Source organism: Trachurus trachurus, assembly GCF_905171665.1.
Source record: "Trachurus trachurus genome assembly, chromosome: 23".
In the NCBI taxonomy this organism is placed as follows: Eukaryota; Metazoa; Chordata; class Actinopteri; order Carangiformes; family Carangidae; genus Trachurus; species Trachurus trachurus.
The window spans coordinates 20042161-20185352 of NC_139912.1; the positions used below are offsets into that span (position 1 = coordinate 20042161).

Below are 143192 nucleotides of genomic sequence, written 5' to 3' on the forward strand. Positions count from 1 at the left end.
AATGCCTGGATGCTCTGCCCAAGTCTGGCTCTTGTACTGCTCTTCCACATTTGGACAGATGCTGTTTGTTATCCTCCGGTGGTGACTGACAGCCAGAAGACTGTGTGTGATGCAGGAAATTGGTCCAGATGTGGAAGCAGCATCTTACTGCCATGTTGCGTGTGGGCCAGATACGAGCACTGAAACAGGGCATATACTGAGCCAACCACCTGTCCACCTTTACAATTTAGTTGTGTTTACATGTTGTGTGTTTATATACAACAGCAAACATTAGCAACATTGGATTTATGCTTCATGTAAAAGGCTTCAGTGAAGATGATCCTGCTGGGGAAAACCTGTTGTTAGTCACACCACTTATTTCCTGTGATCATGCAATGCTCAATGTAAATCTCCCAGTAGCTTCTCTGACCAGTGTGGCGCTAACACCCAGGCTGTCCTACAACAATATGTCATCCCTGCAGCACTCTAACTGAGACCCAGTAGATTCCTCAAAGAGCAGAGCCTCCTCCGCCATATGGTGCTGTGTGGCCGTTTACTATAAATAGTCATCAGACAAATGTTTCTCTAACATACAAATCAATATCAGCCTTCAGAGGACACATTTATTGTGAAGGTTTTACATGTAATCTAATGATCATGTTAGGTCGCAGTAGATCATCTTAAACCAGCTTAGGCAAGACTGAGAAGTACATTTATTTTATCTGAGAACGTCTTAGTTGGTTGTTTCTTCTGCTGTCTCTTTAGAATTTGTATTTACATAATTCAAAAGTATTTTTTTCGTTTGTAGGGCTGTTGATTTTTTTTTAAATGGCTGTCTCTTGTGGATTGGAGATTGTGACCCCACGCGCTATAGAATAGCATCAGTGTTTCCATTGTCTCAATCATCCAAAACAGTTATTAAACAGTGCATATTTCTCAATCGCTCGTCAAAGTGTGCAGCGTTCAGTGGCCGTGGTCCCTCCCACTTATTTACCTCTCTGTGTCACCTTCCCCTGTCTCCGTTTATTCTCGATTCTGTTTGTCCAATCAGACGCATCGTGCTCCTTTAGTCTAGGGCTGGGTAAAAATATCGATTCAGCAATGCATTGCAATTCTTTTCTCTGCAATTCAATATCGATTCAGCAATCTTCTGAATCGATTCAAGCCCCTGGCCAGTGGGGGCGCTGCGAGCAACACCCTCGTGTGATTCGCGCTGTACGGACGGGGGCCGCACTAGACCAAACCATAACAATATGGGAGTGAGTAGCAGCAGCAGCGTTAAGCCAGCGCCTTCAAACCTGAAAGCAGATGTGGGGATTCATTTTGTATTTATAGGCGCCGATTCAGTGGGTGCTCCGGTGCTCAAGCACCCACTGACCAGGTTGAGCAATCAATATCGAATCGAATCGATATCGAATCGAATCGTGACCTAATGAATCGAAATCGAATCGAATCGTGAGATTCTCAACAATACCCAGCCCTACTTTAGTCATCCGCCCGGTGTCTCTTTCTGTGTCCCCTCCCCTCTCATCCTCCCCCCCCCAGCTCCATCACAATCAGCTCTGATTCCCTCTCTTCCTCTCTGCCTCTCTCCTCCTTCAGGTGATGCAGCTTTGACCTTGAGAGGCATCAGTATTCATCACAGACGGAGACCTATCAAAATGTAAATGATGACAGGTAGCGGCGAGAAAAGTGGGAGTGGGCTGCATTGTGCACCCAATGAGCCGTGTCTCCAGGGGCCAGCCGAACCGATCAGGCGTCACGGCTGCATGGGGCTTCCCACGAGGCAAATGGTGGAGATGATGTCACGGCACATCTCCGCTCCTCTCTGTGTGAGCCTTTAACCACACCAGCTGTTAGGCACTCACACCACTGGGAGGGTTTAATGGAGATAATGGCTGGTTTTGTAGCAGTGGTCCTGTCATCAGTGCTGTTTCTTTCATTTCTCCCCCTCTCGACCAAAATAATCATCTCTTTGTAACTCCGAATGCCTCCGTGACCTTTTCTGCGAGCTTCTTTCAGCCATCTGTCTTTGAGGTTCGATCTTGCTGAAAAATTCTGAGCCTGAGCTGACTTGAGGTGATCTAGATTCCGCCCCCCCCCCCCCTCCCCCAACCAAAGCCTGAATCTAAGGCCAGAAAAAATTGGTAAAAACAGGGGAGGATGAAATTATATATCTTTATGTATCCTTCACACCTGTAATTATGCCGATCCAGGCTCATGCATGCTTGTATTAACGTGGACTGTACCATTTCTTAACCTTGAGATAACTGATAGTTCTGCCTCAGCAGCAGTACCAAACTACCTACTTTGTTTGGTACTCTTTCATCAGTAGCTGGTTTCTTACTTTAGCCTTAAAGGGATAGTTCAACATTTTGGCAAATTGGCCCATTGCCATAATCCCTATAGTTTTAGGAGTAGGTTTGTTACCTTTAATTGTTGGTGCAAGCTGTTTTTAGAACGGTGGAGCAGAGCTGCGAGCTGCTCAGAGCTACGCCACAGAGGCTAATGGGATTTCTTGGTTTCCCTCATTGAACTCATCAAATACACAATCCAACAACTCCAAAATGCTCTTGTGGACAAGTTGTGTAAATGCAGAGACTGCTTGCTGAAAAACTGCCCCCGACCGGAACACGTATCAATGGTTTCGCATGAATTTCCCTCGAAAACAACTCTGTCTCGTAACGTTCTGTTATTATCTCATAGCGTGGTGAATGTGCAGGTCACAACTTGTCCACCAGAGCATTTTGGAGTTGTTGGATTGTGTATTTGATCATGAGTTTGATGAGGGAAACCAAGAAATTCCATTAGCCTCCGTAGCGTAGCTCTGAGCAGCTCATGGCTCTGCTCTGCTGTTCTAAAAATAAATCAATCAATCAATTAAAGATAACGAACCTACTCCTAAAATTATAGGGATTATGGCAATGGGTCAATTTGCCAAAATGTTGAACTATCCCTTTAAGTTACAGTTAAACTGAATATATAATATTAACTTTGGCCTGGTACAGGAGACTCTTGTTAGTAACGAGCCAAAAAGAACGTCAACAAAATCCATGTAGGATCAACAATACATCTGACTGATTACTCACCTTTATGCAGAAAGTGCAAGGTTTCATAAAGAGACTTCCTCACCTCTCCTGGACCTGACCTTGTGTGACCCTGAAACAGCGCTTGTTCAGGATTCACAATATTGGAGAGGCCACTTCACCCACACAGTCGTGGTTTATGCCAAAAGACATCTTCTCACATTATGTAGAATCTGACTCAACCTCAGTTTGAGTGATGGAAGCCCTGTGAAGATGATGAAATGCTGCTGAGAAAGTTGCTCTTCTTTTTCTTTTTCTATCAAAATTTTCATACTTGATATTCATTTATTCATTTAATGTTATGTCGACTTCATCTGAGTATGTTTGCCTGTTTTTAATTATGTAAAATCACCGTAAATGTTAAACTCACAACCCTAACCCTAGCCAGGTGTTTGTAATTGTAATGACGACAAGTCATTTTAATCCAAAGCACATTTTTTTCTTAACCTTAAATCTATAGAGAGCTGAACTGAGTTGGACTTAATTCTCTTTTGGCTTATCACAAAGTGACACATATTGCACATTTGTTCAAACAAAAATATTGGTTAAAGGTGCTTTGAGATAAAGGAAAGATGAGGACAAGCTAATTTTAAAAAATGATTTCTCTCCATAATTAATTTTAGAAAATGAAAAAAAAAAAAAAAAAAACAGCTGTAGCTGTCCTCACTGCTGTGTTGTACATGGTCTAATCTTGTGAAATAACCTGATAAACAAACTGAATTTAATGACTGTATCCTCGTGGGTTTGGGCTGAGAAATGCCCTCTGCATATCTGAGTGAAACACCCGCCCGCCCCCCCCGTCAGCACAGCAAACACTGTCTCAGGATTAAAATTGAGATTTGTAACAAATTCATTCAGCAGCCACGTTATCAGACTGACCTCTGCTGACCTCTATCAGCAACCAGATGGAACAGATACAATCCAAGGGGTCACTCATATGACTGGGCAGAGCAGTGAGGTAATCATCATGTGAAACGTCTTCCAGTCACAAGGAAAGCGTCCACCGTTTTCAGATGAAGCCAAACTAAATCTTTGAAGACGTGGATGCTGTTGTAATATACAGATGTACTAGTATATAACCGTGTTACCATGGACCACTCAAATGGGATTACTGTAAATGCTATCGAGACTTCCCAGGTGCACTTACGCTCCGTTAGTCATAATTTCATAGCAGCGCATTAGCCTTTAGCATTTTGTCATAATTCAATGCCCAGAATCAACTCATGTTTTTCAGGTTGTGTAGTATTCTGGGTCAGGTTACAGGTGGTTTTACTCTGATTCAGAACCACAAAGCTAATTTTGTGGCAGAAAAAAAAGAGGATTTATGAATACAAGCAGTTGTTTTACATGTGATGATCACGGATTAAACTCTGAACATTTCTGTGCTCTGGTAAAGATGCTGAAACTAAGAGAGTAGATTGTAAATTAATAAACTAATAAAAGTAATTGTAAAACCAAAGGGAACTGGGAGAACTTCGCTGGACAGCTGAGAAAAAGAAAGGCTCTTTGAAATGTCACTGGGAGGGACAAGGTCTGTTATAATGTGTCCTCTCCATGAGGACAGAAAGGGCAGAGACAGCAATCTGTGTGAGAAGCTATAGGTGCTGTGTGGCTTCGTCTGGCAAGGTAATTGTGTTATTATCTAATCTTGTAGTGTGACTTTGTTGGTGATTAGAGAGAAGAAATTTCTCCTTGTGTGTGTTACACAACCTGATTACCATCCATCTGGGTCCCTGGTGTCCTCTGACAATGACCCACAATTTCCATTTGATTTTGTTCTTTTTAGCCATGGTGGCCTAAAATGACACTTCTGCCCAAAACCCCCAGGCCTGTGTTTGTTGTATATGTATATATGTCATATTATTAATAGGCTATCTCTAAATAGACTAATACATTATTGACGCTAAGTTCGCTAATTGATGCATTACCGGGTGCCCAATAATACATTACTTATGGTACACATGCTGCCCAAGCGCAGCACCTGGAAACAGATATGAGTGGCGGGCATTTTCATTGATGCAAAAATGGATCATTGGATCAATCACAATAACGGCACAATGGGCTTTATGCACAGCTCCACTACCTCCTGAATTTAAGGTAGCTCCTTTATTTCTTGTATGAAGTAGTGGAGCTGTGCATAGATCCCATTACTCTGGCATAGTTGATTGTGTTGTGTTGTGTTGTGTTAGTGTGGAGGATCACGCTGCCCTTGGTCCTGAAGCAGATTACAGCTGTCTATTTGAGTGTGAATCTGTCGTTCTTTTGTTTTGCTCAGTGTGTATTACGGCCTGTGAAAATATGCGTGCGCTCTATCCAGGGTTGCCTGGATGATTGCTTCGTGATTGTTGCTTGTGTGATTATGAAAGGACATGGTGCTATTATGTCTTATGATACATACATACAACCTTTGTTTACTGAGAACAAATGTATTTTATTCTTTGTATTTCACACATAATTTGTGGTTGGAAAAGCGGAAATCAGATTGTGACATGTTTAGCTCACTGGGATATTAGATATCATTCAGTATGTTGACATGACACTTGAAAAAAAAATTACGGCCTTGATTCAACAATAACTGGACAACTAAAGTGCATGTAAATGTGTTAGTCCAACTAAGACTCGACTTCTCCAGATCTGACTAAAATTTTGTTTTTCTTCTGCATATACAGTGTACTACCAAAAAATTGATATGGCAACATATCGTGACGTCTTCTTTGCTGATACATGCATCGATACAGATGCTACAGTACAGTAACGCCAATACAGTAGCTAGCAGCATAGACACAAACACCACAAAATCTCTCACATGGATGAAAACCTGCCTGAAGAGTCAGAATAGTTAAGGAGCACTTTAGAGTCTACAGTACCTTAAACAAGAGACACTATACTGATGGAGCAGCTACAGATACAGCTTTGTCTTAAAGCAGAAGTGAGTGATCCGGTCGTTTTCGCTAATGCTGCGTTCCAGGCAGGCTTTTGAAATCATAAATTACAGCTTCAAGTCACAACTTACGACTTTGTAGCGTTCCAGGCAACCCACTCGTGTTTTTCCGACCTGTTTTACCGGTGAAAGTCACTATAACGGCCACTCGTAACTTCCGACCGGTGAAATCGTACCAGTACGTCTTTTTGTACAGTCTATGTACCAGATCGAACTGGTACCACTTCACAGGTCGGAAAAAAACGAGTTTCCTTGAACGCACCATAACAGTCCTCGTCCCTACGTCGCCACATTCACGGCGTTCCTTGGCTGCACACACAGCCCTGCATGCCGTTCTCTCTCCTCATTGGATAAAAACTGTAGGATACGATAAATGTTTTCTCCTCGACTCAGAGCAGAGCAGAGGGACTGACAGACCCGTGTTTCAGACCAAACACTCTATGTAAGTGATTGCTGTCGGAAGATATAACTATTTAAGACTTATATTAACACAAATATATCACTCACTTCTGCTTTAATATGAACATTACACAGAGTGGTATATTTAATACACTGTAGCCAGCAGAGCTAGTACAGTATTAACCAGATGACAGTGTCTTTTCTGTTGTTTTGTCTCACCCTCATACTTTTGATGTTAATCAGGTGCAGCTGAGTAAATCTGCCCCAGCTGTAATCATCGTCAATGATCACTGACTGAACTTTTAACCTCCTCCGACTGAAGATACTGTTAATCATGTTACGATTAAAATTGCTGCTTCTGTGATTGGAAAATTATACTCTTTCGAAATGATGATTTAGATTTGAAAACAATTAATCACTCAGCTCCAGTACATGTCAAAGTGCCACTTGAAATACTGTGTTTGTGTTAATGCCCCGCACAGGTACAAGTATGACAGATTCATTCAGTTCTATGAGGCAGTGAAATTGTATCTACAGTGGCTTCAGGACGTAGTCAGATCCCTTTACTTTATTGTCTTGTAAGTGGATACAATTTCAGTTTCTGACCGTTAGTGAATTAATTAATCAATAATCCAAAAAAATGAAAACATGTTTTAAAACAGCAAATCTATAAAAAATCTGAAACTTCAGTATTAAGACCTTTAATTCACTACTACTACAGATTGGAGTCTTCTTTCATACGTTTGTGGAAGCTTTGGATATGGGCAGTATATTGATCCCACTGGTCCATGTTGATCCTCTCAAGTCCACATCAGACTGGTTGTTAAGCATGAGCTGTTCTCTTCAGGTGTCTCCACAGATGTTCAGGGGCCTCAAAAGGATAGTTCAACATTTTGGCAAATTGCCCCATAGCCATAATCCCTATAGTTTTAGGAGTAGGCAATGGGTCAATTTGCCAAAATCGATCGATCGTCCGGGGGGGGGGATTCGGCGCGCCGTATTAAGTTTCGCCATGCGCGCTGCTGTTATGCATGCGCGCTTCTTCTCTGTGGTGTGTATGTGTGTGAGAAGATGCGGAGATGAATGAAGGCGCTCATCCGACGGGGGGGGGGGGGGGTCGCGGTGGCGGCGGGGGGGGGGGGGGAATATCGCTACTTTTTTTTTTTTTTAAGACGTTAGTTTAGGCGGCATCTCTTTGTTGTTAAGGCGGCCGCCTTAACAGGAAAGCGCTGCGGGAAACCCTGATTTCGTAACGTTCCGTTATTATCTCATAGCGTGGTGAATGTGCAGGTCACAAGCGTTTTGGAGTTGTTGGATTGTGTATTTGATGAGTTTGATGAGGGAAACCAAGAAATCCCATTAGCCTCCGTAGCGTAGCTCTGAGCAGCTCACGGCTCTGCTCTGCCGTTCTAAAAACAGCTTGCACCGACAATTAAAGGTAACGAACCTACTGCTAAAACTACATGGATTATGGCAATGGGCCAATTTGCCAAAATGTTGAACTATCCCTTTAAGGTCGTCATGACATAAACTTCTATTTTTCAATTTTCACTGAAATGCACATTAAAAGGACAGAGAGCTGGGGAGAACACGGTTGGGCCAATTTGTCAAAATGTTGAACTGTCCCTTTAAGTCTTGGCTTTGGCAGGTTGCAGCTGTATTTACTTGGCTCTTGGCTTCAGGTCAGTCTCACTCTGTCTTCCACTGAGGAACACCTCACTGATGCTTCATGATGCTGTTGTCACTGCCATGTTTTTATTTATGGGATATTGAGTGATATTGAGAGACTATTTTCCCCCAGTGCATTTCACCAGCTAAACTGCTTTCATGTGCTCTGATGTACTCACATCAATTCACTCCATTTGCCTTTTCATATTTATGATTATCATCATTTCTTTTCTTCATTCCCCACATATACATTCACTCACACAGGGACAGACATGTACAGTTGATGCGCAGGTTAAAGACGGTTCAAAACAACCTCGCACCCTCAGGCTGTGACTATGTTGCAGCGTAGCAACTGCATTTACTCTGAAGTGTAATCATCAAACACACACATACATGTATCTATCTACCCACATTGCGTCAGCCCTGCCCACCACACAGGCTTTTGTTTTATTACTCTATCTAGCTCCATTACGGCATGTCTCTCCCTCGCTGTGGAAGTCATCTGAAGGTCTTCTTTAAATCTCTCTACTTCATTACCTGGAGCTTTCATGTGACGACCGAGTCCAATAGATCATTATTACCCCTAAACAGTTTGCTGCACAACATTTAGCAGCCTCTCCGTTCCAGTGGCTGCCTCTACTATTACTCCTCTGACTGTTCTCACATTACAGCTGGAGCGTGCTGACGTAGGAGCAGATCAACTGTTATGTTTAGGAGACCTGCAGGGTGAATATCAATGTCCACACTGTTGTTCATTTCTCAATCAGTGCTTTTACAAATCCAATCCATTTCACATTCCTTCTCCTTGGATTTAAAACAGCATCCTTAAACCTTTAGGAAAAGACAGCAGCCTCCTACTGTAACACTGTGGTCATTAGATCAGATCAATCAGGCAGTTTGAATGTGTCACCTTGAACTGTGCACAATTGCACCAGTGATTTTTACACATGAAGATTGGTTCACTTGTCACGAGGAGCGCTCCCCACCCTTTGAAAACCGGTGTACAATGTCCTCTGTGAAAGGACCATGATTATGTGGTAGTGATGTCATCAGGGTTATGGAGAGTCGAGTATCAAACTGATGATGCTCTGGTTAATCTGGTTAACTTCAGTATTCTACATCTATCCACTGTCGGCTGCTTATTCTCTGTGCATGGTTGCTAGGGGGCTGGAGCCAATCCCAGCTGACATAGGGTGAGGGTGGACTGGACACCCTTTCCCCCCTTCTGTTTTCCCCCTATGTTTTCTCTTTCTATTTCATTTTCTAACATGTACAGTGGTTTATATTTGCCTTTGTGCTTGTTGTTCAGGTTAACTTCAGTTAACTGGTTTTTTTGCAGTTGTCTTATCTGAGTGGCTGTATATTTCCTTTGATCAATAAAACAAAAACAGAACTGGACAGTCCAAGAAGAAACCAGTGTTACAAACTGGAGGTGTAGAGTTGGAGAGACATACGCAGGCAGGGAGCTTCTAAAAAAAGACATTGCTGGATTGCATTATGAAGGAAGGAAATGTAGGATCAAATGGTTTTTTGTTTGTTTGTTTTCAGCAGATTCTAAATATGGATATCTGTCTCTGTTACACGTTGAACATATTTTCGTGTCACAAATCCAACAGTAAACCACTCAGACAGCCCTTTAATGAAAAACATTGTTGGAGACTGTGCCAGCACCGACACAATGAACAGAACAGATTTGATCTCCTAGCACCCTCCTAGCACAGTGTCCCACATACTGTATACAATATTGTGACCTTAACCTGTAACCTTTTCACATGGTACTTACCTTAATTTCACTATTGCTGTTAGTTTTTTCTGTAAGTCTGTTGATGTAAATGTGTAACTGTCTAGCAGCCCTTTTCTCTCTCTCTCTCTCTTCTTCTTTTCCTCTGTTTTCTTCTAGGTTTAACTGTTTTTCAGTTAACGTTTTCCATACATGTGACATTTTTTGTAAAGTTAAAAACTGTGAAGTATTAAAAATTTTAAAAAAGAAAACAAAAAAAGAAAAAGAAAGATTTTGCTATTTGTAAGTTAATTGGCATGAAATGGGCCAGTAAGCGAAACACAAAGTGCTTGTACTCTCTGAAATCTTTCAGACACAGGAAATCATTTTGCATTCATTACACAACTCCTTCCCTTTTTATTTTCTAACATTATGATACTTCCCATTAGAACAATTATCATGTCTCTCTATGGTGACAGGCCGGTGTGTTTCAAGCTCACCCTGGCCTTAACACTACCGACACTTTTCATGCTTGAAGGCACCACTGAGTGCTGTCATTGGTGTTTCTTTGAGTTCCTGTATTATTTCCCCATAGTTCACTGATTGTCCTACGCCCCTGTCAGGTCAGTGGATTCTCTGTGGATCAGACTTAAACCGTACAAAAAGTGTTTTACTTGTGATTTGGAGTCTGGTTTGGAAGATGAAGGCTAAAAGAAGAAAATGCACCGTGGTCTTCAATAGTTTAATCAAAGAATATTGCAACTGTCCAGTTGATTCATCCTCCACAGGCAAACAAATACTGTATGTATTAATAAACTCACAAATATATTTATAACATAGTTTAGTCCAACACAACAGGTATAGAACATACTTTTGATCATATTTGAACAGTTTATTTATGGATGTAAAGAATGATATGTCGGACAATAACGGAATAAATGCTAATTTTCAGGTGCAGAAATGTCACGGCTGGGTGTTTTTATCAGAGCAAACAAGCCAATCAGTGCTTCACTTGAATCTCAAAATAGATTCAAATTATAATGACGCTAAAACAGAATTAATAGATCCCCTTACATCTGATCTCAGAACAGTGTTCTGTCCCATAAAGGACCTGAGGCCTGTATTTATTTATCTCTTGACGGCAGCAGGGTATTGACTGCTCAGAAACTGCAAGGAAGAGGAGTGCTTCCAATACACTGAGCTGTTTTGACCCGTTAGATATGTGATAACTTCACTAATTAAAGATACAACTACAAGTATAGAAAGCACTTTTCTATGTGACATCTGACTAGAGAGTGCAGAGTGTTTTCTTTCAAGTATCATCACTATACTACAATATCATCACTTGTCAAACACAGCTGTGAACCAAAACATGCACAAGTACAAAAACAGGTAAGTATGGAAACATCAGGTAAAGACATGAAGACATCACATTACAGAGGAGCCGTGTCATTTGCATCATCCATCTTTATTGTGCCGCTCCAAGTCAGCCTGTATCAGTCATGCAGCAGCAGCCTTCAAGCCAAATAGGAAATGAAAAAAAAACTGAGATTACAACCGAGCGTTGCGCGGCGCTGATAGGAGGTAAACAATCTGGAGAGGAGAGGAGAGGAGAGGACTGAGGAGGAGGGAAGGGGAAGCAAGGTCACCATCCTAACGTGCGTCGATGTTTGTAGGTGGAAGTGTTGCTTTCTCGTTGCTGCGGTGGATTTTTTGTAAAGATGCAGAGGAAATAAGACGCCAGAGTGTGAGGCTGTTTTCTACACACTGACAATATTTGCATGATTTTTTCATGAGGCTACAGACAAAGAGAATTTGTATTTGTAAAGAAGAAAAGTCTTGTCATCAGATTCACAAAGCTGTGAATACACATGTCACTTGTATGTGTGCAGGTCTGATTTCCTCTGCCACAGTTACAGCAGTAAACTTGTACTCAGTATGTGAATAATCTACCCTCAGGAAGCAGTGGTGGGATCCTCCAGCAGAGCTGACAGTCCTCCATATGTTCCTCACAGCTTATGCATTATGTATATGTCAATAATTAATTAATCACAAGACGCACCTGTGAAAGTGGACAGATTGTTGTGGGGCCCCGGGGTAAACAGTTGTTGTTGGGACCTTTTTGAACCACGCTGAACTACAGCTTTACTACTTCTCTGGAACTTCAGGAAACCAACCGTTCAATGATTGGTCAGTTTAGGAAAGATCTCAAAGAGGTCTCTGCTTACAGCTTAAAGGTTGAATATGGAGAATGTTTATATAAAAAAGCTATATTAAAAAAAAAAGATTCACGGGCCGTTTAGAGGGGTGCAGAATACAAGCATTGCTTTTCCATAAAAAAATATATTTAGTCTGAATTAAATAATTAAAGGGATAGTTCACCCAAAATTCAAATTTCACTCACCCTCATGTCGACTAAGGGCTGGGAGAATTTCCTCCGTGCCTTCTCAGAGTTACGGGGGGGTTCGCGCAGCAGTATTTGTCCATATGACGGTTGTCAATGAGGCTCACTTTTCCTCGTCCAAAAAGACACACCAAAAAACATCCAAATACCTCCATACTGCTCGTCTGTAATGGCCCTCTTGTATTGAAGCCCCGACAAGAGAAATTGTTCCGCCGGTTTGCACTGACACAGGAAGAGCAGTGAACTGAGACACTGGGAGCTTCTGCTACAAACAAGCTTCAAATATAGACTTATTTAATTTTTTTCGGAACAATTTCTCATGTCGGGGCTTCAATACAAGAGGGACATTACAGACGAGCAGTATGGAGGTATTCAATAGTTGGTGGTATTCTGGTAATTCTCCATATTCATTTGGAGGCCTTAGGGTGTTTGCTCACTCTGTCCAGCTGTAAACTGTCATCAGCAGTGATGCTGTATCTCCATCATCACCATCAAACATCGATGAGCCTTTGAAGCTCGTATCGAAATGCCTCCATTTGTCACACTGACAGAAAATAACACAGGACAATAATGAATGTGCAGAATAAAATAAAAAGTAATAAAACTAAGCAGACAGTGGTCATTAGAGCATCAGTCATGATTTATATTCATCTCTACCTGGTGGGCACACTCATCTTTTTTTCCTATAGTTTTATCTTCATATTAAATCCTATTTGTGGGACTGGTGTGTGTACGGTGTCACTAGACACACTTGGTTATATATCTGGCCCCATGAGGCCAAATAATATAAGTTTTTAATGCCATTGTATTTGTATCCCTTGTTACAGAACATTTGGGTCCTGGATTTGGAAACAAACAACAAGCACAGATAAAGGTGATTTATTAAGAAAGGAGGATAACACCTGTTCTCCTGCTTGGTTATGCAGTTGTCCAATCAGCCAATCATATGGCAGCATGCTCAGAATTATGTAGATACAGCTGAAAAGCTTCAGTGAATGTTCACATCAAACATCAGACTGTTGTGTTACGTTGAAAATGTTTTGGTGGATGAACTACAACTCCTGTCACCAAGAACAGACACCTGAGCGGAGCACCTGGTCTGATGGATGTGGATTTGTGCTGAGGCAGCAGAGGAGCCGTCCATGGACCCGACCTGCCCTGCGTCAACAGTCCAGACTGATGTAAGTGGTGCAAAGATCTACATCTAGAATGTTTCTCTTGATACACTTAAAGGGATAGTTCAACATTTTGGCAAATTGGCCCATTGCCATAATCCCTATAGTCATAGCGGTAGGTTTGTTACCTTTAATTGTCGGTGCAAGACGTTTTTAGAACGGCGGAGCAGAGCCGTGAGCTGCTCAGAGCTACACTATACGGAGGCTAATGGGATTTCTTGGTTTCCCTCATCAAACTCATCAAATACACAATCCAACAACTCCACAACGCTCTGGTGGACAAGTTGTGACCTGCACATTCACCAGCTTGTGGCTCTGCTCCGCCGTTCTAAAAATAGCTTGCACCGACAATTAAAGGTATTGAACCTACCCCTAAGACTATATGGATTATGGCAGTGGGGAAATTTACCAAAATGTTGAACTATCCCTTTAACAGTTCACCATCTTCTCATGACTACTTCCTGCAGGATGCCACACCATGTCCCAAAGCTGAAGTCATCCCATGACAGTGAACACCTCTGGGATGTGGAGCTGACAAAGCTGATGTGATGCACCAGCAGCCGGATGCTGATAAGAACACCTCAGTAACTGATGCAGGAAGTCTTTGAGACAGGCCTAACAACGGCAGACAGACAAATTTTGGACAACACAGATAAGGAATGCTCAACAGCAACAAAGTGCTTCACAGGATCGAAATATCTATTTAGATGTTTCCTAGCAACAAGACAGCGCTGTATGACAAAGCGGAGAAAGCCCTGCGAGAGTTACTCATAAGTTAAATAATCAAATAAAAGAAGAAAGAGAAAAGAAATGTGACCCTTTGACCTGAGCTCTCCATAGCCGGTAACTGGAGTGAACACAGTCTCTTCTCCAGGTGGCGCTTATAAAATCTGCATTTGTAAAGTTTGTCACTCCAAATCAGAGCGTGAGAGCGGCTCGAAAAACAGTTCATCTCCGACTTTGATGTCTCCCACATGATCTGCGTTGAGCTCGTAGACTGACGACCCGTCTCTGCTAACCTCCAGATGACTCCTGTTATCACGGAGCGAAAAGTCGAGAAAAGCCTGTTGCTAAAAAGAGATGCCCATGATTTGACACCTGGAAAGAGGTAACGTTTACTTTAGCATAGTGCAAACTGTTTGAATAGTAAACTAAAGCAGTGCACAGTGGCCTCACTGTGCCCTCATGCAGGAAAATGCCACATTAACAAAAGAAGATTTTGTCTGTTTAATCTGATGTAAATCACACAAGAGGCATCACTCATGCTCAATCCATTTTCCCTGCATAAGATATGGTGAAAACCTACAATAGTAGTGTTGCATACACAGTTGGGATTTTTGATGTAATGTTTTTTAATGAATGCAGCCTTGAAAGGTGGCTGTGAAAGTTTTCAGCTACCACCGCAAAGATGAATTTTTCACAAACCCCTGAAGCATGGAGTGAGATCCACAGTAACCACTGAAATTTCTACTCTATTTTAAATATTATGAATATGCTAAATTCCCAGGACCTTTGTTTTGTCCTGATCTGCTCTGTCTCCTCTCTGCCCTTGTTTCATGTCCATCTCTCTCGCTCAACCGTCAGTTACCAGGCAAGAGGCCAAGAAAATGATCTCTTGAAGAATACTATGCAGACATTTTAGTTTGATCATTTAAAAGAGAAAAACACAATCATTGATTTGTGATTTATGACCTTTGACTGTCAAAATATAATCAGATGTAATCAGTTCAGCTTTACAATTCAAGTGAACATGGGATGAACGGACAGACAGTGTAACCCGTTGAGGTGAAAAATGTAATGAAATGAATGCAGCTGTGAGAAGTGTCTAGATGTTTTGATGCTTTTGTTCCTCATTAGACTTAATCTGCTTCCGATGTACTTCCTCACCATCTTTGTATTCAAGTGTATTGTGTGAATATCAAATTCTGCTACAGGCTCTCATCAAAACCAAACCACTTTCCACAAAGAGAGAGCGAGACCAGTGGAAACGTGAACACAGCCTGAGCTGATCCAATAAACTGATAAGTCTGTCAATAACAGAGTAGTCTCGCCTGCCAGACCCTCCTCCAGAAAAGAAGGAGAGTCTGGCTGCTCCGCCTATGATTCTGCGATCAGAGAAAAAAACGCTCCGGCCGTTTGGAATTCTTTCAACCAGTCACAATCGTTGTGGTCGCCGCCGTAGCAACGCCGTAGCAACGGCGCGCTTGCAAAATATTGCCGGTTGGAAACTGGATTTCGGTCCGCGGTGTAACGACGGTCGGCATCCGTTGACGGATATTTATTATTTTGTTCGGTTTAACGGCGGTTGGCAACCGCTGACAGATATGTATTCTTCTGTTCGGTTCATGACACGGATCCACGGTTCGGTTCCTGTTATTGTTTGTTGATGTTTCCCTTTACCCGGCGGACTGTGAAAGCTGCAGCACGGAGGCGGGACTTCCGCCGGGTGGCTCGTTCCGACCAATCAGAGGCTAATCGCAGCAACGCACTTCCGTCAGGCCAGACTAATAACAGAGTAACAGAGCAGTGATGTTCTGACAATGAATGGAAGGTCATAAAAGCTAATGGCAAAGGTAATGTTAATATGGCTCTATTTGTAGCGGACGTAATTTGTGGCGGGCCGCCACGAATAAATGAATATATGGGAAACACTGCACAACCGTTTTCAACCCATGATGCACTGCTGTTTTGGTTTGCTTCCCGTATTTGGTCCTATTAAAAGTCAGATTACGTTCTCACCTGAAGCTAACCGGACCATGGTTCACTTCGAACCAGACCGAGTCCCGACTTTTTTGGGGGACCATGGTCCGCTTGTTTGGTCCGTCAGTATATATATCCTGACAGTAAAACAGTTCAGAGATCTGCTGCTCTCTCACGTCTGTGAGCTGGTTGGAGGTGGATTCTCCTCAGCTTTTTTTTTGTTTCCCAGCATGCTCCAGAGTTTAGATTTAGTTGCTTTAGTTTGTTAATTCTACATTTCTGGGTTGGAGATCACAGAAGTTCAGTCTTCTGTTCAATCTGTGTCAAGCAGTTTAGAGCGGAGCACTCCAGTTCAAGAGCCTATGGCTTTGCAGGCTTGTTGGTCTCCTTTCTTTTTGTTCTGTTCGGCTGCTCTCCTGTTTTTTTTTTTTCTTTGCATGTTTTTCCTTTTTGAAATGAACTAATTCTTTGTTCTGGGCATGTCTGTCTGCTGTTCTTCTATGCTCCACTCTCTAGTTGAGCCTGTTGTCTTCTTCTGGAGGTTGTTACACAAATAGACCTGTGAACAGCTCTTCAACAATAACCATAATAGATAGAAAGAATTACAAGTTTCTAAACATCCCACAATGTAGTGCAGCACATTTGATAGATGTGAAAATTACAGTCGTCCCCACGCTAGATCTGTCAGTGTTTCACAAACGCCTGAAATCTCAATTATTGCTCTGAAAAGAGTAAACTACTGAGTGTTTATTATGTAGAAAACAATGAATGAGAAAACAAGGCCGCAGCGGGAATCACTGCTGGAGTCTACAGTCAGTTTCCTGCATCGAATCTAAAGTGACGAAGCAACAGTGCTTTCAATCCAGAGTGGTAGTGTGTGGCAGTTGTGTGTGTGGAGTATCGTCTCTACCCAAAATAAATAATAAAGTATTCTTCACCTGTTGATTCGGATTTTACAGACTCAGTGTTTCAGCCCTGAGTGACAGTCTGAGGCCTCACAGGTTTGGGAATTATCTCAAATAAATAGACAGTGTTGTGCATCAGTGTAGAGTTATGAAGAGCTGTGCGCAGCAGTAATGACTGTGTGCAGAGCTGCAGGCAGCTGGGATTAAACAGACACGGAGGGTTTGGATCAAATCATTTGTGTGAGATTTTCAGGTACCTGATGTACAAGTAGCAAAAGTCTGAATGTGTGTGTGTGTGTGTGTTAGACGCTCTTTATTCCCTTTGTGTACATCAAGGTGAGACTGAGACACATGCTACTGTATGGACAGGAGAATAAGTGTGAATACAGCTGCGTTCACACCTTCTAACCCATATCTGGTGACAATAGGCACTGACGGCAAAGTGACGATAACAGAAGGTGTCACTTGTCTCTATTAAAAATACAAGTTGCATGTAGGCCACATGCTTCAACGTGAAGATTACCGTGTTCTACATCAACACACAGACACACGCAAAAATCACTGTTTTCTTTTGATGCTCTCGCTGGATAAAAAAAATATATATCACATCTGTGTCACATGTGAGGGATAAAAATGAAATGTGGGACACTTTGAAGTTGTGTGGTGTTTCGAAGAAGAAATAAAAACAGAGATTGATAAGAGAGCGACTACAAAGGCAGCGGACAAACAGGCCCAATGCTAAAGCTGCATGAGGACGCTGGAGCAGCTGATAGAGAAAGGCTGCAATTATCAATGAGTACGTGAAAGCAAAGTGTGTGTGTGTGTGTTGATGAGTCTGTTGCGTAGCCAGAGTCTAATTTGTTCACCTCTTTGTCACCACCTCGATTATCCAGAACCGCACACGCAAGACGGTTGAAGGGAGGAATGCCTCGATTCACACCAGTAGAACCGGGGGGCCAATTATGGCAGCTGGTTACCATGCCGACGGGAGGCGGTCCCTTTCTATAAAAAGCCAGTAGTGTGTTACTTTACATAATTCCAGTCACTTTGGATTTTCCACCCTGCTCCTCGGGGCTAAAGGGGGCTACATCACTGAAGCAGGTCTGAGGAGGCGTGTCCAATCACAGAGCCACCAGGCTGATGATGTCATCACCAAATCGGTCGTTTTTTATTTGGATGCTACTGGGTGGTGTAGGGGCGGCGTAGTCCTGCAGCAAGAAGGCTCTGGGTTCTAAGACCAGTTTGACCTTTGACCTCTTTGACTCTGTGTAGAGTTTGTACCTGTGTGGGTTCCCTCCATGTCAGCTGGGATTGGCTAGAGCCCGTCCTCAACAACCCCTACAGAGTGGTGAAGTCCTACCCTTCTGTTTCCGGTAGGCTACATGGGTCCTCAAAAGCGAAAAATTATCAATGAGATTTAAAGGGATAGTTCACTCAAAATGGAATTTTCACTCATTATCTACTCAGCCTCATGTCGACTAAGGGTTGGGAGAAGTTTCAGAGCGAGATTCCGGCAGAGCAACACTGGGAGCTTCCGCTACAAACAAGCTTAAAATATATAATAATAATGCGGCTTGATTTACATTATTCCTCAACTAAAAAGAAAAGATAATTTGATATAAAATCTAAACCATATTTAATTGAATGAAGAACACAGCATAGAACATAGAAAGTCTTTCAGTTTTTCAGATGGTTACCCAAGCATATACTGTTGTAGAACAATAGTGGTAAAGTTATTGAACTACATTACCTAAGTGAGTGAGTGACGGAGAGACAAAAAAAAAAAGTCACTGCAGCATGGTCTTGAGAAAAAATCCTTAGTCCAGCCTGACCGAGACAAGACCAAGTAAAAATGTAGTTAATTCCGAGATATGACCAAGACCTTGAAAATGTGGACTTGAGCGGTCTTGAGTCACCCTCTTCTGTAATGGTTTAATGGCACAATACTTTATTTTGCCAATTCTCAATGAGCTCAGTGTTGAGGACAGGAGCACAGGAGAACTGAGCTGCTGCTACTCTGAACTGATAATACTTGACACAACCCCCCATCAAAACCCAAACTTTTACTTAGACACAGTCATCATCTACATTTAGCCTATGAGCATTATAACACTGGCAAATTTGCAGTGAGCACAAAGTAAACCTCTGGTTGAATCATGGCATCATCACATCTCTGGTTCAGGTTTTAAAATAAATAAAATATATCAGGACATTCAGACATTTATTCACCTATTCAGTTCAACTTGATTAAAGTCGTCATTTCTAGCAAAGTGTAGAAGTGCTGTCTGTACGTAAGTAATTTACCTTAGAATTAAAAATACAAAATATGTGCAGTCTTGAAATTGTATGTATAATTTTTGAACTAATCAATATGTCATGATTCGTGTCAGGTTTGTTAGAGGATGAAGTCTTGATTTGCTCTAAAACCCCTCTAGAAAAACATTACCATTTTCCTAAAGTTATTATGGATAGCGAGGGTAAACATTACAGAACAAGCAGCACCACGTCCCCGCTTCCAAACTTTCCCTGCTTGCCTCAGGACGTGTGTTTTCATGGTAATTTATGCATTATGAATATATTGATATGAAACACAGTTGTGCATGTGGAATGCTGAAAATATGCAGAGTGCGACACACAATCATGAGGAACATTTATGCTTATTTTGCTTTGAGAGCATGGTCTCATGGGCCAAAAACATGATCGTACTTCATGCTAAACTAGAAAAGCAGACAGATTTAATTCAGCTTTATCCCTGCATCAGTCTCCAGCATGGTTTACGCTGCACTGGGAGGTGACTGGTCTTGTGTTTAAAGCCAACACAGTCTCACCCCTTTGCGTCAAGCGGTTGACGCTTGGTCAAGGCCCCTTACGTCAATATACTGACGTGGAGGGGGTACCCTCGAGGTCGTTTCTCGACGAATAGGGCCACTCATAGACTTGAATGCAAATCCCTCATCCTCGGATTTTGACGCAGGGGGGCGGGACCGTTTCTCCCTCGACGTTGCTCCAGAACGCAAAGGGCCACTCATAGACTTGAATGCGAATCCCTCATCCTCGGATTTTGACGAAGGGGGGCGGGACCGTTCGCGTTGTTTCCAGACGCTCAAGGTACCCCTCAGCGTGGGACCTGAACGCACAGGGATTTCAATTGATTTTAATGCAATCCCCTCCGCGGCGATATGTGACGCTCAGAGCAAGTGCTCCAGCCATCCATTCACTCCTATTCCGATCCGGCCGCGGTGCTGAAAGACGCCGTGAGCTCCCCTCCCATTGGATAACTGATCCTCGTACCATTTGCAGCTGAATTCGTATATTTATACAGCAATTTGGCCGCAAAAATAACATTTCAACATATTTTTATGACATTTCTAACGAGAAATGTGTGTTTTACTTTCAAAATCTATGTTGAACGAATTCAAATTATATTTTGTTTGGCAAATTGAATCTGTTAAAATGTGTACAATATGTTCATTCAGCTTTCTGGCCATAAAAACAACATTTCGGGATATATCTGGCATTGTTTGAGGACATTTCTAGCGAGAAATGTATGTTTTACTCTCTAAATATATGTTGAATGAAAGCAGATTGTGTTTTATTTGTCCTGTAACGATATCACAGCTTGTGCTTGTGACTGTCGAGCCGCTTTGGGCGTCATGTTGCCATAACAACGGCCCGCAGACCTATTTCTCCAGCCGACAGGCGGACATGCAGCTTCCGCGTTGTTGCCGAGGATGTGACGTCATTGCAACGGCGCCACCGGTCGCGACCATAGCCTGCGACACTGCCATCTACGGCGTCTGGACGGAACTACAACACCTTAACAGTGTGTTTTTAAGCCATGTTGATTTAATTCAACAACATGTGAATAAACAGTGAGGAATCAGAACAGTTAGACAGCTCTTTTTCAACAAAGTCCAAATAATTCAAGTAACTCAAGTCATATAGGCCTTTTTTTTTTAAAATTCCAGAAAACAACATTTCTCCCCCCTTCTCCCTCCTCCCGCCCAGGAACCTTAGTTTATAATATAGTGTAGAATGAACCCGTCCACTGTAGTAATGTTTATGCACAACTGCACCACTTTAGCCAGCTCCTTTATTTCTGGTTTTACATTGGACAAACTGATTAAGGCTCCATTTTCAGGAGACACAGCTATTCTTTAATAACTTCCACATTCGTTGGGTTACGTTCAGAGGTTTATCAGGGCAGGGCCTAGGGTCATCCAGTGTTAGCAATTACAGACCCATCTGACCTTCACAGGGGTCACAGGTCAACTTTTCATGTGAAATTTGACGATATTTGCTATTATTTCAGGCATAAAACACCAATACTTTGAGCCGAGAAGCTGAAATGTTAGCTTCTAGTCCAGACCTTTGAGCAGATTGAGCGTGCCAAATATCAGGGCTGTGTTCCACTCAGAAGTGTCCAAAATGGCCAAAAAGCAGTGTTCAATTCTAATCCTTCATTGTGTACAAGACTAAATTCAACAGATATTCTTTAATAACTTCCACATGCTTTGAGCTGGAAGCCTGAAAGTTTCGGGGTTTTATCAGGGGCCTAGGGCCATTCATCATCTGCAATTTCAGACCAATCCCACATTCAGAAGGGGTCAAAGGTCAAGGTTTAATGTGAAATTTGACGATTTTTGCTATTATTTCAGGCATAAAACACCAATACTTTGAGCTGGGAAGCTGAAATCTTTAGATTCTAGTCCAGACCTTGGAGCAGATTGATGGTGCCAAATATCAGAGCTGTGCTCCACTCAGAAGTGTCCAAAATGGCCATGGTAAGTGTCAAAGGTCGCAGGGGTCAAACATCAAAGTGAGTCCTAACAAAACACACACGCTTTAAGTAATCATCATGAAATTTAGATGAGTTGTATATCAGAGAGTCCTCTATCAAAATATTGCGTTCCCGTTGCGCTGGGGGCCACGGGGGGCCCCTGGGGGCCACTTCGCTTTCCCATGCTCTCACAGATTTGGGTGTCGGGTCAGTGGATAAGGGCCTCACAATGAGTCCACAGGCCAAGTTTCAAGTGATTCGGTTGGTTTCTATGGAAGCAGCGGCCTCCTGGAGACAGAGGAATGCGGCTGTTTGAAGCCCCGCCTCTCGAAAAGTAATGGCTCAATCAGGACCGAACGCACATCAACGCGTTCGTCTTGGGCCCCCGGAACCACTGATATCAAATTCAGAACTGTACGACTTTTAGAAATATATTTCATCCATTTCAGCTTTTCTGACTCAGAAGGTCTCTCATGCATTAAGTCTGAGAGGCTCTGAATCTGAAAAGCTGAAATGGATGAAATATATTTCTAAAAGTCGTACAGTTCTGAATTTGATATCAGTGGTTCCGGGGGCCAAGACGAACACGTTGATGTGCGTTCGGTCCTGATTGAGCCATTACTTTTCGAGAGGCGGGGCTTCAAACAGCCGCATTCCTCTGTCTCCAGGAGGCCGCTGCTTCCATAGAAACCAACCGAATCACTTGAAACTTGGCCTGTGGACTCATTGTGAGGCCCTTATCCACTGACCCGACACCCAAATCTGTGAGAGCATGGGAAAGCGAAGTGGCCCCCAGGGGCCCCCCGTGGCCCCCAGCGCAACGGGAACGCAATATTTTGATAGAGGACTCTCTGATATACAACTCATCTAAATTTCATGATGATTACTTAAAGCGTGTGTGTTTTGTTAGGACTCACTTTGATGTTTGACCCCTGCGACCTTTGACACTTACCATGGCCATTTTGGACACTTCTGAGTGGAGCACAGCTCTGATATTTGGCACCATCAATCTGCTCCAAGGTCTGGACTAGAATCTAAAGATTTCAGCTTCCCAGCTCAAAGTATTGGTGTTTTATGCCTGAAATAATAGCAAAAATCGTCAAATTTCACATTAAACCTTGACCTTTGACCCCTTCTGAATGTGGGATTGGTCTGAAATTGCAGATGATGAATGGCCCTAGGCCCCTGATAAAACCCCGAAACTTTCAGGCTTCCAGCTCAAAGCATGTGGAAGTTATTAAAGAATATCTGTTGAATTTAGTCTTGTACACAATGAAGGATTAGAATTGAACACTGCTTTTTGGCCATTTTGGACACTTCTGAGTGGAACACAGCCCTGATATTTGGCACGCTCAATCTGCTCAAAGGTCTGGACTAGAAGCTAACATTTCAGCTTCTCGGCTCAAAGTATTGGTGTTTTATGCCTGAAATAATAGCAAATATCGTCAAATTTCACATGAAAAGTTGACCTGTGACCCCTGTGAAGGTCAGATGGGTCTGTAATTGCTAACACTGGATGACCCTAGGCCCTGCCCTGATAAACCTCTGAACGTAACCCAACGAATGTGGAAGTTATTAAAGAATAGCTGTGTCTCCTGAAAATGGAGCCTTAATCAGTTTGTCCAATGTAAAACCAGAAATAAAGGAGCTGGCTAAAGTGGTGCAGTTGTGCATAAACATTACTACAGTGGACGGGTTCATTCTACACTATATTATAAACTAAGGTTCCTGGGCGGGAGGAGGGAGAAGGGGGGAGAAATGTTGTTTTCTGGAATTTTAAAAAAAAAAGGCCTATATGACTTGAGTTACTTGAATTATTTGGACTTTGTTGAAAAAGAGCTGTCTAACTGTTCTGATTCCTCACTGTTTATTCACATGTTGTTGAATTAAATCAACATGGCTTAAAAACACACTGTTAAGGTGTTGTAGTTCCGTCCAGACGCCGTAGATGGCAGTGTCGCAGGCTATGGTCGCGACCGGTGGCGCCGTTGCAATGACGTCACATCCTCGGCAACAACGCGGAAGCTGCATGTCCGCCTGTCGGCTGGAGAAATAGGTCTGCGGGCCGTTGTTATGGCAACATGACGCCCAAAGCGGCTCGACAGTCACAAGCACAAGCTGTGATATCGTTACAGGACAAATAAAACACAATCTGCTTTCATTCAACATATATTTAGAGAGTAAAACATACATTTCTCGCTAGAAATGTCCTCAAACAATGCCAGATATATCCCGAAATGTTGTTTTTATGGCCAGAAAGCTGAATGAACATATTGTACACATTTTAACAGATTCAATTTGCCAAACAAAATATAATTTGAATTCGTTCAACATAGATTTTGAAAGTAAAACACACATTTCTCGTTAGAAATGTCATAAAAATATGTTGAAATGTTATTTTTGCGGCCAAATTGCTGTATAAATATACGAATTCAGCTGCAAATGGTACGAGGATCAGTTATCCAATGGGAGGGGAGCTCACGGCGTCTTTCAGCACCGCGGCCGGATCGGAATAGGAGTGAATGGATGGCTGGAGCACTTGCTCTGAGCGTCACATATCGCCGCGGAGGGGATTGCATTAAAATCAATTGAAATCCCTGTGCGTTCAGGTCCCACGCTGAGGGGTACCTTGAGCGTCTGGAAACAACGCGAACGGTCCCGCCCCCCTTCGTCAAAATCCGAGGATGAGGGATTCGCATTCAAGTCTATGAGTGGCCCTTTGCGTTCTGGAGCAACGTCGAGGGAGAAACGGTCCCGCCCCCCTGCGTCAAAATCCGAGGATGAGGGATTTGCATTCAAGTCTATGAGTGGCCCTATTCGTCGAGAAACGACCTCGAGGGTACCCCCTCCACGTCAGTATATTGACGTAAGGGGCCTTGACCAAGCGTCAACCGTTTGACGCAAAGGGGTGAGACTGTGTTGTTAAAGCAACCTCCATTATAGAAATATGCAAATGCAATCACAGTTAACAGACTGGTTACGAGCACAACAGTAATTATGCATTGGTTCTGCTGGCAACAGTGCACTTTAACACTCACATCTGACCAAACACAATACATTCTCATATGGCCACTGATAATTAAGATGTGTTGGCTGTCAGCTTACCAGTTGTTCATCTCTGTCGTGCTGTGGAGCAAGTGTAGCCGATGTTATCTGGCCCTCTGCGTTGTGTTTTCGGTACGGACTGCCCCAGGTGGGGTTCAAACCCTGGTCGACAGCGGGCGACGATGCAAACCGCTGTGCCAAGAGGTCAATGACCGCTTAGCAGTCGGGTTTGCACGTCCTTTATGGCTGAGTGCACCCGGACCCTCCGTTAAGTATTTATTTTTGTGTCACATTAGAATTTAAAGGGAAAATGCACCAGTTTTAGTCAGACGATCACTATATTGCACCGGTATTATGTAAAATTAAGTCAACTCAAGCTCACTACGATGTAGCCCTGATAATCAGACATAGTTATTATTACCATTTGAGTAGTAGTCCTCCTATTGAGTAAAATATTACTAGGTAAATTGATAACTTCTGATGACTGTAGTGTAGGTCCGTCTGTACAATCAGTGGAACGTCCCATTAAAGCAGTATTGTGGCATTTATTGAGCAAATTAAATAACATTAATAAAGTCTCAAACTGATTTGGCAACTTCAGAAAAATAGTAAGATAATCCTTTATTTGTCCCATGATGGAGACATTTACAGGGTTGCAGAGAAATAAAAAAAGAAAAAAATATATATACACATTCCAGCAGTAGCATATGACAATGTAAACGAGAAATGGTTAAATCTGTACAGATAAACTGTTGTAATTCTCTCTATATACAGTATGTATATTAATAAATGTGTATGTGTGTGTGTGTGTGTGTGTGTGTGTGTGTGTGTGTGTGTGTGTGTGTGTGTGTGTGTGTATATGTGTATGTATATATATATAAATGTGTATATATATATATATATATAGAGAGAGAGAGAATGTACAAAATTATTAATTTAATTAATTTGTTATATGAATGATTAATATTTTATCCTATATATGGACAGAATGGCATTTTGACTAAGGTAGTGATTGAAGACAGTGTTTGTTTGAAGTCAGTTTCCTGGGTGGAGTTGGACAAAAGCAATCAGCAGAGACCTGAGGACTAATACAGCACGTAATCCTCCTCCCAGACTGATGTGCCTGCTCCACCGGCTATTTTTAGCCAGTCGACCAGTGATTCATTTGGGGAAAAGAACAATATTTCTCTGACCTTACACTTCCTGTGCTTCTACTATTTCCAGATGAGTGTCCTTAACAAAGTTTGTTTAATTACTGCCAAACTGCAGCTCCACAGAAGCTGTGGGAATTTGTCCACATCACAGAGTTGGAGCATATTAATCTAACTGTGGTGTCAGGCTGCTGGCAGTGATTTAATGAGCCAATTAATGTTAAACAGAGGATTTGCACAGATTAGGAGCAATTCATATGAAAAATTATTCCTTAATCATGTGTAACATGTAGACGTACTGCACACACTCCTCTCCTTCACTGGCATTAACATGGAGCATGCAGCTTTGAATAAAAAACACTGGACTTGGAGATGATGCATTTATGATGCATTTACGCACCACGTCTCGATAACACAGGCAAAATACAAACTCTTCGTTACCACCTGCTAGTAACAGACTGTCTCTGGAAGACCTCACCATTTCACCATTGAAGGTGCCAACACTGTTCCTCGTGAGTGAGTTCACAGTCTCCCTGGCTCCGCTGATCATCTTTGGCCGCCCATTTCTCCACACTTGGCATTCGTTGATGCAGGAATATGCAATTAACATTAAGGGACATTCTTTGTGAAGCTGCATCAGTTCCAGTGGCGTGCACAGACTTTTTGAAGGGCAGGGGCAAAAAGAAAAAAAGGGCATATACAGTGCGTCCTTGCCGCCGAAGACGGCACTTTTGCACGTGTTTTTCAACAATCGGGCCACAAGGGGGGTGTTGAAAAGGCTGTCTGTCACCAGGAGCTGAAAAGAGAGTGGCTCATTACTGGCCACTAGAGGGCGCACTATTGCTGTTCTGCCTAGCAACAGGAACCAGTTTGGATTGGTTTGCTTAACCAGTAGCAGAAAAGGAGAGAGGACTAAAAGGTCACTAAAAGGTGTTACTGGCAGTTATTCAGTCGTTTTTTCCTGTATTCCAGATCTAGTTTTTTCTGTGTAAGAGGGATGTGTGCGTCCATTTGTCCAGTAAGTAGATTTCAGTTGATATTAATAATTATTATCTTTTGGATTGCAATTGTTTTAAGTTAAATAATAAGCAGTGTGTTAATGTGGTAAACTTTTATGTTACTATTGATTATTAACCCTTTGCTGTATGAAGATGTTAATAATAGTGTGATTTTCACTCTGTTCTGTGTACATCCTAGAAACCACACACACAAGTCCCTGTAAGAGCGAAGAACTTAATTAGAAATTAAAGAACTCTTTCTGCACTCCACGGCCTGGTTATTGAGACCCACCAGAGCCCTGACCGGACTCTCCACAGCGATTCGTGCTCTCCAACCACCCTACACCCTAACATCTATTTTTCATTGGTCCTTCGAGCCGGATGACGGATTACTGTGGGAAGATGCCTAACCCAGAGCCAGAGGATGCGGTTTCCCGACCGCCAAGGCAGAAAGCAGTTCCCTCTTACCTGTCGGATTACGATTTAACTGGACCAGGATCCCAGAAGGGGGCCCAGAGCCAGGTTCCCCAAGACACAGGAGAAGATGAGCGTGTCCAGTCGGCAGCAGAGGCACGCTCTGGTGCCACATCGCCTCTCAGCCAAAGTCCCGCACCAGACCGAAACGTGGTGGATGAGGAGTGGGAACAGATGGTGAAGGAGATGCGGGATGATCAGAGACACCCCCCTAGCCAAGCACCAGATCCACCCACCAGGTGGCAGCAGCTCAGCCGAGAGAATGCAGCCCTGAAACACCAGGCAAGCCAGGTACCTGAGCTCATTGCAGCATTAAAGGAGATGAAGCAAGCCAATACCGACCTCCGCCAACAGATGAATAATCTGGTGAGTGAGATCAGGAACACACCCAGGCCAGCTACATCACATGCACCTTTGCATCCACGCCCACCACCAAGCTCAGACACCCGTGGGCGGGAGAGTTATCATCCAACACCAGCCTATATGCCATATAGAGGATATCCTGCTGACCCCAGGGAAGCATACTACCCCCCACCCAAGCCTAGTGACATGTTAGCAGAGGATCTCTCCCACCTCAAAGTATCACAGCGGGTACCAGTGGACCCTCACTACCCACCATACTCTTCTGTCCCTCCTCAAGCAAGCTACCCCAGGGCAGATCAGTACGGCCAGAGAACCCCACCCAGGCCAGCCTATAACCCCTATGATCCACGATATGGTTATGCTGACAGAGCAGACGACGGCTACACCCCATATCATCCACCCGCAGACCTGTCATTCACTCAAGAGCATACTTACCGAGGGCCTAAGCCATCTATCCCACCTCTGATGTCACCAGACCCCAGAGAGTTTTCAAAGATGAAGATTGCACTGGAGAATATCCTCCCGAGAGACGCCACCGAGCGATTCAAGTTCCAAATCCTCACAGATCACCTCAGGTGTGAAGAGGCCTCACTTGTGGCAGACTCATACAGCAACTCCAGGCAGCCTTACACAGACACGATGACGGCCCTCACCAAGATGTATGGGCAGCCACACAAGCTAGCTGTACAACGCATCACAGAGTTAATGGATGGTCCAGATGTCCGCAGTGGTGATGTGAAAGCTTTTCGTCTGTTTGCTCTTCGTGTACGCTCTCTGGTTGGCATGCTGGAGCAGCTGGGGTCAAGAGGTCACATGGAGCTGCAGTGTGGATCTCATGTATCCAGGCTACTCGGGAAACTACCCCATGACCTCACCGCCAGCTTTAAGAGATTCATCCACCCCATGAGAGTAGCTATTCCCACACTCACTGACTTGGCTGAATGGCTGGAATACGAGCTTGAGGTGCAAGAGGACAGTGGAAAGGGTGCCAGCTATAGAAGAGAGGAGTCCTCTACCAGAAAGAAAGAGAACCGGAGAGACTCCAGGCCCACCAGCAAACCCACCACAATCCTCCTCGGCACAGGTAAAGCAGCAGAGCCAAGCACTCCTACACCTCCATCAGCATCAGCCTCTCCAGCCCACAGCCTCAGCAAGAAGGAGAGGGGAACAGCTTACTGTCCATATTGTGACAACAACAACCACTACCTGAACAACTGCACCAACTTCAAGCAGCTGAACAGAGAGCAGAAGGAGGTGTGGATCAGAAGCAACAACAAATGCTGGCGTTGTGGTCGTGGCCACCAGGCAGCCAAGTGCACCCTGAAAGCCCCCTGCAAGACATGCAACAGGAAACATCTGCTTGTGCTACACGAGGTGAATGAGAGAGCAGAGGTTGAAGCACCAGAGACAGCTGCAGCTGAGAACTGTCTTGTGAACACCGCCAGCAGAGTTCTGTATGTCGACCGCCCCACCTACAACTGTAAGGTGCTCCTAAAGATCAGCAAGGTTACCATAAGGAGGGGCAACCGGTCACTGGAGGCGTATGCTGTTCTTGATGATGGCTCCGAGCGAACCATCCTTCTTCATGCTGCAGCCAAGAAATTGGGTCTGAAAGGCAAGCCAGAAGAACTAGCCCTGCGCACTGTCAGACAGGAGTTGCAGGTGCTTCACGGGGAGGCTGTGTCCTTCACCATATCTCCCATTGATGATCCCGAGAAGCAGTTTAAGATCCAGAGTGCATTCACTGCTAAACAGCTGGGACTGGCAGAGCACACCCATCCCACCGCTACACTGCAGAAGAAGTACAGGCACTTAGCTGGGTTGCCTCTACCGACTCTGGATAGAGTTCATCCGGTGTTACTGATCGGCTCTGACTGCACTCACCTCATCACACCAATAGAGCCTGTTCGGTTTGGCCCTCCTGGTGGACCAGCCGCCGTGAGGACGCTCCTGGGATGGACTCTACAAGGCCCAGCACAAGACATGAAGTTCAGCCTTAATGCACCACAATGTCTCTTCACCTCCACATTGTCCCCACTTGACCTCTTCACTCATGTGGAGAAACTGTGGCAGATGGATGTACTTCCTTATCGCAGTGAGAAGCTGGCTACAAGATCCCGCCAAGACCATGAAGCCATTCATCTCCTCCAGGAGCAGACCGTCAGAGTGAATGTCAACGGCATCGAGCGCTACGCCACACCCCTCCTGCGAGTTAAGAACATGCCTCAGCTACACGCTCCACCCGAAGCTGTTTTGCCGCAGCTTAGGAGCATCGAGAGGAGGTTATCGAAAGACGCAGAGCGAGCCACTGCCTATCAAGCAGAGATCGACAAACTGGTAGATGCAGGCTATGTTGTAAAGATGGAGCCAGATCAGGTGGAAACCACAGAGGAGTCCTGGTATATACCACACCATATAGTCCAACACAATGGGAAGAACCGTGTGGTGTACAACTGCTCCTTCCAGTATCAAGGACACAACCTGAATGAGCTCCTTCTGCCAGGTCCTCCCTTAGGCCCCTCATTGCTTGCTGTGCTTCTCCGCTTCCGAGAGCATGCCCTCGCCTTCAGCAGCGACATCCGTGGAATGTTCCACCAAGTACGGCTGCTCCAGACAGACAAACCACTGCTGAGGTTCCTGTGGAGAGGCCTGAGGCCAGAAAACCCACCAAGTGTGTATGAGTGGCAAGTCCTCCCCTTCGGCACCACCTGCAGTCCCTGCTGTGCAACCTTTGCACTGCAGAAGCACGTGCAGGACCACAGCCAGCCAGAGGAGGACGTGCGAGTCATCGTAGAGAAGTCATTCTACGTAGACAACTGTCTACACAGCTTAACATCAAGAGAAGCTGCTAGAGCTCTGGTGGACAAACTGCGCCATCTTCTGGCCGAAGGAGGATTTGAGCTGAGGCAGTGGGCCAGCAACGACCCGTCCATCATCACCCATCTCCCTTCTGAAGCCAGGTCAGATACCTGCGAACTGTGGCTCAGCTATGGTCGGCCAGATGTCCAGGAGTCAGCCCTCGGACTACACTGGCATTGCCAGACAGACACCCTGTCCTACAAGCATCGCATGGTGGATTGCTCAGTGGTCACGATGAGGAACATATATAAAGTTCTCGCCAGCCAATATGACCCTCTCGGTTACATAATACCTTACACCACCAGAGCGAAGGTCCTTGTTCAGTGCTTGTGGAACAAGAAGAGAGATTGGGACGACCCGCAGCTCCCGGACGACCTGCTGCATTCCTGGCGCTCGTGGGAGGCGGAGCTTGAACACCTGCCAAAGGTAACCCTGCCCAGGTGCTACTCCAGCGATGATATGGACCACCCCTGCAGTGTGAGAGATATCCATGTGTTCAGCGACGCATCAGAGCAGGCGTATGGAGCCGTGGCCTATCTAAGGACTGAGAACCCACAGGGCAAGGTCGAGGTTTCCTTCCTTGCTGCACGGTCCCGTGTGGCCCCCAAGAAACAGCAGTCCATTCCTCGTCTGGAGTTGTGTGCAGCCCTCACTGGCGCGCAGCTCTCCAAGGTCATTACTACAGAGCTGACCCTCCCCATCCGTAGCCTCACTCTATGGTCCGACTCATCCACGGTTCTCGCCTGGTTGTCATCAGATTCATGTCGCTACAAAGTTTTTGTAGGAACGCGTGTCGCGGAAATCCAAGAGCTAACAGGATCTGCTACGTGGCGATATGTGCCAACAGGAGACAACCCAGCAGACGACATCACTCGAGGTCTCCCTCTCCAGGACCTAGCTGATGGTGGCAGGTGGACCCATGGCCCAACATTCTTGAAGCAGCAGCCAGAGGATTGGCCAAAGCCCCCATGTTCCCCTCCGGATGAGCCAGAGAGTGAGGTGAGGCAATCTGCTATGGCTGTGCTGTTGACTACAGTTTCAACTGTGCCAGATCCACAACAGCATCAGACCCTGAGGGACTACCTGGAGGTCACTGCCCACCAGCTGCATGGGGCGGCCAACCCTTCAACTCCTGTGACCGCCGATGACTATGCTGCTGCTGAACTGGAGGCCTTGAAACAGGCGCAGAGAGACTCGTTCCCAGAAGAGTCTGCTCTGCTAACTGCAAGCAAACCAGTGGCAAAATCCAGCCGCCTCATGTCACTGGCTCCAGAGCTCGACGAGGCAACAGGGCTTATCAGAGTGGGAGGCCGTCTCCGCCGCTGCAGCGACCTCACAGCAGACACAATTCACCCCATTGTCCTCGATCCCCAGCACCCTCTGACCAGGCTGATCATACAGGACTATGATATCAAGCTACATCATCCGGGGCCGGAGAGAGTGTTCGCAGAGATTAGGAGGAGGTATTGGATACTGCGAGGGCGTGAAGCAGTGCGTCGACACCAAAGGAAGTGCACGGAGTGTAGAAAGTGGAGAGGGAGACCTGATCCACCCAAGATGGCTGACCTCCCCCCAGCTAGACAGCGCACCTTTGAGCCTGCCTTCTACTCGACCGGTGTCGACTGCTTTGGGCCATATGTCATCAAGATTGGTCGCAGGAATGAGAAGAGGTGGGGGATACTGTTCAAATGTATGACAACCCGGGCAGTTCATGTAGATCTTCTCAGCAGTATGGACACTGACGCGTTCCTGATGGCTCTGAGACGCTTCATCGCCCGGCGGGGAAAGCCTCATGAGCTCCTGTGCGACCAAGGCACAAACTTCAGAGGAGGAGAAAGAGAGCTGCGGCAGGCTTTCGAATCCCTCCAACCCGAGCTCCAAACCCAACTCGCCAGCCAGCAGATCCGATTTGCTTTCAACCCTCCAGGATCACCGCACTTCGGAGGATGCTGGGAGAGGGAGATTCGTTCTCTCAAGGCTGCACTTCAAGTCACTATCGGGGCCCAGACAGTTACAGAAGAGGTGTTGCGCACTGTTCTTACCGAGATTGAAGGAATCTTAAATTCCAAACCTCTTGGATATGTCTCATCAGAGATTGCGGACCCTGATCCCATCACCCCTAACTGTCTCCTCATGGGGCGGCGTGATGCCTCCCTGCCCCAGGTTGCCTATGAGGGCCCAGAGATCCTAGGTCGGCGGAGATGGCGACACAGCCAAATACTGGCTGACCAGTTTTGGAAGCATTTCCTCAAACATTACCTTCCTGGCCTCCAGGCCCGGCAGAAATGGCGGACGGAAGCTGTGGACTTGCAAGTGGGAAATGTTGTTATGATTGTTGACAACCAGTTGCCCCGGGCCCTCTGGCCTGTGGGAAAGATCACTCAAGTCTTCCCTGGAGCTGACAACCGTGTTCGGTCTGCCGAGGTGTTGGTGAAGGACAGAACGTACACCCGACCCGTGGCAAGACTTATAAGTCTCCCTGCTCTTCCTGAAGAGGAATAGAGGCCTTTACAGTGGTTCGAATTCACTTCCTGAATTCGGGGGCGGCTGTTGAAAAGGCTGTCTGTCACCAGGAGCTGAAAAGAGAGTGGCTCATTACTGGCCACTAGAGGGCGCACTATTGCTGTTCTGCCTAGCAACAGGAACCAGTTTGGATTGGTTTGCTTAACCAGTAGCAGAAAAGGAGAGAGGACTAAAAGGTCACTAAAAGGTGTTACTGGCAGTTATTCAGTCGTTTTTTCCTGTATTCCAGATCTAGTTTTTTCTGTGTAAGAGGGATGTGTGCGTCCATTTGTCCAGTAAGTAGATTTCAGTTGATATTAATAATTATTATCTTTTGGATTGCAATTGTTTTAAGTTAAATAATAAGCAGTGTGTTAATGTGGTAAACTTTTATGTTACTATTGATTATTAACCCTTTGCTGTATGAAGATGTTAATAATAGTGTGATTTTCACTCTGTTCTGTGTACATCCTAGAAACCACACACACAAGTCCCTGTAAGAGCGAAGAACTTAATTAGAAATTAAAGAACTCTTTCTGCACTCCACGGCCTGGTTATTGAGACCCACCAGAGCCCTGACCGGACTCTCCACAGCGATTCGTGCTCTCCAACCACCCTACACCCTAACATCTATTTTTCAGGGGGGCAATCAGTGGTGTGCCTTCCCTCTGTGCACACCACTGATCAGTTCCCTCTGAATCTTAGCCCCAGGATCTTTGGGAGATGTTAGTCCCAGATTTTTGCCACCTGCGTGAACAACTAAAATGTCAGGGGGACTCTGTGCAGTTAACTCACCTTGAATCGAGGAAGGACACCACTCCAGCCCGTGCTTCCATTGCCCATCCATTCAACTTTGGCATTTAAACCAAAGTTCTCCCCAAAAACCTCCTTTGATATTTTCCTCCCACAAAGAATTTAGCCGGGCTGGGTGATCAATATCTTTGTGTCTTTGATCTGTGATGTTGTCTTCTCTTCCACCTGGACTTGGATCACAGGCGAAGGATCTTCTTTAAAGGCGGGTTGTAGCTCTTTGTTGTCAGATTTTCCGTTGTGTGTCTGTAAGATCACAGGTGCTTCTACTCCTTCAGGGGTGCATGATCGCCCTGCGTCTTTCTGCTCTGTATCTTTAGTCATCGTTGTATGTTTCCTGGGGGTCTCCCCACGGATGTCCCCGTAGGACCTTTTCTCTGAAGATCTTCTTCAGTTTTTCCTGGACTTACTCTCTGGGAAGGCAAGATCACAGGTATCATGATCTCCCTGTGTCTTGTTCCCCAGATTCTGTGGACATCCTGAGGCTTTTTGGAGGAGGAGGGGGTGTCACACCTTGGTCAACAAGAATCAAGTGACCAGTTCTCCATGCTTAGGTCACATGATCTCTGTTTGGTGATGGCAGCCAAATGCAACTCATGCAAACTCTTAGTTTCTGTCTCAGGGTTTTTAGGGCACCCTCCATCCATCCATCCATCCATCCATCCATCCATCCATCCATCCATCCATCCATCCATCCATCCATCCATCCATCCATCCATCCATCCATCCATCCATCCATCCACCCATTTGCTGATGAAAGTCATAGAACCCCAATAACACTTTTTTCCACTTTCAAATGAAAGGATTATTGTCCTTAACATGTCATGGTCAAAAGGTCAATGTAAATATACAAATCAAATGCTGCTGATTCGGGATTGAATCCTCTGCAAGCTCGGCTTGTAAATAAAGCCAAGGTGAGGAAAGGTGTTTTTCCCATGCCTATATTGAATCATGACACACACTGACTGGCTGAATGTGGCAAGGTGAAGAGGGCCCGGGCGGGGATTGAACCCACACCTCCCGGGTAAGAGTCATGCACACTTGCCAGTCACCCAAAGGGACATCTCCTTTGGCCAAGTAGCCAGGGCACATGGTCAATTGGAGGCATAGTGACAGGACCACCACTGTCACATGTACACTCAATTACTGTGATGGAACCTGTGTGTTCGATGTGAAACACTGTCAAAATGTTGTGTCCTCACAAACTACAGACCAATCTCCAACTTTGGATATTATGGACTCCATTATCTTTCTCCTCTCCGGCTTTGTTCTCTAAGAATAAACAGTCAGGACATAGCACATCAGTCTTAGCCTGATGCTTGACAGGCATGCTAAATTAATGACGGGATACCGTCGATTTATTAGTTGTATTAGGTAGAAGGTTTTGAGCCTATTATTATTCATCAGTCAAACATAATTTATCCCGGGTACTTTTTATGGGGATACATTGAAAGTAACTTTTACACTATGTTCAATGTTTCAACCTTCTAGATCACCTTAAGACTTCCTGGTTTTAGACACGTAAGCAAAAAAAAAACTTAGCTAACTGCTAACTCATCACCAAACAACAGACACAGAAAGTTGGCAACTAGCTGGTGAATACGAATACATTCATGTCATTCCCAATGTTATAGGCTACATATAGATACATACATCTAACCTGTTAGCCAGACTAACATGGGATTTTGTGTTACTTGATTATTATAAGATCATGTTTATGCTACTTAATGTAGATTCAAAAGGAAAGTTTTGTCCTGTAATCTGAAGCACTTAGCAGTGAGTGACATCTATTCACCAACCACATTTTCTGTTATGATGAAAGTTGCGAGTGCAAAGCTCTGATTGGCTGACTGGTGAGAAACTGTGAGTGAAACCAGTACAAACAAAACCAGACCTACTGTATGTGAATCACATAATTCAGATGTCTGTGTACAGCTAAAACAAATCAATAATCATTTTTGTTTTCTCTCTGTTTCCCTATGTTTGATGTGTGCTTTAATTTTGGCACATTATAAACGTTAGATGTTAAAAAAGAACTGAGGTAACACCAACTAAAGCCATTGTTTTATAGGCCAGAGTCAACTCCAGACATATTGGAAACCAAGAACTTTTCTTTCCATGCCATCTCACAGCATGCATTACCACCGACCTATATTCTCACTGATGTGGGAGACAAATGTGAGATAAATGTGTGTGCAGTGCCCAGAACAGGGCCAGAGTGGGACCAAAGCAATCCTGGTGTTCTGTGAGTCTGGGCGATTACACATTGGTCGACATAATAGAAGCCCATTATCTGAGGGCCAGGGAGGAATGACAGGGGTGGCAAAGTCAGCCGGCAGATTAATGAGATCACCAACCAGTTTGAAACTGTCCAAGCCAAAAACATTAGGCAGAGAAACCTGTGAGAGATGTAAATAGACAGAGGGGGCCTAGGAAAAACATGTTGATAGGGACTCCTAAAGCTCCCATAGCATATAAAGTGAGATTCCCATGTCTTATAAAGCAGATCTAAGAGAGTCTCAGAGCCTTCTTTCTTCTGATTGGTTCACTGACCTAACCCTAACCCTCACTGGAGCTCTAGAGAGAAGCTGAGAGAGATGGTTAACTACAATGAGATGGCTTTTTGTTCTGAAAATCTTCTTATAGATTGATGGTGTGTTGCAGTTGTATTTGGAAGTTGAAAATTCAAAGTAGCGAGTCAGAATTTTAATCTGGAACACGCTGAAGTCTCCAATGTGGAGACTTAAATTCTTGTGTTATCAAAGTGGTAACAATAGCCTAGCTAGCAGTTCATTACATATTTTTGCTTAAAGTTTGAATGGCTTTTTAAAAACATTGTAACATTTGCATTTGAATTTAAATCTAACATTTAAGTAGGTAAAAGTTGTATTTTCATTTTTGCTATATTACTGTAATTACTGTAAGCCCTCAACTCGGAAGCAATGTCATTCCAAGCTTCAACGTCCGACTTAAATGGAATACACCATAAGACTTGATATAAAACACAGGAAAGGTGTAATATATTGACCTAAGAATTATAAAATAGAGGCACTACAGTGGGCACAGATTAACTGTTTTTTCATTTTACTCATATTCATCTTACCATTTCTTTTTACTTTAAATTTTTATTTTAATTAGCAAAGGTGAAACTGTGGTCAAAATAAAATAAAATAAAAATCAAACTTCAAAAATGATACACTCTTGTTACCAGACCTAGTGGTTCCCAAACTGTGGACTAGGGACCACTGTTGGGCTGTAATGGAATCAAAAAAATCAAAACTTTAGTAAAAGATTTATATGAAAGTAAATTAACAAAATTAATGTTTAAAAAAATTATATTTAAAAATTCTTTGCAACTGGTATGGTTAGGCCCCTGCTGTATTGTTATGGGGTCGGATGTGGGCTGTCAACATTTTCATGTCATGTTGCTACACAGGACAAGTTGTGACTGTGGCTGCTTGTGCAGAGCTTCACCTCAACCACTGAAATATTTTCTGCCTGAGAGGAACATTTGTATCAATCTGTCATTTCCTTTGGATTTTTCTGTCATACGACTCCCCCGGGATTGTGTCCTTCATGCAGAGAAAAAAAAGGGAAAAAGTAGAAAGAGCGATGGAGTCTGTATTGGTGTGCTCATCCATCACTGATTTATATAGGCACACTATTTGTATGCAAATGATCCCTCATTCAGCTCTGAACAGTGCAGTTAATGGTGTTTTCAGGGCAATCTGTCACTCAGCGCACTTGACAAGGCTTTCTCATTCAACGGCATGTCCTGCACTGTCACGTCCACGTGTCTCTTTCACAGAGAGGTGCGCTGTCGCTCTGATCACGGTGAGTGGTCTTCAGGTAACTGTGAGCAGCTCAATTACACAATCATACTCATTCACACGCACTCTCCACAAGCTCACATCATAAGAGCATTGGAAAAAAAAAACAGACTGCATGATGCAACCAACCGTCTGCAGAATGTAGCAGCAGGTGTGACTGGAGCTCTGAGGTGTTAGAATATTTTTCTACTTGTGTAATTAAGGTGGGACAAAATATTACAACCAGCCTCCAGTAGGTTTTAATTAACACCGCTGCAAACACCTTTAAGAAGTAGTTGAACTGAATGTGTCAATGCCAAATTATTAATTTGTAAGCTGTGCACATGTGGTGTTCATGGTTGAATACAAATAGCAGATTTCAGGTGAACATTCAGAGCTAATCCTGTGAGACTGGATGCCAGGTTGTAGCTGAGGGCGGAGACAGCTTTGTTGTGACATCCAATCCAATCCAATCCAACTTTATTTATATAGCACGATTTAAACAAACACATGGTTTCCAAAGTGCTGCACAGCAAGATAAAAATACAATAAGTAACACAACAATGAGTAAAACCAATGAGATAAAAAGAGATAAAAGATAAAACACAATACAATCAAATCAAAAAACAAATAAATAAAATCATTAAAATAAAATAAATGAAGTCAACTTCCGTGTTGAAAGCCAAGGAGAAGAAGTGGGATTTAAAAACAGACAGAGAGGAGGCTTGTCTGATGTGCTGAGGCAGATTGTTCCAAGGTTTTGGAGCTGCCACAGCGAAGGCACGATCCCCTCTGAGCTTCCGCTTCTCTGAGGACCAGCTGATCAGCTGACCTGAGAGACCGGGAAGGAGTGTAAAAGTGTAGAAGCTCAGAGAGGTACGGCGGTGCAAGACCATTGAGGGATTTAAAAGCAAATAAAATAATTTTAAAATGAACTCTAAAATGTATGGGCAGCCAGTGGAGTGAGGCTAAAATGGGGGTAATGTGCTTGTGTTTTCCTGTGCCAGTTAAAAGACGAGCTGCAGCGTTCTGTACCATCTGGAGCCGAGAGATGGCCGACGCACTGACCCCCACATACAGTGCATTGCAGTAGTCCAGCCGTAGTTATGAAAGCGTAGACTACTGTCTCAAAGTGCTGCCTGGAAAGAATAGGTTTTATTTTGGCCAGCTGCCTCAGGTGAAAGAAACTTGATTTAACGACAGACCTTCACCCCCAGGTTAGTAACAGTGGGTTTCAAAGTTACAGTCCTGCTGTCTTGTTAAAAGACAGATTTTGAAAGCAACATGGGTAACACACTTTAATGTGTTCACATTATTAAAACAGAATCAGAACCTGGGTTATGATAATAAAAAAAAGAAGACTTGGAAACCAACCTTTATGCAACCTTTACAAGTGATTGTGCTGAAAAATAGCCATGATAATAAAAAACTGCCCACTCACATTGGGTTTTTTGAGTTTTCTGCTTCTATGAAATTCTAATGAAGGTCGTCCCACGTCACAGCAGTTCTCACCCACTTGTGTGTCTGAATATCTGGAACAAGCTTTTGATTGGAGTTATGTCACACAGGCTTCAAGCTTGGGAAAGAGGAGGTCAGAAATAGTTCTGGTGCCATGGCTGGCTGTTTAACCACAACTTAAAAAAAAAAAAAAAAAAAAAAGAATTAGGAACATCAGTGAAAGCAGAAGGCTTCAAAAAAACGCTGGTTATTTTTCATCAAGGTCTTTATGAAAGGAAACCAGAGGCAGTGGAGCTCAGAGTGTTTTTGTACAGATTAATTTCAAACTCCCAGGTTGAAGCCAGAACTGACACGGTGGTTCGTTCTCAGACAAAGACTCTCTCAGTCATGTCTATGTGGAGAAGAAACACCACAAACTAGAACTGTCGAAAAGACACTTAAAACACTATTTGTCATCTCATGGATGGTGAGTATGGAGCAGTGGCATGGTTTCGGTGGTTGGTGACACGGATACTTAATCTTAGAGCTGCACCAAACAACATTTTCTCATATTTACAACAGGATAAATAATCGTTTAATGTGGAAAGTTTCACTCATAGTGACAAACCCACAGAGGATTATTATTATGATCTGAATCAATTTTGTGGCGATGTATGAAAAAAGCAAGAGACGAGCTTTCTTGGAGATCTGTCATTATATCAGCACTGTTATGGTCATATATGGGAAGTTATCAGTTTTACATTATTATTTCCTGCCTTCGCTTATTTCTGGACACTATGATCAATTTCACGCTTGGTTTGAAATGATGGCTCTTTATTTGAAGTGACTGTGAGGATTTCTTGTCAGCCTATGATCAATTTCATGCTTCATTTGACCAGGCTTGTCACATCACGGGGGCCGCGTCTTCACCACGATGCAAAGTAGGAAAGACTTTAAGAACAGATTGATTGTTTTGTTTGTTCAAGGAGCACAAACCTGTACAGTGACACAAGTCACACTGGGGGTGTCGCTTCAGGGATGGTGGGGACGGGTTGAAGGCCTGACCCACAATTTGTCAATGAGAACGTTTTTTTTCTTCTTTTTTTTATGGATAATTAGTCAAATCAGTCAAAACCATGGCAGAGGATTGTTACAGAGTTTTAATTATGTCTGTCTTTTGATTCTCTGCAGCCAATCACTGGTTGCTGAGGTTCAGCCGCTAGCTGCTCAGAGCTACGCTACGGAGGCTAATGGGATTTCTTGGTCTTCCTCATCAAACTCATCAAATACACAATCCAACAACTCCAAAACGCTCTGGTGGACAAGTTGTGACCTGAACATTCACCACGCTATGAGATAATAACGGAGCAATACGAGACAGAGTTGTTTTCGAGGCAAATGCAGAGAATGCTTGCCAAAAAACTGCCCCCGACGGGAAGGCACATAAGCAGTTTTGCATGAATTCACCTCGAAAACAACTCCGTCTCGTAATGTTCTGTTATTATCTCATAGCGTGATTAATGTGCAGGTCACAACTTTTCCACCAGAGCGTTTTGGAGTTGCTGAATTGTGTATTTGATGAGATTGATGAGGGAAACCAAGAAATCCCATTAGCCTCTGTAGCGTAGCTCTGAGCAGCTCGCAGCTCTGCTCCGCCGTTCTAAAAATAGCTTGCACCGACAATTAAAGGTAACAAACCTACTCCTTTGACCCTTCGCCAAATAACTTCATATAGGTTGGATTTGGGTTTCAGATTCAGCCTTGTGCAGAACTACAGACTTTTTTATTGTTTTTTGTTGAAGGAATGAATGTGATGAAGTGAAAAGAAGAAAGGAAAGAAGGCAGTTGCAGAAGAAAAAAAGGTCAACATATCCAATACTTGAGGCAGGATTAAAGAAGAAAATAAATAAATAATAATAGTTGCAGAAAAAGTTACAGGGTCAGAAGAGTTAACTATTGCACATACATTCAAACTGGTAAGGTGAATCAATCCTGCATCCTGCATCCATTGAGTCCAGCTCGGAGGGTGGGGGGACACCCACTGGAGGAGAATCCACCTCGTAGCCAACAGAGACACATTTTTTTATTTGAAGTTTTGTACCAGCTAAGTTCTTATTGTTAACCCTTGTCACCCCAAAGATATCAATTGAAGGATCTGGCCTGATTGTCTGAACTACAGAATATTTTTCATCACTGCATCAGCACCGGGCAGATTTGCATTCTGCTTTTCCCTTTCGGTCTTCATTACAATTTACCAACAAACTAATATTGAGCTTATATCGCAGCGGATGGAAAACTCAGCGTGAGCCATGTGCAAAATGTTCCTCAGTTACAGGAACATGGGACAGCCTTTTGCACTTTAAGTGACATCATCCCCTGAGGCCACACACTTTATGAACATGATCCATCAGCTCCTCTCTGCTCCCAACTGTGTCAACTTTATTTTGGTAAAAGCGATGAGTCACCCAATGATCTCAATAGCCCTCTGACGCTGTTATCTAACTCACCTTTACTGCTGTTCTTCCGGCCACTCGCAGGCAGTGGCTCAGCAAACATGTGACTGTGGGAAGAAAAGACACATTGAAAATTGCAACCTCTCTCTGCCCAGTCATGGATCCCACCTCTAATTGTGGTGCCGTTCTCTCGCCTCTGTCAAACGGCTCCAAAATTAGCCGTGGGGCTCTCTGGGTCAGCAGGGGTGCACCGATGGAACTTAGATCATGTTTTTTTACTTCTGCTGGTGTGTGATCTTTGGAGGAAGAAAACCGCCATCCTCCGATTTCCTGATTTGTGACGTACCGGGCGCTGAAGCCGTTCATCCATGACAGCTCGATGATTGCAGACGAACCTCAAAGAGCAGATGCTGGAAGAATGATAGTGTCTGTCAAGGTAATGATTTTTTTTTTTTGGCACAAAAACACAACATGGATATTTTGTTTGTCGGACTGACATGTGATGACACCATCTCTGGATGCTGACACCATGAAACACTCCCCCTCCCCTGCAGGGCCGGCTCTACGCAGGGGCAAGAGGGGGCAGTGCCCCCTCAAATAAATGTCTTACCCCTTAAATCCAAATTTTAGAAGTTGAGAAAGCACATTTTAATATACTCAAAAAATGTGTATATTACAAGTTGACAAAATTATCTGCAGTAGCACAAAAATCAGCCGAAAAAGGGACACTGTTCTTTTCTAAAATGTTCTGTTCTTTTTTCTTTTTTTTTTAGTATTCATAAGACTACCTTTTCAGTTTCAGTTAAAATCACAAACATTTTCTGGGGCTTTTAGCTACTCACCTTTTTCACCCCCTCTGGGTTTGCAATGCATCTTCAGGTATATCGACCCCTAACCCCCCATATAATGTGGCTCTTTGCATTACGACAGTAAAAAATTTGGGCTCTAAGACCCTGGTTGGCCACCCCGGCCCCGAGTTGGACAGGTCTGAAGGTAGAGGCCAGGGGCCTCATTTATCATTGTGGATACACCTTTTTTTACGCCATTTTCCCCTCGTTTTGTGCGTACGCACTTTTCTCCGCCAAATTTGGGATCTATCAAGCCAAAACCTGACGGGGAAAAGTGCGGACATTTACACCCATTTTGACCCTGGCGTACGCCTTTTTTGAGGAACAGGAGGAATTGGCGACACCGTTGCTGAGTCAGAGAACTGCAGTGTGAGAGGGAGAGAGGAGCGGAGTACATTTAGAAGAGCACAGTAGGATTTTTTGAAGTAATTGTGGTAGTGGTGGACCGTTGATGCTGGCAATCCAACCCGCTCTATAATAACACTAGGCTTTATGTTAATTGATAAACAGAGCGGATTGTGGATTTTGCTTTTTTGATTAGGCTATGTGTGACGTCCGACAAGGATCAAACCATCCAAGTTTAAAAACACACCGGCAGCAGCGCACACTGATCTGCAGCCTAGACTGTTATTATTCTGTCACCTGAGTTAACGAGGTGCACGTGTGTTTGGAGCTGACGAGAGGAGAGAATAAAGAGCGAGACAACGCGGCTCTGAGGAGGAAAAAGGACTCAGCTGTAAAAATGACCTAAACTGAGTCCAGTAAAGCTGTAACTGTGTAGTGGCGTTCAAAGTAATGGTAACTATCGTCCTGCTTCCTACATTGTTTTAACATCTAGATAAAAAAAAAAAAAAAAAAAAAAAAAGATTTTCTGGGATAAACGGGCAGATTACATAAGATTCTTCTTCTTTCTGCTCCCTTTTGTTGAGATTTGGGAGGTTTTTGTTTTTATTGTAGCTTATTAAAATGCAAGATCATTTTTCTGACTGATTTATTGCCCGTGTATCTGCTTTCGGAGAAGCGGAGAAGTTCCGCTTCTTTCCCCCGTCCTTCGCCCTTGTCTCCGTTGTCACTTTGTTGTCACAAAAGTTGCTGCGCCACAGAGAGCACATGGCTAATTAAATATGCACGACACGTGCTGACCATATATAGTTTATATAGGCGTTCCGGGGGCGGAGTAAGAGGTGTGTTCACGTGTGCACCATTCTTGGCTCCGGTGTGATTTATTGCGGAGAGTTGTGCGTACGCACAGTTTGATTGATCTGAAAAAGGTGTAAATATTTAGGGTGTACGCCATTTTCGTCTTTTCGCCGTACGCAAATATTTAGTAGCAGTTTTACACCCTCTTTGATAAATGAGGCCCCTGACAAAGTGCAATCCACTTCTCCAGGTTGGGGTTGGACACATAGCCAACAACCCAATTCAATGAAGTTACTATAAGCACAGAGAAACAAAGTGCTGGAGCATGATGTGCTCACATGATGCCCCCTTCACATTTCTGACTGCCCCCTCATATATGCCTGCCTAGAACCGGCCCTGCTCCCCTGTCCGAGGATACAAGTCTTTCAACCCTGGCCCTTTTTGATCCAATGGAAATAAGAAACAGCGTGTTGTATCCAGGCAACAAGTTTGTTGCCAGGTGACAGATAACAGAGGTCCTCAGACCAGAGACTGCATGTAACAACTCCACATGAATAAGACAAGGCAGAACATCAGTCACCTCCTGCAACTCGCACATTTCTTTGATAATCCTGCTTTGATGGCCTTTACCATTAAAGCAAACAATGCACATCTGTTCGCCGTCACATGAACAGTAAACTACCTTCTTCGTCTTTGGCGGTAACATGTGCAATAAACCTGGTGGTAGGCCTACGTGAGCAGATGAGGTGACAGTAAAACTCAGCTGCAGGAAGCCGATCCCTGCACCCGTTCACCAGCCTCAATCAGCCGGCCTAATTGCTGTACAGAATCAGGATGTACACAGTGACGCCTTATCAGAAAGGACATATCCGCCAGCAAATATGAAAACAGCCATAAGTGGTGGGATTATCAAACGTATTTCTGCCAGAACGCCGGGCCTTTCATGTGGCAGCCATGAGCACAGATAATGATCATTTCCGAGGCGCTTCAGCTGACAAATCCAGTGCCACCATTAAAGGCTTTTCATTCTCCCCCGGAGCTGTGGGGCGACTGTGTACTTTTTTTAAAATTTTGATGCAGATGCAGCTGCTTTAGTCGAGGGGGGGGGACATCTGTTGAGAAACAAAACTGTGTGTGGTCGACGGTTCCTGTTGCACGCGGAACATTAAAGATGCGCTAATCGATTTTTTTCATACTGTCAAAGGTTCAGATAACTAGCTACGTAATGTGAAAGGTGATACGTGTTGAGGTGATGGAACATCAGAGTACACCTAAAGGGATAGTTCAACATTTTGGCAAATTCACCTATTGCCATAGTCCCTTGTGTTAGGTTCATTACCTTATTATCGGTGCATGTTGTTTTGAGATCAGCGGGGCAGAGACATGAGCTGCTCAGCGAACACAATGGAGGTGAACGGTACAGGTCCCCTGTCCCTCATCAAACTCATCAAATACATAATCCAACAACTCCAAAACGCTCTTGTGGAGAAGTTGTGACCTGCACATTCACCACGCTATGAAATAATCATGTAACACTACGAGACAGAGTTGTTTTCGAGGCAAATGCAGCCGGAACTACATTTCAGACATGGCTGCTGGGCGGAGTGATTTTAAAAGCGCAAGTAGTTCCGAGCGTGGTATTTGCTTCATGTGTCGTAATGTTACATAATTATACATGGTTATTTCATAGCGTGGTGAATGTACAGGTCAAGACTTCTCTATGAGAGCGTTTTGGAGTTGTTGGATTGTGTATTTGATGAGTTTTGAGGGACAGGGGACCTGTACCATTCACCTCCATTGTGTTCACTGAGCAGCTCACGTCTCTGCCCCGCCGATCTCAAAGCAACATGCACTGACGATTAAAGGTAATGAACCTACTCCTATGACTATAGGGATTATGGCAATAGGCGAATTTACCTAAATATTGAACTATCCCTTTAACTCCACTGCGCTTTTTTATACTCTTGTGGCTCATTCTTGTAGTTTTACAGAAAACAAACTGCTTCCTTCAGCCCTGTTCACAAGCATTAGACAACTGATGCTTTATATTTCTTAGCAATACGTTCACAGGTCTGTAAATTCCTTATAATTCTAATAATTTTAATGTTTTAATGTTAGAAACATGTCGTTAGGAGCTAATTATAGGTAATAATGACACTGTTAAAATGCTGCACTTCCTGTTATTTGATTCCAAGTAATGACTAAGCAGCCTGATCACTGTAGAGTTTTTGTCAGTGGGCAGCAACAAGTTAGGAAAAAATTGGCTGTTTACAACTACGCAATGAAACACGTTATATAGATTCTAATATCAAATGGATGATCTATAAAAATACTCCTTGGTTTAAACGCAGCAGTAATTTGGGTGAAATTCTGCAGAAAAGTATTAGATCTACTGTATTCGACTAACTATTTGCCCTCATTTTCCTGTTAATTACTGTAAAATGACACTGTTAATGCCAGGAAACTTTCAAGCAACATTGAGGAAATGACAGAAATAAGCCATAAAATAAAGCTTCCCGAGTAATTTGTATTAAAGTATCTTATGGGCCATATCTGTGTTTCCATTGTGATAATTTAGTGTTGTAATGAACACGAATTGTTTCAGTGATGTTCATACAGCTGCTGCTGCCATAATTAAACCTTTGCTGCCATCCATCTATTGTATCTGGGAAATGCAATAATTAAATCTTTATTTAAAAAAAAGATGTGGACTCTGTGGACTGGCTGTAGTGAGGGTTGATCACAGCTCATTAGACGTATGTGTGTATGTGTGTGTACCATTACCAGCTGCTGTGTTTGTTCAGAATAGACCAGTTTGACTGTAAGTGTGTGGAAACATTAGAGTCCACCCATCAGGAAACATCATGACCTTCCTTTATAATCCACAGTCAGCTCAGCAGTTGTCATAAGGAGCACATGTTTAGTCTGATCATTTTGTAGAGTTGCTGTCTGCTGTCACTAATGATACAAAATGCCTTATACCAAGACCTTCTTTAGTCTTTTTAAGTACATTTTTGTTTATCCATCTACAGTTTAATTATCTTTCTTTACTACACTTTATTTCCTTTTTTGCATTGTGTACAGTAACACATGGTGTTTTACTTTGTCATCCAACCACTGTTTATGTTGTGTTCTTTCTTTTTCTTCTACAGAATCTAAACTTCTTGTTCTTGTCTGTCCTTGTAGCAAATACTGTGTCTGCCCTCTAGTGGACAAATGTCTCCACTACAATACATTTTGTCCCACTTTAAATTTCTTATGAAAACACATTTGTTTTGTTATTTAGCCACAGTGTGTAGATTATGGATCTCAGACTGACATAGTGCTAAAAACAATCTTAACCATTATTATTATTATTATTATTATTATTATTATTATGAGGAGGAGGAGGACCAAGTATACAAACCACCTGCTGTGTTTTTTGGAGTCATTTTACCCATGTCACCTTTATTTATAATCCCGATACAGTTAAACAAATAGATCTCACAACTCAAGAGCTCATAATTAAAATATAAGAATATATTGGGGAAAATCAACAACACATAAGCTGCAACAATTTAGGTAGGTTTCTTATTATTCTAAATTTGATTTGCATCACTAATCAAACCAACATGTAATTGTCACTCAGTTTATTTGTGCTGAACTCTATTAACACATGCTGTACCAAACAAAATCAGGATTTTCAACTCCACTTTTATTGCTAAGGTAGAAAAGGACACTCAGGTGTGGTTCTGTATTTATACAGTGTTTTCAGTGTTTCGCTTTAACATCAGTCCAAGTCATCCTTTGTTTTTTTGTTTAACTTGTTAGAGTTCAAACAGCAGGACGGCCCTCAGAAGACCTCCAGGTCTGCAGAGTTGTAGACCACGGCCGTCTCCTCAGTCCCCACAGCAGCTTCCTCTTTGCCCTCCTCTTCCTCCTCCTCCTCTGCAGCCTCCTCCAGTGACTCCAAGGCCTCGTTGGTGTCGCTGGCGAAGGTCTCCCTGGAGACGTCGTCGTGCTCCTGCAGGTTCAGCGTGCCGATGGCCTGCTTCATCTTCTTGGCCACCATGTGCCGCCTCCTCTTCTGAGCCGCCTTCTTGTTCTTGCACTCTCTCTGGGTCTCGTCCAGGAAGACCTGTCTGATCTGGGCCTTGGTGATGCTGGGCGTGTTCTTCAGCAGGTACAGGTACACCCCACCGGGCGTCCTGCGCCTGCTGCCGTCCATGGTGTGCACCCCACCGTTCTCCTCCAGCGTGGCCGTCTCCATGAGCAGCTCTATGGCTTTTTTCGTCCCGACCACTTTGACAACTCGCTCTATCAGTTCTTTCTTAGGCTCCTGCAGCCTGTATGCTATCTCATCTATCACTCTATCCTCCGGGTCGTCCTCTGTGATCTCGTATCGGCCCTTGACGTCCATCTCGGCTCTGGGGCCTATCCTGTCTTTAGCCGGCCTCTTCCTTTTAGCATCACCTCCTGCGTCGCCCTCTGACCCCCGACCCTTCATGTACTCCTCCAGCTGGGTGTCCAGCATGTTCACCTCCCCATCATCCTTACCCAGTCTCTCCAGCTCCCTCTCCTTCTCCATTATCTTACGGGCCAGGACAAAGTTATAAGTCTCTACGTTTCTGCTGGACATGCTCACTTCACCCTCCATGCCAAATATGCCCAGCTCTGCGGTCATGGCCTCCTGGCACTGATCCTGAACCACAGAGCCCCAGATGTTGTTCACCTTGCGGCCTGCCAGCGCGCTGGGGACGGGCAGGCGGGTCGGTCCGGGCCGGGGGGGGCCGGCGGAGGGGGGCTGGGGGGCGCTGGACACTTTCTGACGCTTGCGGCGCCAAACTGCCGCCTCCTCGTCCGACGAGTCCGGGTCGCTGTCGCTGGACTCCACGGTGCGGTAGTCGCTGGCCGGGGGCCGGGCGGCAGCAGCGGGGGCTCTGCTGTGGAAGGACTGGCTGCTGAAGGCTGCAGGGGCCGGGGCTGGAGGGGCCGGGGCTCGGCCTGGTGCAGCTGCTCCCATATCTGTATCCGAGCCGGACCCGGAGAGCTCCCCATCCTCCAGATCACCGTCCATTACATCTCCGACATCCGCCATTTCTTGTCTGGAAGCCACAGCAAACGACACAGCGACGACTGTTTATTAGTGTTTCAATGCATGAGCTGAAGTCAACACCATGGATGTATTATATTATATTATCCATGGTCAAGACCAGTGACTAATGAGCGATAACAGCTAACGTTAACTACCGGTATGCACCGTGCACGAGCAGCTAGCGAAACCACACAACTTCATATGAAACCTGGCAAAGAACCAAAAACCTCAGAGTTAAAGGAGAAATACCGTCAAACGATGAGACAGCGGCTGTCCCTCGGCTCTGTGGGGACTTGTCTGTGAGTCTTGTTCGGCTCCTGCACTCACGGGGCTGCTGTAAATGAGGTTTACAATCAACAGAGAAACTCTTAAGACCCTCAGAAGAAAATTCGCGCTATGCTAAAGCCCCACTTCCGCTTTACAACTCACACCCTTTCAAAATAAAACGCGCCCGCGGAAGAAGAAGATAACACGGACTGGTTTATATCTTCGTAAAACGAAATTATAATACTACTGTAGTTTAATAAATGTATGTTTTCAAAAAGCATTTTAGCCTTTACGGGGTTTAATTCTAATAACATATTTTTTCCCCCTGAAACCTTTATTTAATAAAGCCATATTTATTTATTTCATATTTTTGTTAAGACGCTGATTAAATCTTTTAAAACAATAATATTAAATTGATAAAATAAACATTAAAAAATAATACACACATTAACTACGCAGGAACAAAAAACAAAACAAAAGATAGGCTACTTCAAGTGCTGTAAAAATAAAATAAATTAAAAATAAACATTTACGGAAAGATATCCACAGTCTTTGGAGGACACCCTGTCTTTTTTTTTTTTTTAATTATCTTTATTCATGTTCAGTTATTCATCTAATAAAAGCATTTCGCCTTTACCGGCGGCGGATGTTGTGCAACGATTACATAGATGATACATCCATGAGGAAACCCCGCACATGCGCAGTGTAGCAGATAAACAATATGGCGGCGTCCGTACAGCGCCTCACGTCTGTTGGGAGATATCTTCTTCAAAGACATTTACTGAAGACAAATTCCACAAATGGGGTAAGAGCGCTGTGTTAACAGTCATGTTTTTGATACAACACCACCTCCACAGTTCACTGACAGCCGTCGGTGCCCCGCTGTGTGGAGGAAAACCTGTCGGCATCATGGCCCGACAGGTTTGTGTTTGCTAATGTCAGCTAACAAGTACGTCATGCTCGGCTTTCCCGAGATTAACTCTTAAAATAATGTTTTAACTTTAGACAGTGACATGCTGTAACACTATCGACGACACGATTAATTGAATTACCACCGGCATCTGACTGGCAACAGGTGACGTCAGTGTCCTAAAAGTGAAAAGTCATCATGACTCTACGTTTCCTGAAGAATTTGCCATAACATTTGATGCTGTACCTGCTGGTCTGTTGATGTTATGTGGAGGAGATAGTGGACCACAGGCAAATGTACACTTTGAGACAAATTGAATGTTAGGTGGTAAACATTTAACAGACAAAAAATGCATCAATAGACATATAACAAGCCAAGAAATTACAACTCCATCAGCTAAACCATTTTGGAATTGAAATATAAACATAAAGTGAAACTCAGTGTGGGCATCAAGCAGTTATACTGTGTCAAAAAAAGGAAGTTTCATGATTATACATTTAATTTACCCTGTTAATCAGGCCATCTCCAAATGTAAAGATGTTTATGTTGAACTGTAAATTCTATAATAATAATATAAGCAGGAGGTGGAAAATGTGTCGCCTTTGAATGCTGTTAAGTTAACTTCTTCTGGATAGAAGTTGGACATTTGTTTGAAACTTTAACTTTTGGGTGTGTGTAGTACAAAATAAAAAAAATAATCCTGACTAGTAACCTCTCCTCTGTGCTCCAGCTCTCTGCAGCACCACGCAGACTGCAGGCCACACAGGCCGCTCACCAGGTGGCTCTGAATGTACCTGAGACCAAGTTGACCACCTTAGAGAACGGCCTGCGCGTGGCCTCTGAAGACTCTGGCCTCAGCACGTGCACAGTAAGTTATTAAATCAGATGTTACCTCACACAGATGTGAACACACATGAGAGGACACATGCTGTTTAATACGACCATCTTACAGTGAAATGTTGTGGTACCCATGACAACCCTCAGTCATTAAACCATGTTAAACTATTAAACTGTAATGTTTAATTCCTAACTTATCCATAGTCTACACAATGTTACAGTGTAAATGGCAGTATTATTATCATTAGTGTCTCTATTTTTTATTCTTTTTCAAAACTTTATTAAGAATTACAACATCAGTATAAGAATACAGGGGCAATCTTTCAGGATATTATGTTATACAAAAACATTGTAAAGAGTACATAAATTCAATGTCTTGGTAGCTTTCATATTGATTGATTTTTTAATATATTGTTTGACTTCATTTTCAAAGATGAAAGAGTGGTTTTTGATTTGTGTAACAACATTCATGGATATGCCATTTGGCTAAATGTATAATAAGATTGATGATATAAAATAGTTTTTCATTAGTGGCTCTAAGAATTTGCAAGAACTAGCTGAGATTTAACATCAGTTGCATTTGGTACGTTATTAAAAAGTGAAAGTTTTCAATGATACACAGTATGTTGCATCACCTAAAATGTGTCCCTTTTTTATATAGTGGGACATTATGAAGGGACCCCATGTTAAATGTGGCCGTTCAACTCAGAGGATTACTTCAGTGCCTAAAATATTTACCTCCACAGATTACTGAGGTTAGACTCACCTCAGATAAATGTCTGAACTTATGGAACAGTATCAGTGTGTGGATGAAATCTGTGAATGTTCCAGGTGGGGCTCTGGATCGACGCCGGCAGCCGCTATGAGAATGAGAGAAACAATGGCACAGCACACTTCCTGGAACACATGGCGTTCAAGGTGAGAGGAACTTTGTGATTTGTCTTTATAACTGTTTCATATCACCTGCAACGGTTAAAGAGGTTTATTGTAGTTCTTGGTAGATAATTAGATTATATATCCTGTCTGTAATGATACAAAACATGTTGCATGGTTTGTTCACCTGTCTGTGTGTGTGTGTGTGTGTGTGTCAGGGCACCAGGAAACGCTCCCAGCTGGATCTGGAGCTGGAGATTGAGAACATGGGGGCTCACCTGAACGCCTACACGTCCCGGGAGCAGACCGTGTATTACGCCAAAGCTTTCTCCAAGGATCTTCCACGAGGTAGAGAACAACAGAGCAGAGCAGCTGAACGTCAGGCCCAGATGAAGAGCTCACTGAGATGTGGAAACGACCGTGACGACAATTAAATTAGACGATGATAAAGAGAATCCATCAATGTCAATTGTCGTCACAGAATTGCATATTAGATTTGATAATTAGAGGCCGAGCGCTTCCTTCTAGACGCACAGATGTCCAACAACTGTGATGCCATTTATGTCTCATTTATTATAGATGAGGCAAAAAGACCAATTTCTAAGCAAATGCACTTGAGATGTACTTGTATGTGCGTTGCAGCCATAAAAAGTCATTCTGGGAGATGAAATCACATAATTATATCAAATATTTCCTGTACCTTTTTCCCAAGCTGTGGAGATTCTGGCCGACATCATCCAGAACAGCACGCTGGGCGAGGCGGAAATCGAGAGGGAGCGCGGGGTCATCCTCAGAGAGATGCAGGAAGTGGAGACCAATCTGCAGGAAGTGGTGTTTGACTACCTGCACGCCACCGCCTATCAGACCACCGCTCTGGGCCGGACCATCCTGGGCCCCACCGAGAACATCAAGTGAGACCAGACAGTGGTTTTTAATGCACAACAGCTTTGGTTTGTGGTGATGAAGTTTGGCTTTTAGACTGGAAACTGAACATTTGTTGTTTGTGATGCAGGACCATCAACAGAGGAGATCTGGTGGAGTACATCACCACTCACTACAAAGGTCCCAGAATAGTTCTGGCTGCTGCTGGAGGTGAGAGATGTTTATATCCTCATGTTAGATCAAGATAGGTCTGATATCAACCTGTGAAATAATATGAATATTTAAAGCTGGGGTAGGCAGGATTGGTTTGAAAACAAGCCTACAGTATCTTTGACCAATCAAATCTATTCTGGTCTGGGGGTTCCTGATTGGTCGTTGAGGGGCCGGCCCTACTCTGTCCTCTAGTAGAGCCGGCCCTTCAACCAATCAGGAACTGCCATACCAAATTAGATTTTAGTGTTTTGTTTTTTTCAAAACAATATTTTATTAAGTTTTTACATATAAAAAACATACAAATAAAAATGACCAAAGCCATAGCAAATAATGTGTAAGTGTACTAAACAACAAAACAATTAAAGAAAAAACATAAATCATAATAATACAAATAAAATAGTAGTATTCATCCTCCAAAAAAATTCCAAAAAAGGTTTCCATACTTTAACAAATTGTTTTCTCTTCCCTCTAACAATATATGTAAGTATTTCCAACACAAGATATGTTACAATCTCCTTCAACCATAACTTTACAGAGGGCAATTGTATATTTTTCCAGAAAAGAGCTTAGATTTGATTCAAAGAAACTGGGAGCTGTTGGCTTTTCAGGCTGCTGCATAGAGAGACGTAGAGAAACACTGGGATCGCCCCAAACACACCTTACTGATGGCTGAACGGGAAAACACATATATATATTTCGTTTTTAAAACAAATCCTGCCCCTGCTTTAAGCAAAGTAAAAGGCTTGTGGTGAGTGTTTTGGGTTGAGGTTGTTTCTTCATGAACTCACAGCAAACCACAGTCATAAATTCATACCAAAATGAAACATCAGCCCTCAGCTGTTCTGTCTGACTCACTGGGTCATGTGATCTATATCCAACCAGGAGTTGCACAGAATGAGCTCATCGACTTGGCCAAGTATCACTTTGGAAAACTTCCAGGCAGAGGGGAAGCTCCAGAACTTCCTGCCTGCTCCTTCACAGGAAGTGAGGTAAGGTCAAGTCCTCAGACTCATGTCCACACATTGTTATAGCGTTCTCTATTGTAATAGTGTTGTAATTAACTACACAATAAATGTGTCTTGCCGCTGCGTCAGATCCGTGTGCGTGATGATAAGATGCCCCTGGCTCACATCGCCATCGCCGTGGAGGCGGTGGGGTGGTCTCACCCCGACACCATCCCCCTCATGGTGGCAAACACGCTCATTGGAAACTGGGACCGCTCCTTCGGTGGAGGCGTGGTGAGTGCTGGTGGAGCTGGACCAAAGTGACCCGGCTGTAACTGAACATTCAGTTTAGAAGACTTCCTCCAAGCTGAATAACCCAAACCCACTGCTGTGACAAGACACCACTTGTTTCCTTTTGTATTTTACCTTTAGATTGGACTTTTACCAATGTCTTAGAATGTGAGACTTTTGTTTTGACAGCAAACCTGACAATATTATATGGTATAAAGAATACAAAAACATTAAAAGCTGATACACATGGTCACACATGGTCACCAACTGACAGATTGTGAGCTAAACTGTACTTTTCTTATCTTACTATAAAGGTTTGCTCTAGTCATAATAATGTTTTTAGGTTACATTAAATTATTATATGATTATTTTGTGATGATTATGAGAAAAAGTTCATCTTATATCAAATTTATATTCTCATAAAACTGAGGAAACATCTCAGACTGATTCAGATTCTGTGTTATGGTGTGGAAATTCAGTTTTCTATCTTTAAAAAAGCAAACAGAGTATTTCTTAGTGTATATCTTTTTTTTAGTAGACATGAGCAGCAGTGTGTATGTGATGATGTAGTCCTGCTACAGTGTCCTCACGTCCCTCTTGTCCCCTGTGGGTCCAGAACCTGTCCAGTAAACTGGCTCAGATGGCCTGTCAGGGAAACCTGTGCCACAGCTTCCAGTCCTTCAACACCTGCTACACCGACACGGGGCTGTGGGGGCTCTACATGGTGTGTGAGCCCGGCACCGTCAACGACATGATGCACTTCACTCAGATGGAGTGGTAAGCACACACACATCCACTGTAGAGAGGCTTTGAAAGTGTGTGTTGTCTCAGGTCTAAATGTAAAAACAAAGAGCTCAAAGTTTGTGTCCCTGTCCCCGTCAGGATGTCTCTGTGCACCAGTGTGACGGAGAGCGAGGTGGCTCGGGCCAAGAATCTGCTCAAGACCAACATGCTGCTGCATCTGGACGGTGAGACAGAGCCACATCAGACTGGATCAGTGATAGGTGAAGCACAGCAGCACTGGGTTTCTCATGTCGATGGGTTTTCTCTCTCTGCAGGATCCACTCCCATCTGCGAGGACATCGGCAGACAGATGTTGTGCTACAGCCGCAGGATCCCACTGCCTGAGCTGGAGGCCAGGATCGATGTGAGTGGACACACTTGTTTTAGTAAAAAGAAAAAAAAAAACACTTGGAACCCACTGATTTGAATTTCTCCTTCCTGAGACTGGCCCTGTTAAATTACTCTACAGTCCCAAATCATCCTCACCTTTTCATGACCCAACCAACATCCTGTAAATGCATCATATGCTGTCGATGGAGTCCTACATGTTGTGTTGCTCCCCTTGATGATGTTGTGGGAAACAGCTGTATTGTCTTACATTTGATGATCGTTGTTCCTAAACAGGCCATTGACGCAAAGACCATCAAGGACGTGTGCACCAAATACATCTACAACAAGGCTCCTGCCATCGCAGCAGTTGGTATGTTTTTTTTAAATTATATATTACGAGTGCAATAAGTGCAACTGTATGATGATACCTTTTTTTTTGTAGTTTAAATCTTACTTAACCTGAAAAATCTGGTCTTTTCACATCCCAGGACAAGATGTTTTAAACTGTGGCTCCTGTGTTTTATGACATGGGTCTAAATTTGTTGTTTGTGTTGCAGAGCATTTTAAAATCTCAGCAGAGATATACTGAACTGTGTATAGTTTGACTTGAATCATGATTTTAGAGCAGCAGCCCTTTTTTTTTTTTTTTTTACAGAACACACTGTTAGAGCATATGGCCACACTATAGGATACGTTTCAGCTGATGATCCTCAGAGTTAATTTGAGTACAGTTATAACTGAGGTGTTAGCAGAGCTGCAGAAATAAAATGTTCCATGTTGTCTTGTTACATTAAATACAACTGGTCTGTGTCTCAGGTCCCATCGAGCAGCTGCCCGACTACAACCAGATCCGCAGTGGAATGTTCTGGATGAGAACCTGAGAGCCTGTTACCTTTCACCTGTACAGAATATCAACAGAAACACAGTATTTAAGTCTTGTCTGTAGTATTTTTTTCCTCCTTTAATTTTTTATTATAAAATAAAGACCAACACAATAATGTTAAAATAACACAGATACTATTGTCTTTTGTGGTTCTTGTCATTTTTTACTCTTGGCTGCCACTTGTTCCTGAGCAGCTTTCTTGGCTTTAACCATCTCCACCAGTTCCTGTCAGAGACACAGAGAACAAGATTAGAGCAGCAGTCAACAGCCTTATTGATACAGTAGCAGTGGATGAAATGTTAGTCATGTTGTTGCCTTTTACCCCCAAATGTGATCTCAGATATTGACGTGTTGAGTAATGCTACATCCTCATGAAACAATGATATCTAGATAGATACAAATCAAAAGCACAAAACTACCAGCTCGTCATCTTACCTTGTACCTCTTCATACAGTCTTTCTTGCTCCGTCCGGGGACGGCAGCAGCGATCTTCTCCCAGCGCTCTGGTGTGCTGACTGGGTAGGTCTTCAGGGCCTGCTCCAGAAGTTTCTGTTCCTCAGTGGTCCAGGGTGCAGCGTTACCGTCAGCAGCGGCTGGGGGAGGAAACAACACTGTTACACTGCTCTTCTCAAAACAGACACCATGACTTCAGTGATCCTGATCACAATATTGATGAAAATAATGGTGATAAGGACTCATCCTTCCTCTTGAGCTACAGACTCTGACACAAAACCTTCAACAGTAACATGTGACTAAAGACGACAGCTACAGCCACTGAGCAGCAGTACAGACACTCACAGTCAAATCTCTCTGAGGGCACAGCGTTGTCTATGGAGGGCGGCACAAAGGTGTGCTCCTTCTTGAACTTCTCAAAGGCTTTTTTGTTGATCTCATCTTTCTGCAGAGGATCTGAGGAGTGGACAGCAACAGAATTATGAGATACATATACCACAGTTAGTTGTAAATTACAATATATTTACTGAATTCCTTTATATACACAATATTTTGTGGTGTTACACTTTACTGTTGACTGACAGGAAGAAAGCAACTTCAATCCACTTGATGGGTCTTACTATTATCACTATTAATAAAAAACTGCATATTAAAAAGAAAATAAGATATAGTAGTAATTCAGAATAGCGTGACCCTGATGTCAGTCTGCAGCAGCCGTGTCTGAGCTCACCTAGTCGCTGGAGATTCTTGGCTTTGTTGATGACGTCTTTGGCGGTCCTCTTCATGCCGCTGGTGGAGTGCAAGTTCATGTAGTTGGCAATGACTTCCCATCTGTAAGAAAAATTAACAGAATTATTTGTCATTTATTGTAAAAGATTGTGGATAAAATGCAAAGCAGAGCTGCATGATTTTCCCAGAGAGAAAATCTCTTTCAACAAGACGATCTGTCTGAAATTGATTGCAGGAGTCACCAACTCAGTTAGGTCCTTTTTTCCCCCAATTAGGCTCATTTAAGAGACAGATTAGTTAAAACTGTAATTACTATAAATACATATGATACTTTCGACTGGTTTACTGAGGAGCTGTTATTTTCTTTCTTATCAGTCCTTGTATGTCCACTGTTCTAGAGAACTACCAAGCATGACTCCTCAAAATAAAAGTTACAATTAACAAACATAAAGCACTGTTTTAGAAAAAAAGTTTTTTCACTCTTTTATTTTGTAGGCAGACTTGCTTTAGAGGAAGTGTTCCCGTGAGTAACTGTTGCTGCCATGACAGATCTATTTTCACACCAGGACCAGTGAACTGACGACAGACGGAGTCAGGCAGCTGTGGTCTGCACTGTCACTCACTCTCACCATGGAGCTGTGGTAGGACTGTCACAGCCTTTTTATGATCATTTTATGCCACTATTATAGTAAAAGTCTAAACATTTTTTATATTTTGTTCTATATTTCTGTCCTGTATTTTATTCTATTTTATTATATTTTATCATATTTTATTGTGTTTTTATCTTTTACTATTGCTATATTTTATTGTTGTTTTTAATTGCATTAATCTCCACATCATTCTTCTTGCTTCACTTCTTATATATACACCTTTTCAATCAAAATGTAAAGCACTTTGAACGGTATTTATTTGCTATGAGAGGTGCTATATAAATAAAATTTGATTGAATGAACTAAATCCATGATGCTGATGTCAACAGATGCTCATCGAAATGTGGTATGTTACGTTATTATGAAGCTCCTCCAGATATCAGTTTGTGTGTCATTAAACCATAAAAGAAGAGGGCGTAACATGATGTCATTAAAAGAGGACCAGTAAAACCTCAAACAGTGGAAAACAATTAGGAAATATATAAATATATTTCTGTTAGTTTCATCCAGCTGTTTTTATATACATTAGATAAATGGAAATGATTTTAACCCTTCTACAAAATAACTGTAATCAAGTGATTATGTAACTGTGACAGGCCTGATCTGTGGCTTCACAGTTCATCTGATTTCAACAAATGTCAAAGCAGAAGTTTTAAAGGATCAACACAATAAGGTTGGTTTGTAGGACTGTGTGTGTGTACAGTATGTGTGTGTACCTGGCGTTGGTTCCAGCGGGGAACAGGTTGACGGCTTTGATGAGCAGCTGGAGGTCTTCCTCGTTCCAGCCCTTGCCCCCGGCCCCTCCCCCTCCGCTGGCCTGCTCGGCGCTGCGGGCCGCCTGCCGGGCCTGCACCTCGGCCTCCCGCTCCCTCTGCAGCTGAGAGTTCACCTCCTGCACCTGTCGCCGCAAACACCAGCACCTTAACACACTCTGACCACTATAGACATACTGTGCCGCTGCCACAAACTGAGCCAGCCCCTGCTGAAAAAACTTGATTTGTTTTGTTACCTGCTTCTCCACGGCGACCTTGCTGTCTTCTTTTGAGGCTGAGGCCAGGGTTTCATTGAGTGACTGCAGACTGGAAACACAGAGAACATCAGATACTGTTCAGCATCAGGATGTTTCTATGGTTACAACAAAGATGCATACAGAAGTGTGGCCAAAGTTATTTTTAAAATTCCTATCAGTGATGATCCTGTGGTTTTCTGTACCTGGTCAGCTCCAGCCTATCACAGAGCTTCTCCACTTCCTCCATCATTTTCACGCTGTCGGCCTCGTCGTCAGCAAAGTAATTCCAGTTCTGTGAGTGAGCGAAGAGGTGGAGACAGGTGTTAACTGAAGCAGATCTGAGGTCAGATCTCATGTATGTTTACACAGGGTGATGAGGATGAACCTTGCAGGTGGTCCTGAGTTTCTGCCTCTCCTTCTTGATGGCCTTCTTCTGGATCTCCTTCTCCTTCTTGGCCTGCTGCGCCACCTGCTTGGCCTCCTCTTCCTCCTTCTCTTTAGCCAGTCGAGCAGCCTCCAGCTCCGCCTGCCGGGCCTGTCACACACACACACACACACACACAGGAAGCTGACTCATCAACATTTGCCAGAGGGACGACACAGTAGGGTTGGGCATCGTTTGAAATTAAACAATTCTGGTTCCGATTCCACGTTTCGATTGCGCTTCCTAACAATTCTCGATTCCAATTCTTTTAAGAATGGGGCTCAAAAAAGTCTGCATGGTCTAAATGAGGGAGCACCTGAGTTATTTTCCCCACAAAATTAGATTCTATTTGTGGTGCTGGCAGATAGGGGTCTTAAATGTATGAGGCTATAGCCGACATTATATCAAATAAATATTACCAGTGTTTCCCATAGATTCATTTATTCGTGGCGGCCTTCCACAAATAAATTACATCCGCTACAAATAGATTTTTTTTGCTTTTGGTTCAACCATCTCCGCATAGCGCTCTTTCTCCGTTATTGCCGTTCACACACACACACAGACGAGCATGCATGACAGTAAAAAAGAGACTCATACGGTACGGTTTTGCATTTTGTTCCCATACTGTACCGAAAATGAACCGAACTGTGACCTCAAAACCGAGGTACGTATCGAACGTGATTTTTTATAATAAGGCAGCACTATTATGAAATAAGAAAAATTATTTTTTAGCAGATGACGACTATATCAGCTGGAATGGTCATTTTTTCACTGGTAAAAATGTGACAACACTATTGGTGCTAACAATGCAAAACAATGTTGTGACACATTTACCTCCCCCCCCCCCCCCCAAAAAATGCAGCTCCAGTGTTTTGGATCTTGCACTTGGTCATTATTTTATTTGAATTGCTGAATCTCCGTACAGTTAAACCTACAATGTTTGTCTCCAGCTGTTATCAACTGAAGCCTGATCATATTGACTCCATTGTTGTCTGAACACAGTGGAAACGCCTCAGTCAGTGAGAGTTACATGTTGCTTCAGCCATCAACACACACGTGCTGTGGTCCAAACTGATTCTACAGCTTTGTCCTCTGGGGCCAGTGATTCACGAGGACACCATTGTGTTGACTTTGTTAAGGACTGATCTTGTTGCACAGCGCTTCATTGTTTTTTTTTTTTTGCTCTTTTGTGTCACAGGAGATGGAAATATAACACAAACAGGCTAAAGCTGTTAAATTGTTTCAATGAATTGAATTTTCGTGTCATATCCATTTCACATCAGTCACTCACCTCACCAGGAGTCAGTGATGTGATTTGTTTTGACTTAACTAGAAAATGTAAGATATTAACATATACGACAGCAGCTTTTGATCATGTTTACTTTGGTCGGGGGGATAAATATTTTTCTGAAGGGTCACATTCACCTCCTACTCTTCTAGTTCAACTCCACCTAATCCCACATTCTCCGTCCTGCTGCAGGAAACACCAACGCACCAAATGTGGATTAAGCTCCTGCTTTAAATATCCAGCAACAAGGTCACTGCTTCCTCCTGAGGAACGCCGACTAAAAGCTACAGCGTCCACATTTACTGACAGTTTTGAACACATCTAGCTTCGTTTTGTTATCAGGATGATGTGTCGACACGTGTCCAGTACAGACAAGCTGTAGTGTAGTGTCAGGTGTTGTGTGTTAGGCGACACTCACTCTCTCCTTCTCCTCCTGCTCTCTCTTCTTGGCTTCAACTTTGGCCTTCTTCTCAGATTCCTTCCTGGCTTTCTCGTCGTCTTTGAACTTCTTTATTCTAGGGTCGCAGCTGTAGGCAGTGTCTGCAGAGAGATGACACAACCAATCAATGTTGCTCATGTGCACCAGTGTGTGACCTGTGTATGTTTTCATATTGCTCTGGTGCAGCTTTGTGATGTTTTATGAGATGTTGCAGTGTGTGTGTCGGCTCTGGAGGACTGTACCAACTAGTGTTCGTATTCTGTTCATCTCCTCCTTCTTCCTCTGAGCTCTGGAAGCTCGATTCTGCTTCTCAATCCACCTCCTCTCGTCTCGACTGCATGGAAAAAACATGTCAGTGAGTCGGTGAAGTCAGAACATGTAGAGGTGGATGTGTTTCAGTGGTCAAGATGATGTACTCACCATTCAGCCTTTTCCTTCTCCTCCTCATCCAGGTATGAGAATTCCCTCCATGAGTCAAAGTTATACCTTTAACAGGAAGAAAAGAAGCCCATCAGTTAGTTTTCTTCTCTTATTTGTTTTGCTAAAATGTGAGAAAAAAAAACGTTCCACTTACCAAAAAGAGTAAAAATTATCCACTTCTTCAAAAGAAGACTCTGCAGTTCCCATTTTGGGCACGTGCTTTTTGGAAGACCATCTTGCATTTCTATCAAAAACGGATGTAAACACTTCGTAAAAGTTTTCTTTGCCTTCGCTCTTTGAAGGCACGGTGTTGTCGAAGGTGGGGTCTACGCTGTCGAAGGCTCTTCTCTTCACGGGGTCGGACAGCATTTCTATAGCTGAGGTTCAAACAGACACAGAGACGTGAGGTTCAGGTCCTCAGATGTGATATCAGTGTTGATGACAGGAGCAGCATCGTCTACCTTTAGTTATACAGGTGAAGTAGTCGTTGTCTCCTTCTACAATCTGCTCTCCTGCCGCTTTCCTCTTGTCAGGATGGTGCTTCAACACAATCAGTTTGTCTGTTGAGAAATGGCAGAGAATGAGACCAAAACCAACAGAAGAGAGAAATTAATCTATAAGAGCAAAAGGAGGAGGAAGAAACACTTACGAGCAGCTTTGATCTGTTTCTGTGTGGCTTTGTACCTCAGGTGTGGAAGCCCGAGGACGGCATAGTGATCCTGATTCTGACGGGTGACAAGACAACGAGGAGGTTCAGAGACAGGTGGACTGACATGTGCTGGTGGTCGCATGGTAAATGACTGACAGTAGTTTAGTTCAAATATACAAAGCAAAGTTTCATAAAAGACTGTTTATACAAAATATTTATAGTTTTAGTGACACAAGGTCTTGGTGCTTCTTGTCTCCAAGTGTCACACCTTTCAAACACTGGAAGGAACGCTGCAGAGATGGAATAAGTAAAGCAATCAATAACTCCTTATTCCCTAACGGTAGTGTCAGATTAGTATTAGTAATGCATCGGAGCATCGGTCAAAACTTATGCCACAATTATAAGTCAAGGGCCTGTTGTACAATTTTCTTCCAAGTTTAGGCTTCCTTAAAATAAAACGTTTGCAGAAAACACCCTTAACTCTTTTTCCCCCCACAATGATGCCTCTTGCACATCGTCTTATTATCTTCTGGGAGACGCCTGTGTCATTTCCAATCAAGAAAAAACTTGTTGGTTGAATAAAAGTAACTTTAAGTCAAAATTTGCCAGGGGTATGAATCATTTCAGGCTTGACTGTATGTATGTAAGGTTTTCTTGGTCTTATATTTAAAATCTGTGCAACTGTGAAACACAGAAGGCCTTAGCAACCGAATTAAGGGAGAAAAAAAAAGTTCTGATTGTATACTGAGTAGCTAGTGGGCATTATAACAATTTCCTATGCACGTCATCTCCCCCCCAGCTTCAGAGTGGAGACAGTGATTTATGTGACTGAAGTCTCTGATCTGGACTGTCTGATACCTTCCAGTCTTTGGGGTCGAGCGTGCGGAGCATCGGGTACTCCTCCAGCTGAAACTCCTCATCCTCCGACTCCTCGGACGACACCTCCTCTTCCTCCAGCTCCTGGAAGGAGGTCGAGGTGTTCCTGTTCCTCCTCTTCACGTAGGCCTCGAACCACCGGCCAACCGGCTCCACCTGCACCTGCACAGAGGCTGAGGGGAGAGGAGGAGATGAAGGAAACCATGTCTTTCTGTCACAGTGGCTGTCTCATACCAATTTCCTAGTCACTTGGATGATATAATTGCCTTAATTGTATCTACAATTTATTTTTGCTTCATCATGAATCATCATTATAATCACCCACACAATTGTTAACAACATTAAGTTATATTATTCTGATGCAAACACTCATTAACACATGTTTGCCTCTGGCTGTGTTTAAGGGTTAGGTCTCCTGTAGTGTTGCTGTATCTGAGCACTGAACCAGCAGAAGGTACAACAGGTGTCCACACATTATGCAACGTCCAGCGCTGCCAACTACTAGATGTTTAGCCAATGACATGAGCTAATAAATCACTGCAGCAAGTGCAACCATGAGTGGGCAGCAGCTAAATGACAATATGCTAACACGACAAAAAAAAACAAAAAAACATTAGGAAGAAACCGAGAAATTAAGAAAATACAGAGAATTTTCTAGACTTTTAATTAGCTGGTAGTATTAGCTTAGTGAAAGTGCTGTGTGCTTTTTTTAGCTGAATGCTAACGAGTATAGCAAGTGTTGGTATAAACCAATGGTAGCCTAGCTGGCTGAGTGACTCTGGCCTCTCCTCCGTGCTTACCGGCAGTGGCGGCAAACACAACCGTCTCATCCCCGTCGAGCGCTTCCAACAACATCTTGGTTAGACGGGGCTAGGCGGACATTCAACTGCTGAAACAGTCAAGTGAAAGCTTTGTAAAGTGCTCAAGTTTGTGGCCCGCTCACTGACACACCACATGGGCCTCCCTTTACCGCTGCCAATCCGGGAACGAGCGCCGCTGTTACGCCGCCGACCGCTCCGTGTTGTCACGCGGTCCCACACCGACACAGTTCCGTAGAGGACCGCTTATTCGGCTGTGTGTTTTTTTCCCGCACGTAATATTTGTTTAAATAGCAAATACAAAATATATTTAATATTTTTGAGGTATAGAAGTGTCTTACACGTGAATAAAATATTTTTAGTTTTTTTTTCTTTACTGGTGGTGCGTCGTCAATAAAGTTCCGACTGGTACTTCCGGTGAGCAGCGGCACAGCGGCGGAAACTCAAAGCTGCTGTGTAATTGTTGGGTTTAGCTGCCGGAGCAGCTCGGTCTTTCTGTAAGAAAACACTTTATTCACATTAAATATGCCGGATTATTTGGGAGACGACCAGAGGAAGACAAAGGAGGAGGAAAAAGATGACGCACCTATCAGAGGTTAGTGAAAAAAAAGGCCAATTAACCTCTAAAACAGCAGTTGAATGCTCTTTGCTGAAAGGAGACCTCGGACTTAGCTCCGGTGCTAACGTTAGCATCTCTTCAACAAATTGCTTCTGTTCACCTCTGCCTACTTTAAGTGTGGCCGTTCAGTAAACGTATATTTTGAGATGCGAAACATGCAAATAGTGGACGCAAATGTTACATTCCTAAATATGTATGTAATAAACTGCTGTGCTGAGCTGGACAACAAAGCTAACGGCCTACTGTCACTGACAGTGCAAAATCATTTATGTTGTTTTCATCTTCTTCACAGCTTTGGATGAAGGGGACATCGCTCTGCTGAAAACCTATGTAAGTACAGACCCAGAAAGATTTATATCAACTGTAATCTGTCCGTTTAAGGTGTAAGTTTAGCATACATTAGCATTGTTATGTTATTCATTCAAAGTTGCCCTGAATTGTTGTATGTTATTTATCACTAGGGTCAAAGCACCTACTCGAGACAGATTAAACAAGTGGAGGATGACATCCAGCAGCTGCTCAAAAAGATCAACGAGCTGACAGGTGGGCGACTGAGCCATAAGTGTATGATAACAAAGACCACATTGCTGCTTGTGTGTTGGTGTCACTGGGAAATGTCACCTAAATCAAATTCCACAAAATGCTTGCGGGGATAAATTGCCTTAAATGTCCTCTGTGTTTTTGTCTTTGTCAGGCATCAAGGAATCCGACACCGGCCTGGCCCCACCAGCACTCTGGGATCTGGCTGCTGACAAACAGACTCTGCAGAGTGAACAGCCCCTGCAGGTGGCAAGGTAAAGCAAACTGGATGGTAACTGTAAATAGATCTTAGTACATTGGAGTCAGTACTACTCATGCAACACAAGATCCTTGGGCTTTTTATAGTGGTATGAACTGTGAGGGACAGAAACAGAAACGGCTGTTCATGGTTTACAGCCAGAATGAGACGGGACAACAATACATTCAATCAATGGAAATTATCTAGTCTTTAAACTGTGTTGCTGTCAAAACATTTCATGTCCCCCCATTTGCACTAAAGGTAGTGTAATAATTAACTGTAACTGTTTTTCTTACCCACAGATGCACAAAGATCATCAATGCAGACTCAGAGGATCCAAAATACATCATCAATGTCAAACAGTTTGCCAAGTTTGTGGTGGACCTGAGCGACCAGGTGGCCCCCACTGACATTGAGGAAGGCATGAGAGTTGGGTGAGGCATAATAATTATTAAAAGTATCAAATATCATCATAATCATATTATCACATTTATTTACGTGAATTATCTAATGAAACAATCTCTTCTTCTCTTCCAGTGTTGATAGGAACAAGTATCAGATCCATATTCCTCTGCCTCCAAAGATTGACCCCACTGTCACCATGATGCAGGTATGAATCCACCACTCATAAAAAACATTTTATCAATGTTCCAGGAAAGTTCAGATTAATTTATTAGGCTGGAAATGTCCAGATGAACAGACATTTCCGAAAGGAAACTTTTCCAGGTCTAGTAATGATTCTTTGTCAAATATGTGGTGCTGTAGGTGGAGGAGAAGCCTGATGTGACCTACAGTGATGTTGGTGGATGTAAGGAGCAGATTGAGAAGCTGAGAGAAGTGGTGGAGACCCCCCTGCTGCATGTGAGTGCTCACCCTCCAGTCTCCATCTGGAGTTTTCCCTAACAGCTGCCCAGAATAAAACTGCCATGTGGATGTAACTACACACACCTCCATCCTGACCCTTCATTCACATTTCTGTTTTTATTTCTCCCCTCCAGCCTGAGAGGTTTGTCAATCTGGGTATCGAGCCCCCTAAAGGTGTGCTGCTGTTCGGGCCCCCTGGCACAGGAAAGACCCTGTGCGCTCGTGCCGTCGCCAACAGGACCGACGCCTGTTTCATCAGAGTCATCGGCTCCGAGCTGGTGCAGAAATATGTTGGAGAGGTGAGAAGAGCTCCCAGGTCAAAGACTAACAGCTGTTTACTTCTAAATATGGACCAGAAGATGTTTAATTATTTCCTCCTCCTTCCTGTGTCGTAGGGAGCCAGGATGGTGCGTGAGCTCTTTGAGATGGCCCGGACTAAGAAGGCCTGTCTGATCTTCTTTGATGAGATTGATGCCATTGGAGGTAAAGCTCACCCTAACGCAGGGATCCAGACTAACTTGTTACTAAGAGCACAGTGGCCCCTAACTTAACAAGCAAGCATAAAATTAAGGGGAACACACTGTAAATCGATTTGCAAAGCAAATATTCACTTTTCCTTTTCATTCATGATCATGACACACGGTGCAAGTTACTTTTAGAACGGCGGAGCAGATTTCTTGGTTTCCCTCATCAAACTCATCAAATACACAATCCAACAACTCCAAAACGCTCTGGTAGACAAGTTGTGACCTGCACATTCACCACGCTATGAGATAATAAGTTGTTTTAGAGGTAAATTCATGCAAAACCGCTGATGCATGTTCCCAGTCTCTGCATTTACCTCGAAAACAACTCTGTCTCTTACCGTTCCATTATTATCTCATAGCGTGGTGAATATGCAGGTCACAACTTGTCCACCAGAGCATTTTGGAGTTGTTGGATTGTGTATTTGATGAGGGAAACCAAGAAATTCCATTACCCTCCGTGGCGTAGCTCTGAGCAGCTCGCGGCTCTGCTCTGCCATTCTAAAAATAGCTTGCGTCAACAATTAAAGGTAACAAACCTACTCCTAAGACTATAGGGATTATAGCAATTATTATTATGCCAAAATGTTGAACTATCCATTTGAGAGTGAAATCAGGTTCTAATGCAGGATTTACTGGCTCAGTGTAGAAAAACAGAATCATTTGTAATAAAGTTTACAGATAAAACCCACTCCCTCCTTGTTAAACACAAACCCTCGTCCTGTGTTTGAACCTGACAGGTGCTCGTTTTGACGATGGCGCTGGAGGAGACAACGAGGTCCAGAGGACCATGCTGGAGCTCATCAACCAACTGGACGGCTTCGACCCTCGTGGCAACATCAAAGTTCTGATGGCCACCAACAGACCAGACACACTGGACCCGGCCCTGATGAGACCCGGGCGTCTGGACAGGAAGATTGAGTTCAGCCTCCCCGACCTGGAGGTGAGTTAGATTCCCATTAAACCAGCCATAAGCGTTTTTTTCTGCTCATCTAGTTGAACTGTTACTTTCGAAGTGCAGTTTTCTCTGATGAACTTCTTGACCTCACCTGGGTTCATTCTGTGTTTCAGGGGCGCACACACATCTTCAAGATCCACGCCCGCTCCATGAGTGTGGAGAGAGACATTCGCTTTGAGCTGCTGGCTCGTCTCTGTCCCAACAGCACTGGTAAGACCGACACAACAGCTTTCAGACTCATGTCCGATTTTCTCATCTTCACATCTCCCACTTCTATCTGATTGTTGAAACAGCCTCTCTACCTCTGTGGCTCAGTTTGACTCATCACCTGTTCTAAAATCACCACACAAGACTCACAGGAACATTGTCAGGTCACATGGAGCGTTTGTTAATTAGCTGCAACTGAGGAATTACAAACTTCAAACTCCCAGTGAGGTCTAGTTCAGACCTGGTCGTAGCCACGTTCCTGTCGTGGTGTGAATGCAACTGAAGGACTCGATACTCTACGTTTGTCCTCTGACAGTCTGATTGGTCCTGCCACTATTTTATTAAAAACTCAGATGGGGAGAGTTATTCACAGTTCTACAGTCAGACAACCAACCTGTCTGTTGATTGGCTAAAAACAACACACACCTGTTAATTTGCATAAAAGCAGGGAAGTAAGATTCAGTCACAGCTGGAGACACATGTTAAATCTGTGTGAACTAATGAACTCAGGTGACCACGTGATTGGACACAGAAGATTCAGGTTAAAATCAGAGCTTCCAGTGTGCAGTACTCATCTATGGCCACAAGGGGGCACTGAACTGTCGTTCTGTCACTGAAAGAAAAACTATCTATCTCTAAATCCAATTGGTTTTGACCCAACAGAGAAAACATTTCTTTCTTATTTAATACTAGCTGTGCATCATCATTGTATTATTATGAAAAGTTGATATTTTAGAGATGCATCGTTTTCACAAGAGCAGTTTTGTGGAACTAATTTTATCTCGGGTGTGATTTGAACAAAGACAAACACTGTCTATAAATGTCTTATACACTGCAGTGGTTGTTGAAATGCAGTTGAACCCGTTCATTCAAGGCCTGCAGACAGTTATCCTGAGCAGCTACAGCTCTTCACTCTTGTGCGAGCAGGTTGTTATCGTCCTGTGTTGCCAGAAGGCCACACAAGTATCTAGATGAACGAGTGAACTTCCTGTTCACCCTGATAAAAACTCTGATGTGTGTTTTCCTGCCAGGCGCTGAGATCCGCAGCGTGTGCACAGAGGCCGGCATGTTCGCCATCAGAGCCCGCAGGAAGATCGCCACAGAGAAAGACTTCCTGGAGGCCGTCAACAAGGTCATCAAGTCCTACGCCAAGTTCAGCGCCACCCCCAGATACATGACCTACAACTGAGCGTGTGTGTGTTTGTGTTTTTGCTTTGGGCTTTTACCATCAAAGAAGCAAACATCTGTAAAACATAACATTGTACTTTCATTGTCATTTGTTCATTTAAAAATAAAAGTTTATTCCAGAAGGAAGTCTCAGTGCTTTGTAAAATAACCACATGGTAACTTTAAAGGCACCCTGTGTCAGGCAGTAACAACATAACTAAAGCTTCTTCTTTCTTTTACATGTAACACAGCAGTTTAGATTCTAGGATGTGAGCTGACAGGATGTTACGTGTACATTAGTGTTCCCTGTAACAGCAAACGTGACACTGCAGATTGACCAGTGCTGGTTTAAATACACATATACACAGAAATACAGCTGAAAACATAACTATCAGTACACAACTTCTCAGTAACCGTTAACACTTAACAATACCAGCATGATGATGAGGCGCAGCTTCTGGTCTGTTTCACATTTCTACCACAAACTGCACTCTGACTGAAATCTCTCAGCAGCTTAGTTTGACTCCCAGTCAGAGCTTCAACACAATTACAAAAACTAATGTTAAAAGTGCAACTCTCAAACTGCTCCCTCTACTGAGAGAGAAACAGAGGATGCACAGGAGTAGAGCTGTAGAATCCCAGCTGGATACTCGATCCTGAATATCTGATTGGATAAAAGCCTCAGAGATGCCGTCTCTTAGATTGGACAGGGTTGCAATCACCTCTGTTCAGTGAGGGTGATTGTTCTGTGATGCTGGAACGCCCGTGGAGACTCGCTCGTCGCTCCGGGTGACGGCACCTCAGCCGTCCCGGGGTCGGAGCTGCTGCTGCGGTTTGTCCTCGTCTCTCGTCAGGTCGTCTCGTTGGCTTGGCCGGCCGCCGGGCGGGAGTTCGAGTGTTGACATTGCAGCACGGCGTCGTGGACTGTGAGGAACACCATGTCTCTGGTCATGACGCCGCTGAAGAACTGCAGAGTGTCCAGCTCGTCCAGCAGGCTTCCTTGGAGATTAAAAGCAGAGTGAACGACCAATGATGATCACAGCAACGAAAACTGACAAAGATTCGTCCAGATGAGATTACACTGAGCTAGTTACTGCTGTGGAGATCAGAGGGCCTGTCACAGCTGATGGTCCAAAGGGAACATATTAATAATCACATGTTCTAGTACAATAAACCCTCCTTCATGCATGTTATTATGTTCTCGGCTCTGAGTCTTTCCACTGTTTGGCTGACTGTTTCCTTAGTGATCCAATAAAAATAGGGCAGATTTCAGATAACACACTCAGAGAGAACAAATCCTTATATGGTTGGATAGTGGGTCAAGGAGGGCGGAGCTTGGTGACTGCTTTGTTGTGACATCACAAAGTTACAGAAGTTCTGACGGTTGTTTTGAAGGCCCAGTTTATGAATACAGAAACCTATGTATTTCTCTGTTTACTGAGGCTCTGACACTTTTCAGTGTTAATATACAGTGCCATGAAAAAGTATTTGCCCCTTTCCTGATTTCTTACTTTTTTGTATATTTGTCACACTTACATGTTTAAGATCATCAAACAATTTTTAATATTAGACAAATATAACCCAAGTAAATATAAAATGCAGTTTTTAAATGATGATTTCATTTATTAAGGGAAAAAAGCTATCTAGACCTACCTGGCCCAATGTGAAAAAGTAATCCCCCCCCTTGTTAAATCATGAACTAACTGTGATTCTACTCTCCACCAGACCTGTTGAATCAAGAACCACTTCAATAGAACCTGTTTCAGTGAAGTGAAGGAGGCTGAGAGATCTCAAAAAGCAGTCATCATCAACCAAGCATCGTGCCGTGATATGTTGAGCTGATTTATCATCACGTCAGTGTGACAGTTTATCTCTGTCACAGGAAGAAGACAGGATGCAGCTGGTTGTATTTCACCTGTTTTATACCCTGTTGATTTATTTTGCTTTTATTTCTGTATCTTCCCTTTTCTCTTGGGTCATCTGGCTTGTAGCCTTTGTATCTACCCTCATCTACCTTTATACTATGTAGGATCTCCAACATACTAAATTAATTGCAGTGCAACTCCTGAGTTAGAGTATGCATGCAGAGGTGAAGCAACTGTAACCCATTTAAACTGGGATTAAACAAGTTGTTGATATGATACTCTAACTATTGTCCTCATCATCTTTGATGCTATAAACAGGTACAGTATCCAAGCTCTGATAACATCTCATTCCTCTGTGCCACTGATTTGCATTGTTTCCACAAATAAAGTAACAGACACACACTTTGATAAAACACAGACACAAACCATCATGAATACTTACTGCTGCAGCCGGCTATAACCACCCGCACATCCACTGCTGCATATTCCTTTATCACCTGTTGAAACAGACAAAGTGAAAGTGAAATGATGGTCTGTTTACACATGTTGTTCTACAACAGGAGGTTTCTATAACCTGACCTGAAGAAAACTGTAGTAGCACAGGAGAGAAACCTTAACATCTGCGCTTCCTTCGTCCTCACCTGACCTTAATGAGTATCATCCTGAGGGCTCATTATTATTTTTTTAAATGAGGAAAAAGGAAGAACCTGTTTGACGGCCTTGGCTCCCACTGAGTCGATGAAGTTGACAGGCGTCCAGTCCAGGATGATGGAGTGGACGGCGCCTGGGGATTGGATGAAGAGGGTGCTCTCACAGTCCAACATGCTGCTCCTGTCTCCTGACTGGCCGTTCCTCTGCTCCTCTGCTTCAAGGTCGTAGGACACCACCTCATGGGTCACCTCCTCCTGCTTCTTGTACTAGAATCAATCAAAGGAACTGATTTTTAGGATAAAAGATTTCAACAAAGCAGAAGTATCACTGTCTAAAACTGTGGGATATATTATATTGTATCTTTTATCATGAAACTGAGCCTAATTCAGTGGTTCCCAACCTTTTTTGCCTTGTGACCCCATTTTGACATCACAAATTTCTGTCCGACCCGTCAATCAAATGTGCCAGCTCCGATATTTTCCTATGCTGCTTTTTATTTGAACTCGATTTATATTCGAGAAGTGAGAATGGTGTTTCTAATGATAATTTTAAAAAGCATAATAATTAGTTAAAAGATTTATCAGTATTTTTTTTTTATCAATTACTAGACATTTCAGACGACCCCATATAAATTACAGGCGACCCCACGTGGGGTCCCGACCACAAGGTTGAAAAACACTGGTCCAATTTGTCTATGGGGCTTAAAGTAGGTGTCAGTTTCATATGTCTACCTTACACCTACTTTAGTATATGACTTGGTAGCCAAATGAAGATGTTTTTCTCTCACAGTTCCCACAAGTGAACTATGGTGTTAAAATAAACACTCAGTGTAATTTACTGCCATCTCTAGGGCAACCAGCCCTGCAACGTTTCCTGGACTGTCCTCCGCTCTGGGAGGAGACGGACACGGACACGGTACAATGACCAGCAGAACACTCCCTGGCTTCAGAGCCTCTGCTAGGAAGTAAAGGGCTATTATAGGAAACTAAAGACAGTGTGCATTTTTTCTACTGTTATTTATCCAATGATGATCAGCTGAAGCAGAAGCAGCGGAGGAGAGTTTGGTTTTGTCTAAGTAAACAATAAACATGCTAGAAACACGGAATCTGTACAACCAAAGTAAAAATTAAAATCAGCCAAATGAAGGCGACAGACTCAGTGACTGAAGTGTTAATGTAATGTCAACAAGAGGAGCTCTGTGGAGGCGACTCAGATTAAACCAAGTTAAAGGAACAGATTGTGAAACCTGAGAAACACGGTCAGTTGAAACCTCCCTGCTGCTGCACATCAGACTGGAAACACGTCCAGTCCTTCAAGGTTTTACACAATCACTTACAGCACAGACGCACTAGTGCAAACATGCTGCCTGCGTCACATTTACACTGTCAACAAATCCGATAGTGTACATGCACACAACATATGAGCAGGGACAGGAGACAGAGACAGAGACTCACCTTGACACAGATCTTAGATGGAGAGTTGTTGCTGCTGTTGGCCTTCTCCTGCTTCTTTCTGGCTTTCCGAGCAGCTTGTAAGTGTTCAGGGTTTACTCCTGTCTGTGAAGACACCAACAGCACTGGATTAATACAGATTTATGTAAAGGTTTTAGTAAGATGTTACACTTGTATAATCAAGCTTATTAAAAAAAATCAAAATCCAGATTGTATCTCTGTGTCATGGTTTGCTGGAAACATTTCCACAACTTGGACACAGATGACAACTTCCACACCAACACAGAGGAAGTAACACAGTTCTGCTTGTTCTGCTCTTCTGTATGACATGATTAATAATTGCTACTTCTTTTCCTGGTCAGGCCTAAAGCCGATGGACGTCACTGACTGGTTGAAGACTGATCATTACCAGCCCGATGCATCACCACAGTCCCTAAACTCCCTACGAGCATTGACCGTTATTTACTGTGGGGGACTGTGGGACTGATTCTTTTCATGTAACTGAGCAAGACAGTGAATTTACCTATTTCCCAAAATGTATATTTTTTGTTTTAAATAAGAAATATTCACTACATCTGGTTTAACATCTGTCACACAGACTGTACAAAAGCTCTACTGCTCCAGGTCAACATGCTGTTATGATCCTTATTCATTTCCCTGTGGTATATCTGGAGGATGCAGCCTGTGGTGCTGTTGAACTGTTATCTGCCCCCTATTGACATAAATGGGACAAAACCAGTGGCGAACCATGGACCCGGACCCTGGGCCTTCAATAGGACCACACGTAGCGATAAAAAATTAAACATAGCAATACAAACAATAGCCAGAGCCCTGTCACATGGATAGTCAGCATATTAAAGGTTTCTTTGCCCTAACTGGCTTCACAACACACAAAGGTGATTCCAGAAAAACAGTCATTCAAAGCTGGCTATCATGAATCACTTATTTAAAAAAAAAATGAAACAAGCAAATCACACATTCAATTAGGCTACTTCACATATTTGTTTAGCTGGAATGAAAGTAAAATGTATTCTAGAATAGCTGTTCAACAACTAAAGATGGATCCATTGCTAATCAAATGTTTTTTTTTTGTTTGTTCGAGCTTAGACACAATTGAATTTCAATGTAGATTTAATATTTCTGCCAAAAGTGGCTATAAAACAAACAACGTAAAGGCACAAGCTCTTAGTAAATTATGCTCAGCCATTTTTCACTGGCTTGAATGGCTATAAAACTACCAGTATATGCAAATTGCAGGTTTGCAGAAACACCTGCCTGTAAGGCACAGTGTAGCTCATCAGCACCTCCAAATACACCACAGAGGATTTATAACAGGACTTTTGTTTTGAAAGATTCAATCTGCCATGACATTGTTTCCACAACCACAACCCAATAATAACATGTCTCTGGGTAACAGTAATGATGGCCTGCTTTAACAACGTCTGTGAATTATACTGTAGGTAATTTCACCTTAGAAAACAGGTGAAAGCAGCGCAATGATCATATATTTACCTCCTAATTTAATGACCACCTGTACTGTTGCATTTTAAACACTCACTCACTCACACACACACACACACACACACACACACACACACACACACACACTGGATAGGATTACCTTCTCCTTGAGGGCATTCACATAAAGGTCACTGTTGGCAAAGTAGATTGAAGAGTTGGAGTGGAAAATCTTAATCCCCTCGTACTCAGCAGCCTGGGAACCAAACACAAATCACACAGCTCAGTCTTGGTGGGAAACGTTGTATCCTGGCTTCAGTCTGAGGTGTTAGGTGTGTTTTAATGGCCTCACCTTTTCATACTCATCTACATCACAGTAGAGCCCTGTTCCTTGGACGTGGCCCAGGACGGCACTTTTGGGGCTGAAAGACAGAGCAAGATGTCAGGAGAACTTTGGTGCTCGCACCTCTTTTACATTAAAGGGATAGTTCAACATTTTGGTAAATTGGCCCATTGCCATAATCCCTATAGTTTTAGGAGTAGGTTCATTACCTTTAATTGTCGGTGCAAGCTATTTTTTAAAACGGCGGAGCAGAGCCGCAAGCTGCTCAGAGCTACGCTACGGAGGCTAATGGGATTTCTTGGTTTCCCTCATCAAACACACAATCCAACAACTCCAAAACACTCTTGTGGACAAGTTGTGACCTGCAGATTCACCACACTATGAGACAGTAATGGAACGTTACGAGACAAAGTTGTTTTCGAGGCAAATGCAGAGACTGCTTGCTGAAAAACTGGACCCAATGCGAACGCGCATCAGCGGTTTTGCATGGATTTACCTCGAAAACAACTCTATTTCGTAACGTTCTGTTATTATCTCATAGCGTGGTGAATGTGCAGGTCACAACTTGTCCACCAGAGTGTATTGAGTGGTTGGATTGTGTATTTGATGAGTTTGATGAGGGAAACCAAGAACCATGAGCCTCCGTAGCGTAGCTCTGAACAGCTCGCGGCTCTGCTCCGCCGTTCTAAAAATAGCTTGCACCGACAAATAAAGGTAACGAACCTACTGCTATGACTAGGGATTATGGCAATGGGTCAATTTACCAAAATGTTGAACTATCCCTTTAAATTTCTCTGCTGACATGCATAGGTCATACAAACTGAATTTACACGCTATGATGTGTGACATACAGTTGATATAAAAACACATTCAGGCTGAAAACGAGCAGCTGTCCGTCATCTGTACCTCTGTGTTCTGTAGATGACTGTTATTATGGCGAAAGCAATGGCCACCAGGAGGCCGTAATCCAGACCCAGCAGCACAGACGCTACGAAGGCTACGAGCCAGATGGCCTGAGAGAGAGGAAGAAACCAACAGGTGTATAACTACACAGGTGAAGTAAAAACAGCTGCATCCTCTCTGACATCCTCTCATCATGTCTCACCTACCTTCAGTAACATTTAACCTAATCGAGACTGAGACATTAACAGAAAATTGACATGTGTTTTATAATCATACAGCAGGTCCTACATTCTATATTAATACCGTATACTGTAATAGAGTATCAAAGCTTCAGTCCACAGTGAAATGCACACGGCCTGTATTCAAAACTGAGCCTTAAAACCAGCTGTCAGGACTTGTGTGGCTTTGTGATGTCATAACAACGCAGTCTCCACTCTCTGCGGTGCTCACAGCTCCACTCAGCCTTCCAGGATTTGGTTTCTTTGAGTCTTTTATGAGACATCTGCTAGATTTTTATTACATCACTCAGAAAACAGTCAGCAAATCAGAAGAGAGGCTCAGAGGGCTGTTCTTCAGTGATCTGATCACACGTGGACACCTCGAAGTACATCAGTACACACCGGCTTTAAAATGTGTGTCCACATCCCACATGCCTCCCGAGAGACCACTTGTGATCAGACGGACAGAGGATGTATGGAGGAGTTGAGTAAACTAATGTGCTACTTACAGAACCCGCAGTTTAAAATAAAGTTTGAAATACTATTTTTTTGGTCCTTAATGATTCAGCAGCAGATGGCATCAGTAGAGAAGGATGAACATTGGTTGTATTAGATTTACTATCAAGATTCATTCTGAAATTTGCATCACAGTTTCAACAATTGACGGAGGTCATAATATGGCCACGGGCAATGTCTAAATTTCAGCAGCCAAATTGCTTTTTATTTAATGAAGGTAAAATGTGTCACAATATTTCATCTTGTTTACAACAGGAGCCCTGATTTATGCCAATTCTGTAACTTGGTCAAAATGCTTTCTTCTTTAATAAACAGTCATAACTCTTAACGTTTTGAATCCACAGTCAAATCAGTGAGTTGTTGTTCTGGTGACGCATGTGTTGCTCACGGTGATGAGACTATTTTGAGAGGCAGTTAAAAATCACAACCATCTACAACAATCCTGACTATAACACAGTGAACTAATAGGAACAGTAAAAAAAAAGCAGATGTGCTCATTTTTTGACATTTCTGATGTAAGGTTTGGTTTTAGACACTGACCAGTTCGATCTTACTGGTTCTCCATAGAGCAGGAATGTCTCTGATCTGTTTGAACATCCCCAACAAGTTCACCATGATGATGGCAGCCAGCGCAGTCTGGGAAACAGAGTGGAGGATAACACAACATGAGAACAAGAGAATGCAGAAACAAAGGTCTTCTCATCTCATTGGTTGAAACATGGGAGGTGTCAGTCATTGTTTCAACAGTCTGAGAGGAAAATTAAAGTGTCAGGATGCTGAGCTCTGCACCATCAGCTCCTCAGCTCCACCCACCTGAGGGAGGGGCTGAAAGACAAAACCAATGGCCACCACCACCAGCAGCACCACCATGGACGCCAGCAGCCCTGCAATCTGAACACACACACACACACACACACACACACACACACACACACACACACACACACACACACACACACACACACACACACACACACACACACACACACACACACACACACACACACACACACACACACACACACACACACACACACACACACCAACTGTCAGTATTATGTCTCATTACTTAACTATAATTTTACAGAAACAAATAAAAACATTAGATCATGTCTGTGTGTGTTACCTGTGTTTTCCCCCCTGTGCTCTCCTGCACCAGGCTTCTTGACATGGAGCAAGTGATGGCGAAGGTTTGGAAGAAAGAGCTGATGAAGTTACACAAACCGATGGCGATCAGCTCCTGAGAGAAGAGCAAATGAAATGAAGGCCTCAACAGACAGAAGCAAATTTAATGGAATGAAATATGAAACTATTCTGCAGCTAATTGTGCAAAGAAAAGATATTTCTCAAAGGAATGACTCAGGGAAAAATCTGCAGCGTGTGCATGAGAAGGCAGACGTTGACAATTCACAATCAACTCATCTGAGTCACCAGTCAGAGGGACGATCGCCAAACATCATCATGTGATTCTCCATACGATGTCAGATACTGCACCATACAACACGTCGCTGGAGCAGCCCAGTCTTCTCAGTGTTTTGTTTCATATAGCGCTGGCTGTTAAACCATGTGACTAAGTGGAATTACCTCCTTCAGTTGCAGCTCTGCCAAGCTGCAGGAAACGTAGCCACAGCCTCCCCTTCCTGAGTTACAGTGTTGAATCACGGCCAGAACATTATGACCCACCACTGAGGTTGACCTTTGACCTTTTGGATAATAAAATGTCTGACTTTATTTTATCCTTGTAGAAATTTAAGTTTAATTGTGTCATGATTAGTGTATGAATTTATGAGTTGTGGCCAAAAACATGCATGACCTTTGACCGACAAATTCTATCCAGTTCATCATTCAATGTCTGCACTGATCCATCCACCCCTGTTTGTAGCAGCGATCACATCCATACACACGGCATGAAACAAGCTTTCTTCTGAGCAAATCTCAGCTCCATGAACTTTAGGAAATCAGCTTACTGAGGGGGCCCGACTGTGACCCGATCACTTCGGTGTGTCGGGGGCCTGCAGCTTTTCAAATGTGTCCACTCACCTGGTTGCCATCCACACTGTAGCCGTGCTTGAGGGCAAAGATCTTGGCGAGCGAGATGCCCATTGAGAATCCAACGATGGCCACGGCGAAGGAGTCTGTGACCAAACTGGGTAACAGAGAGAACTCTGGGACAGCAGGGGGGAGAAGCCTGGTAACACATGAGAAAATATCTGTAGTACATCCAATATATGGTGTAAATGTTATTATTATTCTTTCATTAGGGGGTTCATTTAACAAAACTGAGGCAGAGAGCAGTAGATTTGATGCAAAGTAAAAATATATCAAAGCAAAACCATGGTAAACTCAGAAAAATCCCTCCTCTCTAAATTCCATGACAGCCCCCAAATCCCCCTGACGATGAGAACCTAACAACCTACCCCGTTGGGATCTTCCCCACTACGTCCACCATGTAGTTGTCCGACAAAGACAGACCGTACGAGACGCCCGTCGACACAATGACGACTATGATCTCTCCGGGGATGGGAATGGGCAGTTTCTTTTTGAAGCGCTCATTGATGTCTTTGACTCCGTACAGGAAGACCATACACACGAGGCCCAGGATGACAGTGGTGACGTTGGTGCTGGTGATGTCACTGAACACGGCCTTGACGCTCTAGGGCAAGAGAAACAGGACCATTAGTCCAGTTATGACTAATTTAAAAGGGATAGTTCAACATTTGGCAAATTGGCCCATTGCCATAATCCCTATAGTTTTAGATTAGATTAGATTACATTGCTTTATTTGTACCCGCAGGTAAATTTGGCTTTTAGGGGTTATTTTTAGAACGGCGGAGCAGAGCCGTGAGCTGCTCAGAGCTATGCTATGGAGGCTAATGGGATTTCTTGGTTTCCCTCATCAAACTCATCAAATACACAATCCACAAGTTGTGACCTGCACATTCACCACGCTATGAGATAATAACGGAACGTTACGAGACGGAGTTGTTTTCGAGGTAAATTCATGCAAAACCGCTGATGCGCGATCCCGTTGGGAGCAGTTTTTCGGCAAGCACTCTCTGCATTTGTCACGAAAACAACTCTGTCTGGTAACGTTCCATTATTATCTCATAGCGTGGTGAATGTGCAGGTTACAACTTGTCCACCAGAGCGTTTTGGAGTTGTTGGATTGTGTATTTGATGAGGGAAACCAAGGAATCCCATGAGCCTCTGTAGCGTAGCTCTGAGCAGCTCGCGGCTCTGCTCCGCTGATCTAAAAACAGCTTGCAACAACAATTAAAGGTAACAAACCTACTCCTAAAACTATAGGGATTATGGCAAGGGGCAATTTGCCAAGATGTTGAACTATCCCTTTAAGCGATCTCCCTATTTTTTAAATTTAGGAAACATGATAAAAGGTTCCCCTGAAGAAAGGCAACTAAAAAAACACCCAGAAACCTTTAAACTCACATAAATAGCTGAGAGGGGCCCGCTGAACCGCTGCGTCTTCACCCCCAGCAGGTACTTTAGCTGGGAGACGACAACATGCACAGCTGCTGCCGTGGTGAATCCTCGCACCAGAGGCTCCGTGAGGTAGATCGCCACAAAGCCAAATCTGAGGAGACCTAAGATGATCTGAAAGAAAGGGGAAAAGAAATGAATAAGTAATCAGAGATTGGTTAAAAGATAAGGATGAGATACATATCTTTATTTCAAATAAAAACATTAAATCAAGCTGTGGAAACATCAACAGTGATTCAGACGTCACAACACCTCGAACGGACGGTGATTTTTGAGTGTGAGAAGATTTCAGCAGGCTGTATCGTGTTACTGAGATGTTCTAACCAAATAAGAGACGCTCTGTGGGGGTTGAAGACGGAGCAACAGCAGCTCTCGGCGGCTCACCGAGCGTGTGGGTTGCTTCGACACTGACCTGGATGATTCCCACCAGGGTGGTGAGCACCACAGCCACCTGAACCCTCCTGGCGTCACGAGCCTCCACGTCCACAACGGCCGTCATGTTGGATCCGTTCGCGGGCAGGACGTAAAACATCGAGTCCGGGGCTTCCCTCACCGCAACGCCACCAATCATGAGGCTTATGACTGCAAAGGTGCCTGCAGATCACATGCACAACATAAACTTATTCTGTGATTTCCTTTGACTTTGTTATGTTAGTCATTTGACCTTTGAGCAGCTTGGTTTCTGTCTCTCTAGTCATTTCAAAAGGTTGAGATGGTGTAGCTACTTGTATCACTTTATCAAATGGATTCAGAGGTCTGAGCGCTATAGCCATGTCAATGAGAAGCTTCAAGTTGTACGGTCACTGACATTTCATAATCCTGCTGCTCAGGTCATCTGAACCCACAGAGACAACACCAAAACATCTCGTAATCAACATCAGTGTGTAAATTGTGAAGCTTGACAGAGAGCATCAGCAGTGTGAACAACAGGAAAAGGCCACTGGCTAGAAATAAAGGAGGTCAACAGCATGAGGATGGATTAGAACACAACAAAAATCCAACGACAAAAAAATAAAAATACCGTCACAATCGTATACGATTGCACCAACCTCAGAGGGTTAAATGAAGAATCAAGGATGAACTGATCAGAATCAGATGGTTAAAGGTTAAATGCCAAGGTCAGTTTAAGAAGTTTTAGTCATAAGTCAATACAAAGCAATTATGAAAGTTTCACACAAATATGTTATAGGACTCAGCAGGTTGCTACTGTATAATGTATAATGATAATGTCAAATCAGAGTTGAGCGAGCCTCTTTAGAAAAAGCCACTTAATCTTTGCTGAAAATTTTCTTTTTATGACATTTCTATTCATTTCTTAAAGTCAACTGAAATGAAAGCAAAAACATATTAAAACAGCTCATCTGATTTTAATATTGCGTTCACCACTAATCACTGTGTCAGAAGAGTTTATAGTTTGGGAAATGAAAAAGGAGATCAATTGTAGCTATTTTTTTAAATTTATTTAGACAGGACAGTGTAAAGACAGAGAAGGATTATCATACAGTAAAGGGTCAAAGGTCAGATTAAAACCCATGGGAATGATCCTGTGTGGTTTATGTGGGGGCAATACCACTTATTCACTTTTACAGTCTGCAGCTTGTGTGGTAATCTGGTATTGTTTTAAATATAAAATATTTTTCTATACTCTATACATGAGATCTTGATCTCAATGTCACGCCCTGATCAGTTAAGTTTATAGTACAGATAGTAGCCTAAAGAGAGCGGTTCACATGAGATCTTGATCTCAATGTCACGCCCTGATGAAATAAAGTTTATATAGCCTAGTACAGACTTCAAACCTGTTTGAATGTTGATTCCTTGCGTTACTGTTTACATTTGAATGACATGTGATTTGTGTGTGACACACAGAAAATGGAATGATCTAGATTAAGAGAGAACCAAAATAATGAGAAGACCCATGTAGTCTAATTGGTCCTGCACTAACTGCTCCTCCCTTCAGTTTTTGTTGAACCACGTTAAAAAGGTGTTGCTTCAGCTGCAGCCTGTCATCAATTTGGATGCTGCAAACTGTGTTGAACTGCACGGTGTAATTCTCACATCACTGCCCATTAAATGAGTGTGGCTTGTCTAAACAACAGACACATAGATGTTGTGGTGTGATTACGTTAAAGAGATCTCTTTAAGATTTCCTCCACTAACCAACCAAGCTGCAGTCAGTATAACCACAGTCTCTTCCTATGGTTCAGGGTGTTATGATATTGCAGTGAACTTACCTTCTGAATATGAAATTGTGTTGCGTTTACTTGTGTTATAATTAGTGTATGAATTCGGAAACATATTTGTAAGGTCACAGTGACATTTGACCTTGGAACACCGAATTCTAATCAGTCCATCTTTGAATCCCAGTGGATATCTACCAAATGTGAAGACAACTCCTCAAAGCACCACTGAGATGTCATAGAGATGAGATGAAAACATGATTACTCTTTATGTTACTGCAGACATGATAACCCTTGATAGCTTTTGACAATTTCTGTGAGAATACAGTACAGAGTAAAAAATCATCTGCATCTGTATTATGATGTGTAAGGAAGAGGAATAACCTGAAAGGATGAAGTCCAAACTTTACAAAATCCACACAACAGTAACAGGCCAAATGTCTTATCTTAATCAGTCGCCCAAACACACAGACTCTTATCAGCGTCGCCCGTCACTGCAGGAAAATGCAAACACCAACCCCAACACCACTGTCCTTGGTCAAACATTATTGTGTCTGAATCACGGACATATTTTACCTTAGCCCTACTTAAGTGCAGGCTCGGCCCTATACAGTATCAGGATTTCTTAAGAGTGTCTGTGTGTCCCTGTGAGTGAAAAGGCCACGTTGCCTAGCATTTGAACAGCAGCCCAGTTATTCCCTCACACCCTCTGCCAGAGCAGTAAATGGAACATTTCAACGGCAAACCTGCAATTAGACCACGATTCGCCAAGAGGCCGGTTCACGCTGCACCTAGCTGCTCCCTGTTGGGTGTTCATTGTGTTCGCATCAAATGGCTGAGCAGGGTTTAGTTGATTATTCCCATTTATCAGATGAACTCTCAGGTTGGGGCTGACATTTGAGACGACGACCGGGAGCCGCGTCTGGGAGAGAAAGCGGCCGCATGGCTGGGATGTCAGACGGAGGGGTGGAGCTCGTGTCAGCCGAGGACACGGTTACCACAGCTCAGCACAGACTGCACAGGATCTCAGTGTCTGTGTGGATTATACCAAAGAATTATACCAAAGTTTATGTTCATGTTATCCAACTCTGGCAGCTGAACTGTAAACTCCATCAGAAGATAAGTCTGTTAGTCCATCCAGCTGATAGGAATGACCCAATCAGGAATGTCGCTCATTGAATTCAAATTATGCAGCTGTTTATCATTTCATGGTTAGTCAATCTGTCTGTCTCCAAGGATCCTGGCGGCTGCAGCCTGGTGTCACTGCAGTGAATGGCCTCTGTCTCTCTTTGTTTTTGTTTTTTGTAATAACAGTTGAAATCTGAAAAGAAGTGGCAAGGCCCATGTTGGAAAGTACACAAAAAAAAACATGTTTACAGCCTGGGACAAAAACCGTTTTAGTCTTTATAACTAATTTCCTCCTTCATAACTACTGTACAGGAGGTGAATATTAATATTACCCAACTATTTCAGCTTTTTAAGGTTTATAGTTACGCAAAATTGAGGAAGTGCCGCTGCTGCTTAGTCTCACACAGAGATGAGACGTGTTCTTTCCTTTTTACCGTCTCTCACCCTTGTGTCTATCTACATTTTTCCGAACGTCAAAAACGTAAGCCGGTTGTGCTCTTCCGCTGTAATTGTATGTTTACGTTTCCATGGTTTCCATGGAAATTTGTGGATATCAGGGATGGACAATTATTCTTGAGGAAACTTGCATGAAACCCAAATTGTTTCAGAGGCCACACAAATGTTTGTCACCCTGTAACTTTTAATTTTAAAGTTAAGATCAAATATAGAAAACATACATCGCACTCAGTCTTATTATTATTATCATATCAATAATGACTCCAAACAGCATCTTATTAAGACCAATGAATATACAAACATGTCATAATATAATAATAATAGTTATGATTATGATGATAATATTAATACCACTACGTCAATCATGTGTGACAGTGCACAGTTGGCATTTCAAAATAAAAGCAAAGTAAGATAATTTTATGCGGCTATAAAATAAGCCTTATCAGTTCATTTCTTTTATGTATTTAAGTATATATATTTTTGGCATTTCCATGCCTTTATTTGATAGTACAGTCGAGAGAGACAGGAAATAGGGAGGCAGAGAGAGGGAGGAAAGGGCCGCCCGATGCGGGATTCAAATCGGGGCCAACTGCACGAGGACTGTAGCCACATGGGGCGACTGCTCAACCTACTGCCCCACTCGACGCCCCCTCATCAGTTAATTTCTGACTCTGATCTCACGGGCCGGATGGAAGGGTTTGATGTGTCGGGTCCGGCCCGTGGGCCATAAATGCCCAGGTCTGGTCTATCTGTGTTCAAATGATGACATCATTCTCCACAGTTGTGAACAAGCTCTGCTGGCTGCATTATAGCAGGCAATCACCTTATCAGTGGGCTAATTCTGGTGTAAAAGGGGCGTAACAATACACACACAGCAGGTAGCACCCACCAGAACTTGACCCTGACACACGGCCTCTACAAAAGGCTTTGCACTCCCTTCTTACCTATTGATATGTGTCTGGACGTGCCGAAGAAGGTGTAGAGCACAACGGGGTAGAATGAAGAGTATAGGCCGTACACTGGAGGCACAGCAGCCAGCATGGCATAGGCCAGACCTGAGAGAGAGAGGAGTAAAGTTAACAGTCCCAGCAGCAGAGTGATTGCATCACAGCTTCAGAGCTACAGTCAAACCAAAACAAAGACGGCGTGAAGCCGACAGCAGCCCTGCAGGGGTTGGCAGCTGGCCCTTTACTATTTAACCCTTGTGTCATTCCAGTTGACCACAGTGGCTCGTAGCTACTGTACAACACAGCAGCGCTGCCGGGGGCCGCGGGACACTGACCTTGAGGGAGCTGCACCACTCCTGTGCTGAGACCCGAGACCACGTCCGAAAACAGGTACTGCTTGACCGGATAGGACGGCAGCCATGTCAGAATGGGGAGGAAGCTCAGAGCTGCTGCCTTGGCCTTCTCCGAGGAACACCTACGACGTGAGACAAAAGATTCATTTTGACAGAGGCTCCTGATTCTGGTTCAGTGCCTAATCATCTGTGTACACATAAAGGTGGCACACCTCGACCTCGCACCAACAAGACATTTCTTAATCCTCACATCCTGCCAAAAACAGACAATCACCATGAGTAAAGAGGGAGGGCAGCGTATTTTAAAGGAAGTGAACTTGAGAAATGCGTCTATAAATGGATCAATTACATCAGCACAGGATAATGATGGGTCAATATCAATGTTTTTACTGCCTTTTACCAGCGATGCGCTGCACATTCATTGTTAGACAGCGGCAGAGAGCACAGATGTTTACAGACACCTTTGTCAAACAGATTTTAACTCCTGATCACTGCCTCACTTGTCTCATCCAACACAACTCTGTAAATATTTAGTAGCAATGCCTTTAAACCAGTTAGACTTCCTTGTTCACAAATGCCTCGTCACACATGGTCTGGACTGAAGTCAGACCATTGTCTGACTCCAACGCCCTGACCTTGTGGTTCTTTAGTCATTTTTGCTTCAACTTAAGAAATACAGGAGTCATTGTCTATCTGGAAAACCCCCTGGCTTTAACTTCCACTAGTTGATGCCGATGTCCTGGGATATTGCATTCAAAGAAATCATATTGAATTCAAATAAGATTTCAGGTCTTTTTTTCAAAAAATAGTTTAAATCCCTAAAAAAAAAGTTTATGTAAACTTGATTTTTCAATATCCTAATTCTTAAATTTACATTAATTGAGTGCATTTAAAGGGATAGTTCAACATTTTTGGGAAATTGCAGAGACTGCTTGCCGAAAATCAGCAGTTTTGCATGAATTCACCTCGAAAACAACTCTGTCTCGTAAAATTCCGTTATTATCTCATAGCGTGGTGAATGTGCAGGTCACAACTTGTCCACCAGAGCGTTTTGGAGTTGTTGGATTGTGTATTTGATGAGTTTAATGAGGGAAACAAAGAAAGTCCATGAGCCTCCATTGCGTAGCCCTGAGCAGCTTACGGCTCTGCTCCGCTGTTCTAAAAACAGCTTGCACCGACAATTAAAGGTAACGAACCTACTCCTGAAACTATAGGGATTATGGCAATGGGCCAATTTGCCAAAGTGTTGAACTATCCCTTTAAGTGGCAGCCACAACAACAGTTATAAAACTTTTAAGAAAACTGAAGCTGTGCGTCCTTGTGTGTTAGAGCATTTTCCTATCTGTATGTAAATGATTTGTACTTTATCTAGTGAATCACAAAGTGTTATGGTCTGAATGAGCTGCACCTGGCTGACCAGTGCAGGGGAGTCATTCCTCTTTCCTGAATAGAGGAAGTCCATGATAATAAGAAGTCTTTTTCGAGAGGAGGGAAGTGCGACTGGGTTGAAATAGAGCTCTTCCACGCCCTTTTTCAAAAAGTGACAGGACACACCCTCAAATGGAAGCAGACAGTGTGTTCCTCCTTATCAGTCAGTGTGATTTACATCTACACAAACATGTTTTAACTGTGTCACTGTTCAAACTGCCCTATAATGTGTGACGGTTACCAAGCAAAACTGTCAAATCTTCCACTTCTTGCCTCTTAAATACACAATGTTGTATGTCATTGTTCTTTAAATACTGTTAGACTGTTAATCAGACAAAAACAAGAAGTTTACACATGGGACCCTTATTTCTGGGAAACTGTGATGGGCATTTTTACAGTATCATATTTTACAGACTAAATTTAAGTTGGAGATTGAATGAGAATGATCCTAATGATAAAATTGGACAACGACAGCTAGATTTTACGGCATAAACCTGTTCAGACAGGATCGACCTGCTGCGCCCACGTTACATTTGCTCTGTGTTTTCTTTATCAATCAGTGTTTTGCACAATGTCCCTGAGGCTGAAGCTGTGTCTTCAGTTTGCTTGTTTTGTCTGAAGATATCTGCTGAACAAAGACAATCTTTACAATCTAAACATTGCAACCGAGGGCATTTTTAATCTACATTACTCCAACTACCAGAATCCTACAGTTGAGCCATCTTTTGCATCCAAATTAATGAGTAGCTATATCTGAATCTGGATTTACTCCAATAACCTGATTTCTCTATGCAAACTTACCTGAACTGGTTTGCCAGCCTCTCGCAGAGGGAGATGGACTTTTCTTTACGCTCCAGAACCTGCGACTGGATGAAAGCTTCATTAAAGACTGGACGCTCGATCCTGTACATCAGCTGTGCATCCTCTGCATCCTCCCTGGTTGCCACCTCTTCTTGCTCCATAGCAGAGACAGGGCGGCTGTTCCGTTTTCAACAGTATTGATTGTGTTGCCCCTTCTCACATCTCTGTCATTGCTCTGACCAGCTCGTCTTCATTCCTTTAACAGCTCCAACTTTAATCTGTCCACGCTTCCTCTTTTTTTCTGCTCAAAGGACAAGAGGAGGAAAGATAACATCATGCTGGAGTGATGACAACCAACCAGAACTCTGTCTTAATGCATTTTTGTGCTGATAAGGGATATCTGTTAGCTTTATATTGTTACTAACCCTGAGTGAGTGGTTTACCTGCCAAAAACTAAATATTAATTTGATATGGTTAATATTTAGTTTTTGTATAAGCCAGTTCATGTCAGTACAGTACTGTGCAAAAGTTTTAGGCAGGCGTGAAAAAATGCTGAATGCTTATCCATCATGCAATACCATCAGTGAGGCGTCTGATTGGACCCAAATTTATTCAAACATTCAGCCAGTGTCATTTAGAACTATCATCAGCATAAAGAAGAACAACCCCCGGTTCAATTCCCGCATCGGGCGGCCCTTTCCATGCATTTTGCATGTCATTCCCCCTCTCTGCCTCCCCATTTCCTGTCTCTCTCTCCACTGTGCTATCAATTAAAGGCATTAATAAAGCCCCTAAAATATACTTAAAAAACTGTGTGCAGGTGTACCTACCTAGAAGAATTGATGCTGTTTTGAAAGCAAAGGGTTGTCACACCAAATATTGATTTGATTAAGGATTCTCGTCTCTTTATTCACTGCATTTTGTTAATTGATGAAAAAAAAATTAACACTTCCATCTTTGAAAGCATGCAGCTTTTTTTCCACACCTGCCTAAAACCTTTGCACAGTACTGTAGGCTCTCTCACGTGAAAAGTACTGTATAAGTGAATATAACACATGTTCAATAAACATAAAGGTCTGCCTGTTGCTATTGATAACTGTTGACATAATAATAATACTGTTAAGATGTGACCTGTTACCACACAGGCAGTGAGACTGACGCAGTGTACCAAATATTCTGCTCTTTCTTTCTTCCTTTGTAAAATGAAGCAGCTTCTTTTCCTGTCAGACTTGTTGACTCCTGTTCATCACTTTTCTCCCATTCAACCACATGGCATCACGTGTCTCCTCATTTTCTTTAGCTAGCTACCAAGAAACCGACAGAACCAGAGTGAAGGTAAATCTCCACAGTGAGACTGAAGACCATAATGTTCTGGTTACACACACACACATACACGGTGTCCAGCCACACTGCACTCTCTGTCTGTGACAGCTAGCTCCATACATCTACGCTAACACAGAGATGCTAAAGGGGTTTGTTTTCTTACCTCCGTCCTCCTCCTGGTCCTGTGAGGATGCTGCAGCTGAGAGAGTGCTGTCAATTTTTAAAAATTAACTCCTCAGTTGAAGTTTAACAGCGGGAACGACCTTTAATGACGGACAGCGGCGACCGTTTACGATATACCAAAGATATGTGTGTGGAGTCAAGATGAATCACTCCGCCTTCCGGTCTGCTACGGTGGGCGTTGATCCTTGCGCATGCGCGTTACCTTTGTAGCTAGCCAGTTTGTAGTCCTACAACTTGTGGCATTGCAAAACAAAAAATTACGACACAGTTTAACATAATTGTGTTTATCATTCCCTTCCCGTTTTTTTTTTTTTTTTTTTTTACATATAGGCTAATAACTCATAAAGTATAGCATAAGGTGTAGCCTACTAATACTGTAAATTAGCCCTACTTTTAACCCTGTATTTATCTATCTATCTATCTATCTATCTATCTATCTATCTATCTATCTATCTATCTATCTATCTATCTATCTATCTATCTATCTATCTATCTATCTATCTATTTTTGTCTATTCTTGCACCTAGCCTATTGTTAGATGCTGCACATTGGCTTACGCCCACTTGCATAATGACAGTAAAGTTAAATCTAATCTAATCTAATTTAATGTGATGTATAAATGTTCAAATTTGGCTAAAGTTATGTTGTTGAACAAGCATTCAGCATAGGATATCATCAGCTTTGGAAATATTCTCTTACTGTAACAGTGAAAAAAAAAATCAAAACAGATGGGTTTTACCCTCTTTATACAGTCTATGGTTTTACCAAAGGAATCAACTGACAACAGGCCTGCCGCCTGTGCACACAAAAAAGTGCACCAGAAATGTAACATTTTTACATTTTTCAGTTCACCCATGTGTGAAACGGTCTAGCTAACACCCTCTCATTTTAGCCTATATATTTTCATATCCTATTCATTCACCTACATTTTCATTTATACAGTCATTTTTTTATTAAGATGATTCTGTGATCCCATGAAATCTTTACCACAAACCTCTGATGAAAGCAGAGTCAAGTTTTGAAATCTAGAATCAGAGTGAGAGCTCTTGTGCCTTGTGGATCTCTGTGTTTGGGGGCAGGGGAGTAGATGATGAAAGCAGATCACATGCTGCTGTGTCCAGTAGCTGCTGTACCCATAGATGTATGCAAGAAGAAGAAGAAGAAGACTGTTCCTTGCTTCTCTCCTCACATGGTCTGAAAAGAATCAGCGTGAGTGTCAATATTAATGTGTTGAACATTTGAATAAATAATAATTACAGAAGGTTACACACCCCCACATTTCTGCAATGTCATCCCCCTTAGTAGGCTAGTCCACATACCCTACAGGATCTTGTCCACAATTTAATTAATCTACACCAGTTTATTAATTCCAGATACAGTACATATGTCTAAATATTACATACATGTAAATGTAAAACAAAATCATGTATATGAAAACATCCAGCAGTAGGCTACTTATATTGTAGACATATTTCTAAATATATATTAATCTCAAGACCTGTCAGTATGTGGATGTTACTTGTACATACTGGCTTCCAAAAGTCAGAATATGAAGATAGATATAAATTAATATGAAAATCATTTTACTGACTTTAATTTACAATTTATCCATAAAGTAGGCTATTTAACGGATGTTACATTTAAAAATATATATATTTAATACATGTTATAAACATACTTTATATCCTTCATATACTGCACATATGGCAACATAACTCTTGATATAGGGACTAAATTAAATTTCTGTAAGGGTATTTCCTAAACTGTTTGATTTTATCTTTGATATTTGACAGGAATGTTTGATTTGCTCCTGAAAATAGATAATCAGTAACTAATTTCTCATAACTGTCACCACTTTTCAGTAAGACCGTGATAGGCTGTTGCAGTGTAGATTCTGGTAGATTCCCATCAATCAAACAAAATCACCTTTATATATATATATGTAGCTATATGGGGGTGGCACAAGCATTTTGGGGGGCAGGCCAGGCCCCCTATATGGCTCGTCCATAGCAACGGGTGTGGCTATCTACTAAAGTCATTGATCTTATTGATTCATTATTCCATCTCTGTTCTTCCATCTAGGATAGAGGAGAAGAAAATGCAACATGCTGCATACAGTTTTTAAAGTTACTGTAGCCTACTGTGGCTTCTGGTCATATGATCCAGTAGACTGCTTCTGTATTAATATCTTGTTTCCACGAGGGGGCGACAACAGTCAAAGGTCCAACCAGCTTCACATCACCAATGGAGACTTGAGAGCATGAGAGTTCCTTTTTTCCATGTATTTAACCATGGGGTTATGAGCAACAGGTCGAAGCAAAAGCAACAGGTGTATCCTTTCTCTCTGTATTTATATTTGGCATAGCCTAGATATGGCATGGATTCCATATTGTACATACATATCAGAACACACGTATTCCATTGGGGTGGTATAGAATATACAGTATATATACATGTAATATATAATAAAACATAACACATAAAACACACCACAACCTGCCCCTTTACACTAAACTCATCAACTGCATGATTGCAACTGCTGCCTAGACATGTAGACATGTATACCGTACGGTACGGTAACTATAGTGGAGATGGTTGTAACATATTTGACACTTCTGTCTGTATCTTGGAGCTATTTTTAGTCAGTTCGTTCAAAATGTGATACAAATTAGTTACATGTGTCTGCTACTAAATGCCGTAGCTGTTATCTCTGCAACACAAACAGAAAATGCATGGTTTAGTCTCAAACACCAGGAGTGAAATGTTTCACCCCATGGTCCGGGTTAGTTGTAACATACCCTGGGGTGAGATGTAACATTGTAAAAAATACCCTGTGTGTGTGTAAGTGTTTAAAGTGCAACCGGTGTGTGTGTGTGTGTGTGTGTGTGTGTGTGTGTGTGTGTGTGTGTGTGTGTGTGTGTGTGTGTGTGTGTGTGTGTGTGTGTGTGTGTGTGTGTGTGTGTGTGTGTGTGTGTGTGTGTGTGTGTGCCAAGTAGCCTACTGTCAGCCACAGTCTGATCCTAACGTTAACATATTTGATCGTTGTTGCAACTAACCCAGACCCTTGTAGCCATGAACCTACAGCTAACAACTAAAACATTAGCACTAACAACTTGCATGAAAGATATCTACATAGACACACAATAAACATGATTTAAGTTTAATGAGTTTAACTACAAAACAGTCAAAAAAATAAATGAAGTAAAAATATATATATATATTTTCTTACATTAAAACAAAGACAGTTTAAAATGAGTTTTTTCCTTCTAAATTTGTCTGTGTCTGCCTGCAAGACACTGAACCCACACTTGCATAACACATCATAGAGCATAACTCTATTATAATACTTGACTTGATGTGTTGTGCTTATTGTTATAAAGCCTTATGATAATTTATGTGTGTTCATAATGATAGTTATACACATTTATAAGCCAATTATAACACATTATAACATTATTTATAATGCATTATCGATGTGGGCATTGTCAGCAAGTTACTAACAATTATAACGTATTATAATACCTGACCTTATAATGATAAAATGCTTTATAGTGTGTTATGATTATTGTTATAAAGCATTATGATCATTTATGTTTGTAACTATAGTTATAAGTGCTATAACTGCATTATAACTCATTATAAGTATGGTATAATGATAGGCGTCAAATAAAGTGTTACCATGTTATCATCAGCCTCCTCATTATTTATGTATCATTGACATTTCCACTGCTGGCTGCAGCAGGTTGACACTGGAGGCGCTGGAGGACAAGAGTGTCTGGACACTGCTAAACAACACACAGGAAAACAAGATGTGATGGAGGAGTCACTGAGTCTCTGGTGGTGATCAAGGCTGATTTCAAAGCCTGTAGTATTTTCTAGCGTTGTTTTGTTCTGCGAGGCTGTAAAAACACTATTTATACCTCCTTGAATTAGATGGTTGTGATCACAAAGGCTTCCCTCTGTGTCTTTCATGTGTCACATCCTCATCATAACAACAACATTGTAGAAATAAGGAAACGAAGACTGTTAATTTCTGTCATTATTCTTCATGTTTTTACTTAGTAGTTCCTGCAGGGCCGACCTTTGACCCTAATGACCACTTTCTGCTGGTGTTAATCCTGCTGGCGACGATAAGCTTTGAAATCAAAGAATGAATCACAATCACGACTTGAGACTACAGAGAGATAAACGGCTATAATTGTGTTTGTCTATGCTTCAGTACAAACATTTGTTTGTTGTTAATATTGCATTGTGTGGTGTGTATGTTTATGAAGCAGTATGCCACAGTACAACACTGACCTAAAGCCTCAGTATGGCGCCAGCCCGGACCGGAAAAGGACACTTCCTGTTCCTTGTCCTTACTTTGATTTCTTTTCTTTTTTTTCTTTTTTTTTGCACTGGACCTAATTGCCCTGCTCTACCTGCTAAGTGATACAGCAGACATGGTCAAATATACGCTGCCTGAAATAATAATGTCAATGAGTTCTAGTTATTAACAGTCTACAATGTATAAATAGGCTAATTGATTTTATAGTTGTGTAACAAGGTGTGAAGTGCTGATATCCACAATGTGAGTAGAATTTAAACCATCTGATGCAGCTCACGTGGAATTCATATTGCGTCATGCTCTAATAATACAGTAAATCTGTTGTTATTGGTAGGAGGAGCAGGAAATCTACACCTATGATACAATATTACCCTGCACTTAAAATAAACAAGATACATTGAAAGGTTGTGTGTGTTTATGCTTCCATCCAATCAGAGCCACTTCCTGTCAGATTCTTGGGCCATGTAAGTCATGGAAAAGTCTCTGCATCTCTGCGACAGCATCTGCGTCATAAATGGCAGCTGGAGTCAAGAATTATACCTGACTGAAACTTAACAAAGACATATGATCAGATATCTACACTTCTATAAACTTAAATTTAGAAGAACTGGTAATACTTGATCACGATGCAAGCACTTTAAGAAAGAAAAACAATGGTTACCCTGAACCTAATCTTAAATCTGAGCCATAAAACAACCCACCCAAAGTGAGGACTGTGCCAAGGTGGCCTCAGTCTGCAAAAACGTCCTCACTGTGTAGGTCTAAGACTGATAGGTATGCACAAAGGTAGAAATACAAAGAGAAATGTGTTGGTTTTATAGGTCTGAAGTATGTGTATTGCTTCCACCATCAATTGGATTCAGCGTATACTCAGTGTAAACATGGCAAAGTTGATTGGCCTTGGCAACAGTACCTTCTACTGTAAGAGTCATACATGTTTCATAATGTGATTTTATGAGTCAATGTGATTTACTGTTGTGGCAAGATAACAACACTGGGTCTATAAAATCTAACTCCCTCACTATGAATCACATGTTTCCAAGCTCATTGGAGAAAAAAAAATGGTTTTCTTATCTTTAAACAGCAGCACAAGTAATCGGAGAGATTTAAGAAAGGAAATTTCCGCCCCTTGAATATCAGAACATTACGGCTGCTTCACTTTCATGTTGGGCCAGATGAGTGACTCCAGGGTTGTTGTTTAAAAATAATTTATTCCTGCATCCGCCCACTGCCTGGTATGTCAGCTTTTCCAAAACCAAGCCAGGGGTACACAGTGTCTCCATCTGTATAGCCAAATAGCTTGACACTTTCATCAGTCCAATTGCTTCTGCAACAATTGATGATCAGTCTGTCAGTCTGATGGTGGCTGAGTCAGCCAACATCTCCTAGCAAAAAGCCACTGTTCACTTCAACCATTGGGTCACCATGTGGCTGATCTGATGCAACACTTTGCTAAGCTAACAGATCATTATAGAAAATGTAAAGAGATTGGCCACCTTTGGTATTAGCAAAACATATTGGTCAATTTAAGGAACCTTGAAGAGCTGAGGCAGCATTGTGTGACTCCTGGTCACTGTCACTGGACTTCACTGGCAGGAGGCCGGGCCAAACCAAACCAGAAAAAGACCAGAACCAGCAAGGTTAACAGTATCCAAATATATAATAGTAAATACATTCTTAAATATCAGAGAAAAGCAAAAACAAATAAACATTAACATTTGAGGCCTTCTGCATACCATTTTTTTGAAAACGGAAAATGAACTACACATTTGTTAGCGTCATTCCATCGTTTAACTCCAACCACAGATATACATCTCATTTAGTCTCTTTTCTAGCTTTTTGTACAACAAATTTACAAACATTTCGCAAATTATATTTTGACTCATGTATTGAGAAAAACCTTTGTACACATACAGGGAGTACCTTTAATTTAGCTTTATACATTATTTGCATTATTTTATAATAAACCAAGTCACTACATTTCATAACATGGGATTGGCATTGGAAATTTCCACATCATGGGACTAATTAAAGAACATCTTATCAACTAAAGTCAAGGCTACTCATTGATTGTTTTGGAATCCTGCTCAGAACTGCCGTGGTTGAGTCAAGTCAACATTGACATGTTGGGAGTTTGCTCACCAACAAAACATTGATAATGGGAAGATAATGATGTTGCTCTATGTCTTGATTTACTCCACAGTGAATCTTTTTCATTGATAAAGAGTATGTTTGCATCTATACAATATTTCATTCATTCATAAACTACACATATATTTGACTAGAATAAAATTTTGGACCGTATTCTGGAAAACAAAAACGAAACAAACCTCAGTGATCAGGTATGTTGTTACAGGTCGGAGTTACACTCTGTCATGTTTGATCTGTACATATGATTGATTTTCCACAGCTCACGTGAACCTGGAAACTTTGCACCGGTCATTGGCATTCAGTCCAGGAAAAGTCTCTGTCCTCAACCCTGACCGATCCAGCTGCTGCCCAGGAACACACTGCATGGCTGGTAACATTAGTCACAGAGGCAAAACATGCTTACATGCACAGCTTAAGTGTTTCATCACAGCAGTCTGTGCTCCTCTGGTGAACGCTGATTTTGTTATCAGCACTTTTGCAGTTTTCTTGGCAAAGCCGTAAAATCAAGAGGTGGAGAAATGCTTGAACAACCATAAAGACACTTGGAGGCCTGATGATGAGTTCAGGGACCTGTCTCCTTCAGTAAGTGATATCTTTACTTTTTACACCTTCTCTGCATCTGATGACTTGATGTGTTTTGGTTGAATTAATACGTTTATTATTAGTTACATAGAAACTCTAGTGAAATCTGTTCTGTCGGTCTGGGGCAAAACTTTGTTGTTGGTATTGATTATCAGTCCACTATCATTCATCTTTAATTGCACCTGTTATCTGTATAACCAAACCTTACATCTGAGATTAGCGAATAGTTCTGTTGACTGTCGGCTTAATCCGCTCCGGTGATTGTTGCTATTTATGGCATGTTTTATTGCCTGTGATGGGTTTAAAGTCTGTGTCATGAAAACACCTACCATGTGTCAAGACACATTTGTTTATTTTGATAGGTTTACTTCTTTCAAATCAAGTCAAATCTTGGTTTTGATGCTGTGTATTACCGATACTTGTGATTCATTTTAACTTCCCCTGTAAGAATCTGCAGAATGTCTGTATTGTGTCTTCTCAACATTTCCTAATCTAATCAAAATTATCCTCGCTGTCTATTGGAAAAGATAACAGGATACGTTGGGTGTTAACTGTTAATATTCATCCTACAGTGTGTACATAAGATGTGGCTACACGTTTTATGGTTCCCTTGGAAGACTTTACCTTAAGCATTGTAAAGCATCATTCACTGTAATGTCTAGAACAAACAGAAAAGATCTAACAGGGCTACATGAAACTATGAGTCAAATCAATATGATATCAGTCAACTGAGTGACAGCTGAAGTCTGTGTAGATGCTTCAGTTCAGGGTGGTGGTATTGTGCGCAGGACACTTGAAAACATGTATGTGATCAGTAACCACTATAACAAACATCAGGTTGTTTTCTACGATGATAGAAAAGTCAGATAATAATGATACTATACAGCTGTTTACTCAGGTAGTGTAGCACTGACATCCTTAATCCAACCTGTGGTTTGGTGTTAAAGGGATAATTCAACATTTTGGCAAATTGGCCCATTGCCATAATTCCCATAGTTTTAGGAGTAGGTTTGTTACCTTTATTTGTCGGTGCAAGATGTTTTTAGAACGGCGGAGCAGAGCCGTGAGCTGCTCAGAGCTACGCTACGGAGGCTCATGGGATTTCTTGGTTTCCCTCATCAAACTCATCAAATACACAATCCAACAACTCCAAAACGCTCTTGTGGACAAGTTGTGACCTGCACATTCACCACACTATGAGATAATAATGGAACGTTACGAGACAGAGTTGTTTTTGAGGTAAATACAGAGACTGTTTGCTGAAAAACTGTCCCTGAAGGCAAAAGGTAAAACAACTCTGTCTCGTAACATTCTGTTATTATCTCATAGCGTGGTGAATGTGCAGGTCACAACTTGTCCAGTTTTGTCAGAGTTGTTGGATTGTGTATTTGATGAGTTTGATGAGGGAAACCAAGAAATCCCATTAGCCTCCGTAGCGTAGCTCTGAGCAGCTCACGGCTCTGCTCCGCCGTTCTAAAAATAGCTCGCACTGACAATTAAAGGACCTACTGCTATAGCGATTATGGCAATGGGACAATTTGCCAAAATGTTGAACTATCCCTTTAAGTGTTAATACATGTGTGTTATACTGTAGGCTATTGTAACTGTTTGTTGTGTGTATGATGGGTGAATGTGAATTGTAGTGTCAAGTCTTTGAGTGATTGTCTATGCAACAAAAGCTCTATTTAAGTGCAGTCCATTATGGGGATAATTAATTAAGAGGTTATCATTGTGCAAGTTTGTATATTTCAGTGGAAAGCAAATGTTGTTATTGATTGTTATCAAGTACAGTAATGTGTTGACCACCATTCAGTAAAAGTAAATGCACATTTGTGTTTTTTTAATTATCATTTTCTATTTTTTCTCTCTCTAAATAAAGCTAAAACTCGACCTTATATTATACATTGCTGTGGTTAAGTGCTTCCTGTTTGCTCCAGTCATCTTTGAGATGTGAGTCCCCCTGTGCCAAACTCAGTGGCGTGCACAGACTTTTTGAAGGGCAGGGGCGAAAAGGAAAAAAAGGGGCACCTAATAGCGCGTCCTCGCCACTGAAGAGGGCACTTAAGCACGCGTTTTGGCTTCCCTGAAGGCACTTTAACACGTGTTTTGGCTCCTAGATGTGGCTCCTAGAGGGCACTTTCAGGGCTGCCAAGTAAAAAAAAAATTTTGGCCTTTTTTAACATCGATTTGGCCTGTTTTAATGTCGATACCTTAAGACTAAAAAAACGTCGATTTGGCCTGTTTTAACACGTGTTTTGGCCCCCAAGAGGGCACTTTAGCACACGTTTTGGCTCCTAGAGAGCACTTTAGCACGCATTTTGGCTTCCAAGGGGGCACTTTAACACGTGTTTTGGCTCCCAAGAGGGCACTTTAGCACACGTTTTGGTTCCTAGATGTGGCTCCTAGAGGGCACTTTCAGGGCTGCCAAGTTTCAGAAAATGAAAAGAGTGAGACTGTAGCGACATGGTGCGTTTGGCCAGCGACCACAGGTCGGCGGCGAAAAAAATTTGGCCTTTTTAAACGTTGATTTGGCCTGTTTTATAATATCAATACCTTAAGACTAAAAAACATCGATGTGGCCTGTTTTAACACGTGTTTTGGCTCCCAAGAGGGCACTTTAGCTCACGTTTTGGCTTCCAAGGGCACTTTAACATGTGTTTTGGCTCCTAGAGGGCACTTTAGCACACGTTTTGGCTACCATGAGGGCACTTTAGCAAACGTTTTGGCTCCTAGAGGGCACTTAAGCACGCGTTTTGGCTCCCAAGAGGGCACTTAAGCACGCTTTCCAGTTCCTAGAGGGCACTTTAGCACGCATTGTGGCTCCTAGAGGGCTCTTCAGCACACGTTTTGGCTCCTAGAGGGCACTTAAGCACACGTTTTGGCCCCCATGAGGGCACTTGAGCACACGTTTTAGCTCCTAGAGGGCACTTTAGCACACGTTTTGCCCCCCATGAGGACACTTTAGCACGTGTTTTGGCTTCCAAGAGGGCACTTTAACGCGCGTTTTGGCTCCCAGGGGGCACTTTAGCACGCGTTTTTCAACAATTGGGCCACGAGGGGGGGCGACCGCCCCCCCTGCCCCCCCCCTGTGCACGCCACTGGCCAAACTGTTGTTGAGTTCACTGGACAAAGAGGCAGGGGTCTGAATACTTTCTGAAACTATAGTAAATTAAGATTCGCCCCTACATTCTTAGCAAAAACTATTCACAATGATTTTTATTGTGGTTTAGCTGTAAGAAATATATACAATTTCCATGGGCACACTGTTCAAAGAGGACAGTCATGACTGACAGAGCAGAGATTTTACAGTGTTACAACCTCACATTGATCACTCTGACTTATTTTCCCTGACTTCATCATCCTCTGTCAGTCTCACCTCATCCTGTTCACACCAGCAGGACAGTTCAGGACACTCTGTGTGCGCTGAGTTACCACTTGTTCCTGTTCTCTGAAAGAGTTGTAGATTTCTGAAGAAAAACACACACATAAAAACACAAACACACCCATAATGCTATTCTTTTCACTTCTCATTTTCTTATTGTAGCAAAAGTTGTAGCAGGAGAGTTAGAAGGACTGGATGATGAGAGATATTTTACTTGCTTACCCTGCTGTCCTACCTTTTCACAGTAACAGCACAGTCTCTTCTGTCTGATAAGGAAATGATGATGCACTGAGCACATTTTTAATTGTTATACAGTTCCAGAGGAATGCATTTAATTTGCTTTTACGAATCTGTTTATGAGGTACAACAGGGGTAGTGTTTTTATTACAGTTTATACAATATGTGTTTTCTATACCATAGAGTATTTTCACTCTCATTTTGTGGTTAGGGTTATAGCGGAAATAAGCAATTCTGCAAATTTGCACAGAACAAATAGTAATTATAAGATTAATTAATAAAACATCACTTAGTGATAATTCAGTTTGATGTAAGTGATTAATGAATTATTGCTAGTTTTGTGTTTATTGTTGGCTGGTTTTTAATCAGTAATTAATACCTCATTATAATTATTATTTATTATAGGGTCCTTACCTCTGTGTTTATAATTTTAATTATCAGGTTTTTCCAGATTCACATCTCACTTTAAACAGGCATGAACACCACTGTCATTAGAATCTGTTATTAACATACTTCCTGTTCTTCCCAGGACTCATTTTGTTCAAAACATTTAGTTTTTCTCCTGAAACTCGTATTTTGCCCAGCTGTTAATCTGTATTATTAAGAAAAAAAATACACCTGACTTCCTCTGAAAATTGTTGTTTATTTATCAGCACTAAAGCAAGTATAGTTATCCTATTTTTGGTTTTAGAGAGGATAAAAACAGCACCATCCTTTATCACAACTTTATTCACACAGCTAATTATGATTGCTGAGCTGTGATTGGACAGTCATTCAGGGATGGAGGGGGCTTAGCACTTACCTGCATTACCTAAATCAATATTATTGCATTTAATTCTGATATAAATAACAGATAATATTCAGAGATTGGATTGCATATGTAGTTTGTGAGTATGTGTAATTGCATGCGTAATAAAATTTGGTCACTAAACTTTTTCCATCATGGACACACTGTTCTTTCTTCCACGTTCTTTTTTTTTTTTTTCGAGTGGAAAGTGTCCAGCATCAATCAGACATTGATCACTGTGCTGTGGCTTATCACTCGTCATGGTGCCACAGAACAAAGACTGGTCTGACCAGAGCCAGATCTGATTACACTGGTTTCTCATTGTCATTTATATCAAATGGGAGCTTATTAGGCTACTTCTGCTCTCGTGGGATTTCATCCAAACACACACTTTGAATTCACAAATATGCACCATCGGGTAAGAACATTTTTGACAGGAACAGGAACATCTCTAAAAGTTTTTGTTTTAGATCACTGTATACTTGTGCTTTTGTACACACACACACACACACACACTTTTCCCATGGACCTGACCTCAACTATGTGTGATCCTCTACAAACAGCAGGCTCAGGCATCACTTAATTCAGAGTCGACACTTCAATGAGGTCATTCACACACTTTCCCGTAATGTTTGCATTCCAGCTGCTTCCACTGAAACCACACACACACACACACACACACACACACACACACACACACACACACACACACTGCAAAACCCTCTATAAACACCTCAGACTACAGTTTCTGGTCCTATTATTCAAGCTGGTGTTTCCTTACACTGGATTTTGGAAAACCTTTTTCCAGTGAAATCAGACCTAGTCCACATTGTGAGAGGAAGAACACTAAAGGTCAGTCTGATCTGATGTCAGTCTGTCTGTCAGTCAGTCTCTAATCTGATTATCAGAGCGTCTTATCACACTCTTGATTATTCAATATTTGTAATACAACACAGTTTTCCCACAAACACTCAGTTCCTGCAGCTCACAAACTATTTTTAGTCTTGCAGTGCGCCGTAGAAGCACTACAGTCGACCCTTTGCACTGTTTCCCCTCCTGAAAAAGTAACTTGATTTCCAATTCATAACACCGACCTGTCCTGTGCTGTTCTGTCTGTCCTGTCCACATCCTCCCTTTCCTGCCCATTGGTACAATATCTTTCAAATGCTCCACGGGGGCGGAAAGCTTCCACTGAAAGTTGCAGGTTACAGATATCAGTCAGAACAATGGTCAAGGATAAGCCAGGCGCTCAGCCGTTGCGCGAAGCAGGGAGTTCATCATAATTGCTGTTAATAATTACAGTCGTGATAAGCGGCAGCGGTGGCATTTATTGATGGCAAAACCGTCTGAGGTTCCAGTTGATCCTCAGAAGCTGGAGGAGGTGGAAGAGAGACGGGACGCTTTGGGACGCTTGGATTTGGGACAGATTAGTGCACAGTCAGGTATGTGGGAGAAGGATATGAAGCCTGAGAGAAGATGCTTTGGAAGCATTTATTTTATTATTATTTTTTTGTATTATCATCAATACTTTCACTGTGTTCTTTCCCATGACATGTTCTTATGTCTTGGGCCAGCTGTCTTTCTCTGAGAATCCATTCTAATAATATTGTATCCCCTGAAATATTTCTGTTGGACTTAATGAAAATGAAAATAAAAATTTGATTGCAAAAAAAAAGAAGATGTTTTTGAAGCTTTTGAGTGAGAGGTATTAGAAGACTTGGAGGATCTTCATAAGGAGCCGGACCTCCGGAGCAGCTGATGTATTTTGAGCTCCAGATGAAGGAAGTGAATATTTCCCCGAGTGCCTCTCATCTGAAACATGAGGGGTTGATCTTGGGAAAGTCACAGGGAGCTGAGACATTTCAGTGTTAAAATTCAAAACCTCTCTGGTGTTAATCTGTGTCTAGGGCTCAAATGAAGCCTGACAATTCTCGCCCCTAGGACAGTGCAGGTCCCGACCTGGTTTATGTGCGCTGCCTGTATCTTTAGGGGTCTGGACCTTTGTTGTTTGCTGTTAATGCTCTTTGATAAGTAATGTTCAAAGGCAGGACAGGATCCTCTTCCTAACCTAATGTGATTAATGGATCTCAGAGCCACATAGAGGGGAAGCAGCGGTCCTCCAGGCGGCAGAGGCACAATGATGCGAGCGGGAGCTAAGCAGTATGTGGTGGCCAGGCCGCTGTACTCGGAGGAGTCCTTCGCTGAGCAGCATGAGAGGGTCTACAGGCGACGCAAGACCCTGGCGAACCACATCTTGCAGTATTTCAAGTAAGGCACATGCAATACTTTTGATTTGATTTGTTTTGATACATAAATACAATATATGAATAAAGATTTTTTTTTTTTTTAACTACAAGAGAATATAGACGTTGTATTAAAGTTTTAGTACTATAACCTGGATCATTATTACAGTTTAAATCACAATGGTCCAGGTCAAGTTTTTCAAATGAAAAGTCAGCTGTGCTTGTACCTCTTCTTTAATAACATCTCAGTTCATGAAGATGAAGATTGTGTTTGTATTGATCAAAGGGTTTTACACACTGTTGATCACTTTATTTTTGATATTTAGGTTCTCAAACTTTCACCAAATTAATAAGATAAAATAAAGTTAGTTCAAGTGATGGTCAGTGTGTGGGATTTTCTGGTGCTTTTCTGTACTGGGTTTTTTAAAGTTACCAACTTTCTATGGGGCTTTCTTATAAGTTTTTCATAAATAGCGACTAATGAGCTCCTTGAGAGAAGTTGTTGATTACATCAAGTAAGTAGGTGGATTGTCCTAACAGATTTTTGTGTATGACAGATAGGCTACACAAAAACATTTTTGCAGAAAGGCAAAAAGTATTCAAATCCATTGCTTAACATTAATATTATTCAGCAATATAAAAAAGGTTGTTTTTTTTGTTTTTTTGCTTTATGAGTAAGTACCAGGTGGAGCCAATTTTAAGTTTAAAGCTCCTATAATGTATTAATTGATATTTTCATTTTTCTTTGATTATAAATCAGCTCTAGGTTCTATATTAATACTCTGAAAGTATCACAGAGTATTTACAGAGAATACTTGGCCACAGACTTCTGTGACTTTCTAAAGTGTCACAATAAAGTAGTCACCAAGCCCCGCCTACCTGGACAGATTTGGAAATTCATTCAGTAAATAACCAACCTGATTGGTTCACTGAACTGTTGTTACAAACACTTCAGAGATAAGCCTGAGAGAGGAGACACTGAGATGGTTTTTGGCTCTTAAAGACACAAATATATATTTTATGAATCAACACAGAAGAAGAGGGAACCCTCAGTTGTAATGCATTTATTTGTGTCAATTAGAAAACACACACATAATACCAAACTCCCAACACAATGGAAGTGTTTTCAGGGACACACAAAAAGTGACAGACCACAGAGCTACTGTTCAATGCTGGTTTGAAAATAAGTTTTATTATAACATCAATATCACATGATTCACATATTATTACAATTACTTACTTTAGTGTATTGTAAAATGTTATGCTGATGTTATCTTAGCGTGCTGCACCGGTTTGTCACTTTTTTCTGTCTCTGGAAACACTTCACTCATTTTGAATTTGTTGCATGTCTGTGTCCTTGTATTAGTTTTCTTGGCTTGCAGTGCATTGAACCCTCAGGGCCACCATAGAAATTAGTCTCATGTTATTTGACCTGTAAAAATCTTAAATCAGTTCATTTAGAATTCATAATATAATGCATCCAGGTGCTTAAGAGGAGCTCACTTTATATTTGTGTCTTTACCCTGTAGATGTGATGCTAAGCGAGCCAAGAATGCAGCTCTGTCTCTCCTGCCTATCATTGGCTGGATGAAGATCTATCGAGTCAAAGAGTGGCTGCTCAGTGACATCGTGTCTGGAGTCAGCACTGGACTGGTCGCTGTTCTGCAAGGTAAATATCAACGGCAAGTTCATGTCCAAGCATCTGACTGACAGATGAACTCTGAGATACAACCTCATGATGATGATACATCAACTAGGGATGTTCTTATTGGAGGATAAACATGTTACATGAAGGTTCATCATTTTTCAAAAGCGCCATCATAGCACAGCACTGACTACTCATAGAAACACAGTGTCACAGGAAACACATTTGTCAGACTTTCAGAATTTAGGGAGTTTAAAAAAATAGTATTTTTATAGGCTCTTTTAATGTAAAGAAAAAATAACACCAGAAAGGGACAGTACAAGAAAAACATGTAAAGTACAGTTTCACCTTTGTAGCAACCCAAAATATTGTAACAAAAAAGGGGGAAAAAAAAAACACATTTGCATTTTGCAGTTGCATAATATGAAAAAAAAAAAAAAAGTCAAAGAAATTAGCACACTGTGATAGGCTACACGGGATATCAAGTTGTAGAGGTCCATTGCATCTCATTAGCTGTGAGCTAAATGTGGTGCAACCATCTCTTCATTTTTTTTCTGCAAATGATTAATGTAATTGCACACTGTCCCTTATTAAACTAAACTAAACAGGGGGGAAACATAGGGGAAAGCCTATTTCTAATGTAGTCATGAACGGCTTCCAAATTTTCTCAAGGGTATCTGAGGAGCCACATATTGTAAATCTCAATGGGCTCTATGCACAGCTCCACTACTTCCTGAACTTCCTGAAGGCAGCTCCTTTATTTCCTGTGTGTCTGACTATTGTGACTACTCAGACACACCTGGATTAATCAATTTGTCCAATAATGTAAGGAAATAAAAGAGCAGCTTTAAGTTCAGGAAGTAGTGGAGCTGTGCATAGAGCCCATTTCTCAAGTCCAGGATTTTTCCAATTGAGAAGAATAAATTTTCCCGCTAACAAAGTGACAAATTTAGTCATTTTGAGCTTGGTTCCAGAAAGATTTTTTATTGTTCTCTCCCACTACCCCAAAAATGGCTATCATGATGGGATCTGGCTTAACCACCATTGGATGTTTCTCTGTGTTTCAGGCCTGGCTTACTGCCTGCTGGCCTCACTGCCGCCCTGGTATGGGCTCTTCTCTGCCTTCTTCCCTGTCATCATCTACTTCTTCCTGGGCACCTCCCGGCACATCTCCGTAGGTAAGGCAGGCGTGAGCGTGCAACTCTCCATCCATGACGTGTTCACCAAAAGCTGTAACTGTAACTTTCTCTCTCCCTGTCTCTCCCTGCAGGGCCGTTCCCAGTCTTGTGTCTGATGATCGGCTCGGTGGTCACCAGGCTGGTCCCGGACGAAGGTCCGCCCGCAAACATAACAGGGTTTGAAGGCCTGACGAGAGATGAACAGAGAGTGTTGGTGGCTTCGTCTGTGACCTTCCTTGCTGGCATCATGCAGGTTAAACACCGCAACACAACCACTTCACCACTAAACCTGTCAAGTGATGACAGAGTTACAGAGCAAACCCTCCTACACCAGGGCACAGAGCTTATAATTATCCTTAATAGACTTGGACAATGTGTGTATTACTTTTGCTCCTTTATACCCCATTGACCTTTGTCATCGAAGGTCAGAATACTTTAAATTTCATTATGATCCTTTCCTGACATTTATGGGTGAATTCTAGTTTAACCTTTCTAACAACCCAAAACATAATAACAGCCAATTATGTAATACATTTTCGAGCCAATAATGTAATAACATTTTTAGTAATGAAATAATGAAATACATTATTAAATTACAGTAATAATGTAATAAATTATTACATCAATGTAATACATTTATACAATGGCTGGTTATTACATTATTGGCCAAGTATAAAAACAACCTAATATACAGTGTATCACTTTTTTTCTCACATATGTTTGCAAACTGAGGAAGTAAGCATACTGTAGGATCAAGAACCTCGTTGTATCACATTGAGGTTGTAACATATTAAAAAATAAAATATATTATTACATATCGGCACCAGTTATAACATTTTCAAAGGGGTTTTTATTAGGCCAATAGTGGCCAGTAATAGGCCAATAATATAATAATTTATTACATTACTGGCAATAAAAGTTGTTACATTATTGGCTCAAACATTTTATGACATTATTGCCAAATCATTACATTATTGGCTTATTCACATTTAAAATGGCAAAAATTATTACATCATTGGCAGTTATTTACATTATTGGCATTTTGGGTGCTAGACACCTGCTTAAAAAGAAGACTTTTACAATTTGGGACATTTTCTCTCTATCTGCAAATGAAGCTAATGCTGGAAACAGCTAACCACTGGTAACCTCTGACATCTGTGTCTCCTCCAGCTGGCCATGGGACTTCTGCAGGTGGGCTTTGTCGTCATGTACCTGTCAGACACCCTGGTGTCCGGCTTCACCACAGCAGCTGCCGTCCACATCCTGGTGTCCCAGCTCAAGTTTGTGTTGGGACTGACTGTTCCAGGCATCAGCGGACCACTCGCCATCATACATGTAAGTACAGAGAAGATTAAAGTTTAATGTTGATCATAATCTAGGAGTGAATGATTTATTTGACCGGTGGAACTTTTTTAAAAATCTTTTCAGACACTGGGGATCATCTTTAACAAGATCAGCTCCACCAATGTCTGTGACGTGGTGATCTCTTTGGTCATCATGGTGGTGGTCTTCATCGTGAAGGAGCTAAATGACAGGTTCAAGTCCAAACTACCAGTGCCCATCCCCATAGAGGTTATCATGGTGAGCAACATGATCATAACCTGAGATATTGCTCATAATGGTGGCAATTCGGGTCACTTGTTTATCTATGTACTGTATCTTTTTCAGACTGTTATTGCATGTGGAGTTTCATATGCATTCGACTTCAAGACGAAATATGGCATTGACATTGTCGGCCATATTCCAAAAGGGTAAGAGATTTTGCAAATTAGCCAAAGCCAAGAATTCTGATGTCACATCATTGCATTAATTCACTGTGAGTGTGCACACGGTGAAAGTTTGAGATGTGTGAGATTGAGATGAATGTCAGATTTTCAATGTCACCTCGTGACCATTTGGTCAAACTGTTTTGGTATAGGCTGACAGTTAATTGAATAATAAATCAATATCTTAATTTTCCTTCATGGAAAGAAGTTGTTAGCAAATCCTATTTCAGTGATTTGAGTAAACCGGCAGTTTCAGTAAAAAAGAAATTAAACATGTTAGGATCAATAATAGACTGTATGTATTTCATATTACAAATACTGACTGTGGTGTTGTATTTACACCTAGTTTCCACTGCCCCTCTGTGGCCAAAGAAAATCAATAAATACAATAAATGAATTCATTCATTCATCAGACCAAATTAGTCTCAACAGCCCCAGAATTGGAAACCTGGAGCAATGAAAATACTTTTTTTTTTTGTTGTTGTTCAGCTTAGTCATCACATGTCAGAGCACATGTTTCCCTGAACCAGGTCATTCAGTTCAAAATTATGAAGACATAAAAAACATACATCATTGTATCTGTTGGGCTACACCCATCACTATACAACACCTGTAAACAGGTGAGTGTTATCTACTGTAAGTTAGTAAATGCACAGATGCATCGTCAGTGAAATCCTGCACGTCATATATCAAATGTGTCTGTCAGCCATGTACAGTATGTATGCTGAGGCAATGATGTATAGTTATCTGAGGCAAAGTTCAAATCAAAGATTATGCTTAATGTTGGAGAAATACTGAATCTGACTGGAACATTTCAGGTACGAGCCTCCAGTCGCTCCCAACCTGCAGATCTTCCAGGACACGGCCGTGGAAGCATTTCCTATGGCTATAGTGGGTTTCGCTGTGGCCTTCTCTGTGGCAAAAGTCTATTCTGTAAAACACGACTACACCATTGACGGAAATCAGGTAACAATGCAAAAAAAAAAAAATTACAGAACTAAGGCAGAACTCCCTGTGATAGTGATAAAGAAGACATGTTTTCTCTCTGATTTGGCTGCAGGAGCTGATAGCGTTTGGAGTTAGCAACATCTTTGGAGCATCCTTCAAGTCTTTTGCTGCGAGCACGGCTCTCTCTAGGAGCGCAGTGCAGGAAAGCACAGGAGGAAAGACACAGGTAAAACAACATATCTGACCTAATTGTAACTCAAACCCCCAACAAGTTCTTGTCAATTGTGAGTCCAGTTGGAAGACAGCGAAGGCTTACTTTACAACTTACTTATGTACCGGGTATTCTTTGTTCAGAGCCAGAGAGAATAATGATACCCCTCTCATGTCTGTAGGGTAAATATTTAAGGTTGCCTAGAGCCAGCTGCTGCTTAGTTCAGTTCAGGCCTATCACAAAGGCTGGAAACAGGAGGGAAACAACTGGCCTGTAAAACAACAATGTGTTATTCTTTGATTTTTTTTGTATGACCTAAACAAATGGGATATAATTAGCTTTATGTACTGTTAGGTGTGTTTTGATATATTTGGGCAGAGCCAAGGTAGATGTTCAAACCATCCCTTGCAGAACAATTATGAGGAACCTGTGTTTTGCTTGAGTGCACTTTATTAGGAACATCAGTCACACCAGTACAAGGTTGTTCATTTGCTCTTAGCCTGGGTTCTTTGTGTCAATGGATGCATGTGATCAGATCAGAGTATGTGGCATTCAAACTAATATGGTATGAAGGACCCATAGGGTGTCAAGAAAAACTTCTCATCACTGTAATATAACCCACTACCTCCTCTGTCCTTTTCAGATTGCAGGTTTACTGTCAGCTGTCATAGTGATGATCGTCACCTTGGCCATTGGATTCCTGCTTGATCCGCTACCAAAGGTAAACTCCAGAAGCACTCCCATCTTCTACCAAGATACAAACTCAGAACCGGCTGAAATCTGACCTCTGACCCGTTGTTCTAACAGTCCGTGCTGGGTGCTGTGGTCATCGTCAATCTGAAGGGCATGCTGATGCAGGTCAGAGACGTTCCATACCTGTGGAGGAGGGACAAACCAGACTGTGTAAGTCAATCAACGATCTGACAATAGGTTTAAAATCTCTGTGTTTTTAGATTGTGAGATAAAAATATGTCACTGAAAACCCTCCTGTTTGTCACTGTTGCTCATGTCCAGGTTGTGTGGTTAGGTACCTGTATCGCAGCCATTTTACTGGGGCTGGATCTCGGATTGGCTGTAGGCCTCGGTGTGGAGCTGCTCAGTGTCGTCCTCAGGACTCAGTTGTCAGTATTTACTCTTGTCTTTACATTTTTCACAATGTAGTTTTCTTTTTTATGAATGCAATGTTTGAGCTGCTTCCTGATGTCCTGTCCTGCCATGCTAGCAGACTGAGATGGTTAAAATGACCAGCTAACACATTAGGATGTTAGCTTTGTGAGTGTGTTAGCATGCTTGTCTTAGTAGGCTATTTAGCTGAAAGCACAGATTTTATTATTATTATTTTTTTAAACTTTATTATTATGTTTTGTTATTTGTACCAGACTTGAAAAAAAGAAAGCAAAGTGTTGTAATTTAAGTTTGTATGTCTTTCAGTCCTCGCTGCAGTGTCCTGGCCAACATCAAGGGGACAGATATCTACAAAGACAGAAAAGACTATATTGATGTAAGTTGGATTTTGTTTACAGGTCCCCCCCATTGTCAATCTATTCATTTAAAGCCCTTATTTATCAATGGATTTCTGCTTTCTCCTCACAAATAACAGTTAATACTGTATATCAGCACAATAACAATTTGTTCAATTCAATAACATGTAGGAAAAGTCTTAAAGAGCAGACAGGTGATAGGAAACGTCCCTGTTGTGATCCTCTCTGTGTCATATTTTCATCTTATTTTAAATGTTTTATTTTTAAGCTAATTTGGTACAATGGAAACTACTTTCCCCAGATATACGAGCCAGAGGGAGTGAAGATCTTCAGGATACCGTCACCAATCTTCTTTGCAAACATTGAGTTCTTCAAGACCAAGCTGGTGGAAGCTGTAAGTGTTATTAGATTAACTGAATAACTAATAATATGTTAGAAAGTATGCTGTATAAATAACCAAGTTAACTTCTTAAGCTCATGTTGTAAATAGATAGATTAGAAAACATATCTTATTTTATCTTTGACCTATTTGTGATTTCTGTCACGCAGGTTGGATTTAACCCACTAAGGATACTGAGGAAGAGAAATAAAGCACTGAGAATGATCCGCAAACTTCTAAAGAAAGGTGATCTGCAGTGGACCTCAGTAAGTAATGACTCATATCTTTGTCAGTGGTGAACACTTTCACATGAACCATAAAAGAATCAGATGTTCCAGTTTTACACCGTTATTATCTCTTTCTGTTTCCGCCTGATCAGGTCAGCAGAGAAATGTGTTCGTTACAGACTAAATAAATGTGTATCATGGGAACACAGTAGTGAATTCTGTATGAAAATAAAGTTTTAGAATACTAGTATACTAATAGGCCAGTCCCACATATGATCCTTAACTGTAATGGCATTTTCTCAACAGATGGTACAAAGTAATTGTGTGAACATATTATGGGCAGGTGTGTGATGAGCTGAGAAGATGAGGGTTTGTTGTGTTAGGTTTACAACATGTTTACAACTTGTCATTCAAGATTTACAAGGTGCACTATCATTGTATCTATGCCAGGTGGGGGCACTACCCAGACATAGGCCTACGTAGTCAGTAGTTCAAAGTCGATTTATACCCCAAGTATAACCCACAATAAGTGCATGTAAAACAATAACAGCACTACAGTTCCTGCTCTGCAAAACCTGTTGCTCCCACACATGACCTATAGGTGGCTGTAAGACAATGTAGACACGCAGTGTTGACACATCAGTCATTAAGCCAGAAAAATCAAATTTACAGACAGTATGCAAAATGAAATGCAAATGAATTGTACCATTAACTTGGTGGTGCATGGTGGAAACTTTCCAGCAGCCCGCCATTAAACCATTTCAAAAGGAGGAAGAACAAAATGATCAAATGTAAATAGCTCAAATAGCCTATAAACAGGTGTAGGAGGTGTAGCTAGAAAACATTGTGGAAATATTCAACACAGACCTGATGTTTTTGTCGTTCTTACGAGTCTAAGTTATAATTCCTTGAAGCAGAATGGTTATTCCAGTGGAAGGAGCTGTTTGTGTCTACTAGCCTACGTGGGCATGTTTTTTTAATGATCACTGGCTGACAGCACCCTGTCACTGTCACTCATTGCAGTGATAAACGCCCACAGAGGTCATACATTTCACAATTCGAAGCGCACATTAGGGAGAAATAAACCGTAAACTAGTCGGGGATATTCGAGTGCGCAACTTTTTTTGTCTTCTGCGCAAAGAGGTGGGGAGCAGTGCGCAATTGCGCAGTAAAACACCTTAGAGGGAACAGTGCTACATAGTAGGGCTAAATGTTTGCATTAACAGTTATAGCCTACTAATGCAAACACTTGTACACTAATGTTTAATGTACCAATCTAGCAAAAGTGGTGTGAGTTCAAATGCTATATATATTTACTTAAAGCAGAAGTAAGCGGAATATTTGTGTTAATATAAGTCTTAAATAGTTCTATCTTCTGACAGCAATCACTTATAGTGTTTGGTCTGAAACACGGGTCTGTCAGTCACTCTGCTCTGCTGTAAGCCGAGGAGAAAACTTTCCTTGTATCCTACAACTTTTATCCAATGAGGAGAGAGAACGGCATAAAGGGGCGGTCCTCTCTGTGTGTGCAGCCAAGGGATGTGCGTGAATATGGTGACGTAGGGACGAGGGCAGGGACTGCTAACTCCATCGGCTGACAAGAAGTTAGCCAAAACGACCGGATTGCTTACTTCTGCTTTAATGGGATAGTTCAACATTTTGGCAAATTGGCCTATTGCTATAATCCCTATAGTTTTAGGAGTAGGTTTGTTACCTTTAATTGACCTATGGCTAAGCCCCGCCCCCTCCACTCACTCGGACAAACAGTCAACATTCGGTGACAGTTGCTATGGCAGCTGTCACAGTAGGTGACATTTCACAGGAGGCAACTGATGATTTTTGGAGACAGAAAGATTAAATATCATCTCGAAGTCACCAAAACTTAACTTAGCTTTACTGCTATGGCTGTCGGTTGCCGCGTAACGCCGATAGCGACGGGCTAATTTCTGTTAGCCTGTCTATGGAGTTTTACATTATACGTTAGCATTAAGCTAGCGGGCTTTATGCTTAGTTGTGATGCTGGCTAACATCCAAACATCTCTCACAATATGTTGCCTCAAATACGTTGGTCACAACTTGTCCACCAGAGCGTTTTTGGAGTTGTTGGATTGTGTATTTGATGAGTTTGATGAGGGAAACCAAGAAATTCCATTAGCCTCTATAGCATAGCTCTGAGCAGCTCGCCTCTCTGCTCCACCGTTCTAAAAATAGCTTGCACCGACAATTAAAGGTAACGAACCTACTCCTAAAGATATAGGGATTAATGGGGCAATTTGCCAAAATCCTATCTATCTATCCCTTTAATAGTCATTTTTCCATCTCAGAGGTTTTGTTGGAAATTGAAGCATACCCACTCTCATGAGAACACTCTGCGTGGCTATGACTATGTACTTTGTAATATGACATTATATATCAAACCTCCTTTTGCAGAAAGGCTTCTTGAACACGTCATGTGGACCAATCAAGGAGTCAGAGGACGAGAGCAACATGGAGGAGCTGGACCTGCCGACTGACTTTAAGGACCTTCCCACCCGGATCGACTGGAACGCCGAGCTTCCAGCCAACATCATAGTTCCTAGGGTGGACATCCACAGCCTTATCCTGGACTTTGCTGCTGTCTCCTTCCTGGACATCTCTGCTCTGAAGGGACTGAAGACCGTAGGTTTTGGAGTCACTCAGTTGTAATTTGAGGCCGTGTTACTTTAAGTATCTTCAACTTATATTCCTTTCTTCTTCTTCTTTTTTGCAGTCTCTGAAGGAGCTGATCCGTGTTGAAATTGAGGTCTACATTGTGGCTTGTGACCGTAAGTATGAAACTAAAGCTTTCATACTTTCATAATTATTTCTACCCTTTTGTTCCACATGCACTGTCATGTGCTAAATCACATGTATGTAATTTCATTTTGTGCTCATGTCTAAAACAATGTTGACCCAGCACTTTTACTACATACCTTCCCATTTGACTCAAATGATTGATTTTACAACAGATCCCACAATCTGTATTCACAAATAAACAACATGGTGACATGCATGGTAGATCCCTTGTAGAATCATTTCTAATTTCCCAAATATAAATATCTACGTATAATCTCTTATAGACCTCTCATGGGAGTTCTTTGACTCATTTCTTCTCCTCACCTGCAGCTTACATCCTGGAGAAACTTCATCACTGCTGCTTTTTTGATGATGAAGTTCAGCCATCGATGTTCTTCCTGACGCTGCACGACGCCATGCTGCACATCCTCGAGAAACACCCGGAGCCTATGGAAAAGAAATCCAACTATAATAAGGTGAAGTAGACAAATTAAGGTCTCTTACATCTAAATTCATGTAATACTGTTGTAAATTTGTACAGAACACTCATTACTCTTCATGTTGTTCTGCAGATTATGACAACAGTCACAGTTCACCACCCTGGAGGCAGCTTGAGGAGCAGAGATAGAAACGTATGTATCCATTTTTATAGTTTGTATCCCTGTTCTAATGGCAATTCCCATATTATCAGACTGTGTGATGCCTTGAGCTTTGATGCAAACTGCACATTATTTCAAAATGTCCATGTTCTTACAGCCTGATATGTTTCAAATGTGGAATTTACTAAAGCAGCTCCGTCTTCTCCAACAGCCTCCAGATCCAGAAACCAAATTCTGACCTCTGAGTGAGAAGATGATGACGATCTCTGGATGAGAACATCAACAATACCAAAGACATAAAGAGTGAATGTTTTATAGATCATGCTGTACAATAAATTATAATGAATAATGAATTACTGTTTTTGAATCTGACAATCTAAGTTTACCTCGACAATACTACTGTAATGAGAGAATAAGTTTCATGGTATTGTTGTTTTTATATTGTACATATTGTAGAAATGTTAGGTGCACTATATATTTACATGCTGTATTGTCATATTTTCTTGATAATGAGAATAAATTATCTTTTTGATAGACTGTTCTCAAAGTAATGTTTCTGTTGTGAGAAAAAACAGTGCTCTCTACATTTGTGACAAATGTAGGGAATATTTCGATTCAAAATAAAAAGACACAGTTGCCCATTAAGTTGGAATAAAATTTTAAAAATTGTACGTCTTCTTATTGAATGATTTTGACAATGTGATTGATTCTTGATAGATAAAGTGATTGATCGATCTCTTACAAACATTTCGCTGCGAAAATTAAACCACAATTAATCGTTATTATAGGAATAAAAAGAGGAATGTGTCTGAAAACAAAATTATTCCAACTTTATAGGCAACGGTGTATAAAACACTTTAAAGGAGCATATCTTACAGTGTTATGCATATGTGTGTGTGTGTACTTGAGTGGGGTAGGCAGTACGAATGTTGTCATTTCACCTGTGCAGCTGAGGGAACATGATCAGCTGATGAGTTTCACAGTCTTTCAAACATGTGTCCACATCTTCTTCTTCTGTTTCAGCCAGGGGCCCACAAGTGAGAGCCTTGTGAACACAACCAAACAGTTACTGTAGGACTGATGTGCTTGGTAAAAGACAAACTAAACTCATTGACAGCAAAATTAGAGAAAATAAATTCCAGAATAATTAACTCCAAGAACTCCAAATAAAACTGTGTCCAAGATGGAAAAAGATGTATGAAAGCATGGAGTTGCATGAGTCATTGAAATCAACAGAGGCATAATGCAAAAAAGTGAATAAGTTGCTGCAAATGACCAAGGAGCAAGTGATGATCATGTTGATGATGACAATGCCATGGTCAGTGTCAAGTGTTGTCAGTGATAATATTGCTCCAATTGACTGCATATCTAATGTTAATGGTCATCAGCTACTGTTCCAGTCTTTAAGGTTATCAACCTCCTCTGCATGCCCAAAGGCAGAGGCTGAGGCGGCAAAGTGAAGTGGAAAAGACAAGACAAGACAAAAAAGTAACTGCTTAAAGCAGAAGTAAGCAGAATGTTTGTGTTAATATAAGTCTTAAATAGTTATATCTTCCGACAGCAATCACTTATATAGCGTGTTTGGTCTGAAACATGGGTCTGTCAGTCACTCTGCTCTGCTGTAAGCTGAGGAGAAAACTTTCCTTGTATCCTACAACCTTTATCCAATGAGGAGAGAGAACGGCATAAAGGGGCGGTCCTCTCTGTGCAGCCAAGGGATGCGCGTGAATGTGGTGACGTAGGGACGAGGGCGGGGACTAATAACTCCATCTGCTGACAGGAAGTTAGCCAAAACGACCGGATTGCTTACTTCTGCTTTAAGCTCCAGAGCTCGTTCACACGGAAGGAGGCAATTCCTGGAAAATCCAAAGAGTAAATCATCTCTCAGACCTTCTGCGATGGAATTTGAACCACAGGGTTTCACTTGCCAAAGGGAAGCAACAAAGCTACAGCGTCACTGAAGACGCAGCACAAGGATACAAACTCATTTTCATCATCCACCAACAGGAGGCAGCAAAATTGCACTGCCAATGGAGTGGTCAACAAAATAAATACCTTTAAAAGGAAATGGATGTAAAATGTATACTATAGGCTACACCCAATCCCAAACTGCTTGAAGGATGCCAGGACTCAGGCACCAATCATGCAGGATATTAACCAATGTACTGATGTGGACTGAGGCAGTTTTCTCAATATCCTACAGAGGCAAAATGACATCACAGCCCTGCTAGTGCAACAACAGTCCACATTGTCTTTACCCACTGGGGATGTACCGACCTTCGACAGAAACCCCCTGGAGTACAATGCATTCATTTGAAGATAGAGTGGAGGCAAACGCTGTATTATTTGGAAGGGGAAACCTGCCAAACTGCCTAAGAACTGTCAACACAAGCCATCAAAGAGCAAAGCCTCTGCATGAACGCTTTGTCCTCACAAGGTTCATCAAGAAACTGTGGCAGTGATGGGTGCCATTCAAGCAATGTAGCTATCCTCAAGTCAAAGTTGCAAACCAGGATGCAGACTTTCTTCCCTTCCTGTGGTGGCCGAATGGTGAACTGATACAAGATCTCACTGTAATACAGAATGACTGTTCATGAGTATGGTGCAGTATCATCACCCGGCTGTACTAGTTTCACTTTAAGGAAAACTGCTGAGGACACCAGAGCAAATTTCCCAGCACATGTGAGTGAGTGACACCATCAACTTTTATGTGGATGATTGCTCAATGTCCGTGTCTTCAGTGGCCACGACAGCTGCATACCAGTTGGAAGGGCTTCAGCAGATCAAGTGGATCAACAACAGCAGGGCAGTGTTGAAGTCCACTGACATGGAAAAAGGGCTAAGAAGGAAAAGACTTGGACTTGGACTCAGAGACAGACTTCCTCAAGATCCCAATCCAGGAAAGCCCATCAACAAGACAGGGCATCTTTTCCATGGTCAGCTCAGTGTATGAACTCATCAGACTGGAACAAAGCAGGGCCCAGTGGAGGAGGCTGAGTACCTCCTTACATGCAGCAGATGGATTCATGGCCCAGACCTTCTTCTCAAAAATGAAGGAGAGAACACGGACGGACTGCAGCAAACCAGGTGATGACCTGTTTCTCTTATATGGGACATGGTAAAAGCGGAAAGTCTCAATTGCATGGTTTCACCAGTTGAGAAAGCTGTCGCAGATATTGAGTCGAAAGAGAAGAGAAATACAAGCTTTTGTGTCCAGTAGTGAACTTGATACTATTCAACAGAAGAACAAAGGAGATGGTCAGATGCTGTCCACTGAAGATGTTGACACAGCAGAAAAGGCTTTGTTGGGTTCTGCTGGTTGTAAAGGTTCTCTGATTAAATATTTTGTCTGAACAAGGGGAACATCTGGAGAGAAGAAAGGTAGTCCCATTTACAAACGTGATCCAGCACGGTAGCTTTTGAGGATGGGAGGAAGATTAAGCAAAGCATGCTTAGAAACATCTAGTCATTCTTGGTGAAGATCATCACATCTCCACTCTGATTTTACATCACATCCATGAGCAACTAGGAGGTTGTGGAAGAAATAACCTTCTTCAGACTACAACAGAAGTATTGGATCACCAACCACAATACTGCTGCCACAAATGTTATCTCCTCTGCTGTCTCCAGATGTTATAGGGGAAAGATGGGTGAACAGAAGTTGTCAGAGCTGCCTGAAGAAAGACCTAACCTCCCGCCATTAAGAAATGTGGATGTGGATTATTTTGGTCCATTTTAAGTAGGTAGACTGCAATCTCATCAAATGCTGTTGGGATATCTTCACTTGAATGGAAGGAGAGGGAGTAATCATTAGACACAAGTTCTTGCATTCATGCACAACACGGATTTTTTTTTTAAATTCTGCCTAAACTCTGTTTTACATACTTCTCCTATCAAAGAAATATAAATAAAGCCAAAAGTAAAAAAACATTACAACTTTACGACAAGCCCACAAGCAAATAACATGAAACTCTTTATGGCATATCAACACAATGAATCACAATGCACTCGTGTTAATGATTCAACCAAGTTGAGACAAAACTGGCAGTGATGAAAATGATATCAGAGATTAGATAGACACAACCCACTACGCAGGGAGCAAAGGTTCTCAGAGGGATCCATCTCCAGAATCTTTCAGCGCTACACGCGGATCAGATCGCACCCCCAAGGTGTGAGGATGGCGACTTCTAGGAAAAAGTATGTGGTGGCCAGAAATGTGTACTCCGAGGACAGCTTTGATGAAGATCACAAAAAAATATACAGGGCCCGTAAGACCATCTGTGGCCATGTCAAAGAGTATCTGAAGTAAGTGGCTCCTGGTTACACAGAGACACAGAGAGGATTGTGGTCTTTGAGTTTTACACTCTTTGTGCTTGTGTACAGATGTGATTCAAAACGCGCCAAGAATGCCGTACTGTCTTTTCTGCCCATCATTGGCTGGCTGAGGATCTACAGAGTGAGAGAGTGGCTGCTGGGCGACGTGGTGTCTGGGATCAGCACCGGACTGGTGGCCATCATGCAAGGTGAGGAATGAATGGAAACTCCTGTTATTGGAGGTGCATTCAAGGCAACTCATATTGATTGATCAAATACTGAATTATTAACTGCTGTTATGTTACAGCTCTTTGTGACAGCAGCCAAATTTCCAGTGTAAGATTCTAAGCTTCAGTATCCTTGTGTGGGATAAATAAACAGTTCTGTATTGGTAGGCTACACAATCTATTGCTATCAGTAACAACAAATTAGATTACATCTGTATTTCTGGTTTGTTTTTCAGCATCAATTTTCAACTGAGTCTTTATGTATTGTTTGTTTACATATAGATATGAAGAGCCCTAGTGAACGTGAAACTCATATCTAGCACTTTGGTTTATGGTCATGATTCCTATAAAACCAATTACATTCACTTCCGCCTTTTTTGTACTTTGTATTTGTACTACTGGTACTCATCAAAAGTTAGCAAATCAACAACATAACACACTAAAGTCAGGTCATGAACGTGATAAAACATTCAATCTGCTGGACAGCAGCATTTTAGCTTAGTCATGCCAACATTATTTAGCTTCAAGTGCCACAGTGCCTTTAACTGACTACAGTCTCAGAGATGCTCATATGGTTTAACATTGTTTTTGTCGATGTTAATGTCTCCAGCATGTTATCTCCCATTTTCTTTTTGTTCTTAGCTGTTCCCTGAATAGGCTAATAACTCAGCTGGTGAAAGAGCTTCCTCTTGAGTCGTGTAACTTAGCAGTCAATTTCCAAAATGCCCTTTATGTGAAAAAAAAAGTTATTTTTTGGTAAACTCTCATCATCATTTGTTTTCTCCCTAGTTATTTTACATTAAACCTGTATACTATTGTTTCCAACATCAAGCTTGTGTTTTTTTATGGTCTTGTACAGGACTGGCTTTCTCTCTACTGGCCTCGCTGCCCCCAATTTACGGACTCTACACGGCTTTCTTCCCCATGCTCACATACTTCGTCTTTGGTACATCAAGACATATATCTGTAGGTATGTCACCCAGTCCTTTTGACAAGTGAAACAGGAGCTTGATTTTCTGAAACCTGCAAGGAAATCTCAGAAGAAGAGAGAAGTAAGAGATTGTATTACCTAACTTGGTTTTGAATTGAACTTTCCACAGCTTTCCTGGAGTAATAAAAACACTTTTCCATCTGTAAACTTGGAACATATCACTGTTGATCTTATCCTTATGTTGATCTTATCCTTTTTGTAGATAAGCTGATATGATGATCGCCTTTAACAGCATTCTCTCCACCCACCCACCCATGCCCTTGTCCTTGTAGGGTCCTTCCCTGTCCTGAGCCTGATGGTCGGTGCCGTGGTGGACACCCTGGTGCCGCAGGATGGAGAACCAGCAAATATCACAGGCTTTGAGAATCTGACCCCGGAGCAGCAGAGGGTCATGGTGGCCTCCTCTATGACCTTCCTCATGGGGATTTTCCAGGTAGACTTGACTCTGTTGCTGCCGATCGGGAGCGTACCTATGTTCCCCGGGTCCTATGTTCCCCTATCGGTGAAGATAGGACCCTCTTTTTGAAAATCTGTCCTATGTTCCCCGTTTTTACCAAAAAGGGTCCTATGTTCCCCGTTTTACCAAAAAGGGTCCTATGTTCCCCGGTCGCAATACATACTGGGGAACATGGCAAGGGCAAGGCAATTTTATTTGTATAGCCCGTTTTTACAAACAGTTTGTCTCAAAGGGCTTTACATGGCATCGTAGCAACATCCTCTGCCCTTAGACCCTCACATCGACTGAGGAAAAGCTCCATGGAAAACCCTTTTAACAGGGAAAAATCGGAGAAACCTCAGGGTGAGCAACAGAGGAGGGATCCCTCACCCAGAACGGACAGACGTGCAATAGATGTTGTTACAGACAACATAGGACCCTTTTTTTGAAAAAGGATCTTATGTTCCCCACTGTTACCGGGGAACATAGGACCTTTTTTTTTTTTTTTTTAAAAAGGGTCCTTTGTTCCCCACTGTTGCTGGTCGATGGACTCTCTCTACTTATCTGGACTCTGGCCTGTCTAGCCTCTACCTGGTCTTTTTACTAAACTTAACCAACTCCTTTCTTTATTGCCTAAACCCAACCAATGGGACAATTAGCCTACACTTCTCACTCAAGTCACAACTCAACTTCTCACTCACAAATAGTCACTCACAACTCCTCTTCCAGGTATGGGTACAAAAATTGCATGTTCCCGGGGTCCTTTTGGGGAAAAGCGGGGAACATAGAACCCTTTTTCTAAAAAAGGGTTCTATGTTCCCCGGTCTGGACACAAAGGGGAACATAGGACCCTTTTGGGGAAAAACGGGGAAGATAGGACCCTTTTTTAGAAAAAGGGTCCCATGTTCCCCGGTCCCATACAAAGTGGGGAACATATAGGACCCGGGGAACATAGGGATGATCCCCTGCCGATCTACATGTTGTGCTGTGAGGCGTTCTCTCACCAGGTGTGTGTTCTGTTCCATGCAGCTGGCCATGGGTCTTCTGCAGGTGGGCTTCATCGTTGTGTACCTGTCAGACACCCTGGTGTCCGGCTTCACCACAGCAGCTGCTGTCCACATCCTGGTGTCCCAGCTCAAGTTTGTGTTGGGACTGACTGTTCCAGGCATCAGCGGCATACTCTCTATCATATATGTAAGTCCAACATGTGACAGCTTTCTCAATGTTTTCATGATCCAGGCAGTATGAGTCAATAAGGGAGACAGTGGATGGACAACAGGAACCAGGGATTACTACAACTAGAGACACATCTGCTGACTTCAGCTCCTATACACCTATTGGCACCACACTAATGCATTTATTTGTTTTTTAACTTTAGTTAAAGAGAAGTTCAGTACCATTCTCATTTGTGGGCAGTAAATATGAAGCAGTTACTTAGTTGATTATCTATTAGCACAAATACTGGAAACAGGGTAAACAGCCAGGCTAGAGCAACCAATAGTTTGTCTCCTTGTGAAAGCGTCCAACACTTGTTCAAGCTGACAGGTAGTTGGTCATCATGTTTATAGATACACACAATAAGCTATTGTAATGGTGTTAAATGTCCCTAATACTTTTTCTCTATAAGTTCTATGGTGCAAAGAATTTATACCACAAACGCACAACTACACAGATAAGAGAGAGTTTTCAGTTCTATAGTTTTTTTTTTTTCATGATTTCATGTTTGGTCATTGAATTTTCCCATCTTGAACTGAAATGTGAAACTCTCATTGTAAGTCATGTGGTGATGAAATACGTTTGCTTCTTTGACATAGACCCTGGAGCATATCTTTGGTCAGATCACCGCTACCAACATCTGTGACTTGGTCACGTCCATAGTGATCATGGTGGTGGTGTTCATTGTGAAGGAGCTGAATGACAAATACAAAGCCAAGCTGCCGGTGCCAATCCCCATAGAGGTTATCATGGTGAGGGCAAGCTATGACACTACTGATATGTCATAGCATGTGTAATACACTGTAATGAATGACTATCTATTCTATGTATGGAAATTATTTCACATATTGATAATATGTTTACATTATGGCTAAGCCTGTGAGTATACTGTATGTTGGTCTTTTAAACAGTATGGCCACTTTCCCACAATGGGAAGATAGACGTGTTTAAAGTTATTGAGAAATTGATGAGAAAAAAAGTACATAGATTTATAACTTTAAATTGACAGTTTATTGTTGACATATATGGTTGCATCAGTGTTATATGTCCATATAGAATTTTACTATGGGTATTTCACCCATAAACCCATATGAAATATGGGTATTTCACATATGTTATGAATTTATACCATCATGTTCCCAGAGAATGTATATATGATGATATAATTTTATAGCCTCTGATAGGTAACATATAAGACAATATCAACTGAATTAGACAGTAATTGGTGATAATATGTTGCATTTCCTTATAGGAACTCTTCCAAAACATTGTGAAGATCATACAGTTCATTTCTCACCTTTGGGTTTCAGCTCATAGCAGTGCATTCACTATGATAAGTCATATTTTGAACTGAGAACAGATAACCCTCAAATACACAAGATAAGATTTCCTGTAAGTGTTTGAACACACTGATATAGGAGTGTTTCCAAAATAAAGTCTAATTAAGTCAATTATCAAAGCACACAACAAAAAAGACAACTCAGTGTTGCCACTTTGATAAATTCTCTGCTTCAAGTAAGATTTAAATTTCTATAAATGTGTTGTTTCTACCATAATGACTTGATGGCAGTTTTTCCAGAAACCTCCATGTTTCTTTCTATTCATTCAGACTGTCATAGCCTGTGGAGTGTCGTACGGCTTCGACTTCGAGGGGAAATATGATGTTGCAGTTGTTGGGCAAATGAATAGTAGGTGAGTTCCAACCTCTCCACAATCAGTGAATCTGTTTGCTGATTTATTTTTCCCATCAGGAAATTCAGAGGATTTAAATGTAGACACAATTATGTTTCAGCTCTCTGACTCCCATTGCACCTAATCTGGAGGTGTTTGAGCGGACTGCTGTGGAGGCCTTCCCTGTTGCCATAGTGGGGTTTGCTGTGGCCTTCTCCGTGGCCAAAGTCTACTCCATCAAACATGATTACACTATTGATGGCAATCAAGTGAGTTATTAATACAACCTTTCCTCGATTAAGTGGTCATGAACATTAAAAGTTGTTGCTCTGATGTTATGGTTAGGTATGAGCTATCAAATAACTTCAAAACAAGGACAACTGTCCATTATCAGAGAGGTAAATGACAGTAACCCCTCACTGTTTGATCCCAGGAGCTCATAGCGTTTGGGATTAGCAACATGTTCGGCGCCAGCTTCAGGTCGTTTGCCGCCAGCACAGCGCTCTCCAGAACAGCCGTGCAGGAGAGCTCAGGAGGCAAAACACAGGTCAGAGAACACACAGTCGCACCTCCGTGATAGTTTATCGTTTATCGTAAGCATCACTTCATACCCAGTCGTCACATTACTGTAATTATGTCATAATTTTCCTTCACTGACATCTTGAAATCAAACATTAACTCTTTTTTTTTTAACAGTTAGCAGGCTTGATCTCCGCCATGATGTCATTGATTGTAATTCTGGCACTGAGTTTCCTGCTTGAGCCACTTCCCAGGGTGAGACTTCATTCTACTGTGACTTATGGCAGCAGTTTTGTTCGTTTGGCTCAGTGTATCTTATGTGGAAATCAAGATTCATAGAAAGAAGCAGTGAAAGGCAAATGTATTTATTGATATGGTTGTTTCTGACAAATGTTTTCATATGAATTAATAGAAGGTAATAGAGAAAAAATAGAGAAATACTTCACACACACTTATTCAGTCATTCACTTCTATCCATTGTGACCTCAGTCTGTCCTGGGTGCCTTGGTGATCGTCAACCTGAAGGGCATGCTGATGCAGTTCAGAGAAATCCTGTACCTGTGGAGGAGGGACAAACTTGAATGTGTAGGTGTTCACACAAAATTTCCTTGAGTTAAATGTTTGCATTATGTCCAAATTGTCCAGCCATTAGTCACTGACTGCAACAGTCGATTATCTGTCAGTGTAAGTCAGTGAACCACGGTGTGTTTCTGCAGGTTGTGTGGGTGGGAACTTGCCTGGGTGCCACCCTGCTGGGCCTGGACATCGGTCTGGCCGTGGGCCTGGGAGTGGAGCTGCTCACTGTTGTCTTCCGGACTCAGTTGTATTAGACCATTTCATTCTTTCATTCACTGTCCAAATTATGCACAATCACCAAAAAAGTTTGTTGTCTTTTTCAAGTTTTTATACCTGTCACTCCATGTATACTATATAGTGCATTGTCTACGTAGTGATTTACTGTAATAATCTTTAAAATGTGGATACAAGTACTAATATGTGTACTCCTTTGAGCTCATTAATTTAGAAAATCCCAATAACCACTTGAAATCTCTTAGTGTAGGAAACGCCAGTCAACCAGAGAGGCATTTCCCAATTCCTAATTTGGATTGAATATCAAATTATTCTAATTATTTATATACTGACAAAGGCAAGGTTTTTGTCATCTTTACCTGTTGTTCCCATGTAGAGCAACTTCTTGACACTGGGGTCATACCACATAATGATGATCTGAAAGACCAAATAATTAATTATAATAGTAATAATCCTTTTTTTTTTTTTAAAGTGATGATTTATCTTAATGCTTTTTACCCTCTGACTTACACAGACCAATATTATTGTGATGTAAAATCCTCTTCATGTCCCTCCAGTCCGCGCTGCTCTGTCTTGGCTAACATCCCTGGGACAGACTTCTACAGGGATCGCAAAGATTACCTAAATGTAAATACATTAAACCACACACTCTGCTGTTGTAACTATATTTGAATATTACTGGCGAGTTTGTTGTTCCTATATTCTGATGAGTGTTGTAATGTTTTCCCAAGGTTTTCTTTTAATGTCATTGTTGTGCTGTGAATTCTTTGTTTGATCCTGATGCTTTTCTTCCTCAGATAAATGAACCAGAGGGAGTTAAAGTCTTCAGGATACCCTCTCCTCTCTTCTTCGCCAATATAGAGTTCTTCAGACAAAAGCTTGTAGAAGCTGTATGTAAAACTTTTGTTTAGTAATTCTCAATATGTGAATGTGTATGACGTGAACGTGGCATCAACACTTGTTTCTTTCAGGTTGGATTTAACCCCTTGAGAGTTTTGAGGAAGAGGAACAAGGCTGTCAGGAAAATCAAGAAACTATTGGAGGAAAAGGGTGATCACATTACAGGGGTGAGACGTGACGCTGCCACAAACTCGAGCGCGGAAAGTATGATTCACACTCAGAATTGTTCTCTTTAAAAACCCCTTTAAGCCCACTTTCATTCGTTTGCCCGACAGAGTGGTTTCGCAGATATGTTTATCAAAACAACTGATGAGACCGACGTGAATACGGAGGAGTTAGATCTGCCCACTGACCTCAGGGGCCTTCCTTTCCGGATGAACTGGAACGCCGAGCTTCCCGCTAACATCAGCGTTCCCAGAGTGGACCTCCACAGCCTGATCCTGGACTTCTCTGCCGTCTCCTTCCTGGACGTCTCTGCCATGAAAGGACTCAAAATGGTAAAAAAAAAAAAAAAAAGGAAGAAAAAGAATAAGGGCTTTTCAGTTGCATACAGTGCTACCGGCTACTGCACTGTCATAAAACTGTCTTTATCTGACTGTACAGATAAAATGCAAATAATCTCTAATCACTGATACTGGCTGCAGCCCTTCTTATATGAAGCAGGAAATGTTTATGCTACCAGTATCTGGACACAGTTTAGTCCCAGTAGTTCACCACTGATGGAGGAGGTATTTTACTCTTCTCCTGTGTTTTACATATGTGAAAGGTTCAATGATTATATATCTGAAAATCATTTTTTTTTAAATGCCACAGTGTAGTTTTCCATCTCCTCTCTCAGGACCTCTAGTAACAGCAGGTTGGTGCCAGCCAATCAGAAGAGAGAAGGCTCTGAGCCTCACAGTATTCACAGTGCTCATATAGAATCAGACACAGACCTGCTTTATTGTTGAAAAGACTTATTATAATAACCTGTAATTCCAGAATAGTAAAAGTAGCAATTTATTTATGTGATAATACCAGGAAAATGCTTCTTTAATCTTCAAACAGTGTTAAAGGGATAGTTCAACATTTGGCAAATTGGCCCATTGCCATAATCCCTATAGTTTTAGGAGTAGGTTGGTTACCTTTAATTGTCGGTGCAAGCTGTTTTTAGAACGGCGGAGCAGAGTCGTGAGCTGCTCAGAGCTACGCTACGGAGGCTAATGGGATTTCTTGGTTTCCCTCATCAAACTCATCAAATACACAATCCTCGCAGACAAGTTGTGACCTGCACATTCACCACGCTATGAGATAACAACAGAACGTTACGAGACGGAGTTGTTTTCGAGGAAAATTCATGCAAAACTGCTGATGCGCGTTCCTGTCGGAGGCAGTTTTTCGGCAAGCAGTCTCTGAATTGAAACAAACTGAAACAACTCTGTCTCGTAACATTCCGTTATTATCTCATAGCGTGGTGAATGTGCAGGTCACAAGCGTTTTGGAGTTGTTGGATTGTGTATTTGATGAGCTTGATGAGGGAAACCAAGAAATCCCATTAGCTTCCGTAGCGTAGCTCTGAGCAGCTTGCGGTTCTGCTCCACCGTTCTAAAAGTAGCTTGCACCAACAATTACAGGTAACGAACCTACTGCTATGACTATAGGGATTATGGCAATGGGCCAATTTGCCAAAATGTTGAACTATCCCTTTAAATTATCAATGAGGTGGAGGTAGTTTAAAAACAAGTACGGTCGATGGCCAAAAGGACTTCATGACCCTAAGATAAATCTGAGGGGTTGAAAGAAAGGTTGAGATTTTTGGGTGAAATATTGGATAATTTTTAAATCTTTCACACATTGAAAAGTTTTGAAGTAGAAAATAAAGTACAAGAATCTTCATTTGTTCTTACAGTAAATGTACTCTGTTACCGTCCATGGCTGTAGCACAGTAAAAGACAGACGACGAGTAAACAGTGGCAGAGATCTGTTGGATGATAGTCAGATAATCATCTACACAGGAACATAATAAAACGGTGAGACAGTAGCTGCCATGGTTCTGTAATATATTTAAATCCTCTGTTTATTGCTCCTTATCACCACAGGCGCTCAAAGAGTTCATCCGAATCGATGTGGATGTTTACATTGTGGCGTGTGATGGTGAGTTTCATCAATGTTTCTCATCATAGAATCAGTGATGACACTTATTATGTCTCACTATGTCTTACCTGTGCAAACCTATAACTCACTTCTCGGACAGTTCAGTAGGTAAGGCAGGTCATCAACCAGTCATAGGGTTGGCATGTGAATAGGTAAATGAGAGGGAAATAATTCTACAGCTCATATACAAAGTAAATACAGCCTCTGTGTGTTGACAGCGTACCTCCTGGAAAAACTGCACACGTGTGCGTTCTTTGACGATGAGGTCCTGACCTCCATGTTCTTCCCGAGCCTTCACGACGCCATGTTGCACGTGCTTGACAAACAGGAAGACAAAAGTAAAGGCTGGGTGGTAAGATGAACTCTTTTGTGTGTTACACTAAACTACAGTTACAGTACATCATCCTGTGGTCTCGCAGGAACAGGGCAGAAACTACAGATAAATATGAAGAGTATCACTTCTTCTGAATGCAGCAGGATTCGTGAAATCAGGATGTGGTGAAAGCAGAATGAAAACCACCACACAGCAGATATGAACTCTGTACACTCATCTTGGGTCTCTGACAGTAATCTAATGTGGAATCAGCAGTTATTAATGCTGCGCTAATTGTCTCTTCTTCTTTTTGTTGACAGATAACAGATACACAACTCTAGAAGAGCAACATCCGCTCATGAGAAGGAGCATCAATTTGCAGATGATACTGAAATACTGTTTACACTGAGCCATTTATCAATATTCACACAGTATATTGTCTGTTTAAGTGAAGGAAGAATTTAATTTGGTTACAGATCTTTGTTAGTCTATCTTCTTTTTCTTATTGAAACTGTCACTTAAATATTTCAGGGAACAAAATAAGAACATTTGTAGCTCCAACTTTTCTCTGTATTGTCATTTAATGTTCGTCCATGTCGGTCTGTGATTTCATTTTAGTGTTGACAATTAGGGAAACCCTCAGGTTTCTCCAATTTTTCCCTGTTAAAAGGGTTTACGGGATTTTTTCCTCAGTCGATGTGAGGATCTAAGGGCAGAGGATGTTGTTATGATGCCATGTAAAACTGTTTGTAAAAATGGGCTATACAAATAAAATTGCCTTGCCTTGCCATATGTACACTCAACCCTCCATTTGTAAATACTGGTTAAATAAAGCAGCTGGAACACATCTTAAATACTCCAATTGTGTTGCATTGGAAACCAAGAGTGGTTTAACAGCCTCGATTAAAAAAAAAAACACACAAAACCAGAGTTTTCCATCTTGCATTACAAATTGCAAACTTTAAAAAATGCACCTTCTCAATATGCGTTTACAAGTAGACCAAGATGTGTTAATACCTGCCTCTTTCAGTTCATGCTACCTCCCTGTTTATCCAGACTGATACAAAATCTAGTCATTGTTGGTGTATGAAGTCTTAAATGTTGGCTAAAAAGTGCTTTGTGTGGTCACACTGACCTTCTCCTGATAAACCAACACTGAGGCATCGTGCCCACCAGAGAGAGGTGGACAGACAACCTGAAAATAAGACGCCTCCAGTTCTGACTGTTGATGTGAGACATGGACAGGGGATGGACAAAGGCTTTTTCCAGATGTCCATACTAGTTTTCTAAAGATGTCCATTCGATGTATGATTTCACCTACATTAACAAAAACGTTTAATTTGATAGTATAAATGTTTAAACTACTACTACTGAACAAGAATAAAACAAAGGTGAGGTGGAAATCTACTGTTAAAAATTTATTGAGACATAGTTAACATCTTTCATTGTACAGTATATATGCATGAATTTGGTTGACATATATACAGAAATATAAGCTTTTTAAAAAAAGGGACATTCTTGTTCTCAGAGTCTGTAGTATGTTCAGTGGGATGTTCAGTACAGTTAACTAAAATGTGTACCACATACGCACTTGCCTCTGGGCAGTTTTATCAAAATGAATTACCTACATCCTGTAACCCTGAGGTTTACTATCACATTATTTAGACAAGTGGTGAGGAACAGAATGACACAGAGCGGCGCCCATCCATTCAGTTGGCAGTTTACTGATAGTACGGCCGGTAGCGGCCCTGATCTGGATGATGTGGTCCAGGCATCTGGCCCTGAGGGGGGGGGCCTTGCATTCGTGGGGGTGGGGGCCCTCTCGGGGCGGGCCACATCCCAGGACTGAGCCCTCCTGGCTGGTTGAACGGGGGACTGAGAGTGCCCTGGTCCTCGGGGAACTGCTGCATGGAGTTGGGGTTGTAGTGATGGGGCGGGGGGGCGTTGACGGGGGGGCCGCTGTGTTGCGGTGGAGGTCCTGGGGGCGGGTGGTTCATATAGGGGGGGATCTGGCCCATAATGTGCCCGGGCGGTGGAGTGATGGGTGGGGGGGCCGTGGACATGGGGGGAGGCGGGGCCTGGTTGTACACCATGTGTGGCGTCCCGGAGCCTTGGGGGGGATGCTGCATGGGGTGGTTGATGGGAGGAGGGGGCGGAGGCGGGGGGCCAAAGTGCTGTGGTGGCGCCATCATGTGGTGAGAGTGGGACACCACCGGTGGCTGGCCGGGGTAGTCCCCCGGGTGGTGAGGGGGGGGCTGCCCGGGCCCCGGTCCGCCAGAGTGGGGCTCCCGGGAGGAAGAGGAGTCGTCTTGGATCGGCACGGTGATGAGATTGCTGTGCTTGCGGGTCGTTACCGTGGAGATGCGGAATGTCTCAGGCCCGAGAGAGGACGTCGGGGGCGGGGCCTCGTGAGCGGAGGGTGGCGGCGGCTGGCTGTAGGGGTCGTGGCTGCCGTGCTGCAGCGGGTTGGGGAGGTGGACGTGGTTCTTGGGCAGGTGGGGCGGAGGCACGCGGAAGCGCTCCGACACGTCGGACGACGGCGCCATGTGCACCGACTCCTGGCGGCCCGCCGACGACTTGGCCGCCCTCAGGTGGCGGTGGTTGACGTGGGCCTGCAGGTCGCGCTGGGACAGGTAGGTGCGCTTGCATCCCGGCACCACGCTGCACATGTACAGCTGGCCGCGCTGGCACTGCTCGATGCGCTGCACCGGGTCCGTGCAGTTGTACAGGGTGAGGCTGAACACAGGGACAAAGGGTTAGAGGCAGGAAGCAGGAGAGCGGCGGCTACGATGCTGAACACTGCACTCGGGCTGCAACTAACCATTAGTCTCATTATCGATTAATCTGTCGATTATTTAAACGATTAATCGATTAGTTGTTTGGTCAATAAAATGTTAAAAAATGCTGAAAAATATCAATCAATGTTTTTCAAAGCACAAGATGACCTCAAATGTCTTGTTTTGTCCACAAACAAAAGAGATACTCTGTCTTTTCTTTTCTTAAAAAAAAAAAACTACCCAAACTGATTATTCAATTATCAAAATAGTTGCTGATTAATTTAATAACCGATTATTGTGCGATTAATCAATTAATTGTTGCAGCTCTACACTGCACCTCCCTCTGAGTATAATGTTGTTGCAGCAGGTTCAGTGCAATAATAATGAAATCGAAAAAGGTGGCTCTAGTTGTCTCACCCTGGGCACATTTTCTCTCCTTTCTTCTCATGAAGCAAAGCACAGTCATAGCAGAAAACGTGTTTACAGGGGATCTGAGGAGGAAAGAGCTGCAGAGTTAGACATCAGCTGTTCTGTTAAAAAAAAGGAAAAAAAGTGCAGATAACAGTCAGATTGACAAAGTACATACCATCCGTCCATACAGCTGGATAGGGAGACCACACTTATCACAGAAGTGAATTGGGACTTCATCCCTTTCTCCGATCAAATGTAACTATTGGGAAAGTATCACAAAGTTAGAATCACAAATACAAATTTATTATAACACCCCCTAATACTAAGAACATAATCAATACACTTTTCATGTATCATTATACTTCACATCTTAACCTGTGTATTCCCAACAAAACTGTTCAAACTAGTTTGAAGGTGCAGCTCCTCTTACGGTGTGCCAGGCAGTGATAATGAATGTGTCTGTGTTTACTATCAGCATGAAGATACAGACAGGTGTGCTGAGTGTCTTGGCCTGGTTATCCAGTGGGATGTACCTTATAGTCCCAAAATAGTTGCTGTGGAAATCTCCTCTGAGTGGCAAACACATCACCAGCTTTGGCACCACAATCAAACCTGTCCTCCTGCTTGAAGCCAAAGTTATCTGTGAAAAGAAAAGACACGAGTGTTAAAGATCGAAGGTAATTAAAGTGAATAGAAGCAGGAAGACGTTCAAAGTCAAACTCCCAAAGCAGTACTGCATGTCTTTGGTAGATGTGGTCCAAATGTGGTTTATTCATGATGACAGATATCTCTAAAATATCAACCAATTGAACATTGTTTGAGCAGGTAAAAATAAAACTCCTCACGTCAATCTACGCAAAACAATGTAAGCAAAAACGTGAATAGAACCTTAATATTAAATTACTGCCTTTTACTGCAATTTTTGCAGTACCATAATCTTTTTTTAAAGGTCATGGTCCTCTGCTGTTCATGGCTGACCTTATGTTAGAGGAAAGCAAGACTTCCAGTAACAACTAATCGTGTGAGAGTCTACTATATTTGCCATAGGTAATTCTGTGGTGTCCTCTGGTGGTAAAAGCTTAAACTACACAATGTTGTCATGTTGTGTCCTATATAGAAATGTTAAGAATTACATGTTAAGAAATTTATACTGTTTTTTTGTAATTCACTACACACCAACCAGAGTAAGGCCCAGGGAATCCCAAGTAAAGTACCCTTTTGGTACAACAGGCAAACAACACACAATTTTATCATTTTTCTGTCAAGTCTAAACATCTTTTTGACTTTTGGCAGATCAGTGAAAATACAGTGGGAAATAAGACATGAGATCAAACTTTTGACCCTCATCAGCACTGACTCAGAGATACCCACAACACTATTTTGGCTGCTGTCTCAGATTAGACTTCCTGGGTTTGTCATCGCCTCTGTCAGTGTCAGCAAAAAACATGCGCCTTTACAACTTGTTAGTGTTATTGATTATAATTCCTATATAGCCATTATGATTTTTGTCATGTAACAGCTGTCTTTTCACTTACTTTATTAATCCCGCTTGATTCTTCAATCAAGGAAAACAAGAAACCAAATGTAAAATTAATGAAAAAAGATATGGCATTAGGAGTAAATAACTTCTATTGCCCACTTTAAACAGCTGTCATATTTGAGGATGCACACTGTCACACACATCAACTAAGAATGTGCTTCATAGGATAACTATCTTCAAATGCAGTTCTAGGAGGGACTGCAACATGCGCCTACCGTTTTCTCCACCCTCACTTTTAGATGGCCTGCTGACGGGTCTCTGTGTGCGCGGTGGAGGTTTGCTCCTTAGGGGCTGCTTGTTCAAGAGTTTGATGGGGATTCGTCTTCGAACATCTGGGCCACCCAAATTCCCAGAGCCGTCGCTTCCTTGAAGATCATTGTCTGTAGAGAAAAGAAGGTACAGTTACACTTTGAGTAATCTTTGTAAATGATGAGCACAGATCTGGAATGATGTAAGAAAGAGCTGAGGTGCTGCAAAATGAGGGATTTCTCATGGCAATAGCAGTCAAACTAATATAATGTACCATAACTCATATGGATTGGAGACATGATCATTGACATAAACATGATCATCATTTTTAAAAGTAGTGTATAGGAAAAGATGCATGAAGTCAGCATTTGTAAAAGCACTGTAGCAGGGCGTGTAGCAGTGGCCTGCTTATTCACAATGTTTAAAATTATATTACACACTAGTATGGCACCTTCTATCAACGTTTAGGTAACCAGCGGAGTTTACATTATCTAAATCCATCTGGTACGGACTTAAATGTACTGTTTCTGGAGAAGAGCCTATGAAGCAACGTCAGACTTTCACATCCCTGCCAATATTTTGATGTCATGCTCTCAGTTATGACAGCCATCGCAACATCTCAGCTAGCTCAGTTAGCATCATGCTAACACTGCTCAGGTAGCATTCGCGCCCCAACTCAGTAGCAGCTCTCGGTTACGCCTCCTAACATACGGAAAATGTATCGCTCTGCATTCAATATCACAGCTGCACAAACATAGCTGCAACACGGCATGTGTCCCCGTGGGTTTCTACAAGACTCAATGTTGACTCGTGGTGAACAGAAGTGATTTAGCTTTATTCCAGCGCTAGCCAGCTTCTCTAGCTAGCCTGGACCGTGCTAGCTTTAACGCTGCCCCGGCAGATAACGGGAAACCGTAGCGAACCCGTACACTGAAAGAGTGGTGTGTGGTTATCTGAGGAGATGTTACAACAGCAGCTGTAAATGCATATCCACGTATATGAGGTAAAAGAAGAAGTTTGCTAACGCCGTCCTTACTGGGCATTTTCCTTACCGCTTTGGTCCATGATCCAACGAGTGAACACAATGCATTGTGGGACGGAACAGGCGAGGAGGAGAGGAAGTGAGGAGAGAGAGAAGGAAACGAGCGAGGAAGGAAAAATAGTGAGGAAGCAAGAGTGAGATGAGAGGCAAGAAGTTAAGTCAGGAATTAAATAAACAAATATTTAGGATATAATGTAGAAAGAAGAGGCGACATCTTAATTTTGTGCAAAGACAATGCGTTTGGGACATGAGTTAAATTGATGCCAGGGTAATACAGCCACCCTGCAATAAGTTGCATCTATAGGTACCTTATTCAGATTTGGTTTAAAGTTTTTTTTTTAATTCTTTAAATATGTTTTTTTTTTAATTCTTTTTTATTGTATATTACTGATGATATTATGGTGATATAGACCTCTCTTTGGGACAAAGATGGTTTAGGGTGTCTTAAATAAACTATATCTTAAAATCATAGTAAAATCTATCTATCTATCTATCTATCTATCTATCTATCTATCTATCTATCTATCTATCTATCTATCTATCTATCTATGACAATAGATGGTGTATTGGCTTATGAAGTTCCCCTTATATTGTATGTTAATGGGGTACATAAATGACACAAAATTACAAAGTGAATTATTCAGAAAAGTAGTAATATCTGATTTTAAACTTCTTGCTATTAAACAAAAATACCTATGTACAGGCATTCCAACTTAATCCTGTATCGCACTTTGTTTACTTTAGTTTAGACTCAAAATATGAAACCAGTTAAAGACTAAACCAGACTTCATTGTTCGGTAGGGGCCCCAATGAAGCGTTAAGAAAGAAAGTGTTGTCTTTAGTGTAAGTACCTAGCTGACGTCAACTTTGATCACTTGAAATCACGCCATCGATCTGCAGGGCTGACGACTAGGGCAAAAAGTTTGATTGTGCGAACCAGAAAGTCTGGTCTGACTGTTTTACACCAACGTATACGTCGTTTGGTATGTACTATTGACATCACATGAAACCTTATAAACGTATAATAAATATGAGTTAAGACTTAAATCTCCAATGTTAGTTTAAATGGATGTAACAGCGCTGGCTGTCGCGTCATTCAATACACTGTCTGAAGTCGGTGCACGTCCCCGCGGTGTAGCTCTACTGCGCGCTCCCGTAACCATGTCGCCATTTTGATTCGAAAAAATATGACTGAGTTTTTCCTGCCTTGCATGCTAAAGTTAGCCCCGCGTTTGAATTACTTTGTGCGTGAGTACGAACCATACACTCTCTATCTGAAATAACAGGCATTGCTGTTTAGGTCAAGTAGGCGCTGACGTCGGAGAACTCTTTATTTGCTAGACTTCAAAGCAACATTTGGCTAACGTTAGCTAAGTTGAGCTAGCTACCAGCAGCCAGTGTTGTCGCAGACTGAGCCTTCTTCAAAACAAATCACTATCCGCTCACAGGCTAATGTGTGTCAGCTAACACAGATAGCTAATAGTTAGCTGGGTAGCTAGTGACTTCATAGCTGGTTTGCTTGACGCGAAACTCCACCAACAATCCAACACAGACGGGAGGAATAGCAACGGACTTTGAATCAAAGGTAAGTTTTTGAACGAAAAGATCGTCCTGAGTTGGAGCAACTAGCGAGCGTTTACTCTGCTGCTGCTGCTGCATCGACAAAGTTCAACCTAAAGTTGGAGAGCTATTTAAGTTGGCTACCTCTGCTCGGTACACGTTAACTGTTGGTGGCTAATTAGCTTACGTGCTAATCAGAGTAAAGGAGGAACTAACGTGAATGTTACCCAAACTGGTTGCCAAATCTATAAATAAGTGCCTAACAACCGCCAACTAACGCTGATCGAGAACCCGATGACGGCCAATCGGCCACATTTACCTAATCAAACTGTTAAATTGTTAGATTAGTCAAGGCTAGTTAACGTAACACAGTCGCAAAGTTAGGAACGATCAGCTGTGTTTTGCTACCATCGATGTTGGTGTGTTTTTTTTTACCCCCCCTCGTTGACATGTTATGTGTATTTTCGTTGTTATCCAGTAGTTACCTAACCAACGATATAAGTAGTGTTCAGTGCAGCTTCTCTGATTTGGCAGAGGCCAGCAACAACGAAGCCTTTGCTGAGTTAGTAAATCAAGCACACACCGTGTAGGTCGGTTTGTACGTTAGTTACCGGTGGATTAAAAAGAAGAAGACGACTTGGTGTTTGTACAGCAGCTGTGGGGTGTAATTAACCGCGAGCACTTCAATTACTGTAACGTTAATCTAAGTCCGTTTTTTTTAATTCTTTAATCTCTAGTAGTGGTGCCTCCACTGGAGTTGAAGTAAACAGAAATCTGAGCTCCTGCCACAAGTCAGTTGATGTGCACTTCATGCCAAGGCTAAGGCAGCTCGGTTTACATTTTTTTAGCTACATATCAGCATGTCTCTCATTGTTTGATAGTCTTGGTGAAAGAGATACATACATATTATTATTATTAATTGATCTGTCATGTTAAAGTACATAGGATTTAAAGTAAATTTTGACAAGCGTCCCACTCAGTGCATCAAAGTCTGAAGCCCTGGCTTATTTAGTTTGACAGCTAACCAAGATAATCAGTGATGTGACTGAAGCAGCACCAGGGACTCTTTACATCTGTGAGGGAATATCACACAGCACGAGTTAACAGACCGGCCTTTACTCTCATAAAGATCTCCTTCAGTGCTCTGGGAACATCAACTTGGTATCAAGCACAAGGTACAGGTCTGGTCATCTCATTTTACAACTTCAAGGCACATAAGTGCAAGTGAGCAGCGACAGGCTGACGAAAACTGTAGCTTTTGTTTGTACTCTGAAGTGCACTATTGCAGATTGGTTGATCATTTGCTAGCACAGGCTGCTAAGTATCTGGAACAACATGTTAAACATTCGGTTGTCACCAGTTGCATCTTTATTTACCTTCAGCATGCAAAGGGGAGCTCACATATGGAACAGGGGGGGGCGGTTGAAATTCATTTTGCTTGCTGCGTTTTAAATTGCCTAATTACAGACTGCTGTCGACTTGCAACATTTACACGTATGCCCCTTTATGTGTACCATTGTTCCTCTTTTCATCGTCTGTTATATGTGCCAGTAGACTGTTTTTGTTGCGATCGCCTCTAGCGGGTTCTATTTTGGATGTAAAGTCAAGCATTTGCTGCCCTGCTCAGTGTCCACAGGGAGCGTTCAACAGGGTTATTACTGCACTTGTGTACTCTGTAAATGTATGCCAGATGGACGCTGCTCCTGCTGCATGTGCAAGGAAAGGTCCTCCCCAGGAAAAAAGAAAAAGAAAAAGGAGGAAGCACTTTGATTTCCTCCCCGTGCTTTACTTCCACGATCAACAGTTGAGAGCATGTTGCCCAGAGAAGTTTGTTAGGTTCGACAAAAACAAAACCGATGCAATTATATTTGCCACTGCCGCTGTACTAGATTGTCCAGAGGTAGCTGCCATAGTTACCACGTGAGGAAAAACAAACCAAACATACTTGCTTAGTCACGAAAGCATCAAGTACTCTTTCTCCATCATTTAAAGATGCATCCTCTGTTTACTATAGTCTGATGGTGTGCACTTCATTGCAGTGCATCGAGAGACCAAAAGGAGACGTTGATTAAATCTTGGTTTGTTGTTTGCGTTGTGTAGCAGTTTAAAATCAGCATGTCCTCAATCTTAAGCTTTATGTTTTGCTAAAGCATATCCTGTAGAACTGTCATGTCCTTACCAGTTGATTACTGAAAGTTAGATAAATTGTTAGCATTTTATTGAAACTGACAACACTAATATTTGTTCAAATATTTAAATACGTGACATGATGTGTTTTAACCATTACATTACCCTTTCATTGACATGAAAACTGAAATCCATGTACGGTATGCATGTGTATTATTTGTTAGGCTATTTCTTTTCATATTTTCCTTTGTTGCAATTTAGTGTAATATGTCTGTGGAGAGGGATGATTGGATTTGCTGTGGCACTGTAGATCAAATATAGGATCACAGCAACAACATGGATGTGTGGGGTTGGGGTACCTGCAAAATGTGGCAGAAGAGCAAAACAATAGATTGGGTTTTATATAGTTTATTTAATTGTCATCAGTTTATCAAAAATTGAAGACATTTGTCATCTATATAATTCAAATGCCTTGTTAACACATGGACACAGCGTTGCATCTATTTATTGAATAGAAATCTGCATTCTGTAGATTTGAATGTTTTAATTTTCTTTGCAGAGATTACTTTATACTTATGAAACAAACGAAGGACCAGGATGCATCGTGCTTCACAGATGTATCAGTTTCTTCTGATCAATTTTAGGCTTTTAAAATACGTTTGGGGATCTCAAACTACTATCAAATAAATGAAGAAATTCACATTTATTTGCAGTATATACTGTATGTTTTGTGTGAGTGATGACCAGCAGCAGGGAACAGTGAGCGTCTGCTCCCTGGATATTGTGAGCTTTGAATAAGAAGAAGACCACAAGTAGGGATGGGTGTGGTTAGAATATTTTAACAGCTTTATTGATACTGTTAGAGCTAGATAATGTATCATTTTGGCATCATCATCATCCTGTGTGCATGCCCAATAGTCCCATTATATGACGAGTGAGGCAAATAAACTCAAGACATCACAGTACAACTTGCAGAGTGAATATGGAAGCGATCAGATCTCACTCTGGTGTTATTTTGTGTGTGAATCCAACTTTCTCAAGTGCTTAAAGCTTTTGCACAGTTTATGCACTGTACTGTATGTAACTGATTTCTTTTTGAGGACAATCAACTCCACATTTTCTTTTGTACAGAACTGAAATCGTATCTGAATTGTTTGATAACAAGGCCATTCTTCCCTTTGTGTTTTGCAGGTTATGGTGAGCGTCTCAGTGTCTCATCTCCTAAAGAGGCCTGTGTTTTAAGAGGAGACCCATGCTGATAAATGCCAGGCCTCGCCACACTCTCTGTTGTCTGCACAAACACAAATGCCTGCCTGCCCGTGGGGGAGGTCTGATTAAAGATATCCACATTTCATCCACTGGTACGTATGAGCACGTTGCCGTTTTGTAATATATAGACTATGACTACATTGACTTGGACCACAGTAATCCTACAGTTGCGTTCATCGTAAACCACGTCCTATTTTCTCAGATCAACATTTTGATGTTTTGTGAAGTCTAAATAAAATCACTAGAAGTAAAAAGTTAATTAATAAACTTTAAACCGACTATTCCAGAGTTGAATTCAACACCCCCCTCCTCTAAGTGTTCATCTTGTAGCTTAATTTAGCCTTGACTTTTTCCACAAAAACTAGTATGGTACATTAGTGTGAGTATAAACACAACCAGACTGTAAAGTCAGGTCTCTGTAGTCTCATACAGTATAAGCCTATAGGATATGTTTTTGATCACAACTACATGAATTCCTGAAGAGAAAAAGTTTTGGGTTTAGAACTAGGTGAGGAATCAACAGGGTTGCCAGGTTTACTTTTTTAGTGCCGTGGGTTAAAAGAAATTGTCTGCGGGTTTGGCAGACCTGTCGCATACAGATTATATGAATAATGGTTATGAATAAAGATTTCTATTTTGAATGACAAATGTTTATACCCAAATTCTGTTAAAGGGACTCTGAGTCAGATCAGCATATACCCACATACGTCACCTGCATGCCCCCACAGACACACACATAATATTCCAACGCTGTGTGTGACGCCACCGCAGCACATAACCAACCCGGTCCGGCGGGTTTTCAGTTGCTGTTTGGCTGCTTTCGCCTCACAGACCTGGCAACCCTGGGAATCAGGGTTCTGAGGGTATGAGAGGAGAGGATTTACCACAGGAGCACATGTACAGCAATATATCATCCACATAAACTTTAACTAGTAGAAACTTACTAGTAGATAATAGTATATAAATAATATCAACCTATAGCTCTAACGGCAGGAGCATCTTCAACAGTAGTAGGGGATACTGATCACCAACTGCTCTGTTGAATGTATCATTGGTTCAGCTGACTGAAACTGTGCTGAACATATTATATAATTGGATACTCAAAACAGCTGTAGGTGATCTACAGGTGTGAAAGAAAAGTTAATTTATTTCAGTTGTCCAATTCAAATAGTGAAACTCATAAATGTATAGATTCATTGATTGCACACAGACAATATTTCATGTCTTTATTTCTTTTAATTGAAATGATTATGGCTTACATTTAATTAAAAAAAAACAACAACCTAAATTCTTACCATAACCCTTAAAAATATTAGAATAAAGTGAAAAAGTTCACCTACCTAATGATGTCACACTCTAATCAGCTGATTAACTCCAAACACCTGCAAAGGTTTCCTGAGTCTGGTTCAGTAGCTGCACTGTCATGGAGGACACTGCTGACCTCTATCATATTCTACTTTATTGAGATGCACCTGTATGTTGCTTCTCATAAAATGGTTTTAAGCTGAGTTATCGTGACCGTCTGAAGCATGAGGCTGGTTTAGTTACCTACGAGGTGTGTTAAGCAAACATTTTCTGCATTGCGTCAAAGTGCGGCTTGGAGTACAGGCCTGACATGAGATGAAGATTGTGCTATTTCTGAAAGCCATTCAACTGCTCTTACTCTGTCTGTCCTCCTCTTCCTATTATTGGCAACATAAGAAATAACCACACCCTGAGTGTAGGCCTTAGCCGTGTTCCAAAGAGGATTGGAGGAAACATCGGGTTTATTATTTTCACTCAAAAAAAAAGAAGCATAAACTGCTCAGTTAGTGTCTAAATTAACAAAAAACTGAACCGATTGCCAATCTGGGCTGCAGGGCCAAATCAAGAAACATAGGAGCGTGATCAGAGCGAATGATGTCATCAGTGGAACAATAAAACATACACTTTCCTCAGATGTGGTGAGCGGTCAATAATAAATACGAAGAAGCTGACGTCAGTGGAAGCTAAAAATTGGTGCTTGTTTTCCAATTTTATCACCAGTGCTTCAACTGCTTAGCTTATCCCCCAGAGAGCACCGTGACTCAACACACGAGTCCCTGTGAGATGACTGAAGGAGTCACAGCTCAGCCGACCACCACTGACTGTAGTGGTGTAGGTGTAGCCTGTTGACAAACTTTATTGTTTTGGCCTATTTTTGAAAAATCAAGAAATTCTAGTAGATAAATCAATATAATTTTCTCTTTTATCATTGATAACAGTTTTAAACACAAGCGTCTTGTAGTTTATTTTTGTAGTGAATTGAGCTGGAGCTGGACCCCCATTGGCTGCAGTGAGGCTTTGGATGGAGGCGTCATGATTAATGTGGTGTTATCTCTATGATCTCATTGAAGATTGTCTTTCATGCATATTGAACATGTGGAACCTCTTGACAAGTCAAGGTTATCCGCCTTAACTCCCAGCGTTGTCAGCTGGTAGCTGCATGGAAAGAGCTTTCAGAGGCGTTCGTGGTTGTTGTCAGATCACCAGGTGAAGCCTGAATTTTCCTATCAGCGCAGCCACCACAGACAGGGACGGTTTGTCACTGTGTTGTGAAGAGGCAACAGCACTGCAGACTTAACACTGAGCAGTCCATGCACACATAAAGGAACAAGATTCAAATCTACAGAAGCCCTGGGCAACATGAAAGCACCGTATAACAGTAGAGACCGTGTTGTTTCTATTGCAGAATCCCATGGAAACTTCAAAACAGTTTTATTTTCATCCAAACCTATACAGATCTTAAATATTCGTCATTATTTCAGCACAAACTGAAATACCTTCCACTTTAATTAGATTTTGCTGAATCAGAATATGAAGACTGTCATTACAATAACATTGCACTCCATGTAAACACAGCCTGTGACATAAAAGGACAGGAAAGTGTAATCCTCAAGCTGACATCTTTGTTTACATCAGTGTCTCTCCCCTGCTTCCTTCCCCACCTCTACTCTTCCCTTCCTCACCCTTTTCTTTTTATTTCTGGCCTCTGCTGGCCCTCCCTATGCCCCCCCCCTCCCCTCCTTCCCCTCTACCTGCCTGTTTTCTTCACCATCCCTCCCCTTTGTCTTCCAACGACCTAGGGCTGTGTCCCCCGTCCCAGCGGCAACCATGTTTTGGAAGTTTGACCTGCACACCACCTCCCACATCGACCAGCTGCTGGACAGGGAGGACGTGACGCTGAGAGAACTGATGGAGGAGGACGACGTCCTGCAGGAATGCAAGGCCCAGAACCGTCGGCTGCTCCTCTTCCTCTCCCAGGACCACTGCATGCAGGAGCTGGTCAGCCTCATCACCACAGAGCCGCCGGCTGACCTGGAGGAGCGGAGCCGCTTCAAGTGAGTCCACACAACAATCAGAAAGTAGATCTTTTAAGTGCAGTTTACATGTGTTTTATTGTCGTTTTTATTTGAAGCAATTGAGTACACATTCAGAATATATATTGGCTTTTACATAAACATATGAACAAAGCTCAATACAGATGCAAAGAGGAAGTAAAAGAATAATAATAAAAAAGGGTGGAGAGTGAGAAAAGACCCCCTCTTGTAGAAAAAAAGGCCTGAAAGTTCAGATAGGCAGAAACCAACTTCTGTGTTTTCCCCCTAAGATTTCCCAACATTGCTTGTGAGCTCCTGACGTCAGACGTGTCCATTATAAACGATAAGCTGGGCGCCGACGACTCTCTCCTGGAGATGCTCTACCACTTCTTGGAGCAGGACCCGCCTCTCAACCCGTTACTTGCCAGCTTCTTCAGCAAAACTATCGGCAATCTGATTGCCAGGAAAACTGAGCAGGTACAAGTGGAACAGATCGCAGCTCACCGTGTTGATCCATTGGCGTGTCAAAACGGACCGAAACAAAAAGTACTTGTTCATTTTTCCAGGTGATCACCTTTCTAAAGAAAAAGGAAGGCTTCATAGGTCTGGTGCTGAAACATATTGACGCCTCTGCCATGATGGACCTGCTGCTTCGCCTCATCAGCTGTGTGGAGCCTGCCCCCTTGAGACAGGAGGTCCTCCATGTAAGCAAATCAGCTATCTTTGTGTAACACCCCCCCCCCCTCATTTTTAAAAAGAGCCTTGAACTCATCTTAATGCAACTTATTGATTTCCCCCTCCCAGTGGCTGAACGAGGAGAAGCTGGTACAGAGACTCACAGAGCTCATCCATACTGGTAAAGATGAGGAGGTGAGTGCAAAGCCTGCTGCGCCGTCAGTCGACCTGTCACTACGTAGCAATGTTACTAATACTCAACAATCTTATCTTTCAGAGACAATCAAACGCATCACAGACGCTTTGTGACATCATCCGCCTTAGTCGAGACCAGGCCAATCAGATGCAGGAGAATGTGGAGGCTGACCCACTATTGGCCGTACTAGAGTCGTAAGTATACTGCGCCTTACTGGTAATACATCCAAATAGTATTTGGAATGAGAGTGAATTTAAAAATCTGGCATTTACAGTAACTGGCTGCATGAAAGATTTATTTTCAAATAACACCAGATTGGTTTGTTTGGTTGGTTTGGACCACTTCTAAGGTATTGGGGGGGAAACAAGCAAATTCCCCAAGCTGGAATGAATTAGCCTTGAAAAGAAACAGTTTTGATGTTGTGAAATGTGACTTGACCTAAACTTTCTCCACAACATCCCAACCATGAATTTTCCATCAAAAACAAACAGTGTGGTCCAAAAAGTCTGTGGTCACTTCAACAGAATGAGGAAGTGGTCTCAGGTATTTGGACCCCACTGTAAACAGCAGACTAACGGGAGTGTGTGGGGTGTGTTTGCCACCTCATTACAAACTATAATCTCTGAAATATGCTGCAGCGTAATCCTGTGTACGTTTCAGGCAGGAGAGTGTGGCGGGGCTCCTCAAGAACTTGTTTGAGGGGGAGAGGAGTGAGGCCTCCATTGTTAACGGAACTCAAGTGCTACTTACCTTACTGGAGACCAGGAGGTCTGGGTGAGTCCTGTCAAGCTCCTCGTTGGAAATGCTGGAGGCTTAGATCACTTTGGTTTCAGCAGATGTGATTCAAATCTTATTTTATTGATTTATGTGACATGTTAGGAATTCAGAAGAAATATAGGTGTATATATACAGATTGAAAATAGGCACTTGTAGTTTGTATAATCTTCATAGCCTCATGTCTTTGCCTGCTTGTGTCTCCTAGGTTGGAAGGGCTGATGGATCTGTATTCTCAGGG

At 42.2% G+C, this 143192-nt stretch overlaps 9 protein-coding genes across 13 annotated transcripts in view; 5 read left to right on the plus strand and 4 right to left on the minus strand.

Moving 5' to 3' along the window:
- Window positions 1–47103: 47103 nt before the first annotated feature.
- On the minus strand, window positions 47104–49212 carry phax (phosphorylated adaptor for RNA export). Its single transcript, XM_083999259.1, has 2 exons — window positions 48970–49212; window positions 47104–48730 (listed from the first exon to the last, which is right to left on the minus strand). Exon 2 carries the CDS (start codon window positions 48721–48723, stop codon window positions 47479–47481), a length of 1245 nt encoding a protein of 414 aa, XP_083855385.1. The 5' UTR covers window positions 48724–48730; window positions 48970–49212; the 3' UTR covers window positions 47104–47478.
- Window positions 49213–49669: 457 nt separating this feature from the next.
- pmpcb (peptidase, mitochondrial processing subunit beta) lies at window positions 49670–56041 on the plus strand. Its single transcript, XM_083999803.1, has 13 exons — window positions 49670–49792; window positions 50628–50765; window positions 51566–51652; window positions 51826–51955; window positions 52320–52518; window positions 52620–52699; window positions 53585–53691; window positions 53797–53940; window positions 54554–54714; window positions 54820–54905; window positions 54996–55084; window positions 55345–55420; window positions 55867–56041. Exons 1-13 carry the CDS (start codon window positions 49709–49711, stop codon window positions 55929–55931), a joined length of 1446 nt encoding a protein of 481 aa, XP_083855929.1. The 5' UTR covers window positions 49670–49708; the 3' UTR covers window positions 55932–56041.
- On the minus strand, window positions 55932–63885 carry dnajc2 (DnaJ (Hsp40) homolog, subfamily C, member 2). Its single transcript, XM_083999802.1, has 16 exons — window positions 63671–63885; window positions 62853–63043; window positions 61995–62070; window positions 61807–61905; window positions 61500–61722; window positions 61346–61411; window positions 61168–61259; window positions 60905–61026; window positions 59160–59309; window positions 58978–59066; window positions 58775–58844; window positions 58482–58663; window positions 57117–57217; window positions 56732–56842; window positions 56369–56526; window positions 55932–56158 (listed from the first exon to the last, which is right to left on the minus strand). Exons 1-16 carry the CDS (start codon window positions 63723–63725, stop codon window positions 56090–56092), a joined length of 1854 nt encoding a protein of 617 aa, XP_083855928.1. The 5' UTR covers window positions 63726–63885; the 3' UTR covers window positions 55932–56089.
- A 217-nt stretch (window positions 63886–64102) lies between these two features.
- Window positions 64103–68948, plus strand: psmc2 (proteasome 26S subunit, ATPase 2). Its single transcript, XM_083999840.1, has 12 exons — window positions 64103–64283; window positions 64600–64637; window positions 64769–64850; window positions 65002–65101; window positions 65388–65519; window positions 65623–65695; window positions 65851–65946; window positions 66084–66248; window positions 66345–66432; window positions 67214–67416; window positions 67545–67641; window positions 68670–68948. The coding sequence occupies exons 1-12, from the start codon at window positions 64214–64216 to the stop codon at window positions 68825–68827; spliced, it is 1302 nt and encodes a 433-aa protein (XP_083855966.1). The 5' UTR covers window positions 64103–64213; the 3' UTR covers window positions 68828–68948.
- A 12-nt stretch (window positions 68949–68960) lies between these two features.
- slc26a5 (solute carrier family 26 member 5) lies at window positions 68961–88618 on the minus strand. The gene is made up of 18 exons (XM_083999839.1): window positions 88488–88618; window positions 87002–87302; window positions 84755–84894; window positions 84417–84527; window positions 80121–80302; window positions 79658–79822; window positions 78628–78863; window positions 78251–78398; window positions 77337–77450; window positions 77024–77101; window positions 76751–76846; window positions 75480–75586; window positions 74583–74652; window positions 74394–74486; window positions 72776–72877; window positions 71378–71587; window positions 71113–71167; window positions 68961–69804 (listed from the first exon to the last, which is right to left on the minus strand). Exons 2-18 carry the CDS (start codon window positions 87160–87162, stop codon window positions 69656–69658), a joined length of 2217 nt encoding a protein of 738 aa, XP_083855965.1. The 5' UTR covers window positions 87163–87302; window positions 88488–88618; the 3' UTR covers window positions 68961–69655.
- Window positions 88619–95307: 6689 nt separating this feature from the next.
- Window positions 95308–114094, plus strand: LOC311006961 (chloride anion exchanger-like). 2 transcript variants are annotated; one of them, XM_084000026.1, is made up of 21 exons: window positions 95308–95567; window positions 102065–102241; window positions 103746–103885; window positions 104929–105039; window positions 105132–105292; window positions 106210–106374; window positions 106468–106620; window positions 106708–106790; window positions 107624–107771; window positions 107866–107979; window positions 108608–108685; window positions 108772–108867; window positions 108979–109085; window positions 109396–109465; window positions 109747–109839; window positions 109995–110090; window positions 112482–112709; window positions 112801–112855; window positions 113196–113341; window positions 113438–113497; window positions 113676–114094. In XM_084000026.1, exons 2-21 carry the CDS (start codon window positions 102111–102113, stop codon window positions 113700–113702), a joined length of 2262 nt encoding a protein of 753 aa, XP_083856152.1. In that variant the 5' UTR covers window positions 95308–95567; window positions 102065–102110; the 3' UTR covers window positions 113703–114094. The 2 variants fall into 2 exon arrangements, with proteins under 2 accessions (XP_083856152.1, XP_083856153.1); XM_084000027.1 differs by lacking the exon at window positions 95308–95567 and adding an exon at window positions 98754–101415.
- A 3547-nt stretch (window positions 114095–117641) lies between these two features.
- On the plus strand, window positions 117642–127422 carry LOC311006962 (chloride anion exchanger-like; the record flags this gene model as incomplete). Its single annotated transcript, XM_084000028.1, has 19 exons — window positions 117642–117769; window positions 117848–117987; window positions 118865–118975; window positions 119269–119429; window positions 120462–120626; window positions 121247–121399; window positions 122257–122339; window positions 122440–122587; window positions 122752–122865; window positions 123015–123092; window positions 123327–123422; window positions 123554–123660; window positions 124205–124274; window positions 124445–124537; window positions 124619–124714; window positions 124823–125044; window positions 126626–126680; window positions 126899–127032; window positions 127314–127422. 19 exons carry the CDS (start codon window positions 117642–117644, stop codon window positions 127332–127334), a joined length of 2175 nt encoding a protein of 724 aa, XP_083856154.1. The 3' UTR covers window positions 127335–127422.
- A 976-nt stretch (window positions 127423–128398) lies between these two features.
- On the minus strand, window positions 128399–133080 carry cbll1 (Cbl proto-oncogene-like 1, E3 ubiquitin protein ligase). 2 transcript variants are annotated; one of them, XM_083999209.1, is made up of 6 exons: window positions 133023–133080; window positions 131955–132101; window positions 130715–130821; window positions 130357–130440; window positions 130188–130261; window positions 128399–129729 (listed from the first exon to the last, which is right to left on the minus strand). In XM_083999209.1, exons 1-6 carry the CDS (start codon window positions 133033–133035, stop codon window positions 128715–128717), a joined length of 1440 nt encoding a protein of 479 aa, XP_083855335.1. In that variant the 5' UTR covers window positions 133036–133080; the 3' UTR covers window positions 128399–128714. The 2 variants fall into 2 exon arrangements, with proteins under 2 accessions (XP_083855335.1, XP_083855334.1); XM_083999208.1 differs by having other exon boundaries at window positions 131937–132101.
- Window positions 133081–134170: 1090 nt separating this feature from the next.
- Window positions 134171–143192, plus strand: part of ppp6r2a (protein phosphatase 6, regulatory subunit 2a) — an 18877-nt gene continuing 9855 nt past the window's right edge. For 2 of the 3 annotated variants that reach the window (XM_083999690.1, XM_083999691.1), the window contains exons 1-9: window positions 134171–134597; window positions 137891–138060; window positions 141073–141327; window positions 141597–141783; window positions 141873–142010; window positions 142111–142176; window positions 142259–142371; window positions 142838–142951; window positions 143160–143192. The exon at window positions 143160–143192 is cut by the window's right edge and continues 94 nt beyond it. In XM_083999690.1, coding sequence (XP_083855816.1) covers window positions 141101–141327; window positions 141597–141783; window positions 141873–142010; window positions 142111–142176; window positions 142259–142371; window positions 142838–142951; window positions 143160–143192 — 878 coding nt within the window. In that variant the 5' untranslated portion in view covers window positions 134171–134597; window positions 137891–138060; window positions 141073–141100. Of the gene's footprint in view, window positions 134598–137890; window positions 138061–141072; window positions 141328–141596; window positions 141784–141872; window positions 142011–142110; window positions 142177–142258; window positions 142372–142837; window positions 142952–143159 lie in introns of those variants that run through there. The other variant, XM_083999692.1, reaches the window with a different exon arrangement.

Coding starts and splice junctions, on each gene's coding strand:
- phax (XM_083999259.1), bottom strand. CDS start 48,723: ATGGCGGATGTCGGAGATGTAATGGACGGTGATCTGGAGGATGGGGAG.
- pmpcb (XM_083999803.1), top strand. CDS start 49,709: ATGGCGGCGTCCGTACAGCGCCTCACGTCTGTTGGGAGATATCTTCTT. Junction 51,653..51,825: donor TGGAACACATGGCGTTCAAG/GTGAGAGGAACT, acceptor TGTGTGTGTCAG/GGCACCAGGAAACGCTCCCA. Junction 54,715..54,819: donor CACTTCACTCAGATGGAGTG/GTAAGCACACAC, acceptor TGTCCCCGTCAG/GATGTCTCTGTGCACCAGTG.
- dnajc2 (XM_083999802.1), bottom strand. CDS start 63,725: ATGTTGTTGGAAGCGCTCGACGGGGATGAGACGGTTGTGTTTGCCGCC. Junction 61,027..61,167: donor CAGAATACGAACACTAGTTG/GTACAGTCCTCC, acceptor ATCTCTCTGCAG/ACACTGCCTACAGCTGCGAC. Junction 59,067..59,159: donor AACTCAGGACCACCTGCAAG/GTTCATCCTCAT, acceptor GCTCACTCACAG/AACTGGAATTACTTTGCTGA.
- psmc2 (XM_083999840.1), top strand. CDS start 64,214: ATGCCGGATTATTTGGGAGACGACCAGAGGAAGACAAAGGAGGAGGAA. Junction 65,520..65,622: donor GAGGAAGGCATGAGAGTTGG/GTGAGGCATAAT, acceptor CTTCTCTTCCAG/TGTTGATAGGAACAAGTATC. Junction 65,947..66,083: donor TGGAGACCCCCCTGCTGCAT/GTGAGTGCTCAC, acceptor TCTCCCCTCCAG/CCTGAGAGGTTTGTCAATCT.
- slc26a5 (XM_083999839.1), bottom strand. CDS start 87,162: ATGGAGCAAGAAGAGGTGGCAACCAGGGAGGATGCAGAGGATGCACAG. Junction 84,895..87,001: donor AGGCTGGCAAACCAGTTCAG/GTAAGTTTGCAT, acceptor CTCACGTCGTAG/GTGTTCCTCGGAGAAGGCCA. Junction 77,451..78,250: donor ACAGTGTGGATGGCAACCAG/GTGAGTGGACAC, acceptor CTCTTCTCTCAG/GAGCTGATCGCCATCGGTTT.
- LOC311006961 (XM_084000026.1), top strand. CDS start 102,111: ATGATGCGAGCGGGAGCTAAGCAGTATGTGGTGGCCAGGCCGCTGTAC. Junction 102,242..103,745: donor CACATCTTGCAGTATTTCAA/GTAAGGCACATG, acceptor TTTACCCTGTAG/ATGTGATGCTAAGCGAGCCA. Junction 108,868..108,978: donor GGAGGGACAAACCAGACTGT/GTAAGTCAATCA, acceptor GCTCATGTCCAG/GTTGTGTGGTTAGGTACCTG.
- cbll1 (XM_083999208.1), bottom strand. Junction 130,822..131,936: donor AAGTGAGGGTGGAGAAAACG/GTAGGCGCATGT, acceptor TTCTTTTCACAG/ATAACTTTGGCTTCAAGCAG. Junction 129,730..130,187: donor GGAGAGAAAATGTGCCCAGG/GTGAGACAACTA, acceptor CCCTGTGTTCAG/CCTCACCCTGTACAACTGCA.